Source organism: Callospermophilus lateralis, chromosome 5, assembly GCF_048772815.1.
Source record: "Callospermophilus lateralis isolate mCalLat2 chromosome 5, mCalLat2.hap1, whole genome shotgun sequence".
NCBI classification, from domain to species: domain Eukaryota; kingdom Metazoa; phylum Chordata; class Mammalia; order Rodentia; family Sciuridae; genus Callospermophilus; species Callospermophilus lateralis.
The window spans coordinates 56,438,318-56,582,496 of record NC_135309.1 but is presented as its reverse complement, the minus strand read 5'-3'; the positions used below and the strand labels follow the sequence as shown (position 1 = coordinate 56,582,496).

General features: G+C 33.9%; 1 protein-coding gene across 9 annotated transcripts; it reads right to left on the bottom strand.

The window, feature by feature from the left end:
- Positions 1-27,171: 27,171 nt before the first annotated feature.
- On the bottom strand, positions 27,172-142,414 carry Csnk1g3 (casein kinase 1 gamma 3). Of its 9 annotated transcripts, none has more exons than XM_076856682.1 (14): positions 141,975-142,414; positions 115,994-116,419; positions 108,625-108,665; positions 104,355-104,424; positions 90,190-90,338; positions 88,253-88,487; positions 61,634-61,719; positions 61,429-61,513; positions 59,400-59,548; positions 57,958-58,053; positions 48,177-48,272; positions 41,706-41,812; positions 41,166-41,189; positions 27,172-32,193 (listed from the first exon to the last, which is right to left on the bottom strand). In XM_076856682.1, the coding sequence occupies exons 2-14, from the start codon at positions 116,169-116,171 to the stop codon at positions 32,139-32,141; spliced, it is 1,371 nt and encodes a 456-aa protein (XP_076712797.1). In that variant the 5' UTR covers positions 116,172-116,419; positions 141,975-142,414; the 3' UTR covers positions 27,172-32,138. The 9 variants fall into 9 exon arrangements, with proteins under 9 accessions (XP_076712797.1, XP_076712798.1, XP_076712799.1 ...); XM_076856683.1 differs by having other exon boundaries at positions 59,400-59,545; XM_076856684.1 differs by lacking the exon at positions 41,166-41,189.
- Between the last annotated feature and the right edge of the window lie 1,765 nt (positions 142,415-144,179).

Genomic DNA, 144,179 nt, shown 5'->3' with positions numbered 1-144,179 from the left:
GGTGGCTCCCAGAACCTGAGGGTAAGCTTATTGGAAAAAAGGTCTTTGCAGATATAATTAAGTCCAGGAACTCAAAATGAGATCATCCTGACTAAATAAACCTTAGATCCACTGGCGATTCCCTAGGTATAGACAGAAAAGAGAAGACAAAGACCTAGAGAGAACAGAAGCATAATAACAAGTTCCCAGATGAGCAGGCAGAGTGAAAGCTTGACTCAAAGTCCAGAAGATAATGAAAGCATTAATTCATTTAGTAAATATTTTGTAGAAGGCCCAGAATTTGATGGATGTGGTCCAATCAAAGACTATAAGCTGAAGTAGTAGGAGGTATTTCTGTGACTTGGAAGCCATCTGAACACCTTGGGCTTAGCCTTTTTTTTTTTTTTTTTTGGTATAAGAAATTTTCAACTTCATTTATAATAAATAAAAATAGAAAATGAATTAAATATCTAGCAAAAGGAATTGGGTAATTGCTGAGAGCCATTAGCCAAGTAGGTATGACAATTTCCTTGCCAGCGTACCCCATGTTGCTTAGAGGAAGGACTCGTGGTAAAATGGACTTGCCTTGGACATTTTGCAGTGACATTGCATGTAAGGTGACCTTGCTCAAGGACCAGGGCGGATCAGGGTTTAGGGCTCTCCTTGGGTTTAGGGCGGTTCCAGGTTTAAGGTGTACCCTGCTGGGAATAGGGCATATCCTGCTGCCTCAGGCGTGTCCGCTCCTGTAGTTCCCGTTGAGTTCTCCCGGGATTCAGAGAGTATTTGGACAGAGAATGTGGATTGCCTCAGAACGTGTTTTTGTAGAGTGTCGGTGTGAGTTCGGGAATAAAGAATTGCTTTTGAATCTACAAAGCTGTGAGTGGCTCGTGATTTTGTGCCCAGCCAGACTGTGGCAGGTAATAAATGATGGTATATCCAGCTATTGGAATGTAGGCAGTTGGGCTTATCCTTGACCTATGGGCAGCATTGCCATTTCCAGGTTTATTAATGAATGGATCTAACATCCTCCCTTGATCAGATAGCGTCAGGAGCCAAGGACATTCAGAGTCATCATTGGAGAAGGATGCCAGTGGCTATCACCATGAGTCAGTGCTGGATCTATAAGGCATTACCTCTTTCAGCGTCAGCTGCTTCACCCTATAGGCAGCTGCCATTGCCTGGACTTTCCTTGGCCTTATAATGTGATGAAGATAAATTCAGGCTAAGATGTTTCTGACTTAAAAGTGTCGCCATGTCTTTTAACTCAGTATCTCCATTCCACAAGGAATGACAATGAGAGAGCAATATTTTTGTCCAAAGGAATGTCTTTCTTAAAAAGCTCTCCTCTTTAAAACAAAATAAACTATAATGTGAAGAGAAATCATAACTACAAACTATAAATGTAGATATGCATACAGTCTCAATGATGAGCCATATTTAAAGAAATTTTTCAAGGATAGTGTTAGCCCCCATTGGGAAAGAAAAGTGACAGCAGAGCCAGGACGACTCTGATCTCTAGCCGAGGTCACCTGCTGAGGAATGAAATCAACCGCTCCAAGCTTGGAAAGCCAAAGACTGGTTGCATGAGAATTCCTATAGCTGGTTTTGTTTTGTTTTGTTTTGTTTTTTGTTTTGGTACCAGGGATTAAACCCAGTGATGCTTAACCACCAAGCCACATTCCCAGCCCTTTTCATATTTCATTTTGAGTCAGAGTCTCACTAAATTGTTTAAGGGCCTTGCTAAATTGCTGAGGCGGGCTTTGAACTTGCAATCCTCCCACCTCAGCCTCCAGAGCTGCTGGGATTACAGGCACACACCACTGTCGCTGGCCAACACACTGTGGCAAAAGAGATGAAGCAAAGGAAAAAACTGACACTGAAAGAAAAATCCATCTTTTGGGATGGGCAGAGAGAATAAAGATGGAGGATAATAAGCAGTTCTTGGTAAGGTCAGAGAGGAACACTAAATCATGATGCAGAAATTCTTTGACAGGAATTTTCAATATGATCCCAAATGGTATTCAGCCATATATGAGCAGCACCTAACCCACAACCCAGGGTTTATTCTCCATGGTATAAAGGCTAAAAAGGCAATATACTAAGGTAGCTTATTCCTGCAGCCCTTCACTGTACTTGCTCTAAAAAAAAAAAAAAAAAAAAAAAAACCCAGCTGTGCCACTGAGAAGTAATTTCTCAAACCTGTTGGATTTATCACTGACTGTGTTTTCTCTTACATTGTCTTGATTCCTGTAAGGTTTCTTTCTCTCCCATTTCTTATGGAGGTCTACCAGTTCACTATTTGTCTCTTTCTGCTATTTTATCATTTTTGTTTGGCTTTCTCACTTCTTCTCCATGCTCTTATTTCAAAGGAGCATATTTTTCTTGACTTTTTTTTTTTCAGTGCTGGGATTAAACCCAGGTCCTCGCACATGCTAGGCTAAATGTTCCATATCCCCAACTGTCACTACTAACACCACCATTACCTCTTTTTTATTCTCTCTTATTTCTTTTTTAATTTTGTATTTTTTAATTTGTTCTAATTAGTTATACCTGACAGTAGAATGCATTTTGACACATTGTACACAAATGGAACACAACTTCTCTTTCCTCTGGCTGAACTTGGTGCAGAGTCACACAGGTAGTGTAATCATACATGCATATGGGGTAATAGTGTCTATATCATTCCACTGTCCTTCCCATCCTCACACACCCCTCCCCTCCCCTCCCACCCTCTGCACAATCCAAAGTCTCCTCATTCTCCCCTGCAATCCCCATTATGGATCAGTATCCGCTTATTAGAGAAAACGTTCGTCCTCTGGTTTTTTGGGTTTGGCTTATTTCACTTAGTATGACATTCTCCAGCTCCATCCACTTACCTGCAAATGCCATAATTTCATTCTTCTTTAAGGCTGAGTAATATTCCATTGTGTTTATGTACCTTTAGCTATTGTGTCTCTTTGTGTGTGTGTCTGTGTGTGTCTGTTTGTATGTTGTGAGGATCAATCCAGGGCCTCATGCACAATAGGTATGTGCTCTACTACTGAGTTATACCCCCAGTAGGATTATGTTTTCTTTAGTTTTGCTAAATTATTATGATTCTTCCCTCCTTTAAAAAAAGAAGTCCTAATTCTAAGATGAATAATAACTAGAAATAAACCATATATAATATGTAGATACAAAAAATATAAATATATAAAAAATTATACATGTATATTACTTATATATATATTTCTTATAATATCATACATACTACTATATTTTTATATGTAAAAAAAATTACATCCAAATAAAACCAAAAACACAGCCCTGGGCTCCCTATGGCAGGGAGAATCACAGTCTCTGGGACAGGAGTTCCCTTTGTTTCTCCTTGGCTAACAAGTCAAATTTTCTTTTTTCTAAAAGGAAAAGAAAAGAAAAGGCCAGAAACACTACACCAGAAAAACATATTTCTAAAAGGCAAATAAAGGTCAAGTAGGAAAAAGCTTTTCTATAAAACTAATGAAATAAAATAAACAGGAAAATAAAATCATAATTTAAATGAACAAAACATTAGAAATGTCAAAAAATCCAAACATATTGAAAACAAAGTTGTGAACATGTGGAATCACATAACTGAGGAAACTGAGCAGAATAAAATGAAAAGAATAAACACTGTACAAATATGGAAAAATGAAAGAATATGACAGACAAAAGAATTCTAAAATATGCATAAGTGTTGCTAGGAAAGGAAACAAAGCAAATGAGGCACAAGTTTACTAAAAGATAAAATAGAAAAAAACTTCCAGAAAATAAAACATTGAAAAGGCATATTGTATCGCTCTAAAACTGAAATAAAATTTTCAAGTCCAAGATTTCAAAAATGGACTTGAAAGATACTGTTAAGTACCCATGACAAAAAATATATCAACTCTCCTCTGCAGGTGGGTACATAAGGAATAATTTTGTTTGCCATGAAAACTTTAGTTGCCATAAGACAGTAAAGCAAATATAATATGTAAATATCTTATTCCTAGTTGAGCTATTTTGCACAAACAAAAGCAAATAACAAATTCTTAAACATTAAGGTATTCAAAAATAATTAAGAATAGTTTAAAAATGGTTGAGTAAATTAATCCACTCAAATATAAAGGTTGGATATTGCAGTGAAAGAATAAAATACGAATAAATCATGAATAGGTTGAAGAACAATCTAATTAATATTCAGAGAAAGAATGAAAGAAAGAACATGGTATAAGGAATGGAAACATGTGGGGTTGGGGATACAGCTCAGTTGGTAGAGTGCTTGCCTTGCATGCATAAGACCCTGGGTTCAATCCCCAGCACTGCAAAAAAAAAAAAAAAAAATTAATTTGTTGGGTTGGGGCTGTAGATTAGTGGCAGAGCATTTGCCTTGTATGTGTGAGGCACTGGGTTTGATCCTCAGCACCACAAAAAATAAACAAATAAACAAATAAAATAAAGGTATGCTATCCATCTACAGCTACAAAAAAAGTAAAATTAAAAAATAAAATTAAAAAAGGAATGTAAGCACATGTATTTTTCTAGTTTTGCAAGGAAAATTATCAATGGATCTTTAAAGTTGATAAGATTAAACAATAGAGATAATCTTATTTTAGAATATAAAGACAAAGATACATAAATAATGATATCACCAAGAAAATTAAAATAATATGCATAGTTTATTATGTGAGACTGTATGCTGTAATGATTTTAACTCTTCATAAACCATACCACAGATTATGATCCCAGAAAAAAGAAAACTTTCAGAATTATTTTTTTAACTAGAATAAAAAATTTAATTTTACCCATTAGGTCAAAAATAAACATGCAAACCTAGGTGAGTAACCTAATTAGATATTAAAATGTATTCCAAAACAATGATAATTTTTAAAAATGAATAAAGAAATCAATTAAAGAGAATGAACTAATAATATATATAATGGGAATTTAGTGTATTATAACAGCTGTGTTATGGAGCAGTGAGGAGAGAGAGAGATATGTTGATCAGTAAGGTGTGCTGGAGAACTATCTGGAAATGGATTTGTTTAGATTCCTAGCTCTTATCAAAATAAATTCCAAATAGATCAAAAAATCTTTATAAACATACATATCCTTTGATCTAACAATTCCAATTCTAGGAATTCTTATGAATTATGTATTTGCTAATAAGTAACATATGTATTAATGTAGACCAATTTCTACAGTCTATTTTTAAATTAAAAGGCAAGGTGAAATTCAGTATGTTTAGACATAAATGCGGGTACATTTCCAGGCAGGATATATAAGAAACCGAACCCTGGTGGTTGCCTGGGGAAAAGGGACTAGTTGAACTGCATATCTAACATCAGAAGGAGACATTCCTTTCATCACACAACCATCTGTACTATTTGGATTTCTACCCTTGGAATATATTGCTTTTGAATTACTAAAAAGATGTCTGAAAGTTCCAGGAAGCAGAGGCAGACAGAGAAATTAAGCACTGAACCACACATCCTGGGACCCTGGATCCCGGTTAAAAGGTCCTTTCTGCTGAGTTATAGGCAATGTTGATGCAAATTATAAAATATTTGACTAACTGAAACCACAGACTTGAACAATACATGGAGTCAAATGATATCACACTGCTGTGCTATATCACCTTTTCAAAGAGTTAATTATTAGTCACTGGCCTATGGACTTGAAGATAGAAAGATTGTAGTCATTATTACATTCTAAAAAAATATAACAAGGTTTAGGAAAATTATAGAACTTTACTTCAGCATTGAATCTGATCTCATTTACTCGAGGCTAAATGCTTTACCTTCAAGGCACAATTAAAATAAACTGTGAAAAATATGTGGTGATGTCTAAGGGCCCCAGGGGTCACAGTCAAAATAATTCTTTTGCGGCCAAGTTCAATAGGAAAATTTTATTTCATGGAAATAGATCTCCAGGTCTTAAACAAAGCTTTACTATATTCTTTGTATTAACTCATTAAGTTTCAGTGCTCCAAAAGTGGACATGGAGTTATAATTTCACGTGAACTTTATTTAAGCCAAAAAGAAATCAAGGCCTAGAAAATGGCTCACATGAGAATGATATATCCATTCACTAATGCATTTTTTGTGAGTCGAAGAAAAGGTTCATCTGAAGGCATTTTGTAGTTAAAGAAAAAGGTGCACTTTTAGGGCAGATGATGGTGGTGCACTCAAGATGGTGAAAAGTAAATAAAGAGGTGTTAGGTTATCTTTGCAATTTAATGATCTCTTACTCTCTAAGTAAACTACAGTCTTTATTTGCTGTACTTTCAAAACAGGAAGAAGAGTCATGAGCTTCAGAAACACCTTTAATGTAGAGACTCTAGGGGGGTAGATGCTATAAGATCAACTTCAATTTTCTCAAAACAGAGGCTGGAGTTGTGGCTCAGTGGAAGAGTGCTTGCCTAGCACGTGTGAGGCACTGGGTTTGATCCTTAGCACCACATAACAAATAAAATAAAGGCATTCTGTCCGTCTACAGCTTCAAAAATAACTTTAAAAAAGACTTCCTGAAATAAAATTTGATCCTACACAAACATTTCTTTCCACCTAACACTAATGTCTATCTCATGTATCTGCTAACATGTTTGTAAGTCATTTTTTCATTGACTATTTATAATAGTCCTCAGTACATTGCAAATAAAAGGTCTATGATTACAAATGAAAATTTCAACTTCTACAAAATACAAAGCCTGCCCAGGAGCAGTGGCACGAGTTACTCATGAGGCTGAGAAAGGAGGATCGGAAGTTCAAAGCCAGCCTCAGCAACTTAGCTAGGCCCTAAGCCACTTAGCGAGACCCTGTCTCAAAATAAAAAATAAAATAAAATAAAGGTTATCATGATATTAATGAAGGTAATATTGAACACTGTTCAGATCACAACCAAAACTGTTAAGAAATAAATATTTTCTAGAGTAGGGTCAATAAACAGAAGAAAAAGAAATAAACAACCATGCATGTGTAATTCTATTTGAGTTTGCTGAAATTCTTGAATATGTCAAGCTATGACTTTTAACCAAATATGGGAGATTTTTAGTTATTACTTTTTAAACTAACTTTAAGCCCCATTCTCTTTTCTTATCTTCTTGAACTCCAATTTTACATACACTACATGTGTTACTTTTGTCCACAAAGCGCCTGAGGATCTATTTATTATTTTTAAATCTTTATTCCCTGTTTTTTTCCAATTATATCACTTCTGTTACTCTATCTTCAAGTTCACTGACTTTCATATATTATCTTCTTTCTGCTATTGTGCTTATCCAATAAGTTTTTTATTCTAGTCACTATATTTTTCAGTTCAGGAATTTTCACTTATTGTTTTTTAAAGTTATATTTCTTTTATGAGGTTTTCTTCCTTGTATGTATTACAATTATATTTGTTTTTATATATTAGACTATAGCTATAATAGGCACTCTGAAAATTCTATATACAAATTTTAAACTTGAGGAATAACTGGCTACTAGATTTCTGGCTTAACTAATTCAGTGTATGATCATGTCATTTAAGGCAGAAGTGGTCAAAGGTCAAGTAAAAGGAGAACTATAAAGTGTCATAATACAGCAGACACTGATGATCTCAGTGGGAACAATTTTGGTAGAATGGGAGGGAGGAATGTACTATAGCTAAATTGCAATGCAGGAGATAAATGGAGTCATGGGTGTGTAGAACTCTATAAGAAGCTTGGTAAATGGAGGATAAATAAATAAGTCTGTATTTAGAAATAGACACTAGACTGGACAAGTAATTAAAGCCTAGGGGTAGTAGTAAGAACAATCCAATCTAATTCATCATTTTGTTAATTAATTGAGCAGACAGTTTTCTGAATGTTAGTTTGAATTGTGAAAGGGGAAAGTCTGAGTTTAGGAAATGGCAGGCTCCAGTGGGGGTTCTAGCATTTAGAAAATAGATGGGTTGGTTACTTGGTTGCATGGGAGAAGGGCATATGTTCACAGAGAAAAGTGGTGCTGTGAGGGCACTGAATATTTCTGATGGGTATGAAATTGATATCACTCCTGCACTCAAAATATTTAAATTACTTACTCATCAAACAATAAAAAATGAGTTAAGAAGATGATAATATATCCAATCAATAGCATTATACTGCACTTTAAATTGATACTTATTAAATACACAATAACATAAAAAATTTACAATGTATTGTGTATTTTTTAAATCCCTAAGGAATAAAGAAGTGAGAAGATAACAGAAAGGAAATATGCCCAATTGTATATAGTTGCTGCATTTGGATATTCAAATAATCTCAAGACCTAATTTTATTTCTTTTTAAAATTCTTCCATTTGACTATATTTAGAACTTCTTCATAGTTCACAGTAAAATATGCTACCAAGAAGAAAGAAAATATAAAAAAATATATAAATATTATGTCCTTAGAAGGCCACCACACAGGTAGAAAGGATAATGTTAGAAAAAAGTATCTACTTCGGTTAGATTTTTTTTAAACCTTATCCTACTTCATTTTCACATTTTAGGGAGGGGAATAATGATGAAAAGAGATGAAATTTACATTTTAAAAATATTTTCTAGCAAGTAAAGCAACTGGGAAACTAGATGTGCTTCCTAATTCTGGATACGTAGCTATCTGAATAAAGAAAGCTGAAGTATAATTCATTTTTCCTTGAGATCAAAACTGAGATCTTCGGATTCAAAACAAAGACTTAGAAAGCAAGAAACTTGGAACAGCAGTTCCTGGTTCAACTTACCACCAAATAGAGAAGATGAGAAGCTAAGCAAACACTCTTCAATGGGAAATAGGAAATCTCAATAGATATTAAACAACCCCTGACAAAAGTTCAAACTTACCATGTATAGGAAATCCTCTGCATTTGTCATGGCTCATAACAAGATCACCCATTCCTATAGACTCTTACCCTTTCCCAGTGACTTGTGAAACTTTTGCTTCTGGGTTTGAGAGCTTTCATAAAATCAGAATCTCTCTTCCTTGAGTCTTCAAATTTTACTACTTAAATTGATGCCTCAGGAGAGTTTTAACTTTGTCCATCGAGGCCAATACTATCTCATTGTTCATCTTACAGGCAGAGTCTTTTTTTTTTTTTTTTAAAGAGAGAGCGAGAGGGGGAGAGAGAGAAAGAGAGAGAATTTTTTTGTTAATATTTATTTATTTTTTTAGTTTTTGGTGGACAACACATCTTTGTTTGTATGTGGTGCTGAGGATCGAACCTGGGCCGAACGCATGCCAGGCAAGCGCACTATTGCTTGAGCCATATCCCCAGCCCCACGCAGAGTCTTGAGAAAGACTCAGAAGTAATCAGTTTCTGATTGGAGTGACTATGGTGATGGTTTCTGTTCCTTCAGAAAGTAGGGGAAAGTTTGGACACTCCTTCTCAAACCTGAAGGCAATAATTGATGGTAGAATCTTATTAAGACTCATTGACACTGGAGAGATCTTTGTTTGGTTTTGAGCTGTGCTGCAACCATTGGTGACTTCCAGAAAGAGACTGTAAGATAACCAAATGTGTTGAAGACTCCCTTCCTGATATTTCACTCATATGGGAGACCTCATATTAAAATATCTATAAACACACATACTCATCTCTGTCTCTCTCTCTCTCTCTCTCTCTCTCTCTCTCTCACACACACACACACACACACACACACACACACACACACACTGATAGAATAGAAAAGAAAGATGAAAGAATTTGATTTAGTTGAATGACCCTTAGGTTTAAATAGCCATAAATAACGAGAGCCATTTTATCCTGCAGAACCCTCAAAAGGCTAGGCCCTTGGAGACACCAGGCAAGGAGGGTTCATGGGAGAGACACAAATTTAAAATAGGGAGACAGTTCATAAGTAAACATAAGGAAGAGATGTGTTGTCTCTTACCACTAAATAGAGAAGATGAGGAGCTAAGCAAAAATTTTTCAATGGGAAATAGGAAATCTCAATAGATATTAAACAACCTCAGACAAAATACATTCACATGCCCTAAGAAAGTGGCCTTCTGCTTGGTCACCCTAAGAAAAAGGCTAGACAATTAAAATAAATAGGTTGAAATGATGAAAATAAAGATATTCCATGCAAATGGTAGTCAAATAGTAGTTACAATAGATATACTAGTATCAAAAAAAATACATTAAGACAAAGGAAGGATGTTATATAATGATAGAAATGTCAATCTACCAGCAACATACAATTGTAAACATAAATATCTAATAACAGATCCCAAAAATATATGAAGCAAAAACTGACAAATATAAGACACTCCACCCAACAAAAATGGAATACGCATTTTTCTCAAGTGTTCATGGAGCAATCTTTAAGATAAACCATATATTTAGTCACAAAACAAGTTGTAATAAATTTTGAAAGACTGAAATTATATAAAGTATATTTTTTGGCCACAGCAAAGTGAAATTAGAAATTGAGTACAGAAGGAAGTGTGGATAAATCTCAAATATTTAGAAATTAAACAATGCTCCTAAATAATCAATAATCTTTATAATAAATCACAACCTCAAACTCCTGAAATCGAGAATAAAATCAAAGACATTACTGCCAACCTAACAGATACAACAAGGATTATAAGAGAATACTAAAGCAGTTGTCGAACAACAAATTAAATAACCTAGGTAAAGCTAACCAAGGCCTAGAAATACAAACTATTGAAACTGACCAAAGAAAAATGGAAAATCTGAACAGACGTATAACAAATAAAGAAAATAAATCATTAATCAGGAAAAATAAAAACAACTTTCAACAAAGAAAAGTCTGAACTTCAGGTGAATTCTACAAAGGGTTTAAAGAACACATACCAATCTTCCTCAAATTCTTTCAAAAAACGGAAAAGAGAAGAGCACTTGCTAACTCATGCTATGAAGTCAATATTATCCCGACACTGAAATCAAACAAAAATCAGACACCCTAGGCAAAGTTCAGACCAATGTCCCTATACATGCAAAAGCTCCAAAAAAAAAAAAAAAAAAAAATACTTGGAGCTACATCTAATAGCATATTGGAAGGATTATGTGTTATGACCAAAAGTGGTTCTCAATCAATGTGATATACCAAAATAAATAAATAATTACCTCAACCAACAACAACAACAACAAAAAAAGGCATTTAGCAAAATTTAACACTCTTTCATGATAAAAATACTCAACAAATTAGAAATAAAAGGGCACTTTCCCAATTAACATCATACTTAGTTATGAGATACTAAGGTCTTCTCTGCAAAATAAAGAACAAGATAAGTATTTCTGCTCTCACCACTTCTATTTCAATGTTACATTGAAGTTCTCATCAGGTCAATTAGGCAAGAAAATAAAATAAAAGAGAAATAAAAAGCCATCTCAACTGGAAATACAGAAGTATAACTATAATATCATGTTAAATGTGATGCAAATGATAGAAAACACAAGAAAAGATGTTCAACACCGGTAGTCATTAGGGAAATGCAAACCAAAAGTACAAAGAGAAGCCACTTCACACCTATTAGGATATCTATAATTTTAAAGTATATTTTTTAAAACTAAAAAAAGAAAAGTGATGGCAAGAATGTAGAGAGATTGGAACCTTCATATCTTGGGGATAGAAATGTAAAATAGTGCTATGGCCTTGGAAAAGTTTGCTACTTTCACAATTTGGTAAAAGAAAGAGTTGTGACATAGGCCCAGCAATCTTACCCTTAGAGAAAAGAAAACACAGGTTCACACAAAAACTTGTACACAAATGTTTATACTATCAATATTCACCATAGCCAAAAGACGACTAAAAATCTTGCGTTCCTCAATTGGTAAATGAATAAATGAAATGTGGTATATCTATAAAGTGGAATGTTTTTCAGCCATAAAAAGAATAAAGTTGCATGTATCAACCTTGAAAACATGCTGATTGAAAGAAGCCAGTCCCAAGGACTTTGTATTTATGATTTCCTATACATGAAATGCCCAGAAGAGACAAACCAATAGACTCAAAGATTAGTGGTGGTGGGGGCTGTATTATAGAGGGCTTTGGGAAGTGACTGCTTAATTGTATAGGATTTCTTTTGGGGGTGATGAATATGTTTAGAAGTTTGACAGCAGTGTAAATTGTATAGAATCATAAATATATTTAATAACCCCGAATTATACATTTTAAAATAGTTCAAATGCTAAATTTTTGTTAGGTGAATTTGATATCAATAACAGATAGGGACAGTGTGTGAGAAGTTGGATAGCTCTCAATTATACATTTGTGCTCAAAAATAGAGGAAACCTTCAAGAGTTTGCCTATTTCTAAGAATATTTTTTTAATCAGACAACAATATTTTTCAAGGTAAAATGTCTAGAAGGAAAAACTTTTGATTAGCAATTGAGAAATGTTACTAAACTACATTCATATTCTTTTGGGCCCCCGAAAGTACTATTTCTTTTTTTAATATTTATTTTTTAGTTATAGATGAACACAATACCTTTATTTATTTATTTATTTTTAATGTGGTGCTGGGTAAATGCTCTATCGCTAAGCCACAATCCTAGCCCTATTGAAAGTATTATTTCTATTTAGCATCACACACATTTTATTCACTGTAAAGATATTGTGAAAGTACAAAGGGAAGAAAAGATAAGTAAAATCTGATTTCCCCCCAGAGAAGGAAATTCTCTACATGTATTGACACATAGACATCCTTGAAAATAGAAAATTATTCTTCTGTGTCTAAACCAGCAAATAGAGTAATCCCTTAGCCAACTAAAATATAAAAAATGTTTGGTTATGAAGTAAAATGAAAATTTCAATTTATATATTTAATCAATAAATATACAAAGATATCTGAATCATTCACCTGTTCTATTTAATTATTTTTTAACTTTTTCATTAATTAAATAAGGAGCAATGAATTTTATAAATTTCCATTTTGGTTAACATCCGATTTAGAAAAAATTAATCCTTTATGTGCAACTCCCATAATGTAAATTCATAGCAATTGCAATTTATGGTCTATACATATCTGAAAGTGAAATGTTGAGTTGCATTTGAACTAAATTTTTAGATCTTGAGCTAACTAGATTTCCACATCTATACCCAAAACAGTATAGAATGATTAATATGGAACATTCATGAAACATCAGCTAGATGCATAATGAATCTTAGAATACCAAGGACTCTTCAAAAAGAGCAATTGACTTATAAAACATTCATTATATAAAACTATATTTTAAAAATGGATTCTTACCCCCAAAAGGGAAAGATTTCTTTCATTTTAACACAAATTTATTAATCATTTTATATCAGAAACTAAAGGAAAATTGGAGGCCATGGTAGCAAATATTATATCAAAACTAAGTTTGAATTAATTATGCTTGTGCTTTAACATTTTTCAGAACCATATCCAGACTTTTGAGAGTTGCATTTTCTCCCAGATGAATAGAAATGTGAGCATCCTCCTCTGAGGCTCACTTACATCTCAAAGACACCAGAGCCAATCACCTGAACACTTTCTCAGTTCCTCAGCGACATCTACTAAGCTCAAATCTGAGCAGAGCAGCCCCTCTCCTTTCCACTTTCCCCTTGCTTTGGAATCCCAGATCATCCCCTGCAACCCCTGGATTTCCTTTCCTCCACATCATACTTTGGTAGTTTTTAGCTTTCCCTCACTGATAGATTCTTCACTCAGTGAACAGACACAACTAAGCCCCACAAATCCCAAGGATACACACAGAACACCCTCCTCAATCTAGTATCCCAGCCACTTATTCCTCTTTCTCCTTTCCTCTCAGCCAAACTTCTTGTAAAGAGAATCCAAATAATTAAAAATCTCTTCTATGTCACAGCATCCTAAATGTAAAAAAGAAAATTGGACTTGAATGTCATCTTTGTTGATGATCTGAGGTATATAAAAAAGGGTTTAACTGATTTGACTACATCATGGAGCTCAGCCATAGGCAAAACTCTGATGTGGCTGTCTTCACTCAAGACTTTTTAATAGAACTGGAAGAAAGTCACACCAGCAAAGAACTGAGAGACTAATGAGACTAATATCTAACAATCCATTTATATTATTTTTAAGTAAAATATAAAGGATCCTATATGGAGTTTAGGGCAGAGGGTGGGGGAAAGAATATGAAAGTAGAAGGCAAACTATTAAAGTAGAAGGGGCTGGGGAAAAGGGGAGAGGATAATGGGGGTGGATATAATCAAAGTATGTCATATGGGGCTGGGGATGTGGCTCAAGTGGTAGTGCGCTCGCCTAGCATGCGTGCAGCCCGGGTTCGATCCTCAGTACCACATACAAAGATGTGTCCGCCAAAAACTAAAAAATAAATATTAAAAAAAATTCTCTCTCTCTAAAAAAAGTATGTCATATGCATGTATGAATATGCCACAATGAAACTCATTTTCTGAATAATTAAAATGTATTAATGAAAATATTTAAAGGGAACATGTTGAAATGTCTTTCTGACTCAATATGTCCTTTGGTGTTATGAAACTTTTACTCACTGTCCTATAAAAAGAACTTGTTAATTAACTTGGGGACCTGGTTAGGAAAAGGATTTTAGCCAATAATCCCCTGAAACATTACATCATCTGATATCTAACAGTTTTTTCATTTTTTCACACATTTATACATACTTACCTATAGGTGCTCACAAAACACAAAATTTTAAAAATTGAATTTCAAATGAAGTTAAATACTATAGCATTTACTATCATAATTTTTGTCTCCCAAAGCATAGCTGGTGGAAGTTGTGCCTGGGAGCTCATATAGTAGTCATGCTACCATTGATTAGGGCCTGGCATAATATAGGACAATATTATAGCTTTTCTTTTTAAGAAAATTGGCTGGTAGGAAAGAAGAAAGTGGAATAACTGGGTGGGACAGCTGGATCAAAGAAGGTGTTTTACTTGTATTTTATGATTGGAAAGGCTTTAGTGTGTTCATTTATTCAGGGAAGAATTTACCAGAAGATCAGCAAGTGCTAGCCTAAGTGTGAGGAAGGAGGCCAGTTGAGCAGAGTCAGGATAGTAACTTTTCCAAATTTATTACTTCATTCGATTGGCACACTATGTGAAGATGCAAAAGGCTAAGAGAATCATCTTCACAGAATCATCGTTGGTTTTCTTGAAAGATGTATTCCTTTATGGAGATGAAATTGAGGCCCAGAAAGATTGAGCAATACAGCTAATCAGTGACTAGTCTCTTGCAAGAATGATCCAGTTCTCTCTCTGAGGCCACTGCTCCCAGGTGAGATGAAGAAAGGAGAAAGGGGATTTCTGACACCTACTTAGCAAGTGAAATCATTACCATATTTCACAGCAGTCTTTGAACTGCTTTTTAAAAAATAAACTCAATTTCCCAATTGATTTGTTGCTCACCACAAACACCTTACTTGCAGAAATTTAAATTACTAACAATATGTGCCTCAGTTTCATACTGACTAAATGTACCTTCAGCATAAAACTTACAGCCATTTCTTTTTTAAAATGTGGACCACTGAGGCTTAACCAACTTTGCCAAACTGGACTTCATAAGGAGTAAATATGCAAGTATATAGTCTTGGCCATTAATTGAAATATGAATTGCTAATCCAGGTCCCAGAATTTGTTAAGTTCATTTGGATGAAATCTGTCAATATACTATTAACTAGATAGTGAAGAGTGTATTCAGTTTTCTTTTAAGCACCACATAAGAAATAAATTCAAAATTTCACAGTATTTAGGGCAGCAGTTTTTAAACATTTTTTTAAAAGCTGAACCAAACCTTTAAACAAAATTTGTCTTAGGCATTCAATGTAACAGAAGGAAAGAGATAGCACATTCAAAAGGGTAATTGAGCAAAGTGTAATAAATGACTATCAAGAAAGGTGCCACAGAGTTTATGGAAATCAAAGAAGCTGATAAAATATGTGGGGTGTCGTATGTCACTAGAATAAAGCCAGTGTTGTTCAGTTGACTCTCTCTAAAAGCATGGGGGTCATTGATTTGCTTGCGTTTTGAAGAGTGGAGTAAGGCTGTCTTGACTAGCACATTTTCAGAAGCATAGCCAATGGAGTATTTTCATTGACTGACTTTCATAGCTTGTGGATTGATGTAAAGTTACCTTGACTTATACATTATTGGGGGAAATATCAATTTGTATAGCCACCACAGAGAACTAAAATATGAAGTAGATTCAAAATGGCAGATTGGAGGAAGGTTCCATGACTTCTAGTTGCTCCATGGCTCAGGAGTCAAACAGTCAGAGTACTGCTTCTCAGCAAGGTGGGTGAAAGACAGAATTTACTGAAATTCATTATCGGACAGTCTTAGGATCTTAGGATCCTAGGATCTTAGGATCTCAGAAATTTCAAGTGCATTGAAGAAAGAACAAGAAAGAGTACATTGGAGCCAAGTTTGTGTGGCAGCAGCACTGGTTCACCACAGAGGGGAGGGATAACACACAGAGAGAAACACAGTAGACTGATTTAGCATGGAGAAAACTGTAAACCAGAAAAGCAGCCCAAACTTAGCTCATCTGGAGGCTACATGCACACTGAAGTTTGAGAAGTGCTCTGTAATTCTCAACTGGTAAGCAGAGAGCTGAGGCAGGAGCCATCTTAAGACCAAGTTGCAATTGCTGCTGCAGGATCCCAAGAGATACTAAAAAACATTGCCATACTATCCTGGCAAGTGCCTACCCTTTGGCCTCAAGTGTACCTGGCAGAACATTAAGCAGGCAAAGATTGTAATCATTATAATTCAAGTCATAAAAAATGAAATTCACTGTCATTTTGAGTCTGGCAGCTTACATACCAGTTGAAGAGGTCTGGAAAACTGAATAGGTAGTTATGAATACACTCAGGGGCTAATCCTGGAATGGGCATATGCACGAGCAGCAGGGTACATGGAGGGTTGACCCCACTGCCCCAGAAGGAGAATTCTTGGGAGGCTCCTGAAATTTAGAGTCCCAGCAGAGATCTGCTTGGCTGTAGGGGTGTGTTGATCTAATCTCTCCAGAGCATATGCCCCACAACAAAGCTCCTAAGGCCTAATTAGAATTAAGCCTCAGTCACTGAAACATTCTGCTAAGAACTCTTCACTTGCCCCACCCTGCAAGTGCATCAGTCTGTTCTGTCCCTACAAAAAAAACTCCAATTAATAGTACTTCACATTCCATTCTACCTTATACTGGGGAGAAAGAAATTGAGTTATTACAACCAAATAGGGTTTGGCCACTCCAGCTGACAGTTTACTTAGCAACACAAAAAGAGGTAGGGGTTAACAATCCCCAGCCCTTGTTTTAAGTACATAACTCAAGAAGAAATGGAAAGAATAGTTGGGCATGGGCAGTGACCATCCATTCTCATGGACTGTTTTGACAACCTCAGTGGAGATAACCCTTGCAATTTTTCATTAAGAATCTTTTCTTTCATTCACTTTTTTTGAGGAGAGATGTGTTCTACAGTGCTGATTGGTTGGTTCATGGAGATATATATATATATATATATACACACACACACACACATATACATATTTTTCTTTTTTCTTTTCATTTTTAGTGTTATTTTATCCTAGTTACTTTTCCTTGCCTTGACTTTTAAGGCTTAGGGTTTATTTTTGTTTTATTTCATTTTTTTCTTGTTTTTCTTTCTTTTCTTCTCCCACTAACAGCCAAATTCTCCTTTTATCTCCCTCTCTCTCCCTTTACTTAGTTTTCCTATTTTCTCTTAATTCTTTATAAACATCACTTGCTACATCTCTTCCACATTTTCTTTCATTTTGAACATTCTAAACTTTCTTCTGCCTTCCTATGACCTTTTTTTTCCCCTTACTGAATTGTATTTTTACCATCATTTAAAAATACTTTAGAAATATTTGGTTTATATAACTCTTTTTAAAATATTATTTTAGCTGTCAATGGACCTTTTTAACTGTCAGTGGTGCTATGAATTGGAGCCAGTACCTAACCTGTGCTAGGCAAGCCCTCTACAACTGAGCAGTGACTGTCAGCTCTGGTTTATATAACACTTGACTCCACCATTCATATTATTGCAGCTATTAGTACTGTGGATGACACCTGCTGTTTACTTTAATGCCAGATCTAGTTCAGTTACTTTTGTTTTTACTGTTGGCAATTATTGACCCCACCATTACTATTTTTTGTGTTATAGATGTCTTCATAGGCAGAGGGTATTTATTTTAAGGCTATATATTGTTTGCTTCAATTGTTGCCATTGTTTATTTCCCCATTTTCTGTGAAATGCTAGAAATATACAGAGATACTACACCTTCACAGGTAGAGACCCTGCTGTTGAACTTAACCCACCCAAATATGGCACACCTTGCTTCACACACAAATTAACCACCCTCAAACTTTAGTGATATTTAATACAAGAAACAAAGAGGGGGAAAAAAAACCCTAATGACATGCCCCAAGTAGGAATGGTTAGTGGTGGACACTCAGAGACATGCACTCCTACAGCAAAAACAGAATAAACTCAAAAACTATGGATAGCACTTTATGAGGGTATCTCAATCTAGATTATAGTAGGACAAGAGAAGATCATGCCCTAAAAAGGCATACACATAAGAGTGGAAAATAAATCCATTACAACAAATTCACAAAAGCAAACACAGGAATACAAGAATATGAAAAAACAAGATAACACAAACCCTCCTAAAGTTCATAAGTCACAGAAATCAACCCCAAAGATATTGAAGTAAATGAAATATCAGATAAAGAGCTCAAAAGAAGATTATAAAAATGACCAATAAATTCTAAGAGAATACAGGAAAAACAACATTGAATTAAGGAAGTTAGTACAGGATATGAATGAGAACTTCAACAAGGAGATAGAGACAATGAAAAAGAACCAAACAGAAATCTTGAAAATAAAAGACAATAAATCAAATAAAATTTTCAGTTGAAAGTCTCTAAAAGAGTAGACCATGCTGAAAACAGAAACCCAGAGCTAGAAGACAAAGTGGCCAATCATGATCAGAATAAACAAAAACTCTGGGACAACATTAAGAGGCCAAATTTAAAAATCATTGTAACGCAGAGGGTCATGAGAGGCATGTTAAGGAAATGGAAAAATCTATTACAGAAAAATTTCCAGCCCTTGAAAAAGAGATGAGCACCCAGATATAAGAGGTATTCAGAACTCCAAATTAGATAAGATCAGAAAAGAACCTCTTGCTGGGTGCAGTCACATATATATACCTATAATCCCAGCTCCAGCCTCAGCAACTTAGGATCTAGGCAAATTATTGAGACCCTATCTCAAAAAAAAAAAAAAAAAAAGGGATGTAGTTCAGTAGAAAAGCACCCTGGGTTCAATCTCCAGTACAAACACAAAACAAAACTCTTCATGAAACATTATAATTAAAAAGCCAAACATACAGAACAAGAATAGAACTTTAAAGTCCTCATAAAAGTTCACATTAGAGGCCAATCAGAATCACTTCCAATTTTTCAGCACAAACTCCAAAAGTCAGGAAGCCTTGGAATGATTTGTTCCAACTCCTGGAAGAAATTAACTGTCAACCAAGATTTCTGTATCCAACAAAACTATCCTTCAGAATCAAAGACGAAATCTAAATCTTCCAAGATCAGCCGAAGTGAAAAGAATGCCTTCCTACCCAGCCAGCACTATAGAAAACGCTTAAAGAAAGACTTCACATGGAAGAAATTAAAAACAAACCCCAGAACTCATGAATGAACAGTATTTAAACAAATGAGAAATGAGACCAAGTTTAGAAAAAAGACCAACATTAAAAAAAAAATCTAAGTGGCTGAAATTAAAAAAAAAAAAAACATCTCTCTGTAATAACATTGCAATGGCCTCAATTCTCCAATTAAAAGAGGTTGACAGGATGGACCCATATATCTGTTGCTTGCAAGATACTCAAATACAGGCAAAGACAGCTACACACTGAAATTGAAAGGATGGAAATTGATATATCATACAAATTGAGCCAACAAAACACTTTAAACCAAAATTTATCAGAAGAGACACAGAATGTCATTTCATACCGGTAAATGGAACAATCCAACAAGAAAATTTAACAATACTAAAAATTTATGCCCAAACATAGGTGCACCTAATTACATAAAATAGACACTACTCAAATTAAGGACTCAGATAGACTCCAGTAAAATAATACTAGATGATTTCCACACACCTGTCACCTATAGATAAGTCATTCAGACATAAATTCAATAGACTCTTTAGATCTGAAAAATATTAAAATCAAATGAACTTAACAAACATCTATTAAATATTTTATCTAAGAAAAACCTAATACATTTTCTTCTCAACTGCTCATGAAACCGTCTCCAAAATAAACCATGTTTTAAACCTCAGAGCATTTTTTAGCAAATACAAAAAGGAAATTATATAACCTCTTGTATCTTATTCAATCATAATGGAATGAAATTAGAAATCAACATGAAAACACCTATAGAAACTATATAAACACATAGAGATAGAACAATACACTTTTGAAAAATGAATGGATGATAGACTAAATTAGAGGAAAAATTTTAAAATTCTTATAATCAAACAAGAATAGTGATTCAATATACCAGAACCTTGGGGACACTGTGAAGCTTGTTTTAAGAGAAAATACAAAGGATTGATGAAATAAAGAGTTGGTTCCTTGAAAAGATAAACAAGATTGATAAGCCCTTTGTTAAAACCAAAAAAAAAAAAAAAAAGAGAGAGAGAGAGAGAGAGAAAAGTACAAATTGATAAAATTAGAGATGAAAAAGGAGAATCACCAGATACCACAGAAATACAGATGATCATTAGGAACTATTTTGAAAACTTATACTCTGAAAACCTAGAACAAATTTCTAGATACATGACCTGTAAAAAAATGAACTAAGAGGACATAGAAAACCTACACATACCAATAACCAACAATGAGATAGAAATAGTCATAAAAATCCTTCCAAAAAAGAAAAGCCCAGGACCAGATGGATTCTCAACTGAACCTATCAGAGCTTTAAAGAACTAATTACAATGTTCTTCAAATTATTCCATAAAACAGAAAGGATGAATACTTCTAAATTAATTGTATGAAGCCAGTGTCACCCTTGTACCAAAACAAGATAAGCATATGTCAAGGAAAGAAACTACAGACCAATATACTTGATGAACTTAGATACAAAAATCCTTAATAAAATATTAACAAATTGTATTCAACAACATAGTAAGTAGATTGTATATCATGACCAAGTTGTTTTTATCCCAAATTAAATTAAACCAAGAAGGTGAAAGACTTACACAATGAAAATCATAGCACATTGAATAAAGAAATTGAAAAAGATGCGACAAGTTGGAAAGATCTCCCATATTCATGGAAAGGCAGAATAATTTTGTTAAAATGGCCATACTACCAAAAGTAATATAGAAAGTCAATGTAACCCCCATTAAAAAAAATAAAAATTCTTCTCAGAACTACAAGAAAGAGTTCTAAAATTCATTTGGAAGAATGAAAGATCCAGAATAGCCAAAGCAATTTTAAGCCAAAAAAGTAAGGCTGAAGGCATCACAATACCTGACTTCAAATTATGCTACAGAGCTATAGTAACAAATATTGCATGGTACAGGCATAAAAACAGATGCATAGGCCAATGATTCAGAATAGAGAACAGAGACAAACCCACACATCTACAATCATCTGATTCTTGACAACTGTGCCAAAAACATGCATTGGAGGAAAAACAGCCTTTTAACAAATGGTGCAGAAAGACTGGTTATATATTTGTAGAAGAATAAGACTAGACCCTCATCTCCCACTGCACAAAAGTCAACTCAAAGTGGATCAAAGACCTAGGAATTAGACCAGAAACTATGAAATTCCTAGAAGAACATATAAGGTCAACACTTCAGCATATAGGCACACACAATGATTTTTTTCAGTAGGAGCCCTACAGCTCAAGAAATAATGCCAAGAATTAATAAATAGGATAGCATCAAAATAAAAAGCTTCTGCACAGCAAACAATTAAAAATACCCAACAGGAAAACCTATACAATGAGAGAAAAATCTTTGCTCACTGCTCTTTCAACAGAGCATTAATAGCCAGAATATATAAAGAACTCAAAAAAATTCACACCAAAAAATTAATAAATGGACAAATGAACTAAAAAGACACTTCTCAAAAGAAATGCAAATGGCCAACAAATATATGAAAAAAAATGTTCAACCAAAACTACACTGATACTTCATCTCACTTCAGTCAGGATGGCAGCCATCAAGAATAAAAATAATAGAGAGCGACCCTGGCCCACTGTGCAGAGGAAGAGAGTGACCAAGTGGTGCCCACCCCCAACCCCCTGCATCTACCAATGCTGGGGTTGCTACCAAGAATTCCATATTCCTGTGGAGGGCAAAATAGTTGTAATTGACAATTTTCTGTAATTTATTGAAAAAAGCTGTATGGAGATACCTAGGAAAGCTGGGAATGGAACCACCATTTGACCCAGCTATTGCCCTTCTCGGTCTATTCCCTGAGGACCTCAAAAGAGCATACTATAGGGATACTGCCACTTCAATGATCATAGCAGCACAATTCACAATAGCTAGACTTTGGAATCAACCTAGATGCCCTTCAATAGATGAATGGATTAAAAAACTGTGGCATCTATACACAATGGAGTATTACACAGCACTAAAAAATGACAAAATCATGGATTTTGCAGGGAAATGGATGGCATTAGAGCAGATAATGCTAAGTGAAGCTAGCCAATCCTTAAAAAACAAATGCCAAATGTCTCCTTTGATATAAAGAGAGCAACCAAGATCAGAACAGGGAAGAAGAGCATGAGGAAAAGATTAACATTTAACAGAGACGAGTTAAATGTTGGGGTGGGAGAGAGGGAGAGAGAAGGGAAACTGTATGGAAATGGAAGGAGACCCTCATTGTTACATAAAACTACATGTAAGAGTTGGTGAGGGGAAAGGGAAAAAAAAAGGGAGAGAATTAAACCACAGCAGATGGGGTAGAGAGGGAAGAGGAGAGGGAAGGGGAGGGGGGATAGTAGGGGATAGGAAAGGTAGCAGAATACAACAGTCATTAATATGGTATTATGTAAAAATGTGGATGTGTAACCGATGTCATTCTGCAACTTGTAATTGGGGTAAAAATGGGAGCTGATAACCCATTTGAATCAAATGTATGGAAGATGATATGCCATGAGCTTTGTAATGTTTTGAACAACCAATAAAAAAAAATATTTAAAAAATAAATAAATAAATAAATAGATAAAAAAAAAGAGTACTAAAGAAAAAAGCTTAACCCAGAACATCTAAAGCCTCCTAATAAAATCAATACAGAAACCAGAATAAAATACATGATTTTCTACTCTTAAGTGTTTAAAAATGAAATTTTAATTTTCAAGGCACAATTGAAGTTCACTAGAATGAACGTACTCTCCATTATGATCTTTGGTAAGATCATAATGGACAGGTTAAAGTGATTTTTCAAGTGAATGAGGATGAGATGAAAATATAAGCAAAAAACACAAAAATGTTTGTTACACAAACTATTAGGTTGGAGATGGCCAAGGGATTCACTGAAGAGAACTGAGTAAGAAGTCTGGAAATATCAAGAAATCTTCACACTTTTCCCCAACAAAAACTATGAACAAGAAGACTGAGATACAAACAGAACACTGAAAGCATAACACAGGAGCCATTGACACTGGGCATAATGAAGTTTCTGCCTAGAAAACACACGTGAGAAAGGAGAATTAGAGAAGGGCACTGGGAGAATATATTCTTGAGAAGAAATTCTGTACCTTCAAGTAGGAGGCATTGTGGAAAACATTGAACAAACAAGAAAGGAAAAATGTATTACAAAAATATTAGACCAAACAAAATACATGACCCAGTGTCTGGCACAAGGTGTTCAAAAAAAAAAAAAAAAAAAAAAGAGTACAAAATACTTAACATAAAATGTAATAGTGATAGCAAACTCCAATTGTCCAGGCATCTCTCATTTAACTTATTCTACTAAAGCAGGGCATCTGAAAATGTCAAAAATCTGGCCAGAAAATAAAATACAAATTGAAGCTACTACTTTGTACCACAAAAAAAAAAAAAAAAAAAAAAAAAAGACAAGTAGAATTGACTAATATAGTAAAGGGTCAAACGCTGAATTTAAGCATCTCATCTTAAGATCTACAATACCTAGGGAAGAGAACTCAAAACTCTGACTTCCACTCTGCAATTAAAAATGATTCCAAAGGAAAGAGAAGCTTGGGGGAAAAAAGTCAGGGAGGGGGTGTCTCATTTCTGACAAGCTCAGCTTTTAAAAACACCTGAAGAAATTAGTCTAAATACCAGATGAATATGAGAAATTATAAAAGTTTTATGCTTCCCAATTATGTAGGGATATTTAAAAAAGCAAACAAAAGATTTTTATAAACTATGTATCAAGCAAAGAAAATTAAGACTCAGACTTTTTAAAATGTCTTTTTAAAAATAAAAATAATATTCAAGTGGCAGTGGGGTGGACTATGGGAAGAAGGAAACAAAGGCCATCCTAGGTACAGATACTTAAAAAGAACAATTAAGTCTCCATATCTGGACAAATTTCATAGTTAGAAACCTTGCAGGTATTAAAGGAAACAAGACAAAAAGAGTAGAGCAGGAAATGAAACTCAAAAGAAAAAGTGAATGATAGAGCTATAGATTGGTAAACATTTATTTCATGTAATATTAGACAGAATTAGTTAAAAGCCAACTTATAAGCATTAGAAATAGAAATGGTAATAATTTTTAGGAATAATAAATAGGAATAAACATGGTTTCACAAAGAAGTCAAGTCAAAATAAAATCTAATTTTTAATGGGATAATAAGAATGGCAGGTCAAGGAAATAAATAGTTTACCTGGATTTCAGCAGAGCACCTGATAAATAGCTAGTGGTATTCAAGTGGTGAAGGATTATCATAAAGAGAACACATTGTTATTGGTTTAATAAATTGATATTGACCTTGACATAAGATTACAGTCGCTTGACCAAGTGCTTTGCTCTGGCTGCCTTCTATTTTTCACTTTTATTAATAAACATGAAATTAATCATTTTTAATTTAGTAATGTCATTGAGGAAAGATAGACAATGTATAATTTGATAGAATTAGAATTAAGACACAAATACTTCTAAATAGAAATGATGGCTTCAATCTAAAACAAAGTTTAATAAATACCAAGTTTCAAAGGGCAATAGCACTGTATAACAAATCAAGGTGTTGTTCAGTTTTAAATTGTATTTTACCTTGAAGGTAACTAAGAAAAGTACTTCACAGTAAGAGCTACTAAAAATATTGTCTCTAATCCTCCAAGCCATTCTGCAAAGTAGCCATTATCTCTTGACGAGAGAAAACTTAGGCCAAGAAACCAAATAATTTGCTAGTTTTTATGAAGAGGTTGGATTCAGATTACGTTTTTTTTTTAATCCCCAAATTCATGTTCTTCCCAAGTCTACACCCTGCTTCAACATCTAAATTCATGTGAGAGTCAGACTTACCTCATTCTGCTTTATTTCTAACTCCCATACATTCATGATGCCTTTTTCTTTAAAGTTATAATTCTTGGTACAATTTTAAAACCTTTCTTCCTTTTGTATAGAGAAGAAAGTTCATCTTTTGGTAAGTAATTTCATTTAATTAGATAAAAAATAATTTATCTCAAACATCCAATCTTTTCAACAATGATCTAGAACAGAGGTTGGCAAACTATAGTCTGTAGGCCAATCCAGCCCCATCTCCTGTATTTGCTCAGCCCAAGAGATAAGAATAGTATTTACATATTTACATTATTAAAAAAAAATCAAGAGTATCTCATGACACATAAAAATTATATGAAATTCAAATTTCAGTGTCCATAAAATTTTATTGGAACACAGCCATGCTCATTTGTTTACATATTGTCTATGGCTGCTTTCATGGTACAAAAGCAGAGTTGAACAATTGTGACAGAGACCATATGTAGCACTTTCATTGCTTTGCATTGCTCTTCAACACACTATAAATCTCAGTAGTGACTATAATTCAACAATATTTCAAGTGCCACACATATTGTCATACATACATCTTATTATTTTTTATTACTGCTGCATATTTATAAGGTCAGAAAAAAAGTAAAGGAAAGTGATTGTTGAGTGTTGCAATTTTAAGGCACAGTGGAGTGTGGATTGTTTTGTTATACAATTATATGTCAAAGCATTATGTTTATTATGCAATGATACTTCAGCTGTGCTAAAAGAATATATTTCAAAATTACCAGATTAAGTGCTCATTACAGTATTCCCAATTCACAGGAAACCAACAGTTTGAATAATAAGAAAACCAAAATATCATATCTCATCACAGAATTTATTCACACTCCACCATAACCACCACCACACACACACACACACACACACACACACACACACGAGAATGAAGATACAATCCAAGTAAATTTGTGAGGAACTCATTTGTTAGCCAAGCAAAGAAAGCCATTTACTAGTGGTATATTAATTATGCTTGATTGCAGCAGCCAGAAAGTGTGTCCAGAGAAAATAAACTTGTTTCTGACAAAATAACTAGCTTCCTGGCAAGAATATTCTTGAATACATTAGGACCCCATGGTGTCACAACAATGAAATTAGCAAATGATATCAAATAGTTTTCCTTGACTTTTGATGAGTTAACAAATGTCACCAATACTACCCAGTTTTTGCTAACTGAAGAAGTCAATGCTGAAATTGAAGTGACTCAAGAATTAGCCTTAAAGAATACTCTGTATAGAACAACTGCAGAAGAAAAGTATTTTCAAAGAAATCCAGAAAATACTAATTCAGTACAACCTGAAGTGGAATCTCCTAAGATGTGCTATAATTGATGGTGGTAAAAAAAAAATGTGTAGAGTATGAAAAGCTAGGTTAGACAAATTTACAAAGCCTATGAAAATGTAGGATGTCTAAAGTTGGTAGATTTTCATAGTATTATGCATCACCAAATATTATATGGAAAATATTTGAATCTATAATGTTCTTGAACTAGTAAAGTCTTAATTAACTATCACTAGATTTATTAAATTTTGTCAGAAATAGAAGTTGAATATAATGATTTGTCCAAATTTACCACTTTCAATGGCAGTGGTAAGTTTTATTGTAATTTTTTTGACCTCCAAACAGGACTAAAATTTTTGTTTGAGACTAGTCACCCTCAATTACTATTACCGAACATTGAATAATTTTGGAAATTAAAACTTTTGCTGCAGGCTTGATAGAGTTAATAAATCTAACCTAATGTTACAACAAAAAAAATGGCACTTTAATGTGACTTACACTGCAAAAGTTTTTGATAACTTTTGTTATTTAAATCACGAGTAATGTCAAGCTGGTTAACACAATTCCCATACTATCAAGTTAAAAGAACATTGATCTACATTCCCACACAAATTTGTTGTGGATGTCTTTTCCAATATCAACCTCATTTCTAGCTACATTTTTGGAACTCAATGCAATTGCACAGGAAATTTCCATAACGCAAAACCCATTTAACAATACAATCAAGGAGAATCTACCAAACTTTCAATCGAAAGTGATTAATCTACAATACAAGGATATGCTAAATGGCAAATATCAAGAGAATGCAGCAGAATTCTATAAATTCATTTCAAATGATTACTATGCTCAAAGTCACACATGCAAAGATTGATGACAGTTTTGATAATACCTGTCTGTGTGGCAAAAAGAATTTCAAAGATGAAATATGAAAAATGACATTACAGATCAGCATTAAAAGATGAATATTTGTCATCAATTTCAAACCCCAACTAAGTGGCATACTATCACCTCAAAATAATTTAATTATCATTAATAAACCTGAAATACAAAAAAAGTATTCAAGTATTAATATATATTTTTTAATTTCATCAGTAAAATATTTGTGGAAATTTGTTTTCTCTCTCATTGCTTAAGTATATAAAAGCCTCAATTTTATCTCTTGGTTCATAGAGCATAAGCTTTCCTAAAAAGTAGTTTGCCAACCTCTAGTCCAGAGAAGTGCAGGAATGTTTATTTAAATTACAGTATAGTAAACATCCCTATAAACAATTATTCTAACAAAACCAATTTCATATCTTAGAAATATTACCTGAAATACTTCTATATATAGTCCTTTCTTTGGTTATGAGCCATGTGCTCTTAAGATGCAAATTTTCTAATAACTTACATGGGTCCAAATGTGGGCAGAGAAAAGAAACTAGTTATCCTAAAGAATGGCAAATTTTTATAATAACACTTATTTTTAATAATTTTTTAAAGTGCTTTTTAACTCTTCTAACCTAATTCTATCACCAAAAACCCTGAAAAGCTAAACAAAAACCAAAACATACCAAATAAGGTACTTGTAACTTTCCTTTACACCTAAGTCCCAAACATTTTTCCGATGTACCCATTCACTATATAAGTGACTTCTAATAATATATCCATGTTTATACAATTCTGAGAAGAAAATGTTTTCTAATTTAAAACAACTACATTTGCCTATATGCTGTATTTTATTTCCTTTAGTATGATGGGGTTATCTATTTATTTTTGCCTGCTCAATAACTAATCACTCTCCTTTTGATTATAATATCCTGATTTCCTTTTGGGTAGCTCCTTTTTTTTTTACCTCATTTCTCAGACTAAACATCTTCTAAAGGTGGATTCATGACTCAGTCTCACACATTGGTAGAACAGATTCTTATCCATAGTAAGGGGCTCAATGGTAAAGTAGTAAACCAATGTGGGCAAGGGGTGTGAGTGTCAGAATTCTATTGAAACTCTTGAGAAAAATGGTCTACTGTTTTTACTAGTTACTAGTTTATTATTTTCTAATATGGTACAGTAAAGGTCTCAAGCTACTGGGTAGCCACTTTATCATCATAAATGGGAAGTGAAAACTGCAAGATGGAAAGCTACACAAAGAGATATGGAGAAAAAGATTCTCATCTTAACATCAGGAGTAACCATCTGAAGATAGTTTTACCACTGGGTTTTGCCATTAAATGAAATAATGTACAGTCCAATTGCTTAAGCAAGCATAAGCTTCTATCACTTGCCGTTCAAAATGTTCTTACCAAGACAAGTACATAATCATTGAGACTGGAACCCCAATCTTGTGTCAGATTTTTCTAAATAGGGCCTTGTAAAGGTTATACATCATCTTCAGATTTTTCTGTTTCCTAATGTCTCTGATGCTTACCAGACACACTATTCACGGGCTGAGTGTGTGCTGCTTTGTCACATCTTATCTGTAGCAATCTTTATTAAATACAGCACCATCAATACCTTTTTGGTCAAAAATCTTTAAAGCACCTAGCATCATGATAAATTGAGTTATTGACAGGAATATGTGCTTGCCATCATCTGTAAGGATTTTTAAAGTCATTCACTTAAAACTGGATTAGTTATACTGAATTTCTGTGAACATAACAGTATGATTTTATTTTCTAAAACAAATAAAATTATTCTGTTTATTTCCTTTTGTTTTTTAGAAGACAGCTGTAACTAAGCGCTCTATTAAGTAGTTCAGAGAATTTTTTAAAAAAATTAAAAACAAAGCTTAGATCCTTCCTGGTATATGCTTCTTACAATCGCATTCCAACAAAGGGAAGCAAAAACAAAATCAAAATAACAAAATTTAAAAAAAAAATAACAAAACCATATTCCTTTAAGTAATTTTGCTTCATATATGTAATAGGCTCAATCAATTGAATTTTTTAAAGTTCTCTCTTAAATTAATGAATGGGATTATTTTACCTGTGATTAGAGGAAAGGGGAAAGAGCAAGTTTAAAAAAACTACCTTTATTTTTTTATTTTTTTTCAGTTACATACTTTTAAACAGGGATGTGTTTCATTATTCAGACATTCAGGCAATGTTGACTTCATTAGTGTTGACAGAAAAGAAGCATAAAAATGCAAAACATCGTTGGCTTCACCTGAACATACCTGCATTACCTATTATTGACCAGTTTGTGTTGCCAAAAGACTTATTCCTTGGCATTAAAATGGAGCACTTAAAAATATTGCTAAAAAGCAAATGTCTAACACACTGGTCTTTGCAGCAAATAAGGGTATTTATACTTTTAAAATATTTAAGTCCATAATTGGATTATTATACACACCTTCTTATGTATAAGGAGTTCAGATCATATAAACACTGTACAGTCCAAAAAACCCTACTGAGAATAAAACTAAATAGGCTTATGATAAGAAATACAGGTATTGCATGTATTTACAAATATCACAGACACACAAATTTGGTCAAATACTGTAAAGAAAGAAGTGGTTTCACATTATAATGGCCAAAACATCCATCTACCTTACTTAAAGCAAACAAAAATAAAAACTCAGTGACTCCTGTAGTTTAAGACATCATGACAGTAAACAAAGAAACAGAAATGGAAACTGTTGACCAAATTATACAGCAAATGTTTTCTAGTCTGAAAGTAGGTCTTTAAAATCAAGAAAAGATCATTCAGAGATTTCAGAGCAATAGTGATAAATAATGTCCTGATTTGTGGTGTTCATATGGGTGCCTAATCACCAAACACTGCACTGAAATTTTGGCTAATAAGAAAAATAAATTATAAAGTACAATTAAATCTCTGTAAATGTAATAATGAAGTAAAAAAAAAATGTGGATTTATTTACTTTAATACACATCTTAAATGTTACCTTGAGATAATAAAAATAAATAAGCATGCCTGGAGGCACACACTTAAAGACAAAGAAGAGACTGCATGGAAAGAGTAACAATTTTATAAATGAGAGGTGAATATGAGATTTGATCAATTTCTAGCCAGTCTTTGTTTTAAACCTTCTTGAAAACTCGGGCTACTACACCATGACAAAAGTACAGCTGTGTCCTTAAGGCTTAAAACAAAGCATACTTGAAAAGTGGAATGGGCTTCCTTTTTTACAGAATTGTTACTTTGTTCATATGCAGGCACTTCAAAAGACTATGGAGGCAAAGCACCTGACCCATCCTTTCAAAATATTTTTCAATCATCAAAATTATACTAAAGGGTAGGAAAATTCCAAGAACTAGCAAAGTTAAATACAAGAGACTAATGTGCACAGAGGGAAAAAGAGTGACCCAGTTTTTATTGCTGGGGGGGGGTCTTTTTTTTTATCAAAGAGCAAAAATAATAAACAAGACACCATTGCATGGCACATCCAAAGTTTTCTGCTTAAGGGAGAATGCAGTCAGTCATTCAGCAGTAGGTTTCAGTGGGATCTCCTTAGGTTCAACCTTATACATTGCAAAGAGATTCACATTTATTTCTTTTCCTTAGTGTATTTAAGAAAAAAAAAAAAAAGAAAATTCCAACATGTCACTTCTCAAAGCATTCATTTCTTGCTATCTAACATACATTATTATCTGGAAGCATAAAGTTACATTATACAAATATTTTGCATTTTTAAAAAATAAGCGCTTTTGCCACTCCTACAACACTGTACTTCACATAGCGGTGCAACAAAAGCAGAGCTCATATTTCCCGCACTTATTGTGATTCATTTTACCAAACCATCTGCTGAACTCATAGAGCTTTTTCCTCAGTACCTCTGGGCAGTGACTGTACCATGATTTCACAGAGAGAATGTTAATATGATCCATGAATAACAGTACCATCAGTAATACTGAAATCAATGCAGATGTCACAAAATATGAACTTCTCAAGGAATAACTTTTTAAAAAACATTTGGGCAACTGTTTTCTCTGTTGCATTATCCACTGGGAAGAAAATTCCTGGTGATTATCCTTACAGAAGATATAAAAAAAATCAAATTAGGTATATATAACTGGCTGACACTTAAGATACTGCTCTGTTTTCTACAACAGGAGAAGAGCTTCTGAAAAATGTCCTATAGAACTGTATTCATCAAAACCACCTCATTGGTCCATTCTATTCATTGATGGGCAAAGCACTCATGTTTTGACAAAACTTTAAAGCTTCCATAAAAGTTAAATTAGAAAAAAATATGAATGTAAGACAACCACAAAACGAAGTATGAAAGTATGACATATTTGTTTCTAAGAGTGAGTCCTTGAAAATATATGTGGTCACTACAGAGATGATTTTAATCACAAGATAGCAGATGAACACGTAAGTAACTCCCCATGATCAGTCTGTGTCCAGAGTCATTTGTGGCGTTGTATAGTTTTCCTTTTCCTTCGTTTGAAAAAACAGCAGCACCTGAAGATAAAGGAAATATTCTTTTATTATGAAAGTACTAAAATTATCAAAGGTTGAATATACAACATTATCTTAAGTGGTAATGAAAAGCAACAGGCCAGTAAAAGAAAGTGAACACACCAGTGAAGCACATATATTAGTGAAACTATGGCAGAGTTATTACTCTTGTGTCTCATCAACATGCCTTTTAGTTATAGCAAGACATGCTGTGTAACATAAAAGGGAACCACTTAATTCAAATGGCTTTGCATCAAGAATTGAGAAGCTATGGTATTCTGAATCCCAGCTGACCCAGACAAGTTATTTAGAATGCTCAATAATCTCTGACAGTGGCACGTTTTCATGATGAAGTTCATCCTAAGAGGTCTGTCCCTTTCTCTTTGATATTTATATCTGATTGTTGACACCATTTCTAGAAAGTCAAAATGATCCTAATACTGGGGATTTCACATTTTCACTAAGAATCAGTTCAGATTCCAAAGATCAAAAGAAAAAGCCAACATCTATGTATCAATATTTCCCATCATATTTACAAACTGGAAAAAAAGAAAGGTGATTCAGCTTTGTAATTTAAAATATAGATACTTAAAATAATATAGTCTTGATTTTTATTCCCTAGGGGAAAAGTCTAGATATAATCCTTAAGGTAACTATTTAAACTTAGTCATGAGAAGATGCAATACACTATGGCTGCTGTAGAAAAATGCTGAGGATGGTATAAAATGAAAGTTAAATAAGAATCGCTGATCAGGATTCATCCAAAAAATAAAAATGAAAACCATACATATACATATACATGCATATGCACATGTGTGCAAACTAAAAGCCTGGAAGTTTTTCAAATACAGGTATGAGGATATGGCTCTTTCCTCCTTTGATACTTGAAAGAAAGTCAATCTACCAGAAGATCCTACCATATACAGTGAAGCACTGTTCTTTCAATTTTTCTTTTTTTTTTTTTTTAACCTTTGAAAGTCACCTCTAATTCCTGGGTTTGAATTTACTAAAGGTATAGGGCATGTATGGCTAGTTATCCTTGGATTTTCCAGTTAAGTGTGGTGTATGTATTATAGTTTTGAAAAAAGCAAAGCATATATAAGTTCATGGTGATTCCATCACCAAAATCTGTCAATTCAAAATTGTGATTCAAAGAAAATATGATCTTATGAAAACAGTTTTGTAATTTATATCAACTCACATTCTAAGAGAATATTAATTCATATCTGCAAACCAAGCATAATAGATATATGCAGGTAGCTTCAAGTGTCCTATCCAGCAAAAGATTATGGAAATAAAATAATTGTTAAGACATTTTATCTTACAGTGAAATAAATGCTAACAGAAATCAACACTATTCAATTAAACTACACAATCTCTCTATAAACATTAGTTTAAAATAATTTCAAGTCATTTATGCCATGATTGTGAACTTCTATGGAATATTGGAAACCAAGTTACACAATGTACCAAACAGTACATAAGGGCTAGATCATAGAACACAAATAATTCAAAATTGTATTATCAATTTATAAAGATTCAATGAGAAACATATGTAATTATGAATCTTTATAAATTCATAAAGATTCTTTTTACCTCACTTAGCTAAATTTTTCACAAAAACCTGCAATGAGTTACCCAGTTCTGGGTCTAGAGAAAAGCTACCACTGGAAGAAAAAAAAAAGAAAGATTTTTCCTGGATTTAGAAAAATAAGCCAAATTTCTTTTTAAATTCTGCTATCTAGTATTTCCTCAAATCTGTTACATAAATTTTCTAAAATATAAAAGCAAAACAAAACATTAAAGCCAATTTAATTTATGAAATAAAAATTATTACTCTGAAATAAATCCTTCAATAAAATACTCAGAAAATGTCCATATGGTAGGAAGCAAAACATGCTGGGGGAAGGTATTTAGAAGAAAGGCCAAACACTGAAAGTATTACATTTAAGAATCTGGTCATATTTCATTGGAAAATCATTATTTAATACCAAGTTATTTTAATAATGTTCATTGTTCCTAAATACTATTATTTGTCATTTCAAATCCCAAAGAACATTCTTTAAAAAACTTTGTACTAAAAAGGTACTTTATAACATATGGAAGCCTTTTAGAACAGGAAATTTAATGTAATACAAGTTTTAAGGAACAAGCTCAAGTCCCAGAATTTCCACACTTGTATTTGTGATTCACATTACCTAGTTTATTTTTCCAGTATTGTTTTTGACCCAGGTTCTTCCCATTTCTTAAATAAACTTTTTTCAAATAGTATAAATACTTGTACTTGTATTATCAAGTACAGAAAACCATGCCAAGCATTTATTTGAGACTAAATATGAGTCATGGATGAATTCTAGTTGAGGCTTTAAGTTCAAAAACAATCTAAACAAAGACTTAGATTTTTCAGAAAGATATCCCACTAAAATCCTCTTAAAATAGATTTGCGAAGGACTGCTCAGCTATTAAGATGACTACCACCAGAGGGCAGCATTGCTTTATGTGATATGAATGTATCCAACATTCATGCATACAGATTTCAAAATACATAATTACACAAGAAGAAAATGTGTCTTAATCTGTGGCTAATGTCTTAAAAATCATTTCCAAAACAGCTGATTTATAGTTTTAGTGTTTAATAATCAGAAACCTACTCTCATACAATCACTGTATTACATCAGTATTATTTTCCTCTAATTACTACCACTTTAAAATTCTTTGATTTATTCATAATATTCTTCACATTAGAATTTAATCTTTCTAAGGACTTGCTCACAGATATATTCCAACAAATTAGCATAAAGCTGACACTCATTTAACATTTGTTAAATAAAAGAATGCTTTCTCTCCTAAATGCAACTAATTTCTAGAAGTTAGTCAAAATGCTCAAGCATATTCTAACTCTACAGTTCATAGCCATGGAACACAAACTCTAGTAAAACCTCATAAAATGGTATTGTAGTGCCTAAAATATTCTGTTTTGGAGAAAAATGGTTTGCAGCAGATTCTTAAAGGAGTCTCAATCCCAAGGTTAAGAAGCACTGCTCCCTAAATGTAACAGCAAGGTCACTTCTTCTATTTGTCCATTTCCAAAAGAGCTTCAGTCTGATACTATAGGCTGAACACTGCAGATACTACATGGTTCCATGCCTTCAAATTATATGAGCGTAGGCAAATATATATATAAGTAATTTTAGCCCTTGGTATGGTTGAAAGCAGGGTGTGAACACCAGTTATGGATAACTACTATAATAACAGCAAGGATTCTAGGAATTATCACATAACAGTTCTCACAGATAATATGAGCAAATTATTTTATAAATAAATTCAACTATCTGATATTAGAAAATTATCCATACATGTAAATTTTAAAATATATTTTCTCTCTTTGCTGTTTGTATTTTCTTACTCATTAATTCATACTCACTTGGGGTTTCTTTGGGTATAGGCTATTGGCAACTAACCTGAGGAAACTGATTAAGCTTATCGAACATTAAAATCATGTTCTTATCAATGCTGTCTTCTTCCCTCCCCCTGGCTCCTTCTTTATTATTCCTTATGTTGTTCTACTGAGCCAACAGGTTCTCCCAAGGAAGAATCATTATCTGACATCATTCAGTAGCTGGCCTAAAGCTTTAAAGCTATTCCCAAACCCTTTGGGATTAAATATTAAGTTCTTCTGATGAATTCTAAGGTTGTTTCTTTAAATGCTATTAGGGAACAAGAATCATAATGGATCAAATTCCTGAACCATGAAGAAAACATAGATGGCAAGGACCAAGGTTTTGCTATTGATAAGCACCAACATTTCCCCTCTATTCATTGCCTTTCTCCTCATCTAAAATTTGCTTTGTTTGCCTGGATCTCTGTAATACACTTATTTCTCTCAAACCCATCCCAAAACTGAAATGATTTCCTGTCTGGATCAGAAGCTCTTACTTACCACAACAACTCACTGGCTCATCCTTCAGCCAAGATTATTTGTGCTTCCCAGAACCTACCCACTTAAGACTTCAGAATCTAGTTTCTCCTGACCTGCGTTGATTAGTATACAGAAAATATTTTATGACATCTAATCTTTAATTGTTGAACAAAGGATTTTTTCCCTTAATACTTAAAATGTAATATTTCTAACTTTGAATCTCTTGATTTTTAAAAATGAGGAACTGCTCAATTAAACAAGAAGAATTCTGATTAGTCAGGAAAACCATCCACATCACTACTCCAGGTAGGAACATATAGGCCTATCCTCATCTCCAATTTTTCCTCTCTATCCATGGGCAAGTCTCTCAGTCTGGAAGACTTGCAAAAACTTTCCTGTTTGTATTTTGTATCTTCTCATGCTAGGTTAGTTCAGAAATTTTCATCCTGCTTTTGTGATCGATTAGTCTTTTAATGGAATTTGCAGTCTACTCGCCAATCTGCCATTCAGTGTCTCAATCATAAATACAACCATGCCCTTTTCCTCTTAAATCTCATGGTTCTACATTGGCTAAGGAATTAAGTCCACAATACTCTTCAAATTTGGCTCCCAGTTTATGTCTATGCTCCTCTCAGTCACATGTTGCATTAAGCAGGAAGGGAGGAACAGAACAAGGCACTAGAACATACCATATGGTCTTTTATATTCCCTTATCTTTACAAATGCTCTTCCTTGCACCTAAAATCCATTTATCCTCTCCCTAAAACAAGTTACACACTATTTATTAATTTGTATCATAATTTTAATGCCTTTCTCTTTCTTATTAAGATGGTCCTTGAGGAAACATGTTTTGTTAATCTTTATAATTTTAAAGACTATCAAAGTCCTGAACTCTTAGAAACTAAATGGACCCAAACCGTCATCTTAATACCGTTTTGTTTTTTTTTTTTGTACTCAGAATTGAATCCACAAGTGCTTTACCACTGAACTACATCCCCAGCCCTTTTCATATTTTGAGATAAGGTCTCACTGAGTAGCTGAGGCTGACCTCAAACTTGTGATACTCCTGCCTCACCTCCCTAGTCACTGGGATTACAGGCATATGTCACCACACCTGGCATCCTAATATAATTTTTAAACAACAGTTTAATTATTAGAGACTACTAACCCAAAATATAAATTATCTATCTAGTTTCACAGGAAAACTTCATTTGTAGTTTTGAGCCACTCTTTGCAATCTGATGAACCCCAGGAAGTGACAGAGCCTCTTAACTGCTGCCAGATTAATTTTCCTAAAGTCCAACTGGATCGTATTGTTTCTAGATTTAAATCACAGCTTGCTTTCTTGTAGTAAGAAATATAATGTTCATATTTCCTTCCCTGGCTATCATAGTCCTTTGGGACTGGACACATAGCCAGTTGCAGTTTCCATTAATGTATTCATAGTCTCTATACTCACAGGGGTTACTCCTCAAACTTGCTCCATTTTTTCCTTGCCCCACATCACTGCTCAACCTCTTCTCTCTGACTCCTTCCACTAATTCTCCTTGTCAAATATGCTTATCTATTTTGAGCTACCCAATTTAAAAAATTATGCTCATCTTTCAGAACTATTGCAAAAGTACTCTTAACCATGGAGATTTCTCTGATCTTCCCAGCTAGAAGTACATGCTCTGTTCCCTAAATTCCAATAACATTTTGTCCCTCTACTGTAGTGTGAATCTCATAATGCCTTGCATTATATGAATGGTTCTCAAGCCAGTTGTTCCTTAGAATCTCTCTGGAAACTTTTTAAAAATACTGATAATTAGATTTCACCACAGATAAACTACTTAAATCAGAAACTCTGAATGTATAACCTAAGTATATTTTCAAACTCCCCAGATTATTATAATGCAAAACTAGGGTTGAAAACACTATAGGAAAGTCACTGATGTACTTCCTGTCTCTCTGGTGCTATGGAAGCCTTGACATATCTTCATAATCTACTAACAAACAATAATCTGTTCAGTGAATATTAGTAGGGGGAAAAGAAGTGGAAGAAACAAACACAGATAGTATCCTACTACCTAAAAAATAATAATTAAACTAAAGGAAATCTTGTTCTAAATTTCTGGAAGGAATGATGAGCTTGCTATCATTTGTATGACCTTGAAACAAAATTCTCACCTAAAAAAGATAAAGCAAAATCTCTTTACTAATGAAGAAGCCAACTTATACATGAGGGGACAGAATATTTTCTGTAATTTGGAAATTATGTGTCCCAGTGAGGTACTATTTTAAGAAACCTGAGAATGCTAAAATGTCCAACAGAGAATACATTTTAAATAATGGAACTAGGTAAGAGGATCTTTGCCAATCAGAAAAAGGAAAGAAATTCTGAAACAGAATTCTAGGCAGATTCCCAGCAGGTTCTCTGCAAAATGGTAACAGAAGGAAGACAGCCATATGATTTAATCTACGAAAGGAAAGTATACTTAGATTTCTTAATCATAGAAAAAGAGAATAAAAGGAACTTATTAAGGAACTTATAGAGATCTTAAGAACTAACCTAATTAAAGGAAAGACAAAACCTTACATTTGAAGAGTTTTTAGTAAAGAGGCAGAAAAGTTCTAAGGATTCCTGGAACCCTTCTAGAGTAAACTTTCACTGAAATCACGGGTTGCTATCTTTTCTCCCCCTTAACACAGTTTTATAAAAGAATAATTTGCATAACATAAAATTCACCCTTTAACATGTACAATGCAATACTGTATAGTACATCCAGCATTGCACAGTCATCACCACTAATTTCATAACATTTTTGTCCCTCTATAAAGAAATTCCATTATCAATTAGCAGTCACTCCCATCCACCTATTCTCTGCCTTAGGCAACCAGTAATCTACTTCCTGTGCCTGTCTGCATACTTGCCTAAACTGACAGTATATTTAAACAGAATCACATAACATGTGTCCTCTTGTCCAGCTTCTTTCACTTAAAATGTTTTCAATTTCACTTCTTTATGTTGTTGGATGGCATTCCATTACACTGGTATACCACATTTCTTAGTCAATCATGTACTAATAATATATTGAGATGTACTATTTTGACTACTAGGGATGTGAAGATAAAAAAGCCTTGATTTCATGAAATTCATGGAAGTGAGAGGTACATAAAGAGAATAATATAACAAAGGCAGACTTAACAAATCGATGGAATATAGACTTTAGAATGAAAAATGGGGTTGGGGAAAAAAAGTCAGGAGCCAGATTATGAAAATGTAAAAGGGCTTTGGTGTCATGGCAAGAAATCTGGACCCGATGCTCCAAGCAATTGAGAATAGTTCCTTCAGGAATAGCTTTCCCATCACTTTCTTCAATCTCATTCTCCAATGCCTACAGAAATGAGACCTGAACCTATAAACACACACAACAACACCCATACCAACTAAATAAATTACTACACCATTCTTCAAAGCCACCTTCATAAAGCATTTTCTCATTATCCAAGTCAGGAAGTGGTCTTTTCTTTACAAATTCTAAGATTTTAATACTTTTTTCATAATATGTATAACATACTGATACATCCTAAAATAACTACAATCTTTCCTGTTAGTTGTAACCTACTTAAAAGCATGCCCAGTATCAGATATTCCTGAAATCTAATAGTATAACTGTTGAATAAACCAACAGATAAATGCAATAGATTTAATTGAAAGCAAGTCTCTAGAATGATGTGAACAGAAATTGCCAGTTTCAGAGAAGAGGGTGTGTATAGAAGTAATATTATGGGACATTGATGGAACAGGCACAAGACTAGAAAGAATGTAGATGAGAAAGACTACTGGAAGTTGATAATGAAGAAACAGTAAGGGATGATAACAGCTACTGAGTACCTGCCATGTGCCAAACAAAACATCAGCACTTTATCACATTTAATTTTCTCAATAACCTATAAGGTAGATATTATTAGCATCATTTTACAGAAAAAGAAACAAGCTTAAAGAATGTAACAAATAAGTGGTAAAAGTAGGATTCTACAATCCATATTTAACTGCAAAGAATAAATACATGCTAACTTGCCACAGTGCCACTATACTTTCCTAAGTATTTTTAGGGTGGTATCTAAAATTCACATACATAAGCTGCTATTCTTATTTTTTATTTAAAAACACATAAGTAAATCTCTAACTAATTATATCTTGAATACTCTTATATTTAGTCAGTGTCCATAAATTCTAGAGTCAAAACTGATTAAAATGGAAATTAAAGTGCTCTTTAAAAAGAAACATCCACAAAAGTAGTCTCATTTTACAGCCAACAAATTTTTTAAGAAATTGTATGTAATGTTTGCACATAACTAAAAAGAGTGAATAAGTAAAATGCTTCAAAATTCACTACTCTAAGCAACTTCCTTTATTCACTCCATGCTGACTCAAAATTTATCCTGAAACTGAGAAACGCATTTTAAGCACAGTATTACAACTAAAAGCCAGAATGTAATTTAAATTCAATATTATTTCTACTAATAAAGATATTACTTTTCATAATGTTGTTGATTATCAGGACTAATTAGAGGATTTCTAAATTTTTCTCTCATGACAGTTTAACAAGAACATGGTATTCAATGACAATGATAATTGGTTAGTAAGTGAAATACTATTTTAGTGATACTATGGGGGAAGGAGAAATCTGCTATGTGTATTTAATAATGACAAACAGGAAAAAAGAAAACTCAAAAACATATCTGTTGTAAAGTAACAAAAACCCGTTGTTAGAAAACGAATGCATAAGCAAAAGCAGTGTTTACATTCCATCTATGCAATTAAAAAGTGCCCCAAAATTAATGTCATTTGAGGAAAACAGTTGTAGCAGGCAAAAGAGCTCCTCAAACAATTATTTCTTGCTTCTAAAGAGCTGATGGTAATGACAGCAAATATTTTCAAATAACTTTTACCAATTGTAGCTTCTAAGTTAAGAGGTTTGTTTAGGGAAAAAAAAAAAAAAGCAGTGCTAAATCTTTGAAATTATAGTCAATGGAGTTATTTTCTGCCTGCCTATACTTGAAAACTCACCACATGTTCAACACTTTCTGGCAGCTATATACACACACACGGAAAAAAAAAAAATACAAGAAGAGAGAGAGAAAGAGAGAGAGAGAAAGAGATCATCAGAAACAGCCCACACTGAAATGATCACATTATTTTTCATGCTTAATTTTTCCAAGCAGCATTATTATAACTTATATTTTTAAAACCAATAGTAAAGCATGCAACATTCTAGAAAAAACTGATTCTTATTCTTACGGAAAAAAAATAATAATACAGGAATAAACCTTCATGCAACAATCCTAAATGTTAAAAACTAAAAACTTATTATTACTTATATATAAGAATATGAGCACAATTCTTAATAACTATTTTTTATTATTAAAATATTTACTAGAATAAAACTATTTTAAATTTAGTGACTAAAAATATTAATCACACCACTTGTTTTGCATGCATTTATTCCTTGAAAGAAAAATTCTCTGAAATAATTTTATGTGACTATAAATCTCAAACATGCATAGTATAAGAAAAGAAATTATTAAAACAAGCAAAATGAATACGTACTTGGTTTCATCCATCACTTCTACTTCTGTAGGGGCTGTGATGGGTGCATTTGAACGTCCTGCAGTAGGGTCATCTGTGTTTAACTCTCCATTTGTGGAACTTACAACCTGTTAAAAAAAGAGAGAGAAAAAAAAAAAAAAAATATATATATATATATATCTCACACACACACACACACACTAAGTAAAAGTTAAAATACTTAAATTAGAAAGTTAATAGGAAGAGTACAAAACAATTAGTAGGAAGCTGTTCATAACAAATATAGTAATAAGTCTAGCATTTTACTGAAGATAAAGTCATACTACTTGCATTTTCAACTTACTTCCCTTACATCTTAAAATTTCTGTCTTCTATCTTCCTCTTCCTGGGCTTGAAAGCTAACTGCTCCACTAATGTCTCAATCAATTCCCTCTTGTATACCCCTTCTCTTTGGAACATCACTACCTCATGAGTTACTTTCCTTGAAAATTTTCATATTGCCCTTCTGATGGGTTCACTTCAATCTGTAATCATGCTCAGGCCTCCATCACCTATTGCCCATTTAAAGAAATGGCAACTCTATTCATCTCCATAGTTGTTCAAGCCCCAAATATAGGAACACTGTGATTCCTCTTTGAATTAAACCCCACATCTAATACATAAATAGGTTCTGTTAAATCCTCCCCAAACATACCCCATACCTAATCAGTTCTCCCCAGTTCTATTACTACTAGGCCCTATTATCAAGCCACCATGTTTTCTTTGTAAATAAGAGTAAAAGCCTATTAACTGGTCTTCTGGTTTTACTTGTACTCCAAGTAAAATGTATTATCCACACAGCAACCACAGTACTCTTTTAAGATGTAAATCAACTGAGTGTATTTCCTGCTTAAAATGCTCCAACTATTGGCTTCCCATTTCACTGAGAATAAAAATCTATATTCTTTCCTCTATAAAATCTGTATTCTACATTCTTTCCTCTATAAAAATCTATATTCTATATCCTTTCCATTGGCAAAGTCCTTCATGACATGTTACTTGCCTACTTTCTCTGATCTCACACCACTTTCCCTTCCTTTCAATGTTAAGTACCTTTTTGTCACAATATCTTTGTGGTCAATAACTTTTAAAAGCAAATTAATTTATTTCCAAATATGAATCTTCTTCCCCACCTGGTGATAAGATTGAACCCAAGGCTTCATGCACTATAGGCAAGCACTCTACCACTGAGCTACATTCCCAACTATACTGTATAAAAATAATGAATTTATACAAATTGTTTATACTACTATCTTCCTAATATCTATTTAATTTCATACAAGCATCATTACCAAGTGCACAGTAGAGGCTCAATATAATCTGGTAATTAACCAGATCTCAAATCCAACAAATGTATTAGAGATACTAAAACATTACATGTTTTACTTGTGTACTCAGCTTTTTTTCTAAAAGTTTTTTTGTTTAAAGCACACTAAAAACTGACATAGTTCCAAAGAGCTTACTGGACTTGTTTAAAGCTACACATATATTATTTGAAACCAACTTTCTTACATAGTCTTAAAAACTGTAGCTAAAGCTACAATTGATATTCATTATATCCCAAAAGATGACCATTGAGTATAGGAACAATTTTATGATCTTTCAACAAAAATAAACCAAACAAATTTTCAGTTTAACTTTTACTTATAAAGGTATTAGAGTACAATTTTCTGTGAGTATTCAAATCTTAAATAACATTTATAATAACACTTAAAGATGTTACTTTAAATGTTATTATAAAAAGAATATCAAAATAAGTTAATAATACTGCTTTGCCCCAGTGATAACTGAAAATGAATTTCCTAAGCTAAACTAAAGGAGATGAACTAAAAATTATGTACATATAAAAGCAGGTGACTACACTGGTCACTATACTCCTTCCATTACCTCTCTTACAATTTCAGCTCCCCCAGAAATCTATGGCTAAAAAATGTGATTATAACAGTCACTAAATTTTGTTCCTCATTAGTAACTCTATTATTTTCAAAGATTTTATAGAGAAGGCTGAAACCCAATTTTAGAAATGTTTTAGAAAGATCAGCATTCAGAATTACTGTAATGTAGAACTGACTGAGATATGACAAATATTGGTCCTGACATTTCAACATGTATGTTTTCTCACAACTGCAAGATATATTTGTCCAATTATTTTCCTGTTATCATCATATGTATTTGTATTTCTGATGGTATACTGCAAAAATACCAGGTTGCTTATTACAACAATTAATGTTATCCTGTATTTTTCTTAATAGTATCAAGTTGCACAATATTTATTTTGTACCATTTTTGATTCTACTCCTTTCTTCCCCCAAGAGCTCAAATATCATTCAAACTAAAGACTTTCAAACAAGAGATTACAAAACTATGATGAGGTACACTATTTACTATGTAACATGATTTTTCAGTATAGTAGTGTCCTTAAGATATGCCTTCTGCTCAGTTTCCCACCCTCCAAATTCATAGGATTATATTTTCAAGCAGCACTGAGCTCAATAGCACTGTGCTACAGTGAAAGGCACAGTTACAATGGAATTAGAGACTGTCATTATCTATCACTAGTATATATTTAAAACTAATTTTAGAGATCTGATTTGTCAAGATATGTAGAAACATATTAAAAAGAGATAACTGAACTCTTCCTTTCCCCTCAGGCCCCATAACCAACTAAACTCCACCTTCTAATTATTTTTCAAGAGCTTTCATTTCTCTTCATCTCCATCACCATTGTTCCTCAGCTACACACTTTTGATAGCTGTGGTTCAGACTTTTCTCCCTTCAATCGAGTCTCTAGCAAAAGTAGTCTTTAGAAAACACTAATTGAAACGAATTAGCCCCTACCAATATTAGCCCCTACTCAATATCTTCAGAATAAAGTCCAAATTTAATTAGAGGACCTATTAGATCCTTCGTGATTTACTTCCTGCCTACCTCTCTCATTTCTCAACACATAGCAGAATGAATTCAATTACTCAATGTGTCTCTGTCCTCCATGACCTCCATGACATGTTGTCTTCTCAGCCTGACCGGTACCCGGTTCTCCTGAGCCCTTCTACCTTCTTAAGCTGATTAACTCCTGCCGATTCATTAGGTCTCAATTTACCTAGCTATCACTTTTTCTGGGAAATTTCGACCCACTAAATCTAGGTTAGGTGCTTTTCCCATTTATATTCCTAGCACTTTGTGCCATCTCTACATATTACACAGCCTACTTATTAGCCTCTTCTACTGACTGAAATTTCCATGGAGATAGGTACCATATCTTTGTATTCTTCCTTTCATGAAAGAGCCTAGAGCAATATCTAGCACCTAGTAATCATTTATAGAGATTTTTTTGTGAATAAGGATTAAAAAAAAACTGAATGTGATAAGTCTGTTTCTCAGCCATATTCATTACCAATGATTCTAAGAGGGAACACAGGTGGAATAGTCAATTGATTTTGTTTTGTTTTCCAAAACACACACAGACCAAGAATAGATTTAAAATAAAATCTTCATATATTTGAACATTATTCTTTAGTTTCTTTAGTAGGTACATTTCAAAGTTATAGTTGTGAATTAATATGATTTCACTAAGAAAACAGAATTACCAAAAAAAAAAATTCCATTTGACCAAGCTCTTTTGACTGTGCCTCTCTATACTTCCCAGAGATGCATAAAAATACGAGTCAAGTTTCTTACACTTTGTAAAAACAATAGATTCTACTCATCTACTACTAATTCCCAGTCTCCATGCTAAATACTTTTTAAAATTATATTTTACCAATAAAACCATGAGATAGATGTAAATGTATTATTAACATCCTCTTTTTACTGATAAATAATTTGAGACACAAAATTTGAACCCAATCTGACTCCAGTCACTGTGCTTATAAGCACAATGTCATCAATCTGTCAACTTGCATGCCTGGTCTGTTATATAATTCTGGAACGGCAGGGATTTCAAGTTTAGACTCTGCTCCTCAGTTTCTATTAAAACACATCTGAAATAACAAATATCTGCAGAACTTTCTGTAGGTCAAAAACTGTGAGAGATTTCACCCTCCATGTTAACACTAAACAGCCGGGAATACTTTACAGTGCTGCATTGACAATGATCAGTTCTATGGAATAAGTGCAGTGGTCAGAGAAGAAAGTCACAGATTCAGAATGGCTCATTTCATTTCATGCTGTACCTGCTTCTGAGTATCTTGAATCTGCATCACATTTCATTACCAAGTAGCCACCTATTTTTTTTATTGAAATGTCTTTTTTGACAAACAATAAAATATGTCTTTAATATTTATTGAGAACACTTTCTTAAATGTCATATAAGGCCATTGTATTTCTAGAAAAGTCAATCCCTGAATCTTTGTTCAACAGGTAATTTAATGACCATGAAGAATCTCAAAACGAATTTCTTTCATACTTTTTACTAGCAAAAAGTTTTTGGGTGCTGGGAAGTGAAGCTTGGTGATAGAGTGTTTGCCTAGCATGTGTAAAGCCTTGGATTTGATTCCCAGCACAGAAAAAAAATCTTTATCTCTTCCCTTTAGTAGACAACAGAGTGGCAAAATACATTGTTTCCCTTTCTGCCTTCATCCATGATCAACAATAATATTCAACTGTAGCAATCATATTAGTTTAGATTTTAGAAACTTTTTTCCTCTTATTATTAGTTTTAATTTATAATTTTACTAGCCCAAGTATCATATTATAACATTCCAAATAATTCTAAAAATATGAAGGATATAAATTAAAAAATGAATTCAGTATTTTTGCATTGGGATAATACGCAGGTATTATGCTACTTAGGGTATTAGTAAATTTTTATTAACTTCTTTAATGTCTATTATATAAGGTCAGTATAATAATATAAAATATATTCATGAAGTCAATGAAAATAGTATATAATTTCTTGTTTTATTTATATGTCTTATGTATTACTTTAATTCTAATAAGTAAATTGATCAGTTACTGAATATTAGGATGAGGTCAGATGGAGTCTCTATAAGCAGACAAGTTTTAGAGAGAAATGAGTAGAAACAAGAAAAGTACATTGGAAAAAAAACATGAAGTATGAGCCATAATCAAATTCATTCACCCTTAGATAGTACAAATGGATACAATGAGCCATCTTTGGGAATCATATAGGAGTAAGAAGAAGCTAAGAAAATAAATTTGCAATAACAATACAAAAACAGCAGAAAAGATTTCTAACAGTGCCTTAATTATTGCAGATTTTCCTGAACAATGAGTAAAACACTTGCTATAATATAGACACATGAACTTAGAAATGTGCAAACATATATAGAAACTTACTGGATGCAGTTTTTGTATGTAAATTAAATATAATTTGTTCAATTAGCTTTTCCAGTGATATGAATTGAGGATGTTGAAAAGTTTTACAATTCAAGCTTGCTTGTCTCTCTGAGTTTTTCACTCTAGACTTTTTTAGAAGTATTCAAATACTTCTATGCAATATTGAAAATTCTACACACTACAAAATTCTATAAAAAATAGTTGGTTACATTATTTAAATAAAATTAGCTCTAAAACATGAGTGCTTATAAAATTTAATCATCAAATTATTTTTAGAATTTAAGTAAAGAATAAAATTTGGAGTATAAATTCAACTGATTAAATACATATTAAGAAAAACACAAAATTGATAAACTATAAAGGAAAATTATTCAAGTAGAAATATATCAATAAAAAATAAAAATAGACTTTAAAATGAAATGGATTGAGATAACAAGTGTTGTTTAAATATTCTTTAAGCCAGCATTTAGAATACCTTAAAACAACATTTTAAAAGACATATGACTCCACTGTCTTTTCCTATTTCTACAATGCACATAAATAATTAAAATTTAGAGGTCATGGGAGGGCAGACTACAGTCGCTGTTCTTAAGTGTATAAAAAAGGGAGAAAAGGAATAAATCATAAATAAAAATTTTTTATCTAAATACAAACAAAATATCCCATTATAAAAATCAGGATCATATTTATTTGACTAGTTAATCACCAAGTATATTCTGATACAAGGATTTTAAAAAGTTCGATATCTAAAAATTAAGTTTGAAGGAGGTAAAATCAATGAATGGGAAAGATATAAAAATGTTCTATTACTTAAAACATTAAGAATTAGCTAATTATTGAAAAATCAAGTTTAACACATATTTCAAGTAATATAGTTCATTTTTCTAATTTGTTATGAGTATGTCTTAAATATTATTGCATGTATTTGCAAAAAATGAATAAAGGCAAAAATCTTACTATCCCTGGTGGTCTTTCCACACTATGTTAATTTGTTGTTTTCTATTCTTTTTGGTTAAATAACAAAGGAAAAGAATTATTAATAGAATTCAGCAACAAGCTTCCCATTAGGATATGAAATCATGCCACGAGTTCCAAAAAAAAGGGTTAGTTGTATAAATTTGGGGAATAATCACTCATGCAAAAATCAGAAAATACCTGTACCGAGCCACCATGTCTGTCTGCTGCAAGGTGAGCTCTCAAATGGTGGGGATTTGCCTGCTGGGAGTCCCAAGCTGCCCTGTGGTCTGCCGACTGCCATTTATTTAATGCATGTGGCATGCATGGAAGAAGAAAAACCCAATATGTTAAACATCTCATCCTCATAATATATAAAGCAAATGCACAAAAGGAAATTCAAAATACTATTTTGAATCAGGTGCAGTTACCTTTGCACATGGAATGTGGAGAGATTTTTGCTAAATTGTGTAATGATCAATAAAATAAAATAAAACCATAATATTTTAGCAGTAAGAGGACTTTGGGGTCAAAGACTCTATCCTCTAACTTTATAAATAAATTTTAATAACCAAGGAAGTAAAAACGGCATGCCCAAGAAAGCATTCCAAATAAATTAGAAGTACAACAAAAGGCCATCCAGTATACTTCCTTAGAGTAGAAGTCCATATTGGTTTTCTCATGAGCAGTTATTTTTAATAATGTAAAAAATAGTTCTTAAAATATAAAAAATAGTTCTGTAATTAAGGTCCTGGAAAATTTTTTCCTCTTGCTTAGTAGTCTATTTCTGATTGTATGAATGATAAGAAAAAACAGAAAGTTACTTAAAAAATGAGGATAACTATATAAAATGCTATGAGAATATAACAAAATGCTTTTTTTAAAAAACTGACAAATCTACATATATAAATCCTCTTGCTTTTTTTCATCTTATTTTTTTTAATCTGGTTCACATCAAAGAGCCTACTTCTATGAAACAGGCCAAAAGTTCTCAACGTTTTTAGATCCCCTTGCAAATATGCCAATAACCACAGTCCAGTAACAACCTGCTAGTAGAATTAAAAGTAATTTTTTAATAGGGGTCAATATTTTTATTTCAGGAAAATGTATACAGTCCTGGAATAAGGAGGGACAAGAATACAAAATTTTAGTCCTTACATGTTTGGTTCTGCATTAGTTACTTTGTATGTGCCATCATATTTTGAGATGGATAATATCATCTCCATTTTACAGATGAAGATATTAAACACTGAACACTTTGAAGGTCACAAAACTAACAAGGAGTACATCAGGGATGGCAACTTAGTGCCTACTGCTTTTTCAAAAACTCTACCTAGCTTCTTATCACAATTACATACATTTTAAAGTCTTCAGTGCACTTTTCTTTTTCACCCAAAGTTAGGAGAACCTTCCCACAAAGTACAAAGTATAACATACTAGAAGAAAGAACCACAAGCAAAAGGGTGACCAAAGCAACCATTGGGGTAGAGATGTTAAATTCAAGTAGAATAAATAAATGCGCAGGCACTCAACTTCCTAAATTAAATTATATAATACAAAAATTACTCCATGGCATTAAGTATGTCATCAAAACAATTTATGATGGTTCTATAATGTCCTTTCATTAAACCCTCTAAATTCATAACCAAAATTAAACAGATTCTAATTTTATTTTGAAACAAATTAAATGAAGTCAAATCTAAACAATACGAAAAAATGAAAATGATACTAAAAATTTAGACAAATATCTAGGGTAACAGGCAAAATTATGGGGGTCATAGAATTCTCTAAAAATGTAATAAAAAGTTATACGCCCTTTACTCAGAATAAACAACTACATATACCTAACACTTTATATACAATTGTAAAATCCTAAAGATTTACTAAAAATTCCATATGCATAATCTGCATTTTATATATACATATATAACCTCCCTACATGTAATGCAATGAGGACTGCACATATATAGTTGCCACCCTCAGTGAGCTTATAATTTAACAAATAAGCCATGTCTGAAATATGTAGAAAGCTAGCATTATAAAATATTTAAATTATAATTTAATTCAATAGTAAACAAAGAGTTTCACTTATTATAATACCAAAGAGTTCAAGGGAGAAATTTAGAGAATAATTAATTATTGAAAGTCTTCCAACTACACTCAAGAAACTGTAGTTCAGAAAACATAAACTCTAAGTCTCAACTTCTGAGCCATTTCTTTCTATTATGGTTTTTAATAAAAGTTACTGTCCTTTAATTTTCATCTCATTTTAACCCTCACTTGAACTTGATGGGATAAAAGATGTAAATGTAAAAAAGTACAACACACTATCTTTCTCTAAAAAGGTCTGTAAGTTTCTAAATCCTTTTTTCTCAAAGTGAGAGCAAAACTTTTAAACAAAGATAGCTTTAATATACCTTCCATTTAAAAAAAAATGAAAAACATTGCTCAAAAATTTCAAAGGCTTTCCATTTCCTTAACCAACAAATGTAAATTCCTCATTCTCAATCAATACTCCATGCCTTTGTCAAACTTATTCTCTGCTGCAAACTGGACTCTTTTGGGGCTGGGGTTATAGCTCGGTGGTACAGCGCTTACCTAGTACATGTGAGGCACTGGGTTCAATCCTCATCACCTCATAAAAATAAAGATATTGTGTCCATCTATAACTAAAAATATAAAATAAAATAAAAAAACTTGACGGGGCTGGGGCTGAGTGGCAGAGTGCTTGCCTGGCACATGTGGGGAACTGGGTTTGATCTTTAGCACCACATACAAGAATAAGCAAATAAAAAGGCATGCTGTCCATCTACAACTACAAAAATTAAATAAATAAATAAATAAAAACTGGACTGTTTGCTATTCTTCAAATTCTATAATTCTATATTTTTAAATTTCTGTTTTTTAAACTGTTAACTCACCTCAAAAGGCCTTTATTCTATTCCATTATTTGCCTTTAACAATTCCATTCATTTTCAGGTCCATCTCAAAAGCCACCCTTTCCATAAGGATTTTTATAAGATACCCACATATTCACATACCCCTCCATGGAACTTTATTAATAGGTTTCAAACAATATAGCTTATTCCTCTTTGAAATGAAGTTATTTGTGCATTTATTGCAATAATCATGATAACAGTAATACCAGTCACAAAAGTTGAGATTTACTAAAAGCATATGATAGGAATTAACATTCATTATTTCCATTTTATAGAGGAGGATATTGAGGCTTTGAGAGATTTTATCAGGATCAAGTCACATTTTGGTCTGTTATCAGAGATTGAATGAGCTCATAACTAAATACTGCTCTAAGGGTCACTTGTTACATCATTTTTAAAGTTTTAAATTTTTTTCATATTTGTATTGGTAAATTATAATACATCATTTCTTATAGACTAAACTGTCTTCTTTACCTCTGCATTTCTAAAGAAATAAGGAGGCCCAAACCAGCCTGGGAGGCACCCTGGCTCACAGTAGGCCCAAGTCCCACCCTTCCATCTGTGGGGCAGACACCCACCAGAGCCTATCCTCAGCACAGGACCGCCTCTTCCTACCAGCATACTACCACGGGAGCCCAGGACCAGCCCAGAGCACCCACATTATCCCACTCAGGACCCAGGCTCACAGTAGGCCTGGTCTACTCCTCCACCCATGGGACAGCCAGCCACTGAAGCCCATCCTCTGCTACGGGTCTATCCCTTCCGACCAGTAGATTACGTGGGATGTCAAGCCCAGCAGCCCAGATCCACCCACCTGTGTGGGGTCCAGGCTCACAGTAGGCCTGGGTCCACCCCTCCATTGGCAGGCACCCTCCAGAGCTCAGTCTCCAGCACAGAACCACCTCTTCCAACCAGCAGACTACCCCAGGAGCCCAGGCCTGGCCCAGATCTGTCCACAACAGCTTGCTCAGCATTCAGGTCCAGGGTAGGTCCGAGTTCACCCCTCACCCACCTTGGAGCCTAAGCCTAACCCACTTCCATCTTAGGATACTGCAGTCACCGCCATAGCCTTCCCCATGCAGTAGCCCATAACTTTTTGACAACAGACAGGGCCTAAAAGCAGCTGTATCTCAGAGCAGGCATCCCAAAGGGAGTGTGAGGCCCACCCTTTCAGCCCCATCTCTATAAGACATTGCTTCCATCTTGGGGCACCTTAACTATTATCTCAAGTTACCTCGGCTATTGCCACCACCACCTTTAGATGCACACATTGAGGGACATCAGCAGGGTCTAGCAGCTCAATATCAAGGTGAGGTACAGACAATCTGCACAGGTACTACAAGAATATAGGGAAGAAACTGTAATATCTCAGATCCACACTGCAAGAAAGGAAGACACATAGATAACATGAAAAAACAAGGGAGGAAAGTGCCCCAAACAAACTAGACACTATAATAACAGAACCCATGGACAGCGAAGTTGATGAAATGCCAGAGAAGGAATTCAGAAGGTTCATAATTAAAATGATCAGTGAATTAAAGAATGATCACTCCAACATAGAGATAAGAGAGCAAATACAGGTAGCAAAAGATTACTTCAAGAGAGAGATAGACACTCTGGAAAAAAAAAAACAGTCAGAAATCCTTGAAATGAAGGATACAATAAATCAAATAAAAAAACTCAATAGAAAGCACAACCAACAAACTAGATCACTTGGAAGAAAGAACGTCAGATAATGAAGACAAAGTATATAATATGAAAAATAAAGTTGATCACATAGTGAAGATAGTAAGAAACCATGAACAGAACATCCAAGAATGAAGGGACAGCATCAAAAACCCAAATATAAGAGTTATTGGGATAGAGGAAGGCACAGAGTTTCAAACCAAAGGAATGTACAATCTCTTCAATGAAATAATATCAGAAAATTTCCCAAGCATGAAGAACGAATTGGAAAACCAAATACTAGAGGATCATAAGACACCAAATGTACAAAATTACAACAGATCTACACCAAGGCACATTATAATGAAAATGCCTAGCATACAGCATAAGGAGAGAATCTTAAAAAATGCAAAAGAGAGGAATCAGATCACATATAGGGGAAGATCAATTCGTATCTCAGAAGATTTTTCAACCTAGACCTTCAAAGCCAGGAGATTGTGGAACAACATATACCAAACTCTGAAAGAAAATGGATGCCAACCAAGAATCTTATATCCAGCAAAACTAAGTTTTAGATTTGATGATGAAATAAAAACCTTCCACAATAAACAAAAGTTAGAAGAATTTACAATTAGAAAGCTGGCACTAAAGAACATCCTCAGTAAAATATTCCAAGAAGAGGAAATGAAAAACAACAATGAAAATCAGTAGAGGGAGGGATTACACTAAAGAAAATCTAACCAGAGGAGAAACGAAGTCACATTAAATAAGAAAAATAAATAAAAATGGCTGGTAATACAAATCATGTCTCAATAAGAATCCTGAATGTTAATGTCCTAAACTCACCAATCAAAAGACATAGCCTAGCAGATTGGATCAAAAAAAAAAAAAAAAAAAAAAGACCCAACAATACGCTACCTCCAAGAGACTCATCTCATAGAAATAGACATTCACAGACTGAAGGTAAAGAGTTGGGTAAAATCATACCACTCAACACGGACTTCAGAAGGAAGCAGGGCTTTCCATCCTCATATTAAATAAAGCTGACTTCAAACTAAAGTCAATCAAAAAGGATAAAGAAGGACACTATATACTACTCCAAGGAACCATACACCAACAAGACTTAACAATTATAAATACATATATACCCGAAACAATGGAGCATCTATGTTCATCAAACAAACTCTTCTCAAGTTCAAGAGTCAAATAGACCACAACATAATAATTTTGGGTGATTTTAACACACCTCTTTCATCACTAGATAGATCTTCCAAACAAACGCTGAACAAAGAAACTACAGAACTCAATAAAACAATCAATAACTTAGATTTAACTGACATATATAGACTATTTCATCCTTCAACGAGAGAATACACTTTCTTCTCAGTAGCACATGGATCCTTCTCTAAAATAGACCATATAATATGCCGCAAAGAAACTCTTAGCAAATATAAAAAAGTAGAGATACTACCCTGCATTCTATCAGACTATAATGGAATGAAATTAGAAGTCAATGATAAAATAAGAAATCCACTCCAACACCTGAAGTCTAAATAATATGCTACTGAATGAACAATGGGTTACAGAAGACATCAAGAAGGAAATTAAAAAATTAATTTTAGAGGTGAATGAGAACACAGATACAACATATCGAAATCTGGTCACTATGAAAAGCAGTTCTAAGAGGAAAATTCATTGCATGGAGTACATTCCTTAAAAGAAGAAAAAAATCAACAAATAAATGACTTAACATTACAGCTCAAAGCCCTAGAAAAATAACAACAAACCAACACCAAAAGCAGCAGAAGACAGGAAATAATTAAAATCAGAGATGAAATTGAAACAAAAGAAACAACTGAAAAAAATTGACAGAACAAAAAGTTGGTTCTTTGAAAAAATAAATAAAATTGACAGACCCTTAGCCATGCTAACAAAGGGGAGAGATAAAACTCAAATCACTAACATACATGATGAAAAAGGAAATATCACAGCACACACACTATAGAAATACAGAAGATAACTAGAAATTATTGAAAACTTGTACTCCAATAAAATAGAAAATGCCAAAGACATCAACAAATTTTCTAGAGTCATATAATTTGCTCAAATTGAATCAGGATGATATATACAAGTTAAACAGATCAATTTCAAGTAACGAAATAGCAGATGCCATCAAAAGTCTAACAACCAAGAAAAGTCCAGAACCAGACAGATACACAGCCGAGTTCTACAAGACCTTTAAAGAAAAACTAATACCAATACTTTCCAATTTATTTCAGGAAATAGAAAAAGAGGCAGCATTTCAAAACTCATTCTATAAGGCCAATATCACTCTATTCCAAAACCAGGCAAAGACACATAAAAAAAGAAAAGAAAAGAAAAAAAGAAAACTTCAGACCAATATCTCTAATGAACATAGATAAAAAATTCTCAAATTCTGACAAATCGAATACAAAAACATATCAAAAAGATTGTGCACTACGATCAGTGGGACTCATCCCAGAGATGCAAGGTTGGTTCAACATATGGAAATCAGTAAATGTAATTCATCATATCAATACACTTAAAGATAAGAATCATATGATCATCCCAATAGATGCAGAAAAAGCACTTGACAAAATACAGCACCCCTTTATGTTCAAAACACTACAAAAACTAGGGATAACAGAAACATATCTCAACATCATAAAGGATATCTATGCTAAGCCCCACGGCAACATCATGGCCTGGTTGATGTTGGCAGTCCCTCTAAAAACTAGAACAAGATAGGGATGCCCTCTATCACCACTTCTATTTAACATAGTTCCTGAAACACTGGCCAGAGGAATTAGACAGACAAAAGAAAAAGGGATACACATAGGAAAAGAAGAACTCAAATTAGCACTATTTGCTGATGTTGTGATTCTATACCTAGAAGATCCTAAAAGTTCCACCAGAAAACTTCTAGAACTAGTAAATGAATTCAGCAAAGTAGCAGGATATAAAATCAACACCCATAAATCAAAGCCATTTCTGTTTATCAGTGACAAATCCTCAGAAAGGGAAACAAGGAAAACTACCCCATTTACAATAGCCTCAAAAAAAAAAAAAAACTTGGGAATCAACTTAATGAAAGAGATGAAAGATCTATATAATAAAAATTACAGAACCCAAAGAGTCAAAGAAGACCTCAGAAGATGAAAATATCTACCTTAATCTTGGATAGGCAGAATTAATATTATCAAATGACCATACTTCCAAAAGCACTACACAGATTTAATACAATTCTATCAAAATCAATGACATTCTTCATAGAAATGGAAAAAGCAATCATGAAATTCATCTGAAAAAACAAGATATCCAGAATAGCTAAAGCAATCCTTAGCAGGAAGAGTGAAGCACGTGGCATCACTATACCACACCTATATTACAGAGCAATAGTAACAAAAACAGCATGGTATTGGCACCAAAACAGACTGGTAGACCAATGGTACAGAATAGAGGACACAGAGACTAACCCACAAAATTACAATTTTCTTATATTAGACAAAGGTGCCAAAAACATGCATTGGAAAAAAGATAGTCTCTTCAACAAATGGTGCTGGGAAAACTGGAAATCCATATGCAACAAAATGAAATTAAACCCATATCTCTCACCGGGCACAAAACTCAACTCAAAATAGATCAAGGACTTAGGAATAAAACCAGAGACCCTGTGTCTAATAGGATAAAAAGCAGGCCCTAATCTCCATCATGGGGGATTAGGCCCCAACTTCCTTAATAAGACTCCTTTGGCACAAGAATTAAAATCAAGAATCAATAAATGGGATGGGGCTGGGGTTGTGGCTCAGCAATAGAGTGCTCGCCTGGCATGCATGACGCACTGGGTTTGATCCTCAGCACCACATAAAAATTTAAAAAAAAATAAAGATATTGTGTCCATCTAAAATTTAAAAATAAATATTAAACAATAAATAATTAAATGGGATGGACTCAAACTAAAAAGTTTCTTTCAGCAAAAGAAATAATCTGTGAGGTAAAGAGAGACCTTACATCTTGGGAGCCAATCTCTACCCCTCACACATCAGATAAATAGAGACTAATCTCTAGGGTATATAAAGAACTCAAAAAGTTAAACACCAAAAAAACAAATAACCCAATCAACAACGGGACAAGGACCTGAACAGACACTTCTCAGAAGAGGATATACAATCAATCAACAAATATATGAAAAAATGTTCATCATCACTAGCAATTAGAGAAATGCAAATCAAAACCAATCTAAGATTTCATCTTATTCCACTCAGAACGGCAACTATTATGAAGACAAAAAACAATAAATGTTGGCGAGGATGTGGGGGAAAAGGTACACTCATATACTGCTAGTGGGACTGCAAACTGAGACAGCCAATATGGAAAGCAGTATGGAGATTTCTTGGAAAATTGGGAATGCAACCACCATTTGACCCAGCTGTCCCTCTCCTCGGTCTATACCCAAAGGACTTAAAAACAGCATACTACAGGAACACAGCCACATCAATGTTTATACCAGAACAATTCACAATAGCTAAACTGTGGAACCAACCTAGATGCCCTTCAATAAGTGAATGGATTAAAAAAATGTGGCATATATACAACAATGGAATATTACTCAGCAACAAAAGAGAATAAAACCATGGCATTTGCAGGTAAATTGATGGAGTTAGAGAAGATAATGCTAAGTGAAGTTAGCCAATCCCAAAAAACCAAATACCAAATGTTTTCTCTGATATAAGGAGGCTGATTCATAGTGGGGTAGGGAGATGGAGCATGGGAGAAATAGACAAACTCTAGATAGGGCAGAGGGGTTGGAGGCGAAGGGAGTGGGCATGAGGTTAGAAATGATGGTGGAATGTGATGATCATCATTATCCAAAGTACATGTATGAAGACACAAATTGGTGTGAATATACTTTATATATAACCAGAGATATGAAAATTGTGCTGTGTATGTGTAATAAGAATTGTAATGCATTCCACTGTCATATATAAATTTAAAAAATTTATTTTAAAAAATAAGAAAAAAATGCTTTAAACAGCAGAAACTCAGTGAATAATTTATTGAACTAAACTACAGTTAGAAAGATCAAATGGTATTATAATCCATTCCCATAAGATACCAAAAATTTCTATACTAATAAAGTATCAAATATGGCTCAAAATTATATTAAATTTGTACCATTAATCAGGAATTTACAATTAAGCATTTTAATATTATTATTAAATTAATACTGAAAACTAGGAAAAATAATTTATCAACCTTCAATGTTTATATGTATAATGTTTTATCTATTGGAGAAAAAGTATGCATTTCAATGTTGAAACAAATTAAGATAAGTATAACTAAAAAGGGCATCAAACCTGATTTTTGGATTGTTGCATCTTATCTCTGTGTTGATGTGCTTCTCGGTTTGATGACAGAGCAGGATCTTGCTGAACTGCTCCCACTGGAGTAGGCTACAACATAATAACAAATGGTATTGATATAGACTACTTAAGAAATCTCTTTTAAAATTGTTTCTTTAGCCACTTAAAAGGATCAAGAAAAAAATCAAAGGGAATGTTTTATAAAACATTCAACAATAAGATTCTTTTAAATGTCTAAAAGCACACTGTATTATTTAAATAAGTACTATTTAAAAATTTTTTAAAATATTTAAATGCAGAGCTGGGGTTGTGGCTCAGTGGTAAAGCACTTGCCTAGCATGTGTGAAGCACTGAGTTCAATCCTCAGTGCCACACACACAAAAATAAAATATAGGTATTCATGTTCATCTGCAGCCAAAAAAAAATAAAATATATGGGCTTCTTAAAATATTAATTTTGGGGGACTGGGGATATGGCTCAAGTAGTAGCGTGCTCGTCTGTCATGTGTGAGGCACTGGGTTCAATCCTCAGCACCACATAAAAATAAAATAAAGATATTGTGTCCACCTAAAATATAAAAAATAAATATTTTTAAAATATTAATTTATATAAAATATATATTGCATTAAATATAAATATATTTTATATTAAAATATTAATTTTTATATCCACAAAAGACCTTCAAGGGGTTGAGGTTGTAGCTCAGTTGCTTGCATGTAGCTCAGAGTGCTTGCCTAGCATGTGTAAGGCACTGGTTCAATCCTCAGTATCACATAAAAATAAATAAATAAAATAAAGGTATTCTGTTTATCTACAACTAAATAAACATATCTTTTAAAAAAAGTACTTCTAATGATGTCATAACTTTTAGGTTACTTTTTTAACAAAAATGAAAAATTATTTTAATGCATAAACAGAATAAATTATTTTAATAAAATTAAAGGAATAATTTTTTTTAAATAAAACTAACAAAATCACTTATTTTCAATGTTTGAAATTTTTCAAAAGCTCTCAAATTTCAATGTATTACACAGTAAGCTAATCATGAAAATATATTATACAAAAAAGTATATCTGAATCTGGGAGCAGTGACACATGCCTATAATTCCACCAACTCAGGAGACTAAGGCAGGAGGATCACAAATTTGAGGCCAGCCTTGGCAAGTTCAAAGCCTGCCTGAGCAACTAAGCCAGACGGTGACTCAGAAAATGAAAAGGGCTGGGGATATATAGCTCAGTGGTAAAGTACCTCTGGGTTCAATCCCTAGTACTGAAGGAATAACATAATGTCACCTAAGAAATGTCCCAAAATGGGAAACAAAATGAATCCTCTTTAAAAATTACTTTTTCTCAACTCTTCTAAACTGAAGGATCCGCACTGCTGTTAAAAAGAAAATAAATACTATAAATAATGTTTTACTATATACCATACTCACCAACTGTTTACCAATCCAGTCATATTCATAATCAAACATATATCCTTTTCGATCAAACAAGTCAGTAAAAAGCTTTCTTAGGTAGTCATAATCTGGCTTTTCAAAAAAATCTAACCTTCTTACATAACGAAGATATGTTGCCATTTCTTCTAGAAAAGAAAAAAACATATTCCGACTACATTTTTATAAAACATTCAACAATAAGATTCTTTTAAATGTCTAAAAGCACACTGTATTGTAAAAACATGAAAAATGTAGCAAATTATATTTCAATTTAAAATTTTCTGAGTTTAATGACAACAAAATTAAAAAGGGAGAAGAAGAAAGGAAATAAGGACAAAAGATAAGTGAGAAGTTTAACCACTATTTTTGCTTCATTTTATTAGCAAAGATAAATGTTCTACTTTATAATATTTTTGATAGAAATCTTGAGCCATAGATGCTAAATTAGCAGCTTAATAATGCATAATTATTTAATCTTTATATAGCATCATACTTAGCATCAATTTAAACATTTATTTTAAACATTGGTGGGAACTTACTTATATGAAAGCATTTGCACCAGATTGCTGGATTTCCTTTAGAATCAGTGACATACACAAATTGATCAATAGGGGATTCAAATTCCTAAGCTTGGCTATGAGTGGTATTTTAACCAACTGAGCTAAAAAGGCTAAAAAACACCTCAAATATAAAACACAAGAGCAGAGTATAAGTCTTCACTTAATTTCTGGTCAAATGAGCACAATTATTCAATTATATACAAATCTCAGCATGTCAACATAAATCCCAAATGTATTAGGTACACACTTTTTTAAAGCTCATATATTCCAGGAGGAAAAGAAGTGGGAAGGAAGACATACAAAGCAACAGGCAAAATGGTGAGTAAATAGTAAAAATTAGTATCACCTCTCAGAGTACAGAAAGTGACTATAGAGACGATGGGATATCAATTTTCTCCTACCTCTGACATGGAGACCTAGCTGCTTTTCTGCTACAATTCACAGGCAGTCAGTAAAAGAATGCTACACATCCCAGCCCAACAGGCAACAATAGTGGTGCCAGGTGACATTCATCATACAGTGACTCTCACTCTTCCACTTTCTGGCTAATCACTTAGCTGAATTACTTAATTACCTCCATTTTCCATTCTGAATTTTATAATGATAGTCAGCCAATCTGCCTACACCTAAACTGCAACAACCAATGTTTACTTAATTTTCCATTTCCATAGGTTACAGCAGGAAAGAAAAAACATAATTGAAGTTTGCTGACAATGAATAATAAGCATGCTTTTAAAAAGGCTCAAATTATATTGAAATTATCACCACAATAATAATCCCAGCATTGTACGGGAGAACCAGTTAATATTGGAGTGAGACAGGAACTCAGTTCTTGTATCTTCAAATTCAGTTCTTTTCACTTAATATTGCTGCACAAATCACAGTAGGTATTTTAGTACATTATTAATAAATTATTCTTATTTCTCAACTGATTTAAAAACTTTGAATTTTTGTTAGTTTAATTAGAGTTGCCATAAATCTACCAGGAAAAACAGTACTTGCATAAATATATACAGCTCTCCAACATAAAATTAGCCTAAAGCTAGTAAACTCAGTAAGATTTTACTGTACTTTGAAAACTAAATCAAGTACTACTTTGAAACTAAAATTTTGAACCTGACACTGAGAACTATGCGACTAACACTGTACACTAAAACTTTATATTTGGCATTGGTTAGCAAGTATTTTTAACTTAATAAAAGTATGCCACTAAAAAATACTACTTCAGCTGGTATTCGTTAATATTATTAATCAAGGAAATTTTCTTCTGTTAATATCATCTTGCAAAAGCAAATACACAAACTGTCCCTGTGGTCCATGCATCAATTGTTGACAACTTTTAAATCACAAATTGCTCACCTTTTTCAAAGCATGAAAAAAATGTATCTATAAACTTTAGCAGCCAAAATGAACCACTTATGGTTTTCTGTGTAGAAACACATTTATCAATTAGCATTATTTATTACCTGGAAAATTTTCACATAACACTTCTATTGGTGTAGCTCGTTTTGTATCTCCAATTTTCTGATATCTCTCTTTTAATGTGTCAGCCTAAAATGGAAAAAAAATGTTAAGAATGTTGTAAATTTCAAATTATTAGGTTAGAAAAACAGACCTTAATATATATATTAATATTTTATAAAACTCAATAAGGAAATATAAAAACATTACCTTTAAGCCTTGCCAAGGAAGACTGCCTCTCAGAAAATACATGAACATATGACCTAAAGCTTCTAAATCATCTCTTCTACTTTGTTCTAAAATAGAAGAGAAAAATAAATTTCACTTTTCTCTATCAGTTAAGGATGCAAGAATGAAGAACTGATTTTTTTTTAATATGTGTAAATTCATTTCCAAAAGTTCAATATATAAATACAAAATACAGATCTAGTACCATGTCTAAGAGGCCTTTACATAAATATTATTGTGTATTTTTAAAATATGCCATTGTAATTTGTTAAATGCTATTGTAGATTTTTTTAGCTGTTTAGGTATGTATTCATGAAAATACAAACCAAGAGAAAAGGGGTTCCATGGTCAAAGAGAGTCATGTTAAAGACTTCAAATGTGACATATTAAAGGTTCTTTAACTTTATTAAATTTATTTTACCCTCCATTTCCTAAACTTACATGAGTTCAAATTTTCCATCCCAATACTATCCATTATTAAACACAATTAGTATTATGTGTAATATATTTGAGGAAACAATTGTGTTTGACCAACATTAACAACTCTTCCACTACAACCAAAACAACACTATTAGAACAAACTGTCATTTTCAAATGGTTGTTTTTGTTTCAGTAACAAAATGTTGGATAGCACATAGCTGAATGATAATCACAGACTGACTTAGATACTTATAGATATTTGCTGATGACATTTCAATGTTTTGTCCCTAAAGTTAAATATTAAAGATTTCTTAATGTTTTAAAAGATTGCTGACAAATAATGAGAGAGAAAAATACTTTGGTGAAGAGATGTTTGCATGCAAAGTATTTTATCCAAATGAATAATCATACTATGTAAGCAATACTAAGCGCTTTCAGAAAAGCACTTTTTCAAGGATGGCTCTGAAGTAAGATCAGAAAAAACATTTTAATTTTTATCATGCACTATCATAACATTCTATATGTGATATCTACAACATCTGCTAAGGTTTAAAGATACATATTTTTGTTATTATTTAATCAATGTCCATCCTCCCACCAGACTACACATTATAAAAGAGCATGTCTCTCTTGCTCATCATTCTCAAAACCAAGTATGATGGCTGGTACATAGCAGGCTCTGGGATTTTAGGTTGAGAATCATAAGAATGAAAAGTCATACAATCAAAAAATATTTCTAAACTCCAGCTGAAAATAAAAATAATCTCTGAAACTTTTCAAAAACTCATGAGAAGGCCTACAGCTGGAGACTGATTCCTTGGGTGTAAAGTGGAGAAATGTGTATTTTTAAAGCTCAGTATGTACATGATTCTAAAGTATAGCCAGATTTGATAACCACTAGAAAAGAGACCCCTTTGACTAAACCATAATTTGCATGATAAGAGTAAAATTGGCTAAATTTCTACACCTGCATAACTACAACCACAATCAAGAAGCATTACTAATACTGTAAATACTCTTTGTTAATCTCCTTCTCAACTACAACCTCCAGCCTCAGGTTACCACTTATCTGCTTTTTTTTTTTTTTTTAATTAATTTTTATTGTAGGCTGTTCAAAACATTACATAGTTCCTGATATATCATATTTCACACTTTGTTTCAAGTGGGATATGCGCTCCCATCTTTACCCCATACACAGATCGCAGAATCACATCAGTCGCACAACCATTGATCTACATATTGCCATTCTGGTGTCTGTTGTATTCTGCTGCCCCTCCTATCCTCTACCATCCCCCCTCCCCCCTCCCCTCCCCTCTTCTCTCTCTACCCCCTCCACTGCAATTCATTTCTCCCCCTTATATTTTTCCTCCTTTCCCCTCACTTCCTCTTGCATGAAACCTTGTATACCCCTGAGGGTCTCCTTCCATTTACATGCAATTTCCCTTCTCTCTCCCCTTCCCTCCCACCTCTCATCCCTGTTTAATGTTAATCTTCCTCTCATGCTCTTTGTCCCTACTCTGTTCTTAGCTACTCTCCTTATATCAAAGAAGACATTTGGCATCTGTTTTTAAGGGATTGGCTAGCTTCACTTAGCATAATCTGCTCTAATGCCATCCATTTCCCTCCAAATTCTATGATTTTGTCATTTCTTAATGCAGAGTAATACTCCATTGTGTATAAATGCCACATTTTTTTTATCCATTCGTCTATTGAAGGGCATCTAGGTTGGTTCCACAGTCTTGCTATTGTGAATTGTGCTGCTATGAACATGGATGTAGCAGTGTCCCTATAGTGTGCTCTTTTTAGGTCTTTAGGGAATAGACCGAGTAGGGGAATAGCTGGATCAAATGGTGGTTCCATTCCGAGCTTTCCAAGAAATCTCCATACTGCTTTCCAAATTGGCCTCACCAATTTGCAGTCCCACCAGCAATGTACAAGAGTACCCTTTTCCCCACATCCTCGCCAGCACTTGTTGCTATTTGACTTCCTAATGGCTGCCAATCTTACTGGAGTGAGATGGTATCTTAGGGTGGTTTTGATTTGCATTTCTCTGACTGCTAGAGATGGTGAGCATTTTTTCATATACTTGTTGATTGACTGTATGTCCTCCTCTGAGAAATTTCTGTTCAGGTCCTTGGCCCATTTGTTGATTGGGTTATTCGTTATCTCATTGTCTAATTTTTTTAGTTCTTTGTATATTCTGGATATTAGGGCTCTGTCTGAAGTGTGAGGAGTAAAGATTTGTTCCCAGGACGTAGGCTCCCTATTTACCTCTCTTATTGTTTCTTTTGCTGAGAAAAAACTTTTTAGTTTGAGTAAGTCCCATTTGTTGATCCTAGTTATTAACTGTTGTGCTATGGGTGTCCTATTGAGGAATTTGGAGCCCGACCCCACAGTATGTAGATCATAGCCAACTTTTTCTTCTATCAGACGCCATGTCTCTGATTTGATATCAAGTTCCTTGATCCACTTTGAGTTAACTTTTGTGCATGGCGAGAGAAAGGGATTCAGTTTCATTTTGTTGCAAATGGATTTCCAGTTTTCCCAACACCATTTGTTGAAGATGCTATCCTTCTTCCATTGCATGCTTTTAGCCCCTTTATCGAATATAAGATAGTTGTAGTTTTGTGGATTGGTTTCTGTGTCCTCTATTCTGTACCATTGGTCCACCCGCCTGTTTTGGTACCAGTACCATGCTGTTTTTGTTACTATTGCTCTGTAGTATAGTTTGAAGTCTGGTATAGCTATACCGCCTGATTCACACTTCCTGCGTAGCATTGTTTTTGCTATTCTGGGTCTTTTATTTTTCCATATGAATTTCATGATTGCTTTCTCTATTTCTACAAGAAATGCCGTTGGGATTTTGATTGGCATTGCATTAAACCTATAGAGAACTTTTGGTAATATCGCCATTTTGATGATGTTACTTCTACCTATCCATGAACAGGGTATATTTTTCCATCTTCTAAGATCTTCTTCTATTTCTCTCTTTAGGGTTCTGTAGTTTTCATTGTATAAGTCTTTCACCTCTTTTGTTAGGTTGATTCCCAAGTATTTTATTTTTTTTGAGGATATTGTGAATGGGGTGGTTGTCCTCATTTCCATTTCAGAGGATTTGTCGCTGATATACAGGAATGCCTTTGATTTATGCGTGTTGATTTTATAGCCTGCCACTTTGCTGAATTCATTTATTAGCTCTAATAGTTTCTTTGTAGACCCTTTTGGGTCTGCTAGGTATAGAATCATGTCATCTGCAAATAGTGATAATTTGAGTTCTTCTTTTCCTATTTTTATGCCTTTAATTTCTTTCGTCTGTCTAATTGCTCTGGCCAGTGATTCGAGAACTATGTTGAACAGAAGTGGTGAGAGAGGGCATCCCTGTCTTGTTCCAGATTTTAGAGGGAATGCCTTCAGTTTTTCTCCATTCAGAATGATGCTAGCCTGAGGCTTGGCATAGATTGCTTTTACAATATTGAGGTATGTTCCTGTCATCCCTATTTTTTCTAGAGTTTTGAACATAAAGGGATGCTGTACTTTGTCGAATGCTTTTTCCGCATCTATCGAGATGATCATATGGTTCTTATTTTTAAGCCTATTGATGTGGTGAATAACATTTATTGATTTCCATATATTGAACCATCCTTGCATCCCAGGGATAAATCCTACCTGATCATGGTGCACAATTTTTTTGATATGTTTTTGTATCCGGTTCGCCAGAAGTTTATTGAGGATTTTTGCATCTAGGTTCATTAGAGATATTGGTCTGTAGTTTTCTTTCTTTGAAGTGTCTTTGTCTGGTTTAGGAATCAGGGTGATGTTAGCCTCATAGAATGAATTTGGAAGTTCTCCCTCTTTTTCTATTTCCTGAAATAGCTTGAAAAGTATTGGTATTAGTTCCTCTTTAAAGGTTTTGTAAAACTCTGCTGTATACCCATCCGGTCCTGGGCTTTTCTTAGTTGGTAGTCTTTTGATGGTATCTTCTATTTCCTCAATTGATATTGGTCTGTTTAGGTTGTCAATATCCTCCTGACTCAATCTGGGCAAATCATATGACTTAAGAAATTTTTCGATGCCTTCACTATCTTCTATTTTATTGGAGTATAAGGATTCAAAATAGTTTCTGATAATCTTCTGTATTTCTGAAGTGTCTGTTGTGATATTGCCTTTTTCATCCCGTATGCTGGTAATTTGAGTTCTCTCTCTTCTTCTCTTCGTTAGCGTGGCTAAGGGTCTGTCGATTTTATTTATTTTTTCAAAGAACCAACTTTTAGTTTTGTCAATTTTTTCAATTTTTTCTTTCATTTCGATTTCATTAATTTCAGCTCTGATTTTAATTATTTCTTGTCTTCTACTTCTTTTGCTGTTGTTTTGCTCTTCTTTTTCTAGGATTTTGAGTTGAAGTATTAGATCATTTATTTGTTGGTTTTTTCTTTTTCTAAGGAATGAACTCCAAGCAATAAATTTTCCTCTTAGAACTGCTTTCAATTTGTCCCATAGATTCCGATATGTTGTGTCTGTGTTTTCATTTATCTCTAAGAATTTTTTAATTTCCTCCTTGATGTGTTCTATAACCCATTGATCATTCAGTAACCTATTGTTCATTCTCCAAGTGATGCATGATTTTTCCTTACTTCTTTTATCATTAATTTTCAATTTCATTCCATTATGGTCAGATAAGATGCATGGTATTATCTCTACTCCTTTATATTGTCTAAGAGTTGCCCTGTGACATAATATATGATCTATTTTTGAGAAGGATCCATGTGCTGCTGAGAAAAAAGTGTAACTGCTTGATGTTGGGTGGTATATTCTATATATGTCAATTAAGTCTAGGTTATTAATTGTGTTATTGAGCTCTATAGTTTCCTTATTCAACTTTTGTTTGGAAGATCTGTCCAGTGGTGAGAGAGGTGTGTTGAAGTCTCCCATGATTATTGTATGGTGGTCTATTAGACTCTTGAACTTGAGAAGAGTTTGTTTGATGAACATAGCTGCACCATTGTTTGGGGCATATATATTTATGATTGTTATGTCTTGTTGGTGTATGGTTCCCTTGAGAAGTATGTAGTGTCCCTCTTCATCCCTTTTGATTAACTTTGGCTTGAAATCTATTTTATTTGATATGAGTATGGACACTCCTGCTTGTTTCCGAAGTCCATATGAGTGATATGAATTTTCCCAACCTTTCACCTTCAGTCTATGTATGTCTTTTCCTATCAAATGCGTCTCCTGAAGGCAGCATATTGTTGGGTCTTGTTTTGTGATCCATTCTACTAGCCTGTGTCTCTTAATTGGTGAGTTTAAGCCATTAACATTTAGGGTTATTATTGAGATATGGGTTGTTCTTCCAGCCATATTTGTTTATTTATGTTACTAAACATGGTTTGTTTTCCTCTTTGATTATCTCCCCCCCTTTACTGTACTACCTCCCGCTGTTGGTTTTCATTGATATTTTCCATTTCCTCTTCCTGTAATATTTTGCCGAGGATGTTTTGAAGAGATGGTTTTCTAGCTGCAAATTCTTTTAACTTTTGTTTATCATGGAAGGTTTTAATTTCATCTTCCATCCTGAAGCTTAATTTCGCGGGATACACGATTCTTGGTTGGAACCCATTTTCTTTCAGTGTTTGAAATATGTTATTCCAGGATCTTCTAGCTTTCAGAGTCTGTGTTGAAAGATCAGCTGTTATCCTGATTGGTTTACCCCTAAATGTAATCTGCTTCCTTTCTCTTGTAGCTTTTAAAATTCTCTCCTTATTCTGTATGTTGGGCATCTTCATTATAATGTGTCTAGGTGTGGATCTCTTATGATTTTGCACATTCGGCGTCCTGTAGGCTTCTAGGATTTGGGATTCTGTCTCGTTCTTCAAGTCTGGGAAGTTTTCTCGTATTATTTCGTTGAATAGATTGCTCATTCCTTTGGTTTGGACCTCAGTACCTTCCTGTATCCCAATGACTCTTAAGTTTGGTCTCTTTATGTTATCCCATATTTCTTGAATGTTCTGCTCATGGTTTCTTAACAGCTTTGCTGAGCTGTCTATGTTCTTCTCCAGTTGAAATACTTTGTCTTCATTGTCTGATGTTCTATCTTCTAAGTGTTCTACTCTGCTGGTAGTATTCTCAATTGAGTTTTTAAGTTGGTTTATTGTTTCCTGCATTTCCAGGATTTCTGTTTGTTTGTTTTTTATAACCTCTATCTCCCTGTATAATTGATCTTTTGCTTCTTGGATTTGTTTATGTAATTTATTGTCAAAGTGGTCGAAGTGGTCTTTCATTGTCTGATTTTGCTGTCTAATGTCTTCCTTGAGACTCCAGATCATCTGAAGCATGTATATCCTGAATTCTTTATCTGACATTCCATCTGCTGCAGATATTACCTCTTCTAAAGTTGAGTTGACCTGCATTGCTTGTGGTCCTTTCTTTCCTTGTCTTTTCATATTGATCGCGTTTCTTTCTGCTTGGTGAAACTGTTGTGTTATTGATTTTCCCCCTATATATTTATATTGCTCTTGTATAGCTGCAAAGTCTCCCTCGCAGGCTTTGGCGGTGGTTCTGCCCCTCCTCCAATTGAGGCAATGTGCCTACCACGCCGGGAGGCCGCTGTGCCTGTACTTTCGATGGGCCTGTTCTTTCGGTGGTCACAGGTCCGCCTACCTTGCAGGCGTGAGCAGCGGCTTTGCCCCTCCGCTGGCCACTAGGCCTGTTCTGTCTGTCGGTTGCAGGTCTGTCTACCTAAAAGGCGCTGGTGGCGGCTCTGCCCCTCCCCCAACCGGGGCGATGTATCTGGCGGGCCACTGGGCCTGTTTTGTCAGTGGTCACGGTTCCGCCTACCTTGCACGTGCGTGGAACAGCTGTGTCCCTCCGAGAGTTGCTGGGCCTAACCTGCCAGTGGGTGGCAAGTGCGCCTACCTTGCAGGCCCGGGGGTGGCTCTGCCGCTCCGCGGGTTGCTGGGCCTGATATGCTGGTGAGACGCAGGTTTGCCTACCTTGCAGGCGCCTGGCGGCTCTGCCCCTCCCCCAACCGGGGCGGGGCGATGTGTCTGGCCGTCCTCTGAGCCTGTTCTGTTGGTGGTCAGGGTACTGCCTACCTAGCAGGCTCGTGGGGCAGCTGTGCCCCTCCGCAGTTTGTTGGGCCTGACCTGCTGGTGTGTGGCAAGTGCGCCTACCTTGCAGGCCCGGGGGTGGCTCTGCCGCTCCGTGGTTGCTGGGCCTGATCTGTTGGTGAGTCGCAGGTCTGTGTAACTTGCAGGCGCCCGGCGGCTCTGCCCCTCCCCCAACTGGGGCGGGGCGATGTGTCTGGCCGGCCTCTGGGCCTGTTCTGTCGGTAGTCAGGGTTCTGCCTACCTAGTAGGCTCGTGGTACAGCTGTGCCCCTCCGCAGTTTGTTGGGCCTGACCTGCCGGTGGGTGGCAAGTGCGCCTATCTTGCAGGCCCAGGGGTGGCTCTGCCGCTCCGCGGTTGCTGGGCCTGATCTGCTGGTGATTCGCAGGTCTGCCTAACTTGCAGGCGCCCGGCGGCTCTGCCCCTCCCCCAACCGGGGCGGGGCGATGTGTCTGGCCGGCCGCTGGGCCTGTTCTGTCGATGGTCAGGGTTCTGCCTACCTAGCAGGCTCGTGGGGCAGCTGTGCCCTTCCGCAGTTTGTTGGGCCTGACCTGCCGGTGGGTGGCAAATGGACCTAGCTTGCAGGCCCAGGGGTGGCTCTGCCGCTCCGCGGTTGCTGGGCCTGATCTGCTGGTGATTCGCAGGTCTGCGTAACTTGCAGGCGCCCGGCGGCTCTGCCCCTCCCCCAATCTGAGCGATGTGTCTGGCAGTCCACTGGGCCTGTTTTGTCGGTGGTCACAGTTCCACCTACCTTGCACACGCGTGGAGCAGCTGTTTCATTAGTGCCTGGGCACACTCTCCTTGTTTGCCTCCCTCAGGCCCTAAGTTTGTAGAGCTTGGGGCTGAGAACCCCCAGCAAATTTGCTTACCTTCTGGTAGCCACGCCCCCGTATCTGATGCAAGAGACCTCAGTTGTCAGCACTGGTGGGAGCGGTAGCCGTGAGTCCCACGCCAAGGCGAGTCGGTGTAAGAGACCTCAGTTGTCAGCACTGGTGGGAGCGGTAGCTGGGAGTCCCGCGCCGCGCGGTTCCTGCCGGCTCCTGTGCCAGCGCCGCCGCGGCTCCCACCGGCTCCCGCGCCGCTGCTGCGGCTCCCGCCGGTTCCGGCCGGCTCCCATGCCGCTGCCCCGGCTGCCGCCGGCTCCCTCGCCGCAGCCGCAGCTGCCGCCGGCTCCCTCGCCGCAGCCGCAGCTGCCGCCGGCTCCCTCGCCGCAGCCGCAGCTGCCGCCGGCTCCCTCGCCGCAGCCGCAGCTGCCGCCGGCTCCCGTGCCGCCCTCGGTCTGGCTATTGCGATCACAGGAGAGCTGGGAGGGGCCCTTAAGTTTTCCCCGCTGATCTATAGCTGAAAGAGCTGTGATCAGTCAAAAAAAAAAAAAAAAACAGAGATGCTGACGTCAGCTCTCCAAGATGGTGGCCGCTGGCTTCCTCTGTGGTCTGACCGATGTGGAGAACCGAATTGGATGGCTTCCTTCTCCGTCTCAAGCCCAGAATTCAGCTCTGAGTACAGTATTTGCACAGCTGGCGGGAGCCTGCAGAATCCGTAGCGCTGTATCTTTGCATTGTTATCTTACCGTCGTTTCCCAGCGAGCGCCGCAGACTCTGGCCGCGGGGCGTTTTGCTGCATACGCAGCGTGACCCTCCGTGCGGACAAATCTCTCGCGTTTGAGCTCCAGTAGCAGGTCCTTATGCAATGGAAATCCTTCCTCTAGGTTTCGGAGCACCCCAATTTTGCTGGAAATTCCTAACAAGCTAGCTTTTATCCATTCTACCTTGTCTTTTTCCTGCTCAGTGACGCAGTACACGGGAGTGCTGCACTCCTTTCGCAGCCATCTCCCCAGGACCACTTATCTGCTTTTGTCATAAATTAGACTTTATTTTTTATAGAGTTTTACATTAATGGAATCATACAGGATAGATTCATGCTTAAATTCTTTCACTCAATATGTTTTCATGAGTCATTCATGGTATTCCATGCTTCATAGTTCTTTACTCCCCACCCCCAAGCCCATTTAATATATTTTTTAAATTTTTATTATTTGTTCTTTTTAGATATATATGACATTAGAGTATATTTTGTCATATTATACACACATGGACTATAAATTATTCTAATTGGGATCCCATTCCTGTGGTTGTACATGATGTGGAGTTTCATTGGTTGTGTGAAAACATAGGAAAGTTATTTCTGATTCAGTGTACTGTCTTTCCTATTCCTCTTTGTTTAATCCAGTGAACCTCTGCTGAACAGTACAGCACAATATATTTAACTATTCATTACTGATGGCCTCTGAGGAGCTTCCAGTTTGAAGCTACTGTGGAAAAAAGCTGTTACAGATATTCTTACAAAAGTTTTTGTGTGGATATATATTTTCATGGGTGAAATTATGAGGTGAGTATTTATGTATGGGTGTTAGGCACAGTATCATGGCATCTTATGGTAAACGTAGGTTTAAATTTATAAGAAAATAAATAACTGTTTTTTTTGTTTTGTTTTTTTTTTTTTTTTAGACATTGATGGGATTTTTTTTGTTCATTTATTTATATATGGTGCTGAGAATCGAACAAAGTACCTTACTCATGCTAGGCAAGTGCTCTACCATTGAGCTACAGCCCCAGCTCGACAGAACTGTTTTCTAAAGAGATGTGTCATTTCATATGCCAATTAACATACAAGAATTTCATTTGCTTTAAAGCTTGTACAACATTTAGTGTACTTGGTTTTTAAAATTTTAGCCATGTTAATAGCTGTGAAATATTAGCTTATTGTGATTTAATTCACATTTCATTGGTGACTGATGTTTCATTGTTACTACTCATCATCTTTTTGTGAAGTGTTTGTTCAAGTATTTTGCTCATTTTGAAAATTAGAATGGCTGGGGTTGTGGCTCAGTGGTAGAGCGCTTGCCTAGCATGTGTGAGGCACTGGGTTCAATCCTCAGCACTGCATATAAATAAATACACACATACATACATACATAGATACGATAAAGATCCATCAACAACTAATAAAATATTTTTCAAAAAAGAAAATTAGATTACTTGTCATAAACTTGTAATAGTTCTTGTTATACTGTAGATACAAGTCATTTTCAGATGAAATTTCACAAATACTTTTTGAGACTACAGATTACTTTTCATTGTTGTATTTTTTAAAAAAATATTTATTTTTCAATTGTAGTTGGACAAAACACCTTTATCTATCTATCTATCTATCTATCTATCTACCTACCTATCTATCTATTTATTTATATGTGGTGCTGAGGATCAAACCCAGGACCCCGCATGTGTTAGGCAAGCGCTCTGCCGCTGAGCCACAACCCCAGCCCCTCATTGGTGTATTCTTAATGCATCTTTAAAAGAAGTTTTACATTTTAATGAAGTTCAATGTATCAGGTTTCTCTTAGTATTCATGCTTTTTTATGTCCAATAAGAACTCTGACTACTCTCCAGATTATAATTATATAAAATATAAACATAATTATATTATAATGTATATTATATTTTCTCCTATTATTTCTTCTATTAGTTTTACAGTTTTGGTTGTTACATTTCAAGTTATCCATTTTGAAGGTTTTTGGTTTTAATTTTGTTTTGCTTGTAGCGTGGGGTAAAAGTTTAGATTCATGTTTTCCAATGTTGATACCTACTTATACTGCTTATTGACAAAACTATTCTTCTTCCTTGAGTTGCTTCAGCATCATTCTCACAAATCAATTGACCTGTCTATGGTCAATTTTAGGACTTTATATTCTGAACCACTTATCTATGTCTGTATTCCTATCATTACTATCAAAAATAAGTAAAAGAAAGGAGAAAATAATAATAAAGGAGAAAATTAACAACCAAAAACCAGACAATCAATAGGAAAAAAAAACAATGAAGCCAGACATGGTAATGCTTGCCTTTACTCCCAGTGACTCAGGAGGCTCAGGCAGAGGATTGCAAGTTCAACTCCAGTCTCAGTGACCTAACAAGACCATGTCTCATAAAAAATAAATAAATAAATAACTACAAGGGCTACAGGGAGGCTGCATTCTTTGTTGCTCTGTGACCTAGGATTCAAGCAGTAGGAATACTATTTCTCTACAAGTTATTACAGGACCCGACAGCTGCTCCCATGCAGGAATCCACTGTGCCCGCACAGGTCCACAGGACTCAATGTCAGTGCAGGACCCCTGGTTATAAACCCAAACAGGAATTCTACAGTAGCTCCCACACAGGACTTCCCACCACAACTCCAGTGTGGAACCCCATCAACCAACGTGGGGCTCTCCTGGTCACCTCCATCTTGGGATACTGCAACCAATACCATACTTCCCTACACATAGTAGTCTGCACCTGGAGATACTGGACAGGGTCTGGAGACAGCCAACACTGCACACCACAGAGCTACATCTCTGAGCACGCCACCACCCGGCCTGACCCAACCTGACACCCCATTGCTGAAAGCAGCTGCCTACATCTTGGGACACCTTTGTCACCATCTTTACTTGGGGCAACTTCCAGCTAGGAACATTGACAGGGGCTTAGAAGCATTATCAAGGTACCTATAGTCCCTAACTTTCCCCTCTCCCCAGCAACCACTAACCGGGCACAGTGCTTATGGCTACACAGCCCACTATGGCTCACAAAGCCTGGCTCTAAATTGCCCAATACAAAAGAGCTCTCCATAACAGGTGTGCAACCTCCAGAGCATAGCCCAAAAGACCTCCAGAGAGGAGGTTCTGGAATGGGAGGTAGAAAGGGAAGGGGTGAGGGATATACAGTTTAGAGACTAAATTAGAGACCAGGAATTTGAGGTCTACAGGAGATACAAGGAGATAAGAAGACTAGGTACCCACATCACACCAGCAGACCCCAAAGGAGATCCTTGGGGTGCAGTCTCCCACTGGGGACCAGCAAGTGCTATATCCCACCTGCAAGAGCTCTGACCCCAAGACCAGCCCTGCTACCCTAATAATCTAACCATCCTGAGAGTGAAAATACCAGCAAACAAAAGAAAACCTCACCTATTGGATGAAAAGGGAAGCAGGAAAAAAAACTGAATTCCAACAAAAACAATCCTTGTATTTTCCTCTGAAATGTTTTTGTTTCTTTCCTCTTTTTTATTTCTTTCTTTTCTCTATCTCATCTCTCACCCTCACATCCCCAACATTTGTGAAACCAAGTACTTTTCATGAATTAGGATACCAAGGACTTGGATGCCTGAATAGTATATTACAGTTGTGTTGTATATTATTTTATCTTCTATTTTAACATTTTTTATTTTTCTTATTTTTTATGTTTGTTTACTTTCTCTATTGTCTCCCCCACTTACTTGTTTCCCCAAAATCACGTTCTCTCTTTTAACCTGCTAATAGCCAACATTTTTAGATTCCTCTTTCATGCTTCCTAAGATCTAATAACTGTTTATGCTCTATATCCTACCTCCTTAACATCTCATTCTACACCCCACCTTACACCCCAGTTCTCTCTTTGTCAACCATCAGAAACTGTAGACCCCTTTGCAAATCTACTATTTCTATTGTAGATAATAATTGAACTCAACATTTCTATATACTGTGACAAAACTATAAACGTCTTGATAGGAGCTATTTGTTTTAAGGCTAGATATTGTTTGTATTGGGATCTGTTACTATTGATCTCCTCCTGAAAGGAGAGGTATTGGACACTATACGCCTATGTGGTAAAAACTGTGACAACTCAGACCCACAGCGCTAGAAGGGAAGACCACAAACAATATGAAAAAACAAGGGAATAAAGTGCCCAAAACAAACAAAGACACTACATTATCAGAATTCTTGGCCAGCACAACAGAAGAAATGACAGAGAAGGAGTTCAGGATGCACATAATTAAAATATTCTGTAAATTAAAGGATCCTATAAGAGAGCAAATGCAGGCAACAAAAGATCATTTCAATAAAGAGCTACATAAGCAAATACAGGAAGCAAAAGATTACTTCAATATGAAGATAAAGGTTCTTTAAAAAAACAGAAATTCTTGAAATGAAGGAAACAATAAACCAAATTAAAAATTCAAGAAAACCTCACTAACAGATTAGATCATTTTGAAGACAGAACCTCAGACAATGAAGATGAAATATATAATCTTGAAAATAAACTTGACCACACATTGAAGAATGTAAGAAACCATGAGCTGAACATTCAAGAATTATGGGATAATATAAAAAGACCAAATTTAAGAATTATTCAGGGAGGCTGGGGTTGTGGCTCAGTGGTAGAGCGCTTGTCTAGCACATACAGGGCCCCGGGTTCGACCCTCAGTACCACATATAAAGAAAATAAAGGTATCGTGTCCAACTACATCTAAAAAATAAATAAATAAATAAATTGGGCTGGGGATGTGGCTCTAGTGGTAGCGTGCTCGCCTGGCATGCGCGGGCTGCTGGGTTCAATCCTCAGCACCACATAAAAGTAAAATAAAGATGTTGTGTCCACTGAAAATAAAAAATTTTTTAAAAAAGAATTATTCGGATAGAGGAAGGCATAGAGTTTCAAACCAAAGGAAGAACAATCTATTCAATAAAATAATATCAGAAAATTTTCCAGACATAAAGAATGGATTGGAAAATCAAATACAAGAGGCTTCTAGGACACTAAATGTACAAAATCACAACAGATCTAAACCAAGGCACATTATAAAACAAAAATGCCTAGTATACAGAATAAGGAGAGAATTTAAAAAGCCACAAGAGAAATAAATCAGATTACATATGGGGGAAACCAATTAGAATATCTGCAGATTTCTCAAATCAGATGCTAAAAGGTAGAAGATCCTGGAATTTTTACTAAGTTTTGAAAGAAAAGGGATGCCAATCAAGAATTTTATATCTAGCAAAATTAAGCATTTGATGACGTAATAAAAACCTTCAACGATAAGCAAAAGTTAAAAGAATTTACAACTAGAAAGCCTGCACTACAGAACATCCTTGGCAAAATATTGCATGAAAAGAAAATGAAAATCGGCAAAGGGAGGTACTACACTAAAGGAAAAACCAAACAAATGAGAAACCAAGTCAAATATCAAAAAAAAAATGAAAATGGCTGGGAATACAAATCATGTCTCAATAATAACCCTGAATTTTTATGGCCTAACCTTACCAATCAAAAGACATTGACTAACAGATTGGATTTTTAAAAAAAAAAAAAAAAAAGTCCCAACAATATGCTTCCTTTAAGACACTCATTTCATAGGAAAAGAGCCACAAACTAAAAGTGAAAGGTTGGGACAAAACATACCACTCACATGGACTGTGAAAATAAGCAGGGGTTTCCATCCTCATATCAAATAAAGTAGACTTCAAGTCAAAGTTAATCAAAAGGGATAAAGAAGGACATTTCATACTTTTTAAGAGAAACATACATCAACAAGACATAACAATTATAAATATATATGCCCCAAACAATGGAGCATTTACATTCATCAAACTAACTGTTCTCAATTTTAAGACTCAAATAGACCACAATACAATAATTCTGGATGACTTAAGCACACCTCTTTCACCACTGCATAGATCTATACAAAAGCTAAACAGAAAAACCACAGAACTCAATAATACAATCAATATCTTAGACTTAATAGAATATTTCATCCATCAACGAGTGAATACACTTTCTTCTCAGCAGCACATGGATCCTTCTCTAAAATAGATCATATATTATACTATAACGCAAGTCTTAGCAAATACAAAAAAGTAGAGATACTACCCTGCATTCTATCAGAACATAATGGAATGAAATTAGAAATCAATGATAAAAAATAGAAGCTACTCCAACACCTGGAGACTTAATAACATGCTACTGAATGAATAGAATAATGCATTGCAGAAGACATCAAAGAGGATATTAAAGAACTCTTAGAGGTCAATGAGAACATTGATATAACATACCAAAATCTCTGGGACACTATGAAGGCAGTACTAAGATGAAAGTTCTCTGCATGTATTTCATTCCTTAAAGGAAGAAAAGGTCAACAAATAAATGACCTAACATTGCATCTCTAGAAAAAGAATAACATATCAACACCAAAAGCAGTGGGAGACAGAAAATAATTAAAATCAGAGCCAAAATCAATGAAAGCAAAACAAACAAACAAACAAATTGAAAAAAATAGACAAAACAAAAAGTTGGTTCTTTGAAAAAATAAATAAAATTGATAAACCCTTAGCCATGCTAACAAAGACCAGGAAAGAAAATCCAAATTACTAAAATCTATGATGAAAAGGAAATACCACAACAGGCACTATAGAAATGTAGAAGATAATTAGAAATTATTTTGAAAACCTGTACTCCAATAAAATAAAAAATATCAAAGGCATCGACAAATTTCTAGAGTCATATAATTTGCCCATATTGAATCAGGATGAAGTACACAAGTTAAACAGATCAATTTCAAGCAAAGAAATAGAAGACAACATCAGAAGCCTACCAACCAAGAAAAGCCCAGAACCAGATGGTTACAAAGCTGAGTCCTACAAGACATTCAAAGAAGAACTAATACCCATACTCCTCAAATTATTCCATTAAATAGAAAAAGAGGGAACACTTCCAAACTCATTCTATGAGGCCAATATCACCCTGATTCCAAAACCAGAAAAAGACACATCAAAGAAAGAAAACTTCAGACCAATATCTCCAATGAACATAGATGCAAAAATTCTCAATACAATCTGGCAAATCGAATATAAAAACATATTAAAAAGATAGGGCATTAAGATCAAGTGGGGTTCATCCCAGGGATGCAAGGTGGGTCCAATGTACAGAAATCAATAAATGTAATTCATCTCCGCAATATACTTAAAGATAAGAATCACATGATCAACTCAATAGATGCATAAAAAGCATTTGAGAAACTTTAGCACCCTGTCATGTTCAAAGCACTAGAAAAACTAGGGATAACAGAAATATATCTCAATGTTGTAAAAGCTATCTATGCCAAGTCATTCTAAATGAAGAAAAATTGAAAGGAATTCCCTCTAAAAACTGTAACAAGACAAGGAGGCCCTCTTTCACCACTTCTATTTAACATAATTCTTGAAATTGTAGCCAGAGCAATTAGACAGACAAAAGAAATTAAAGGGATACGGATAGGAAAAGAAGAAATCAAGCTATCACTATTTGTTGATGACATGATTCTATACCTAGAGGATCCAAAAACAATTCCACTAGAAAACTTCTAGAACTAATAAATGAATTCACCAAAGTAGCAGGATATAAAATCAATACCCATAAATCAAAGGCATTTCTGTACACCCGTGACAAATCCTCTGAAACAAACTAGGAAAATTACCCCTACGATGGCCTCAATAAAAAAAATAAAATAAAATACTTGGGAATCAACAAAAGAGGTGAAAACTACAGAACGCTAAAGAAATTAAAGAAGACCTTAGTATATTGAAAGATCTACCTTGCTCTTGGATAGGCAGAATTAATATCGTCAAAATGACCATACTACCAGAAGCACTATACAGATTTATGCAATTCCAATCAAAATCCCAATGACATTCCTCATAGAAATTGAAAAAAACAATCATGAAATTCATCTGGAAAAAAAAAAAGAGACCCAGAATAGCTAAAGCAATCCTTATTAAGAAGAGTGAACCAGGTGGCATCACTATACAAGACCTTAAACTATACTACAGAGCAATAGTAACAAAAATGGCATGTATTGGCACCAAAATAGACATATAGATGAATAGTATAGAACAGATGACACAGAGACAATCCCACATAAATACAGTTATCTCATACTAGACAAAGATGCCAAAAACATACATTGGAGAAAAGATAGCCTCTTCAACAAATGGTGCTGGGAAAACTGAAAATCTATATGCAGTAAAATGAAATTAAGCCCCTATCTCTCACCATGCACAATACTCAACTCAAAGTGGATCAAGGACCTAGGAATTAGACCTGAGAGACCTTGTGCCTAACAGAAGAAAAAGTAGGCCCAAATCTTCATCATGTTGGATTAAACCCTGACTTCCTTAATAAGACTCCTATAGCACAAGAAATAAAATCAAGAATATATACATGGGATGGATTCCAACTGAAAAGCTTCTTCTCAGCAAAAGGAACAATCTGAGATGAAGAGAGAACCTACAGAACGGGAGAAAATTTTTACCATATGCACATCAGATACAGCACTAATCTCTAAGATATATATAAAGAACTCAAAAACTTAACACCAAAAAAAACCCCAAATAACCCAATCAATAAATGGACCAAGGAATAGGACAGACACTTAGAAGATAAAATACAATCGATCAACAAACATGAAAAAATGTTCAACAATTAGAGAAATGCAAATCAAAACTACTCTAATATTTCATCTCGCTCCATCATAATGTCAGCTATGAAGAAAACAAAAAACAATAAGTGTTGGTGAGGATGTGGGGAAAAGGGCACATTAATACACTGCTGGTGGGAATGTATTAATGTGCCCTTCCAAATTGGTGCAACCAATCTGGAAAGCAGTATGGAAATTACTTGGAAAGCTTAGAATGGAACCACCACTTGACCCAGCTATCCCAGTCCTTGGCTTATACCTAAAGGACTGAAAAACAGCATAATACAATGACGTAGCCACATGGATGTTTATAGCAGCACATTTCATAATAACTAAATTGTAGAACCAACCTAGATGCCCTTCAATAGATGAATGGATAAAGAAACTGTGATATATATACACAATGGAATATTACTCAGCATTAAAAGAGAATAAAATCATGGCATTTACAGGTAAATGGATGGAGTTGGAGAATAGCATGCTAAGTCAAGAAAGCCAATCCCAAAACAAAGACAGAATGTTTTCTCTAGTATGTGGATGCTGATCCATAATGGAGGTGGGGGAGGAGCATGGGAGAAATGGAGAAACTCTGGATATGGCAAAGGGGAGGGAGGAGAAGGGAGAAGGCATTGGGGTAGGAAAGAAGGTGGAATGAGATGGACATCATTATCTTAAGTACATGTATAAAGATACAAATAGTGTGACTCTATTTGTGTACAACTGGAAAAATGAAAAATTGTACTCTATATGTGTATTCTGAGTGGGAATGCATTCTGCTTCCTTTATTACAAATTAGAATAATTAAATAAATTAAAAATAAAATTTAAATAAATAAATAGGACTGGACCTTGGTGTCCATCAATGGATGAATAGATGAAGAAAATGTGGTATATATACACATTTTTATTCAGGCATAAAGAAAAATGAAATTATGTCATTTGCAGGTAAATGGATAGAACTTGAGAACATGATGTTATGTGAAATAAGCAAACTCAGAAGTTCAAAGGTTACATGTTTTCTCTCATATGTGGAAGCTAAAGATGAGAAAGGAAAAGAAAGGGGTGGGGGCCAAGGGGATTATGAAAATCGAAGGAAGATCAGTATAATAGAGGAAAGGAAGGAAGGAGAGGAGGGTAAGGAGAAATATTGGGGAATGTAATTGGCCAAATTTTATCCTATGTTGTGTGCATGTATAAATATGTACCAACAAATCTCACCATTGTGTACAACTATAATGCACCACTCAAAAAATATGAGGAAAAAGTACAATCTTTAAAAAAATAAATAAGAAAAGAAAAAGAAAGGGCTGGGATATAGTAGTTTGTTGGTAGAATACCCCTTGATTCAATTCCCAGTATCAAGAGAAAAGAAAAGAAAAGGCAATAAAAACAAAAGCTAGTTATTTGAAAACTTCAATAAAATTATTAACCCTCTTACTAGGTGAAAAGAAAAAAGCAAAAATTACCAATAATAGGAGCAAAAGACAGAGCATCAGAGCAGATTCTACAGATATTAATAGAATGATAAAGAATATTATGAACCAACATTATGCCAATATATTCAACAACTGAGATAAACAAATACTTTGAAAGCTATAAATTACCAAAAATGCATCAAGAAAAAAATGTGACTAGCTATCAATTAACAAAATATGGTTTATAATTCAAAACTTTCTTAAAGATTAAGACCCAGATAACATCATACCTTCAAAGTAATATGTAGGTATAAATTTATTAATATATATAATATATGTAGAATATAGTTTATGTATCCTATAAGTATATATACACACATTTATATAGGATGGATGTATATTACATCCTATAGGTATATACATACATATAAAATTTCCCAACTATGAAGACTTTTAAGTTATATCATATGTATGATACATATAACATCATATATGACTAAGGTATTTGTTTTTAAATTTATATGATATAACTGAAAAGTCCTAAAAAATATATACAAGCATATTGTGCTCTACAGCAAGATTCTTTGTTAAGGAAAGGAACTCAGTATAAAATGCAATTCCTCTTTGAATTCCATCCAAGATAGACTTTAGCTACCACAGTTGCCAACAAGGCCTGATAATAAGGTGACCTGGCCACTTTAGTCATATCAAAGAATAGTATTAGTCTTATAACCTTCAAGGCATTTAAAATTTTAAGCCATAAATATAAGCTAGTAAAGTAAACCTACTACTGAAATTCATTCCAAAACATTCTTTAACATCATAATCCCTTTGTGTTCTTTCATCAACTAACATACCTGAAAATAAATTTCAGTAGGTAATAAGGAATAGAGGTGGTAGGAAAGCTTTCTCTTTGAAACACAGTAACTAAAAAATACCCCCTCAGGTCTCCTATGTGAAAAAGATCTCTCAAAGGTAATCTGGCCCTTATTAAACTCTGTTCACATTTTTTTAAATTGCTTAACTGAAAAGTCCTGTTTGAAGATGGATGTTTTCCTCAAAGCCAAGAATCATTATAGGGACTCTTGCTATGAGCAGCAGGTAAAGAAATGAAAAAGAGACAATTTGCTTTATAATAGGTATAATTTAAAAGTCTTTTCATAGGTTCAATTTTAAAGTAATATAGAAAGTCAATTAAAAGTTTGCTCTTTAAAAATATGTGTACCACATAAACATAACCAACACATATGGGCTTAATATATGTCCATGCTTCAATACCTGATCTTTTCAAATTATAACTTCACTGAAAGTAGATGTTGGTAATCCCAAGTAAGAAGAAAAAATCAGTAAATGTCTAATATATACTTAATAAATGAAGTACAGGGTTTTAGCCTACCAGTGTGGGCTTTTTTTAATTTCAGAAAGCAAAGTCAAGTCCAACAATCAAGCAAATGTTTACTGCAAACCTTCTGCAGTGATTTCCTTTTTAAAAATTCTATTTTCACAGCTCAACTTAATTTTTCTCTTTTTAAATCTGATTTCATTTCTCAATTGCTTATAACGTTCCATTTCAGTTGAAATTTTAATTCAATATTCAACAGAAAAATATTCCTTTTTTCATAAACTTAAATTTATCTCTGTCAAAAAAAAATATACCAAATGCCTCACTTATAAGCTGGAAAATTTCTACATACACATTATACTTGTTAAAAAAAACTTATTTCTACTAATACACAAACAATGAAGCTGAAAGACAACAAAAATTTCTCTTTGAAGGAAATATAAGTCATCACTATATAAAAATTACTATATGCAAGTAAAACTTTCACTTATATTTCTAAAATATTAAAATTATTTTCCCTGGACCCAGAAATACATCTTCTGTAAGATTCACTAGGCTTACATTTTTCAAAATAACTCAATAAAGATGAGTTTTTAAAAATATGAGAATATAAATGTAAAAGGGAAAAGAAAAATTTAATTCAAAACAACATACAGCAAACAGCTCACTAATCCAAACACCTAGTGTAGCAATATCAAGACTGAGCAACTGAATCCAGTACATGTATTCACTTAATTCTTAAAGAAGTTCTTTCTTGACATTTACTTTTATTAATTTAGATATATTTTCAGTAAGCAGGGCTACCAGGTTAAAAGAAGCATATCAAAAGAGAAATACACATTGCTGCCAGAAGTAGGTATATGTACATATTATAAAAAAGTATAAGAAAATATAGTGGAAGACAGAAAAAAAAAAACCTCACCAAAAAAATTTATGTTACAAAATACAAATAACATTTTCTCTAAATTTATTTAGATAAAAATATATATCCGAATAGTCTTCAACAGATTTCAAGTTATTCATATATAAAACAGCAATTATGCAAAAATTGTTTATCCTGAAATAACAATAAAATATCATTTATGTTTATCATACTTTGTTTAAAAGAGCAAGGAATCATGCAGTACATTTTTAAACTATTAAAATATAATTGTAAATGTAAATGTGTTTCTATGCTGTTAAAACCCTTGCAGCATACAGAACAGGTCTCAGGAATTTGGACAATTCACCTAGAAATTAAATTAAATTAATTACATCACAAAATGAAGTATGGAAATAAGATGCTTTTATAACAGCATAATTCTGTGATTCCTCTCCCCTACTCAGAAGGTTGAAATATATTCTTCTATAGAATAAAAACTTTTCTTAGTAATATTTACAAAGCAGCTTCTAACTTACTCCTCAAATCATACTCTTTACTCTTGATTAATCAACAATACTTTAAAAAATAAAAGATTTGAATTTCATTTCAAGGCCTCTTACCAAAGAGAAATGTATACAGTATTTGCTTAATCTCAAATGACTTTAACAAAAGATATAAAAGGGAGAAAGAGAATTATCCAAAGAAAGATTATAAAGTGAAGTTCAAAGCAGTTTTTAAAAAGATGTCTTTAAAAAGGTATCCAAAAGGAGACATCACACAAAACACAAAAACAGTTCAATGTGATAATATTTTTTTTAAAAGCTTTCATATGTAGACTATGGGAAATCCACATATAGTCTTAGACAGTGACTTAACCAACGATGAACGCATATATAAACATGAATCACAACATCTGCCTTCTGAACATAAATTGCCTCCTTAAGATCAATAGATACAAGAAAAAGATAATAAATCCTACAATGCAATTTTATTCTATTTTTCCATATTAGGAACATCTTTTCCCTATTTAAATATGATACTGCATCAATATTCAAGAAGGAAAAATAGTTATAAAACCATATAATGTTCCTGTGACCAAATTCTTTATTTTGAAAAGTTCATGAAAGCAAAGAAGTGCCCTAAAATGTATGAATGAATGAATGAGGTTTTAAAAATAATCACCAAAGCCCAGACAAAGCAGGGAAGGCAGAAGTTAGAGATGCACAAAGTAAAGTCATATTTTCTCTGTTCCTTTTTCTTTTTAATGACTGCTCTCAATGCAATATATTTAAAATTTTAAAATACCACAAAATATTCCATATGACAGGCACCTCAAACTTATAGTATGCTTTAACTCTTCAGCACCTAAACTCACAGCACTTTACCTTACTCTTCATTTATTTTCAAAAGGAATTCATGTAATCTAGCAAACAAACATTTTTCTCTATTAATATTACCCATTTCCTCCATCTACACAGAAACTGAGAAGCAAGACTTTTATAAGAGAGGAAAAGTAAATATCAAAGCTTTTGTTGTTTGTAATACTTGTCAACGAAATCACTTTTTGTTTTCTTCCTGAAAGAGGAGCAAAGAAAGATTATTGCATCAGTTAGATGCCATTTCTCAAGCTCCGAAGGCTTTTACCAACAAGGACAAACAAATCAGACTGGCTTTGCCATTTCTACAAATAGAATGGTATTACACTTACCATTGTTCAGATAAAGAACATTAGGCCATAAGGAAGTTGTGACTTCATGTCTCACAATAAAACAGTGGCGAACCTTTGTTACTTGCTATAAAATAGTCTGTTAACAACTTCCATGAAATGAAAATTTCTCAGACACTGCACACACAAATAAAGGTGTGCCTGGTTTTAATAGAAGGCACAATCCTGAAATTTATACGTCTACCCAACTACATTTTAAACCTACCAGGAAAGTTTGCTATTAAAAGGTACTCACCAAAAATATCATCTGAATAAAAATTATGTTTATAATTTTAGGTGCTTAAAACTTACTTTTTATGAAGAAAGACAAATTTAATTTTTCAGGCATTTCAAATAAAAAATATCATGAGCCTACTATCAGGCAGACTGTCAGGAAAGATGTTTTTTAGAACAAAGACATGTATGCAGTATATAGTTAAGTGATCATAGGGAGGATGGTTAGAGATGCTAAGATAAGAAATTAGAAGCTGGATTAGATGACTACTAAAAGTCCTGTCAAATCTGCTTTTATATTGTAAGGCATTTTTGAACAATGATTACGGATACATTCTGACTGGTTTATTGGAAGAAATATTCACAATGCCTATACTTGACAAGATTTCTATCTAGAATATACAAAGATTCCTACCACACTTATATTTGACAAAGGACTTGTAAACATATAAGGAACTCCTATAAATCAACAACAAAATGATAAACAAAAGATATATACAAAAAATTCAAAATAGATATACAAATGGCCAATAAACACATGAAACAGAGCTCCAAAACATTAAACATGGGGAAATAAAATACCAAACATCCACTGGTGCTTAAATGAGAAAGACTAACTGCCAAATGCTATAAAAAAACGGGAAGCACTCTCATTCGCTGCTGGTGAAAATACAGGGATCTGATTGAGTTTCCTTTTTCTTTTTTTTTTTTTTAAACATTCTATTTTTTAATATTTTATTTTTTTACATAATGTTGAGCATGAAACCCAGTGCCTCACATGTTCTAAACAAGCACTCTACCAATGAGCCACAACCCTAGCCCCTGAGTTTCTTATAAACCTAAACCACATTTATCATACCATCCAACAATTCTAACAGAACATATGCCCACAAAAAGATCGGCAAGAATGCCTAAAATTTTACTCATAATAGTCATAAAACTGTTAATAATCCAACTATCTATCAATATTAGAATGGATGTAGTATGTTGCTGCCATTGACTACTACTCAGCATTGAAATGAACAAACTACTGATATTTAGAAAAATATGAATCTCACAAAAATTATACTGAGCAAGAAGCCAAATGATTCCAATTACATGACATAATAGAATCAGCAAAACTAATTTATGGTAGGAGAAATCAGATCAGTGGTTGCTTCTGGAGAAGGCAGGGATTGAAAAGAAATAAGAAAGAAGACTTCAGGGTGATGATAATGTTCTAAATCTTGATAGGGCTGGGGGTTACATGGCATATATTTTCATCAGTACTCTCAAATTATACACTCAGACATTGTGTACTGTACTCCATATAAATTTTACTTCAATTTTAAGAAGCACTCTTCAATAAAATAAGAATTACAAATGTTATAGTCCTAGTAAACTTGCTTTACAAAGTTGTATCATTTGGCAATTTGAAGCTACTTTCTGAGTATAGTAGGCCTCTAAAAATGAGTGAATGAGTCTGTTAACAAAGGAAAATACAAATATAGAAAAGGAAAAAGAATTATAAATATGGTTAGGTAAAACTACTTTATTATGATAAATTAAAATCAGAAGTATCAGTATAAACTTGACATTTTTAATAGGTATTAATATATATATATATATATGTAGGCATATTTATGTATATGTATATGTACATGTACACATATACACACAATATTTCTTAGTTCTGCTTCAAAAAGAGCCTATCAGCAAAACAAACCATAGCAATGAGCATATCCAGGAGACAAATTTTGGTTTCTAAATACTACCATTATTCAATAAAAGGAACTAGAACTTCTTAGAGAAATGGTTCATGATGAGGTTAGAGCAGAGAAACCACAAGATGAATCTGGAAGTATTTTTTGCAACCAGAAAGTAAGGAAATGCTCAAAGAATCATGAGAACATGACAAGAGGAACCAGCTTTAAGAAGCAACCAGTGGCCAAATCTGAGACTCTAAGCATCAAAATAAATAATGATCATAATGCATTTGACACATAACACATTAAATAAGAACTCATAAGTCCATACAGATATAAATCAATAAATGAGGGAAAAGGAAAAGTTTGTACTTATATTCAAATGTCAACTATTAAATATGCAAGGAATGACAGAAAATTATCAGTACATGCTAAATGTGGGTAGAAGTTTGGGGCTGGCGTTGTGGCTCAGTGATAGAGCATTCACTAGCATGGGAGAGGCACTGGGTTTGATCCTCAGCACCACAAAAAAAGATAAATAAATAAAGGTATGTGTCCATCTACAATTAAAAATATTTTTTTAAAGTTTGATAAAGAACATATTTACATAATCTCAAAGGTTTATTTGAAAATAGTGTTTAATTACAAAGTGAAAATAAGAAGCTTTTAGTGGATAAACTCATCAGATACCACCCTAAAGAAGTGATCAAAGCTACTTAGAACTAGCTGCATTATGATTAGATCCTGAGCCCCAACTTGATACACTGAGAGCACATCACTTCTGTATTTGTAATAAAAGTGCATACCAAAATCTAATTATAGAGAAAAACAGATCCAAATTGAGAACATTCTAAAATAGCCTGTGTTCCTCAAAAATAACTTGAAGAAAGTCCAAGGAATTCTCCAGCTGAAAAGACTGGTGATATAACAAATTATTTAATTATGATATTAGATACTACACCAAGAAAAAGAAAAACTACAAAAACAGTGAAATGTTAGTAATAATTTTTACTCTTCTTACAAATAAGAAATTCCCTTAAAAGTTTAAGAACTTAGCAGAAGTCATATTATTAGGATATAGTTAAGCCAGCATTAGAAGCCAATTCTGCCCCCTCTAGAGGATATGCTTGCTGTTTCCCTGGCTAGCCATATAGAAAAGCTACAGTCTTAATAAAAAATTTCATATGCAACAAATTCAATTAAAAGTAGACATTTACTCATATTCTTTAATTGAATATCATATGTATATATGCAGACCCCTAACTGTATCCAAGTTGAACATCTCAAGTTACAGGGTGGAAAACAGATAAAATGAATGTAACGAAATCTGTCATTCATTTACTCTATGGCACTTACTTTAAAAGTATTATTACAATATAAATGAAAGTAAACTCTAATTGTACATGATAAGTGAAAATCACAATACAAACTATGGTAAATAGCAAATAAAGGAACCATAATAACAAACATAAATATATTGTGAGCATAGCTGCTGAATTCAAACATCCATACTTACTAAAGGTACACATACCTTTTCCTAAATGTGTGTTTATGCTCATATATCTAGCTGTTCCTGTAAGGCTCTTGTGTTCTCTGTAGGGTATATGTTTCTTTGTCTCTGGATCAATGTATTCCTTTGCCAAACCAAAATCTATTATATGAATAACTTGCTGGGTTTTGTTTCCTGGTCGTCCTATTAAGAAGTTCTCAGGTTTTACATCTCTGTATATCAAGTTCTTTGAATGAACATATTCCATGCGAGAAATCTGGGTTAAAGAAATAAAGAAGAGGAATTTTATTTTAGGTTTTGATTAACATAAGAAAAAACTAGAGATAAAGGCAAGAGAGAATAATCACAATGAAAACAAAAAAAAAATTATTTCAACACTTTAAAAGCAAGATATGTCTATAATTACTCAAATGTACATATATATAACCAATTATGATTTTAAATGTTTGCCCTTACTATTATGGTCACTGATGAATGAAAGTGTTCAAATTTTATGAATTCTTTGCATATCAGCAAGTTTGATTCAATCAACATTAACAGAGGATACTGTCTCATAAAATCAAAAAGCTTTACTGATTTAAAAAAAACCAAAAAACTTGAACTCAGAAGTATTAACAGACATACCCCTAAGGCTGCACTATTCTTCCTCAGTTCAATAAGAGGGCAACTTTTGTTTTTTTCCTGGTACTGAAGAACACACCCAGGGTCACTCTCCCACTGAGCTACTCCCCCAGCCATTTTTATTTTTTGAGACAGGGTCTTCTAAATTTTCCCAGGCTGACCCTGAACTTTCAATCCTCCCACCTCAACCTCCCAAGCATCTGGAATTATAGGCATGAGCCACTGCATCTGGCTATAATAATCAAGCAACTTTTATAATTATACTAAAGAAATGCAAGTGTTTAAATTGTTCAATTAAAAACAACAATAAAGTCAGGCAACATTCAGTATTTCTTTTATATAACATTTATATAACGTTTTTATTTTCCTAGGTATTAAACACTTAAAAATAAAATCTTGAAACTAGAAAATTTGGGAATCCAAATCTAATAATATATTACATTTATATTAACTGTTTTATAGGCCATCAAAATATATTTAATATACAAAGTATCACAAAATAAAACACTACAAATAAGAAAATTTTAAAACCTTTCATTTAATAAGGATCATGGTTAACAATGCAATGCAAATATACAGTCATACAAATTCTAGTTTGTTTATTACTTTGGATTATATAAGATATAATATTCTAAGATCCAAGCTTTTCATTAACAATACATATGAGCATATTCCAGGTCATAAACATTCTGTTAGTACATGCTTTAACTGCATATTATTTTATGGCTATTAACAATTTACCCAACTTATCTTGTTAATTTTGCACATTTGTGTTGTTCCCATTTTTTAGTACCAATCTTTGCACATCAAACTTTAAATACATCTGAACACTTCCATATGATAAATTTGTAGAAGTAGAACTAATAAGTCAAACAAAAAACAATTTTAAGACTATTACAGCATACTAATATTGGCATTTATTTCAAAACTGTCTCAATATCATCCTCTGAATTGTTTTCCCATACATTCCCTGAAATTTAAATAATCAGTAAGACACTCAATAGTTTATTTCTTATTAATTCATTAAAATTTATTACCAAAAATCCATGTTTGTGAGGGCATTATTTCAGTATTCACCTTAAACAAGAAAGAGTACCATAAACAACTAACAAAGTAAGCATTCTGTTCTTAAAGATACCAATTTTCATACAAATGAATGCACTTGACAGTTACAGCCATTCTAGAAAGGCCATATGAAAGTAGAAACATTTGTGTTAGGTGAATCAAATGCTCCCAAAATAATGTCACAAAACTTTAATATAAGTTTTCATTTAAAATTTGTAACTAACAAAACACATAACTTTTCAAACAACTCCAAAACACCCTGCTTTACTTACCAGTTGTATAGCTATCATGAGAACTGTTTTAAGAGAAAAAGTTCTGTCACACAAGTCAAACAAGTCTTCCAAACTAGGTCCCAGCAGTTCCAGCACCATAGCATTGTATTTACCACAAGGGCCAAAATAGTAAACTTGAGGTATACCATCTACAGGAAAAGAAAAGTCATTTAATGATTTCATCATCTTAACTATTAAGCCTTTCTTCCTAGGAAATCAATAAACATTTTTTTTTAATTTTATACTTTCAAGAACTACAGCAGTATCTTTACTTTTTCCAGATATTAAATAAACTTTTCCTGACTGAACTTCTACACCCTTCCCATACCTTCTCTTTCAGTGTTCACATTGAAAATTATTGAATGGCATTTTAAATAATACTTATTGCATTACTGAATGACATTATAAATAATACTTTATTGTCTGTCTCTCCACCATCTCATACATTAGGCTTTCCTAGCTTTATATTTCCATGGCCTAGAGAATGCTCAGAGCATAGGAAAAAATCCATTTTTATTGAACAAGGGAGTCACTACTGTCTTTAATAACCCTGTGACAGACAGACTGCTAAAATGACCCACCAGATTCCCAACATCTGGTGTACAAGTACTCTTCCTTTGAATGTGGCATGATTTCTAGGATTTCACTCTAATATTCTAGCTAGGTTAAGTTTGCTTATTTATATACATAGACACATACAATCACTCACACACACACACACACACACACACACACACACACAACACGAATAAAATTAATGTCCCTATAAGTTGACATTCGTCAATCAAAAGGCAGAGTATCTTGATAAGTCTGGCCTAATCAGGTTAATCCTTTAAAAAGCTCTAGAATCATAGATATTAAAAGGAGCAAAGAAAGGCTCTCCTGATGGCCTTAAGAAAGTAAACCACTCCTGTTGGCCTTAAAAAAGCAAACCATATTGTTGTGGAAAGAGTCATATGCCAGGGAAAAGCCTCTAGCAACTGAGGGCCTTGATCCTATAGCAATGAGAAGCCGAATTCTAGCAAAAACCATCAAGCTTCTTAGAATGTTGTTTGAAAGAAAAATTATACAACATATTTCACATTTCTACACCTTCATCTTTACTTCTAAGTAAATCTGTATAAGTTTTGATGAGGGGTAAATGAACTTTTTTCTTTTACACACATATCAAGGACATGCTGTGGCTGAAGTGAATTGATAATGTTGTGCAAAGGATAGTTGTCACCAACTCATTTCTTTATGGTCCATAACGAAATAAACATTTTTGTATATGATTAATTCTGTAAAAAGATGCATGTTCAAAAGATCTATGATATAGAGATATCTAAGATGTCTTGTAATCTTAATCTAATATACTTTAGATATTTTAATTTTTTTTTCTTAGGGAAAACATTTAGTATAGTGCAGAAAAATCCTTCATGATATTTTCATGAAAGGTTACATAACTTTTCAAACCTAAACATAAAATTTGTTATAGAAAATTCTTTAAACCAAACATTTTAATCTAGGACTTCAATTTGATTTGTTCCTTCAATCTAGTTTTTTGTGGCCCTTAGAAACAAACAAAAAAAAAAATCCACTGCTAATATAGCAATAAAAATATTTTGGGTTAAAAAAAAAAAATCAAACCAACAGGCTTAGAACTGAGTTCCATATCAGATCATAGGCCACACTCTCACCTTAAACTGACAATCCAGCTAGGCCATGCCTGGACTCCTGACCCATGAAAATTGTGATATTAAAAAGTCCCTTGGTTTTAAGATACTGAGTTAGTAATGATTCATTGTGCAGCCATACAAAATAACACACACTCCAAACATAAAGCCTAAATGCCCAGAATTCACCTGTATTTTAAGAGCAGATTTCCAATAATCTAACATATAGCAAGTAATCAATTTACCTTAACAATTCATTTATCTATTTATTTATCACAAGAAAAATGAAGTTCCTCTACCACAAATGTCTGAAAAAATTTCAAATAATTTTTTTCCCAGTAACTTTAAAAGGGAGAAAAATCTTTCTAAAATACAATTTCTAAAACTTCCCTTTCTTTTTAATAAGAAATTTGGGAAACATGGATAAATTCTTGTTGATGACCCTATCATTTTGAATATAAATTACTGAAAGCACCAGAATAGAACATACCAAAATAGAAACCAGGACAACTAGGTTATTAGTCTAGCCTGGCGTTCTCCAACTCAGTTGTGTGCCTGGCTTGCCACTCAACCTCTCAAGTTGGCCTGTAGTGGTAGTCTGGATAAGACTAGTATATTTCAATGCAAACATGAGTTAGGCAGCACAACATCTGGGGGCTAGAAAGAGAGACAATATTGTACAGCAGGGATAGAGGAAACAAGTTCAAGCTATACACATAATCCCCTCTTCAGAAACTGAAACACTGATATGTTCCCATGTGTATTTGTCAATACCTCTGCAAACACACCAACATATTTACACACATACACATACACATGCACACACCCAAATCCCATACTTTGTTCCATTTTCCCTTAGCACCTGGAACCACAATCTTAGTATAAGCCACTCCTACAATAGCCAGTCTCATCAGATGTGTCAAATCCACCCCTCAAGTGTGAAAATGCACAGAAAAGTTTCAGAAATGGTGAGAGGCTCACTAAAGTTTATTCCAATTCTGATAGCTTATTTTTACTATGTATATTCATTACGAGCTGAAACTCATAATTAAAACTTATAAACAGCACTCAACTACTAGAACTTTTCAACAGCTCTTGGCTATCAAGCCTTTAAAATTCTTTCCACAATGCTTTTTCTCCCCCTCCATGCCACTGGAAGTTATCAGTTTTTATGCTGTCAATTTAACAACCTCTAATAACTCATTTCCACTCTTTAGTTTGTTGCTTCTGATCTGCAGGTACAAGGAAACCAGATTATCAAAGCTTGCTACAATTATATGTAGAATTTAAAATTAACAGGTTTTGAAGTTCTTTCATGAAAGGACTGTCATAGGGCTTCTCTAATTCCTTCTGAGTCACCACTTATTTCCTAAAAAAAGTGATTGAGAAATAATCTCTGAATAAGGTAACTATAGACTTTTAGTTTATTAAATGACTGAATTTTTTTCAAATGTTTTTAAAGATTCCAAAAAAATGGAAAACCGCTTAGAGATCTCACTATTTTAATTCAATGGTGCTTTAAATAAAAAGTACAGGGGGCCACTATGTGGAGGTCAGACTCCTGCAACAGACCCCAAATGAATTTACTAAAAGTCAAAATGGAGTCACCTGTGCTAAAGTTCAACATCACTAAAGGAAATCAAGCTATTTATCTGAACTTTTAAGAAACCAGGAAAAATGAGAGAAAACAACCAAATGTCTCAAAGGCTAGTTTCAATCATCAGGATAATGATAATGAAGTTCCCTCTGCTTTAATCCTTACAAAAAAGCAGCAGCATAAAGTAACCTCAGGGTTTTTGTTTTGCTGTTCTAGGGATTGAACACAGGGCTTGGCATGTTAACAGGCAAGCACTCTACCACTAAGCAACATCCCCAGACCTTTTTAAAATTTTATTTTGAGACAGGGTCTCCCCAAATGGTCCATGTTTGGCATCAAATTCATGATCCTCCTTCCACAGCTTCCAACCTGCAGAGTAGGTGGATTACAGGTATATGCCACTGCACCTGGCTCAGTAATCTGGTGTTAACCAGTTATGTTTCTATTGTTCTGTCTTTCTGTCCCCAAAGCCCTACAAAAAATAAATAAATAAATAACTTCGAAATGATCAATCTTCTTTTTGTCCTTTGTTTCTGCTTTTTTTTCAGCCCTTCTCTTCTATAAAACCCAACTCTTCTGCTCAGCTCTTCAGAACACTTTATTCTGTTTTAAGGAAAGTATTGCAGGACTCTGGAATCAAAAATAAAGCCAATTAAGATCTTTACACTATCCTGCTGTATATCCTGTGTCCCCTGACAAGTGCATAAAACAAATAAAAAGTATGCTTGAGAATGAACAAAGAGGGTTGGGGATGTAGCTTAGAGGTAGAACACTTGCCTAATAAATGCAAAGCCCTGGTTTCACTCTCCAGGACCTAAAAGAAAAAAATAAGAGAGGATGGACAAAGAGACCCTATTACTTCAAGGAAGATGTCAACAAAATTATTTGTTACCAACAATAGCTAATAATATTCAAGCTTTCAAGCAATAATTAGAGTTGTACAAAATTTTTATCTGCCAAGGTAGCTTTGACAGCTTCCCAACTTACAAACTTGTTCTGATGAAACTGTAATGATATTAACTATTTTGATTTGAGTAATAAAACATCAATATTTGAAATATATGCATAACTCAGTGAACCAGTATCTTCCAAAAGACAATGCACACAAGTTACATGCATGGATAAGTGGTCCAAAGTACAATGGATTTTAATATAAGTAGAAAAATTTTTTTGATAAGGCTTCTCACTCTACATTATAACTCACTTGTAAGAAACTCCCATTTTCAAGTTTTGGTATAGTACCGAACAGTATACATAATTTAAAGACTTATTAATCAAGGTTGACAAATCATGGGTTGAAGTGTTGGTGAGAATATGAATTAGGTTTGAAGGGAAATTATCCTTTGCTTTTCAAAGTAAGCAAAAGTATGCACACAATGATTTTCAAGCTGTATTGTTCCTTGGAGTTGAAAAAAAGAACTGGCAATTACCTAAATATCCACCAATGCTAGACTAATTATATAAATGAATTATACCAAACCCATCCGGTGGAATACAATTTTAACAGTCTTCAGAGAGAACTGTGAAGAACAAACTGCTGCTATTTACATCTTATAATACTACTGATTAAATGTGTTATTCAAAATACAATCAGGTATTACTTTTTAAATAAGATATTTTAATGTTGTGTGTGTATAAACTCATCAAGCCTCAGCAATTTAGTGAGGCTTTCAGTAACAGTGAGACCCTGTCTTCAAAAAATGAAAAGAACTAGGGATGCAGCTCAATGGTAAAGTACCCCTGGGTTAAATCCCCAATATAAATAAATAAATAAGAAGATAAAATTTAAAAATCCTGAGACCCAAACTTTTGAGAACTGTTGTCCTAGCTGTAAGTGCAGATATGAACAAATAGGTACAGTGAGTTATAGACTTGGCAAGAATCTTTTTGTTAAAATAATACAATACCCACATGTAGTTATAAAATTTTACCAATTACCCCAAATAAAAGAAATCAAATCTCCTTACTGGAGAAATAAGCAACATCATTTCTATGAAAATTCTATTATACATTTAGAAATTATTCTAAAATTCAAAGATAAAAAATAACACCACTTACAAACAAGTAAAAGTGTAATACTGCAAAAATTAAAAAGAATTTAGTTTATTATCCTTTTGGGACTAAATAATTATGGAAAAAATGACTATTATTCTTAAACAACTCCAATGCACAATGTTATAAGCCTTTTTTTTCTTGCAACATGCAAAAGTACATTTAATGCAAAAATAAATATGAAATTACCATATTTTTCATGGTTTTATACATTCTATCTTTTTAATATTGCATTAAAAATTTTTAAATAATTCAGTATTTAAGAAAAGTTAAGTCCCTCATTACAATTTAGATACCCTGTTAAAAAGCATGGTTTATTTTTTTAAGATTCTTCTTGGTAAATTACTGAAAAATATAACACCTACCATACAACACACATTATAGTCTTAATGACTATATCATATAAACCAAACTTCTTTCTTATTGACAATGCATGGCATTCTTTAAATGTATACATTCTCTATAAACTACAACTTTGACAGAAAAACTTCATATTCTTTACTATGATGCTAGTACCATAGTAACAATAAACATGTATATTTACCTATAAATTTGTCAATTTTAGCAACAAAACTTATAGAAATTCCCATAGAGACCCCAACAAAGAATTAGAAATATTACCCATTTTCAAAATGTGACAACTAAGACAAAGGAACTCTTAAGAATTTGCTACATAAATATTGGTTATCTAGGCTGAGTACATTTATATAATGACTAACCCACCCATATAGTATTCTTCATGATTTTTAGAAATACTAAAATACAATAGGCATTATTCCAATAAATCACTTACTTTCATGCTTTTTACAATATTTCTTTTGTTTTATCACACAGAATCTTATAAGATATAGAGAGACAACAAAATTTTTATAAAGTGGTCTGAGAAATTTAATCATGCAACGCTGAACAAAATGAATTTTAGGTATTACTCAAAATGTTTATAAGGCTTGAACTATTACCCACAATCCTTCTCAAAAGTAAGTAATTTGATAAAATTTCCATACATTATTATTATTATCTTGATTTATCATTATCTTGACAATGCAAGAAGGTAAAGAGAAGAAATGATCAGGTTATGACAACATTAATTCAATCAGTGAATTGATCACCTGATGGAATTAATTGAGTGGTAGCTGAAGACAGGTGGAGTGTGGCTGGAGGAGCTGGGGCATTGGGGCGTGGCTTTGAGGTATATATTTTGTATCTGGCCAATGGAGTACCTCTCTCTGCCTTCTGATCGTCATGTGAGCTGCTTCCTTCTGCCATGATGTTCTGCCTCCCCTCAAGCCCTAAAAACTGGAGCCAGCTGTCTATGAACTAAGACCTCCGAAACTGAGTCCCTAAATAAACTTTTCCTCCCCACTATAGTTGTGCTGGTCTGGTTTTCAGTCACAGCAATGAAAAAGCTGATTAAAACAATTATGGAATTAACAGAAAGAAGTAAAGAGTCTTAGAAAAAAAATTAACTAGAGGTGTCCAAAACATGTAGGGATGGAATCAAAGTAAAACATGTAAAACATGTAAGATACACAAAAATCCTCACATTTTTAGCAAGACACAAATCAAGGGGGAGTGGAACCTGTGTAAAAAAGGAAGAGAGGTTTTTCTAACAGCTCCGAGAAGGCAATACTATAAAGTTACAATTTTAAAAACAGCCACTGCTGCTATCATTTAATCACTGTTTTGAACTATACAATTCAAGAACCCCTCAAAAAGTCAGGCTACTAACTTAAGAAATTATGATTTAATGTTTGCACAATCCTTTGGGGGGAAGGGGTGGGGTACCAGGGATTAAAACCAGGTGCTTAACCACCAAACCACATCCCCAGCCCTTTTTTTGTATTTTATTTAGAGAGAGGGTCTCACAGAGTTGCTTAGGGCCTCACTAAGTTGCCAAGGCTGGCTCTGAACTCACAATCCTCCTGCCTCAGCCTCCCGAGCCTCTGGGATTACATGTGTAATTACCACCACACCCTGCCTTGTCTGCATGATCTTGAGGAATATTTTTAATATCATTTCTATATAAGAGATTTTCTAAGAATCTTTACTTTTTCAGATAAGAAATAACTATAACAGAAAAAGTTATTTTACTTCCTATGATAAAAAGGAATTAATTAGGGCTGGGGTTGTGGCTCAGTGGGAGAGTGCTTGGTAGCATGCAGGAGGTACTAAGTTCGATCCTCAGCACCACATAAATGTAAAATAAAGATATTGTGTTCACTTAAAACTTAAGAATAAATATTTTAAAAAAGGAATTAATTAATTGACAAGTTTCTGCCATATAGCCTACTTCAACTTTCTGATGTCAAAGAAATAAGTTAATATAAAGAAGCATTACTCAGACTCACAGATCTTCATAACAAACTTTCCCATAAAATCTTAAAATATTTCCATGCATTTTCATGTAACATCAATAATTCAAATGCATTTTAAGCAAATAAAAATTTGTAACAATTAAAGTCTTTCTCTGGAAAGTGAATTCTTTAAATGGCTGAATTGTACAGTCCAGAAAAGTCTATATAAACCTTAATAAACTTTTTATAAAGTTTTATTATAAAACCTTCTGCATATTACCTTGGCTTACCATTTCCATTAATTTAAATATTAGCATTAATTTTCTTCTATCTCTAGTTCACTAAAATCAAGAATTAAATGTACCTAAGTATAGAATAATACAAAAAAATCAGTTAAAATACATAAAAACTTGAAATGGTATTACTTATCCAAAACTAAAATAAACTCAAATTTAATAATATTGCAATTTCACATTAAGGTTAAGATACCAAGTTTTAAACATATGATCGCAGATGTGACAAGGCTATAGCAAATCTGGAGATTATATATCACAAATTCACATATAATGAAAAAAAGACATCTATTTTCCTCATTTAACAATTTATCATTACAACTATTTACCAAGGACCTACAATTGGTATTCATTTTGCTCAGTTCCAAGAAGGAAAAGGTGAACATATCATTATCACTGTCCTCAACATAAACAAATAGTAACATATGATAAAAGAAAAATAAAAGTACATTTAAAATAATATCTGATCAAAGTAAAAGCCCCTTTTCTGAAGAGCAACAAACAGATGTCAGAAAATGCACTTCAAACTGAGTGACATTTAGCTCAGGGTTAAAGAAGGAAGGAATTCACTGGGAAAGAAAGATATTCCAGAAAGGAGAATATAGACATGTGAAATAATATTGTTCAAATAATAATAAATTGAATGCAACTAAAAAGTAGATAGTAAAAAGAGGAAGAAATCTGGTCTCTATGCTAAATGATGAACTCCTATGAAGAGGTGTAAGGAAGAAGAAGGTTAGATGTACAAAAGGAAGTCAATTTAAATAAAAGTGACAATGGGGACAAAAAGAAGAGAATGAAATCAAGAGGGATTCTGAGACAGAACTGACAGAACATTTTGACTATCCCAACAGGCCAAAATCACTGAAGAGACTAACATTTCAGCTTGAATGGGTGTGCAACTCATAAAATTTGGTAATCCAGAAGACCAAACAGGTCTATTGGAAGAGAGGAAAATCACTGGAAGGTGAAAAGAAGATAAGAGTTCAGTTCTAGGTACACTGAACTTCTGATTCCAGTAGAGACATTCGTGCATAAAGGAGACAAAGAATTGGAACTTGTCTTTATACAGATGTTCATTTGATCCTCTCTTCCCTCGCTCTTATTACAAAAGATCCTAGACTGTAAGAAGAAAGTTACACACAAAGGATAGGAGGCTGAGCAGTTATGCCAATCCTACGATTGCCTGCCCCACAACTCCTTATTTATTTTCTTATGTAATTAACTTTATTTGTTTAAGCTACTTGTATCACAATTTTTGTCACTAACAGTCAAATCATTCCTACCCAACACAATGGACCCCATAGCTTCATCCTCAATCCTTTACTCTTATCCATCCCTGTACTCTCCCAAGGAGATCTTGTACATTCCCTTTGCTTTCAAAACCATCTCGGTGCTGATGATTCCCAAATCTAGAATTTCATTTTACTTAGGGAATGCTAAGTAGATGTGAGAAAACAAGATTATTTAGTACATTAAATTTGCTATCACAGAAAGTGACAATGGAATAAAACAATATTCTCATCCTTAGCTAAAGCTAAGTAATGTAAGTCATTCCTTCATATGCACACTGAAAACAAACTTTTGATCAAATATAACAGATTCAGTAAATAAAAAAAAAAAAAAAGAGGGATGTTTCCAGGGATGCTAAGTGAAAGGAAAATTAGACACACGAACTCACAGGAGGACTAAAACTCAGACAGAACCAAACAAATTGTTTACTTTTTCACAGATACCTCACTAAATAATTCTAAATAAATTTTTCCTTTTAATTTGTTCTTTACTATGGCAAAATCCATAACATAAGTTTATCATTCTAATCATTTTAAATGTACAGTTCAGTGGCACTAAGTACATTCACATTGTTGTATAACTATCACCATTATCAATCTCCAGAAATTTTTCATCATCTTAAACTAAAACACCCTTTAAACAATAATTTCCATTTTTATTCTCCCATAAGCTCTACCATTATAATTTCTGTCTGTATGCATCTGTCTACTTAGGTACCTCAAGAAAGTGGAATCATAGAGTATATGGCTTTTTCTGACCAGCCTCTGCCACTCAGCAAAACATCCTTAAGGTGCATCTATATTGTAACATGTCTCAAAAATTCCTTTCCTTTTTAAGGTTGAATAATATTCGACAGAAATTATGCACCACATTTTTCTATCAACAGATATCTGACTTGCTTACAGCTTTTGGCTACTACAATACTGCTATGAACATGGGTGTACAATTATCTGTTGCAGTCCCTACTTTCAATTCTTTTACATATGTATCCAGAAGTGGAATTTCTAAATCAAATGGTAGTCTGTTTAATTTACTGAGGAACCACCAGTTTTCCATGGTGGCTGCACCATTTTATAATTCCCACCATTAATGTACAAGAATTCCAAATTCTCCACATCCACACTAATACCTGCTGTTTTCTAGTTTTAGTTTTGTTTGTTTAGTTGCTATACTGAAGTGGGTGAAGTGGCATCTCAATAAGATTCTGAGTTGCATTTCCTTATTTATTAGTGATGCTGAGTTAAAGTTCCTTGCCCATTTTTTAATTGAATCGGTTCTATTTTTGTTAAGTTTTAGGAATTATTTATATATTCTGCATATTAATTAAGTATAACTTTAATATATTTTTAAAGACAATGCTAACAAGCAAGTTATCAAAATAAAATATTATACTGCATGATTTATAGGTTGAAATTGCTTGAAAAGGCTCATATATGATTAAGAACAATCTGAAAATATAATCATTCCAGCTATCAATTCCAAAATAAAATTGTTTTGATCACCAGTTCTCCCAATTAAGCACTCTTGTTTTTCTATAAGGTTCACATAAGTACTTAAACGTATTTTTTGTTTTTATTTTTTAACTTCACAACTGATATAAATAAAAAAAAATATTCAAAATTCTTGTGACTCATGAAATATTCAAAAATATCACATTTATCATAGTTTCACAGCCACTATGATATACATCTTCTGGCAATACAATTCACATTTCAATCTATAGAAATAATACCATGGCAGCAGGAAACCTCCTTAAGTATAAAAGCTACCCAATAAAGGGTGGTACCTGCACCTGTGCTACACAGTAGTCCTATGGTATGTGACTGCAAAAAGATATATAAATGTATGTTTAATTTTTATTATAACAACCTCTGACATAATTTAAAGTTAAAATGGGTGAATAATAAGATACTAAAAGTATACTTTTATTACAATACAACTAAATTCCAAATTGACTTATTTATTCTTATCAAATTAAACCATTTTCTAAATAAAAGTTCTACTACTTTAATAGATAGAACTATGTGTTTTTATCTTCATAGTACCCAATCTGCCTTTTTTTTTTTAAAGAAAGAGTGAGAGAGAGGAGAGAGAGGGAGAGAGAATTTTAATATTTATTTATTTATTTTTTTTTTAGTATTTGGCGGACACAACATCTTTGTCTGTATGTGGTGCTGAGGATCAAACCCGGGCCGCATGCATGCCAGGCATGGCGCGCTACCGCTTGGGCCACATCCCCAGCCCCCCAATCTGCCTTCTAACAGCACCTCAATTTCCCAATAGACAACCATTGTTACCAATCTCAGTTCCTAAGGTCCAGGTAGTTCCTGGGATGTGCACAAAACCTCACTTTGGGCAAGCAAATTCATAGTGACTCAAACAAAGGAAGAATGGGACTCAATATAAAACAGTAAAATTTAGTCCTAGCATTTTTGCTGGAGAATTTTTTTTTTTTTTTAAAAAAAGGATGTTTTTATAATTGCTAAGCCTAGTCTATGATGGCTACCTTTGCCATCTTTAAGCAGAGGCAACCAGACAGTGGAGCTTATATATACAAAGAACAGTAAATCATAAATAGTCAAGATACTGATGACAGTGTTTGAAACCCTGGATAAAGCAATGTCGCATAGTGTAGGTTATTTCCTGGAATTTTCAGCATATATGTCAATAAATTTGTGTTGTTTTCTTCTTTTCTACTTAACTTCTTACATGACAGCCCTAATTAACATGTATGGATTTACATACAATTAGTTTAATCGCTGTAACTTAAAACTCATTTGTCAGTGTTAATTCTGGTAACCAAGGTCCTGCTACCATGTGGATGTAGAGTGTCTTCCAAAAGCCCATCTATTAAAGGTTTAATTGCTAGCCTGTGGCACTACTGAAAGATGGTAAAATCTCTACCACAGGGCCTAGTAGAAGAAAGTTAAGTCAGTAGAGATGTGCCCTTGAAGGAGATTTAGGACCTGGCCCCTTCCTCCCTCTCTCTTTGAATCCAAGCTGCCACAAGCACAACAGAATTCCTCCATGGATGTACTCCTGCCATGATATATTACTACTGGCACAGAACCAAAATATCAGGGTCAACTGACCATAGACTGAAACCATGAACTAAAATAAATCTTTCCTCCCTATAAATTAATTACCTCAGGTGTTCTGTCATAGCAACATGGAAAGCTAACAAAGGCCTGTTTGTATCAGACTTAAAAATGCATTATACAAAGCCTATTGTTGGGTAGGGGATGCTCAGTGATAGAGTACTTGCCTAGCAAGTGCTTGGCCCTGAATTTAATCCCCAGTACCACGAGAACTTAAGGTGGGTAGGGGAAGAAAAGGAAGAAGAGAAGTAGTAGTAGTAGTAGTTGTTGTTGTTGTTGTTTATAGTATTAGATGCTTTAACACAAAATTTTAAACTTGTTGTCCCTGCAATAACTCATTTGTAAAGTTTTACTCTTATAAAAAAAAACACAAATCTCTATACTATATGAAGAAATAGACAGCTCTACAAAGCTTACAAAAGAATACATGATAATAATAATAATAATAATAATGTAAACAAGCTTACAAAAGAATACATGATAAAAATAATAATACATAAAAATTCCATTTTATTAAATCTGGGGAAACAAAATGCCCTACCTACATTATTAAAAAAAAAAAAACTGTACAAGTAAATTTATTATGATTAAAAGAATAAGAGTACACAAAACTAGAGCTGTGAAAAGCTTTAACAGAAGAAATATAAGGTACAGTACAAAATGTTTCCATTAATTTTTTCCAATGACACAAAATATTTATTTTCACTTGAATCCAAAGTTTATATAAAAATATACTTCTGTTAGTTTCTCAGTTACTGTGACAATTAATAAAAGACTGATGGCTTAAAACAACAGAAATGTATTCTTTGAAAATCTAGATAGCAGAAGTCTGAAATCAGTCTCAAGGGGCTGGCAAGGCCACGCTCTCTTTATAGGCTCCAGGAGATAATCCTAAATGCCTCTTCCAAGAAAGACTTCATAGCTACAAGCATTCCCTGGTTTATGGAAGTATCAGTCCATCTTTCCCCCATGGTCACATTGCCCTCTACTTTTCTGTGTATATAAAATAACTCTCTGCCTTTCTCTTACAAGGATGTTGTTTGTGATCGCACTTAGGACTTGCCCAGATAATCCAAAATAATCTTTCCATCTCAAATTCCTTAATTTAATCATGTCGGGCTGGGAATGTGGCTCAAGCGCTAGTGTGCTCGCCTGGCATGCATGCGTCCGGGGTTCAATCCTCAGCACCACATACAAACAAAGATGTTGTGTCTGCCGAAAACTAAAAAATAAATATTAAAAAAAAAATTCTCTCTCTCTATCTCTCTCTCTCTCTCAAAAAAAAAAAGTTATAAAAAAAATCATGTCTACAAACTCTTTGCCATATAGTAACACTACAGGTTCCAGGGATTATCATATGACTATCTTTAATGGTACCATTTTTCAGTCTATTACAAGACCACAATAAACTTCAATAGCTATAATATTGCTCAAAAGGCTAAGAATATGGAAGCTATATGTATTTTATATTCTCAATTATTTTATAATATTCTCAATCTGTGCTAACACCAACTAAAAGCTCCCAATTTTCATATTTAAAATAAATAAGGGCCTTTCAGACTATAATAAGACAATGTCTGGTTAAGCACAGCCTCCAAGAAATGTCTCTTTTTTTAATTTTTTTTTTTTTTTTTTTTAGTTGTAGATGGACACAATACCTTTATTTTCTTTGGTTTTTTTTTTTATTATTATTTTTTTATGTGGTGTCGGGGATCAAACTCAGTACCTTCATACAGCTAGGCAAGCACTCTACCACTAAGCCACAACCCTGGCCCCTCAAGAAATGACTAAATCAAATTTAAAATACTATTCCTTGAATCTCAAGAATAACTATCATGCAATTCTATTTTATTTCAAATTTTTTAATTAATGTAAGACTTTACCTCCAGATCCTAACTGCTTGTAGAATCTGTATTCCAAATGTAGCTGTGGTGCTCTGGATTTCATGGGCTCCTAATCAAAAAACAAATGAACAAAGACATTTAAGTTAAGAGATCATTAGGCCCCAATTCCAAATGTTATAAATTTTGGTGTCAACTCATATTCTACTAGGTATTTTTCTCTAAAATTGTATCTGTATAAAAATCAACACCATGTTCAAAGTAAAATTAACTGATGTCATCCATAAATATAAAAATTGTATGTAGGTATTAATTAGATCAAACACTAGGGAATTCTATTATGTTCAACTATTTGACCCTGGAAAAAATATACACTGAACATTCATGACTAAGGAAATGTTGGCCCTTACACTATTTCTCCCATTCCCAGAAATTCAGCTCTGAACTGTGTATATCTGATGTAAAGGTTCTAAGTTAACATGAAGATAATGAAAAGCATGAAGAGTTGAGAGTGTACCTCAGTAGTAGAGCATGTGCTTAGCATAAATGAATGAGGCCCTGGGTTCAATTCCCAACATCCCCTTCCCCCCAAAAGAGGTAAGAAAGAGCAAAGATGGTAATATGAAAAATGTTGATAGTAACATCTTTTCAAAATTTTTTTTTATACTTACATATAATAAAACATAGTTTTAAAGTGATAGATCCATTAGTTTTGTTAATTACATATTCTCCTATAATCAACATAACAAATGATCTACAGAATATGTAAATCATCTTTTCCAAAGAGACTATTTTATTTTTATCACCCTTGGGTTAGTTTTGCCTATTGTTGGATTTCATCTAAATGATATTATACAATATAAGCTTTATACTGTATAATATCCCATTTTATACGTGTAAATAATAAACTGTTAAAAAATCAATGTTTTATAAATCAGACATTTTAATCAATGTTTTTTTAAGATTATCCCTATACACATATGCTCACAGACAGAAGCAACATAAACAGAAGTAACTAAACTTTTGAATACTATATACAACATTAAATGTGAAAATATCTGTAAGAAAAAGAAAACTGTCATAATTATACAGGAAATTTAGGCAAGAACTAATAGGAAAGTATAACAAGGTAACAGATACATACAATGTGCTTAAAACAGTGCCTTCTACGTAGTATTTTATTATCTGTAATTCTTCAGATAATAATCTAAAAGTATGTAATCTTAAGATGTACAAGATGCCAATTTATGAATAGATCTGGAGACTATCATGCTAAATGAAACAAGCCAATCTCAAAAATCAAAGGCCAAATGTTCTCTTTGATAGGTGGATACCAACACACAATAACAGTATGGGAAAGGTAGAAGTTCACTGGATTAGACAAAGGGGAATGAAGGGAAGATAGGGGGAATGGAAATAGAAAAGACAGTAGAATGAATTGAACATAACTTTCCTATATTCATATATGATAACACCACCAGTGAAACTGAACATCATGTACAACCACAAGAATGGAATTCTAGTTAGAATAAGTCATACTCTATGTATGTATAATATGTCAAAAATACACTCTACTGTCATGTGTATGTAAAAAGAACAAATTTTAAAAAGATGCCAATTTATGCAATCATAAGTGAAATTACATACAATATCCCCTAGGTAAAAAATAAAGACACATAACTGACTTGATCAACTATATTCCAGTACTTAACTAGCAATAAAATTTTATTATACCATCACATAGCAAAAGTCCCTTTACCACAGGATGACATTTTCATTATTCATGCACAACCAGCTGTTATATATTTGCAAAATCTATGAGGGTGATGGACAAGGTCAAATTGAAAAATTATTTGAAAACAAACTATCGGCATGAACTAGGATACCATTATATATTTTTTAAAAAATGTACATAGAAATACCAAACTATGGTCTAAACAATTTATGTAAAGACTTTTCTGTCCTCCCAGTATATTTTTTGGATGAACTTGAGGAAAGCATGACTAAATACCATACTTCAACCTCAAAATACTAAAGACATAGATTCTAAACATATTCCCAGTTACCACCAAGTATTCTGAGAAATTATTATATGTAAAGCTGATTGCTGTGCTTTAAAAAATGACAAAATTTTTTAAAGGAAAAAACATAATTAAAGGGATAGTGATATGCCACAAAATAAACTAAAAAGCAATGCTTGTATGTATGTGTAAGAAGACTTAAAAATGACAGAACAAATAGTTACTAAGGCATGAGAGGTATGAAGAAAACAAACAAGTACCAAATCTAAAAAATAAATGATCTAAGGTTACTACTTGATGACTGAAATAGACAAGGAAAGTAGCCTAGAGCAGTGGCTCCTGCTTTGACACATGGTTTAGCTGCCTTGGTCTAGCTGATTAAAATGATTGACATACAGGACATATTTTCTTGAATGCAGCTGCTCACTACAGGATGCTGCATCAGTAACACAGAATACAGGCCATACCTCTATACTTACACTCTACCCCCTCAAACCCAAAACCATAAAATGTCTAGACTCAAGAACATTGGCCTTGAACATGGAAAGGAAGAATTCCAAAGAAAGAAAAATCAGTAGTGTCCATTCAGTTACTGTCTAGCTCCTGTATCCTGGGCCTCCTCACTATGATTCACATATAGTAACTCCTCTTATGTGTACTGATTTCACGCTCATGAGGAAACTTTAAGTTTTAATTTAGTTTTCTATGTAGATCAGCCTACAGGAAGGAAATATTATTTATACTAATTTAGGCACTTTGCACCGATAATAATAAAATATATCATTATAAATTAGAAATAAACCCTGCTGAATATTTTCATTTCTGAGAAATTAACTGTGAGAATGTAAATCCAACTCTAGAAACAGAAACAATCTTGGTATAATGACCTAATCAGATTTTATGTGATAGGTGCTAGGGGTATAACTCAGTGGTAGAGTGCTGGATTGCTGAATTCAATTCCCAGTAACACAAAATTTAATTAATTAACTAACTAACTAAAATAAGATTTTCTTTCATAATGTCAAAGAATAAACTTGAAACCAAAGTGAACTTATCAAAACAAATGCCAAATATCAACCAGCCAATCTCTCCTTATGGTGCCATAGTCTATTATACATCTTTATTTTCAAGTGAAAATAAACAGTATTTCTTACAGTGAAACTTGGTCTAGACTCACAAAGACACATTAAATAGGAGTTTTCTACTTCATCTCAAAAGTTATTCTAATTCCTCCTACTTGCCTCTTCCTCAAAAAGTCTCTCCTTTATATATTAGTTTCATATCACCCTAATAATACAAATTATATCAGCAGAGACAAGATTGGCAAAGGCAAGCAGACCAAAAAACCAAGCCATGCTAAGCCTCAGGGAAACGTGAGTGGCAAGTCAGAAGAGCAAAGTATGGCTTATAAAAATAATTCCTAGGTTCCAATTCTTCCAAAGAGATCCATCCTCTAACTATTACAGTAGCACATTCAGGACTTCAGAACCGTCCCATGAAGTCACATAAGGTGGTGCATTCCTGTCATCTCAGATACTTGGAGATACTAGGTGAATCGTGGATGCAAGGACAGTCTGGGCAATGTCATGAGGTCCTGCCTCAAAAACAACAAACCAACCCAGACTAGTCCCATGGGAGCCAGTTTTCCCTGCTATCCTACACCCACATCAAGAATTTCTGAATCCTTAAAAGTCAAACAATAGCCAGCTTTACCTGATTTATAAAATATCAATAGAAAAAGTTTCAGCAACTTACTTGAAAATATGTTTTCAAATAATGTAATTCTGAATACTTAAGGACACATTTGTTTTGTCCAAATGCTAGAATCAGGAAGAGAAATCTTGCTTTCTAATTTTTATCTAATTAAAAATGCTACCTTAAATTAAAAATTGGGTGAAAATTGGGCTGGGGTTGTGGCTCAGTAGTACAGCACTTGCCTAGCATGCATGAGGCACTGAGTTCAATCCATAGCACCACAAAAAATAAAATAAAATTATTGGGTTCATCTATAACTAAAAGAAAAAAAAAATAGAGCCAAAATTTATTCGATAAAGTTGCCAAAGTAAAAGGACTTAGTTTGTGAAGCACAGAGAAACACTAACATTCTACACAGATCAATCATGTACTTGAAGGTCATGATGATGTTAGGATTTTAGTAATGAAAAAAGCAGACTATGCATATTATTTTTCCCTTTCAAATAAACACCCAAATTATAAATGATATGAAAATGAAACATAATTAAAACATAAACAAGGAAATAATTAAGGAAAAGCAAGATATATGAACTTACCAGCTTAATTGCCACATATTCATTCGTGTATAAATTTTTCCCTTGAAAAAGAAAGAAAAAAATTTCAGTTTCTGCTAACAATTTTTTCTATATTTTTATGGGTGTACTATGCTTGAACATAATGGTGGGATTTGTTGTTACATATTCATACCTACACACAATATAACTATATAATTTGGCCAATATCACTCCCCAGTATTTCTTCTTTCCCTCCCCTCCTCCCTCTCCCTGGTCCCTTTTCCTCTACTGAGATTCCTCCACCCCTCTTCAATTCCTTTTTCCTTTTTAGTTTTCACATATGAGAGAAAACTTACAATTCCTGACTTTCTGAGTTTGGCTTATTTCTCTTAACATTATATTCTCAAGTTCTGTCCATTTTACTGCAAATTAAAAAATTTCATTCTTCATCATGACTGGATAAAATTCTATTGTTAACAAAATTTTTAAAGATATATAAATTGTACTCTGGGAAGGACAAGGGAAATAATACATTATGGGTTTTTTTATATAAAGAATAGAAATTTGTTTTCTCACAATTCTAGAGAAAATAATACATTTAAATGAAGTAAAAAGCCTTAACTATTAAGCAAAAACACCTCAACAAGAAAATATTTTAATTAATCAACTCAATAATATATTTAGCATATCACATAGTGATTAGAAAGTGATATTAATAAACATGTTATCCCATTTACAAAAATAGAAAGATTCTAATTTTGTTGTAATATTGTAGACAATTTTTTGTTTTGTTTTTTGTTTTTTTGTTTTTGCACTGGGGGTTGAAGCTAGGGGCACATTACTACTGAGCCATATCCCCTACTCTTTTTATTTTTCATTCTGAGACAGGGTCTCAGTAAGTTGCTTATGGCCTAAGTTGCTGAGGCTGGCTTTGAACTCTCAGTCCTCCTGACTCATCCTCCCGAGTTGCTGGGATTACAGACATGTGCCACTTGCACCCAGCCCTGTAAACAATTTAGAGAGTAATCAATAATCAATGCATGCTAAATAAATTTTTTAAAGTATCACTTCTATATAAAAACAGAAATATAAAATTCCTTTCCTATCCATCATCTCATTTTAAAACCTTCATTATTATGTGATATAATCTTATTGGGACTCATATTTAATCTTATTAATATATCAATATACAGAAAAAGATCTATATTAAAAATACAACAAAAAAACAAAAATTTTGTTCAGTAATCGGCTCTGAAAAACTAGTTAACAACACTTTGAGAAAAAGGGGTTATTAACACCTCGTCTTATGACCAAATTAACTCCAAAAAATATAAACTTAGACAAGAAAAAATATTTGCCATCCCAAAATATGGAAGACTTTCTAAGCATAAGATATTTTAAAAATCAAAATGTTTTATATAGATTTGGTTGAATGATGAAAAACTTTATTATAGGCAAAGAAAACGTAAATGACGAACTAAAATAGAGACTTAACATCATTAACATACAGAAAATTCTAAAAAAATTGCAATACACCTTGGCATTGGCCATAATCTAAAAAATTCCAATGGGTCAAAATCTGTAGCCTAAGGATAATGCTATGGAGAATTTGGAAGTAATAGTACATGAAAATAATCTAATATACAAATTAATGTATATCTTTACAAGTACATTTAAAAGAATAAAAATAACAAATAGTATCACATATGATTTCTGAATTTCCAATATTTTTTCTTGTAATAAAGGATAGAAAAATGACAGATTTATCTTTTTAACTGTGAAAGTAACTGGCCAAAAATCATATTTGCTACTGAGTACAGAGTAGATACTCATCGATTTCCATAGACACAATTTTTCTGCATAATACTCTTAATCTCCTTTCATATAGCAGCAATGAACGGTAGTAAAATTTCTAAGAAAATATCAGCTTCAGATATATAGCCACCTTTGTTCAACATTTTTCATACAAGTATTATAATATTTTTCTAAATTTTGTACTTATTGTATAAAAATAAGTAAAAACAAAGAGAAAAAACATTATACCTTGGTACTATTGCTGAGTAGAAGAAGTCTCATAAATTCCATATATCTGGCACAAAGTTGGAACTTTATAGACATACCAAAAGTGGCAAATCTTAAGCTCTATTTATATACTCACTGAACCCATATAAACATTTTTTAAATATTAGAGAATATTTAATATTCTTACCCAAGGTAGCATTCTAGATGTCTTCATATACATTTTCAAGAACGTATTACGCATGAAATTTTAGTTTTCCTCAAGTAAGCTTATAGTAAATAACAATAAAATAAGGAACTTAATCTCAAAGACTGGCATCTAATTAACAAATGAACAATCCTGGTTCTTGATGAAATTTGCATTTCCTCAAGATATTATCTTTTCACAATTTTTTTATATTATGTTTATTCACAAGTACACAGGGAAAAACAGAGCTTACAAGAAGTTATATTAAACACAGATCCCAAAGAATCAAAATATTCCAAATACTTCCAAAAGTATTGTGTTTGTTGGCTTTTACAGGGTCTAGCATCTACCTTTTTGCTCAGAACAGAAAGCATTAAATTCTAAAAGCATCATCTGTTTTCGAACACTGGACATTCTGCTGAAGTTGGAGGGGTGGGTCACAGTTATAAACATTAACAAATATTAAACAATATAAAAGCATTTTTGTCACCTACCATAGCCATGGTCTCACATAGTGTTTAATCAATATTTGTTTGGAAGCATGAATAAACAAATGATGCACATAAACTATGTGTATGTGTATATGGTGTGAAAGGGAGGAAATACACATATTGAAGGAATCCCGTTAAAAGAAGGCTCCCAGGTAGACTTGTGCTAATTAATTAGTTTTAATTCCATTTCAAAAGACATTTCCAATAGCGCTTTCTGTCACATTGAACTTGAAAAGATAGTTTTACCAATGTTGTGGTGCTAGGATGGTAATTATTATAGAAAACTATATTCTTCAGAAACTGCATAAATGTTTATAACAGGGACTAAAGGTATCCACCAACATCCATTCTATTCTTTCCATAATAATAAAATGCCCAAACTTGAGAATGACTACCTTACTACAGACTACATTTCCCAGCCTTTCTTTCAGTTTAGTGTGTCCATGTGACTAAGTTCTGCATATCAGTGGACAGAGGTATGTCACTCCCCACTTCCAGGAATTGATGCACATATTCCTCACTCTTTTTCTAACTTCCTGGTTGGCTAGCTGGCTGGCTGCAAAAAGTCAACAACCACAACAATCACCTTACACAGACACCAAAGCCATATATTAAGGATGCAGAGGTACCCTAACAGCTTTGAGTGCTCGCCCTCTAATCTATGTAATGGGAAAGAAGAAGAAATTAAGTGCTTAAATCCATTATATTTGGGGATTTTTTTGGTCACAGCATCATAATCAATTATTTAGTTATTATGTTTTTAAGTCTTTTTTATTAATAATTTTTTAAAATTTATATATGACAGCAGAATGCATTATAATTCATGTTACACATATAGAACACAATTTTTTCATATCTCTGGTTGTATACAAAGCATATTCACAGCAATTAATGTTTTCATACATGTACTTTGGATGACCATCACATTCCACTATCATTTCTAACCCCATGCCCCCTTCCTGCCCCTTTCACCATTCTAAGATTTATAATGAGCTTTAGTTAGCAACAGAAAAATCAATAAACATAAAAATGATGAATTCACCCAAATCTGCCTATGTAGTTGATATATCTTGGAAGGCCAGTAGAATTTTCAATAAAACAATTCTCAAACACAAACATTAAAATAAGGAAAATTTAAAAACTACATATGAATAAGAGGAGAAACAAACATTAATAAAAGAAGTTATGAAAAACCCCATGGAAAACTTCATCAAAAGTTACAATATCTTTTTTCAGATACGATAATTCATAAAGCAACATAAAACATCCTTGTTCGTATTCTTTTATATGATAATTAAGTGCAGCTACAACAAAACACAGGAGAGGCTCAGGTAAACAAAGTTCACTATACTCACAAGTCTTAAGGAGTCACACTACATACCATGTAGTCACAGGAAAAGCACTAGGCTGGGGTTAGGTGGCAGAAGACAGGAGCAAAAGGAGAGGTTAGCCCAAGGCCGTTATTGGAATTGTCAAGAGAAAGGTAAGACAAGGCAGGGTAAACAATTTAGCATTGGCTACTCTCCATAATTCCAGTGATTTTTGGGCTTTAAGGGTGCTCTCTACTTGAATGGTTGCTGGCTCTGGATGATCAAAGCAGAGGAATACTGCCTCTTGAGTGTATAGGCCAGATAGAGGAGACAAGGCAATGGTTTGGTAGTTTACGTTATCAAAGGTATTATTCTCCCAGCTGAGTCCTTTGCTATCTTTAAAAACTGACTAACAGCCAGAGGGGCAGTCTTTCCCTAGCCAGAAAGGCTTTGAAAATGTCCAAAACTATGAAAAAAAATTCTAATGGTTTCCATTCACTACCCAAGCTAAAAAATACATCTACCAACACATAATGCAAGCCTTACCACCAACACATAAATGAACCCACAAGCCAGGCACACCTGGAATCCCAGTAACTCCGTAGGCTAAGGGAGGAATATTTCAAGTTCAGGGCCAACCTCAGCAATTTAGTGAAACCCAGTCTCAAAATAAAAACATGAACAGGCCTAGGAATATAGCTCAGTGGTAGAGTGCCACTAGCCACTAGATTCAATCCTCAGTACCAAAAAAGAAAATAAAAGAAAAAAATCACAAATATATACCAACACATCATTTAAAATAAAAAATACAGATAAAAATGCTTAACACATTTATTTCAATATAAAAGATTTTTTAAGGTATAATTTTTTAAAAAATCTCATGATCCTTTTTTTTAAACTAATTACCTATAAGAATCATTTACAACAGTGTGCAAGACTGCCTTTCCTTGAGGCATTTAGGCATGGAGGGATAGTCTGCATTATGTATAGGATTGCAACTCTTTTTTGGTGCCCAAGAGGTCTGAAGCTTTTAATGCTCTACAACATGAGAGATAGTCTTCTACCAAAATAGAAATTACTAACTGTCCAGCCCAAAAAGTTAAGTTTATACTTTTCTTCTTATCCAATACCAACCACAAAAAAAATCAGTACTAAGAATAATCAAGATGAGCCTATTACTGTGTTTTTTTAAAGTATTTTTAGAATCCAAACCAACTTTTAACATTAGAAACTGTTTATCCAAGTACAGAAAGAATATTGCTTATAACTTTTTCAAAATAGAAAAACATTTAGGGATTTGAAGCTAGAAGTAAAATGCCCCTTTAGTATAGTCTATGAATAAGGAAGGATAAAATTATTAGTTGATCTCTGTTGTATGTGTGTATACACACACACACACACACACACACACACACACACACAGAGGTATATACATATATACCTGTACATATATACACACACACACACACACACATAAAACTGAGACACATAGATATATATGCTAAATATATAAATATCACACATGTATATATACAATTAATACTTATAGATAGATTACATATATAAATAGATGTACTAAGAAGTCCTCTTATTTCTAATCCTGTTTATTCATGGACTGTAAAAGAAAGGCGTGTTTTGCTGCTTTTTACAATACATAGTACAGTTTCAGTATATGGTTCTTATAGTTTCTCATATTGTCTTGGGCAATATGGTCCACTGGATTTGTTTTGTTTGAATATACACAAACACATACATACACACACAAAATGTGTATGTAGTGTATAAATGTATGTGTGTGTATGGTTATCTTGAAAAAAATGATATGAAACAATTTTGCTTAAAAATGGCCAAAGAGGGCGGGGATTATTGGCTCGGTGGCAGAGCACTTGTCTTGCCTTGCACATGTAAAGCACTGGGTTCGATCCTCAGCACCACATAAAAACAAATAAACAAAATAAAGATATTTTTAAATTTTTTTTAAATGTACAAAGAATATTCAAATATAATGCTGTTCCTTTTACACTATCATCTAAATTCAACCCTCACAATAACCTGAAAGTGGAAATAATCCAATTATGAAGAATTTGAGACCCTTGAGTGGTTAAAATGACTTATATACTCCAAATTGGCAGGAACCATTTTTATATTTTTCTAGTGCATTGTGTTAAGAATTAAATGGATATTGCTCAAAATTAGACCTCAAGGAAATAATCTGGTTTTTATAACTCAGAAACAGTTTAAGAATTTCAAAGATCTAATTTAACATGTCTCAAGAAATAAAATGTAAACATTTACTCCTTGGTATTTGATTCCCTATGAAATTCAAGTCTGCCAGCCACATCATGTTATAGCTATGTATAAAGTATGTCACTGCCTTTTTATTAGCTTGCTTAATTCAAATATTTAAAGTATATTAACAACACAAAACGAATGATATTAAAGAGTCACTACAAATCAGAATGTTTTATAAGATTATAAGAAGTAGTTGAGTAGATAAACACAACTGGACTTATTTCTAGAAGCAGGGTTGGATCTAAGGAAAATCATCAAGCCAGAATTTTCTTTTTTTAATTTCTAAAGCTCCCACTCTTGGTGATCCATTGACCAGAGTCCTCAATGTACCTCCATACTGACTCTTACATAACCATGCACGATCTTGTTTCTCTTCAATCGAATCGGCGATTACCTCTGCAGTACTAAGAAATAAAAGACTTAGATTTTGATCCTGAGAACTGTCATTAAATTTCTGGATGAAATCTGGCAAGTAACTTTCTCTGAGTCTCAATTTTCCTAAATGTAGGTTACAAAGTTCAGTTAGACCACCATTTCCCAAAATTGCCTAACTACAAAAACCTAAGCCAATTCTGTGAATCCTTTGTCAATATGGACTCCTGAGTCTCACCCCAGACTACCTGGGCAGGCGAGAGGGGAGGAAAAAAGTGGAAAGAAAAAAATTTAATTACAACAATGTAAATTTCATTACATTGTTAAATGCATACATTTCAGTATATTAACTTTCATTTTAGTCACATAAATGGTCTTAAAGTGGTTAGATATTAAATATTTTGAAATACGAAAAAGGAAACTAAATAGTATAGTCCAAAGAACATACTACAAAAGCCTTCCTGGCAGCTATTTCAATCTGCTAGGCCTTTAAAAGCTTGTATTCTCAGATCCTTAAGAAATAAGAAGGGTTAATCTCAAGAAAGTACAGACATTCCTATTACAGGGATTTCCTTACAAATAAAAATATCAGCACATAAGAAATTTTCAACATATTCTTTAAATCAACATAATCCATTTAAGTAACTAAAAACTTAGATGACTAAATCTTTTTCATTAAAAAGTAACATCCATTTTTTAAAAATGCTCTTCACATAATGAAATAAATAAAACAGTCTTACCTAATCGTAATTCTCCAAAATTGCCACATCCAATTTTTTTTCCAACTCTAAAGTTAGGTCCAACCATTAAAACTCCAGATGATGAAGACCCAGTTCCTCGAGTGTTGTGCCCTGATCGACCACTAGGTCGTGCCATTCTATCATCTGATTTGTCCTTGTCTTTCTTTTTATTATCCATATCAAGTTTGCGGTACTCCACTTTGAATTCTTTAATCAAGACAAGCACGCTGAAATAGGGTATGGTGAGAATAGGTACATCACTAGGTAACTGTACCAGGCGGGTAACGTTAACATTCAAATTGCAGTAGGTAGTCAATCAACTGGAGCGTGTTCATCCCATTCGTAAAATCTTTCTCAGTTGTCTTTTCAACAAAACATGTCTTCAAAATTATCTTCTCAGTGATGTAAGCTGATATCAATGAACAGCTAGAACATTAAGAAAAGACAATTAGTAAACTAATAAAATTTTAAAATGTGTGTTTGGGAAATAAATAACAACTGCTTAGGCAATGATGTATTTCTATTTGTTGATGCCCATTAAAATCAAATCACAATAGATTCCTAAATTAGTCATTATCCTTTATTTCCGTATTTTAAAACCAAAGAAATCACAAAAACAAAAAACAACAAAGAAATCAGGGATTCAGTTACTTTTTAAAAATTAAAAAGGAGCAAAAGAAACTGTTTCACCAAAAATATACATTCAATAACAGACCTTTCTACTTGAAATCACCTTAATTAGAGGGGAAAAAAGTTTTTTTAAAAATTCCAGGAAATCAAGAAATAGTTTCTATTTAAAAGAAGCAAGACAGAATACATTTTGAAAATTAATAAAATATCTTAAGAAAAGTATCTTCCCATTTCATACACTTAATAACTTCAGTCTTCAAATATATATTCATTTGATCTTCATTAATTCAAATATTTATTGTCCTGTATATACAGGAAAAGAGCATAAGACTGAAAAGACAAAAACATTCTTGCTATGTCTCAAGGAAAACAATTTGAAAATATCATTTGAACCAGGTCTTAAAATGGCACATGCCCTTATAATCCCAGTGGGTAGGGAGGCTGAAGCAGGAGGATCATGAATTCAATGCCAGCCCCAGCAACTTAGTGAGGCCCCAAACAACTCAGTGAGACCCTGTCTCTAAATAAAATATTTAAAAAGGGCTTGGGATGTGACTCAGGGGTTAAGCACAGCTAGGTTCATATATATATATATATATATTCCCCCCCACAAGCATCAACCTTACAAAATGGAGAAGTCAGTTATTTTTTAACAGATGAATGAAATGTTCAAGTCTTTTGTAAAATTCTGTCCCATTCATCTTATTTAGAAATTTCAGCCCTCAAATGTACCTCGATCATGTGGTATATCTGCAACCTTACTACATGATCTCCCTACTCCTCTTTGAACAATCTGAGTGGTCTTCTATTCTTTACAATTAAAAAAAGGTTTTGACGTCAAAAGATAGTCACTAATAAAAAAAGACAACAAGGGCTAGGGTTGTAGCTCAATGGTAAAGTGCTTGCCTCTCATGTGTGAGACACTGGGTTCGATCCTCAGCCACAAATAAAAATAAATAAATAAAGATATTGTGTTCATCTACAACTAAAAAATTATTTTAAAAAAAAACCAATACCAAGGACTAATTCCTGTCTCTGAAATTGATTATACAACGCAGACATAACAAAAATTGAAACAAAAAGTGTTACCGGTTAATTTTTAGCAACCCCCAAATTTGCAATAAGTTCTAACAATCTATTTTTAATGTTTTGTTTGCCATATTTTTTTTATTTGTAGGTGAAACTGTAAATTTCTGTTTACTACATGTAAAGCTGAATGAGACCTCTGCTTCTAGCCATAACACATTAACTGATAGTAAACAATTCTTCCTGTTATAAGCAACTTTAACTGTACAAAACATAGGAAGGATCTGTTTTCAGGTGTCAGTTTATACTGTGACAGAAAGTGAGTCCACCAAGCTGCCTATTGAGAATTTCCTGAACACAAAGCAAGGAGGTAAGGTTTAGCACACAGAATCACAGAACAGAGCTTGGAGCAGTTGTAGTGGAATTTGCAGGACATGGCACCAAAGGGAGGCAATTTCACAGTAGGAATTTCACACAGTGCCACTGAGTGCCCCATAAAGGGAAGTATGGCAGAAAGCTTGGCTACACATACATGCAGGAACATTTTGAAACTCCTAGAGGAAAATGGCTATGACAAAGTTAAAGGAAGAATGAGATGAGGTTACACAGTAATATCCCTTCATGGTATTAATATCAATTCAATAAAGACATAAAAATCATAGACATGTATAAGAAAATGAAGCAAAGAAAACAAAACTAAAGAGAAAAAAGACAACTATAGTAAAAAAATTTTAACACCATTCTTTTGGTAACAGATAAAAGACAAAACTAGCAGTACGTATACAGTAGATCTAAATATCATCAACTATTGAACTAAGAGACATTGATAAAATTTCCAAAACCGTGAATAAAATTTCCTTTCAATGTCTACCAAGAGAAATCATATGCAGTCTCAAATAATTAAAATATTAGAGTACTTTTGATCAAAACAGAATTAAATTAGAAATCAGTAACAATATGATATCTAGAAATCAAGAATATTTGAAAATTAAACATACTTTTAAATAATTAAATATACTTTTTCATAAGTTGAAAAAGAAATCATAAAGAAAACTGAAAACAATTCTAACAGAATAATAATAAAAGAAAACATTAAAGTTTATCGTTTGCAAGCTGGGCACAGTGGTGTACGTCTATAATCCCAGCAGATCAGGAGGCTGAAGCAAGAGGATCATGAATTCAAAGCCAGCCTCAGCAACAGTGAGGCGTTAAGCAACTCAGTGAGATGCTGCCTCTAAATAAAATACAATAAAGGGCTGGGGATGTGGTTCAGTGGTTGAGTGCCCCTGAGTTCAATCCCCAGTACCAAATAAATAAATACATAAAGTTTACAATTTCCAGCCAAAGCAGTGCTTAGAGGGAAATTAGAAGCTTGAATGCTAACATTAGAAAAAAAGTATGGCTGGGGATGTGGCTCAAGCGGTAGAGCGCTCGCCTGGCATGCGTGCGCCCGGGGTTCGATCCTCAGCACCACATACAAACAAAGATGTTGTGTCCACCAAGAAGTGAAAAATAAACGTTGAAAAATTTAAAAAAAAAAAAAGAAAGAAAAAAAGTAGTTTTTAATCAACTAGATTTCCCCCTTAAGAAGCTAGAAAAAAGCAAACAAGACATACATTAAAGAAATAATTTTAACAACTATTATTAATAGCCCATTGACTTATAATAAAATATAATCTTAATGAGTGAAAACAAAAATTCTCAACAGATAACAGAAATACCAAACCTTAAAAAAAAAAAAAAAATTGAAACCATTTGTTATAGTTGAGATCTGAAATGTCCCACAAAGTCTCAGATGTTTGAAAGCTTGGTCCCCAATTGCAGCAATGTTCAGAGGTGGGTCTCTGGATCACGAGACTCTGATCTCATCAAAGGATGGACCCCACTGATGGATTCAAAATTGAATGGACGCCTGAAAGATGGTGGAAACTGTAGGAAATCAGGTCTAGTTGAAGGAAGTAGCTCACTGGGGTGTATGCCCCAGTAAAGTATATCTTATCCCTGACCCCTCTCCACCTTTCTTTCTCTCTGCTTCCAACCACTGAGGTGAGCAGTTGTGCTCCACTTCATGCTCCCTGACATGACGTTCTGCCTCACCAAAAGCCCATAATAATGGAACCAAGTGAACACAGTCTGAAATCATGAACTAAAATAAATCTTCCCTCAAGGTGATTTTCTCTTGTATATTGTCACAGTAATAAAAAGCTGATTAACACACCCTAGAATTAAAAGAAACATATATGAAATACTTTCACTGGATACACTAAACAAAATATGAGATAAAGCAGAAAAAAGTGTCAATGAACCTTTCTCAATATTCAGAGAAATTACCCAAAGTGCAAAAATCAATAAAATTGAAAACATGCTGCAAAAGGACAAAATAAATAAAGCCACAACTGTATCCTTTAGAAAAAGGTGAATAATACTGGTAACTACCAGCAAAAATGATCAAGAATAAAAACAGAATATACAAATTACCAATAAGAAGGATGAATGGAGACAGCAAAAAGATCCTACAAATTATACTAAAATAATAAAGGGCTATTGTGGCCACTAAATTTGATGACTTGGGTGAAATAGAAAAATTACATTCCAAATATAATTTTTAAAAATAAGTACCCATTTACACATATAAAACTAAACACTAAATGACAGGGGTGGCGCACATCTGTAATCCCAAAGGCTCAGGATGCTAAGTCAAAAGGATCACAATTTAGCAAAGTCACAGCCACTCAGCAAGACCCTGTCTTTAGATAAAATATTTTAAAAGGCTCGAGATGTGGCTCAGTGGTTAAGCTTCCCTGGGTTCAATCCCCAGTCCCCCCACCCCCAAAAAAAGAAACTGAACACTATTATCTCAAAGTGCGCCAGACCTTTACCATAAAACTTAACCTAAAAGGCAGCTTTTTTTAAAGTTTCTGAACATATCAGTATTTTAATTTAGAAGTTAAAAAAAAAGAACTCTTTTATTTTTTTAATTTAGAAGGAAATAATTTTCTTTTGGTGAATTTTCACATTATTTTCAATATATAGCTTTTCATATATGTTGAATTAATTAAATTTTCAAAGGCACATTCTCATGTAACAGAAAATCAAATAACACAAATGAAGCAAAAATATTCCTTGGGGCCAGGAGCAGTGACACATGCCTATAATCCCAGCAGCTAGGAGGCTAAGACAGGAGGATTGCGAGTTTAAAGCCAGTCTCAACAAAAGTGAGGTGCTAAGCAACTCAGTGAGATCCTGTCTCTAAGTAAGATACAAAATAGGGCTGGGGATGTGGCTCAGTGATCTAGTGCCCCTGAGTTCAATCCCCAGCACTCATCATCACCCCCCCCCCCGCAAAAAAAAATATTCCTTGGGATGCCCACACCCATGTCTCTCAATTCACCCCTTCTCAGAGATAAGCATACTTTCAGTTTGGTATATATACTACAGACCTTTTTTGTAATGCTTGTGTATGCATACAGTAATATGTAGATATACTTGTAGGTTGGTTGGTTTTACATAGAGGCCCATAAAAGCCTCTGAAGAACCAAAACTGCCCAACAATAGAAATAGCATTTAAGAGCCTATTGAAAAAATGAAGGATATGTGGCCCTTCCCTTTGATACCCTACCCTATCTACACAACATGAACAAGGGGCAGCATAATGAGTTGGGTAAAAAGTCAAGAAACAGCCCCTAATTCTCTTTCCTAAAAAAGGGCCCAGGGCCCAGGGTCAACTGTGAAACCGGGAAGTAGTGAGAAAAAGGCAGGAAGAAATGATTACCTTAAAATTGAATTTCAAAAATGAAAAAAGTCATCTTAATGCCTGAAAATGAGTCCACTGCCAAAGCTGAACTATTCTTATAAATATACATGGCAAAAAATCAATGGAATTTGACTAGGATATCATTCATGGGTAGGGAAGGGAGAAAAATCAAAGAATATATATGACAATAGTGGTTAGTGAGAAATTTAAGTCATTTCCAATTTTACTCCATTCAGTTCAGCACATTCACCTAACTATTCATAAACTAGTAATAGGTATTTTTATTTTAAAAAATATTTTTAACAAATTAGATTTTAATTAAACCATTTTTTATGATGAATCTCAAACTGTGCTAGTACTTTATCTATCACAGTATCTATCAAACAGTATTACTTCATGTCTGTACATAACAGAGGTCAGCAAACTATAGCCTGTAGGCTCACTCCTCATTCCTCTTCTTGTACAGCATTCAAACTAAGGTAATAACATTTTGTGACATGTGAAAATCATAAGATATTTGAGCTGGGGTTGTGGCTCAGCAGTAGAGTGCTCATGTAGCACGTTTGAGGCCCTTGGTTCGATCCTCAGCACCACATAAAAATAAATAAAATAAAACTACTGTGTCCAATTAAAGAATAAATATTTTAAAAAGACATTTAAATGTTAGTGTTCATCAATAAAGCTACATAGAAATGAAGCCTTGCTGATACATTTTATGTGTAGTTATGACTGTTTTCATCCAAGAGCAGAACTGAGTAGTTACGACAAACCCTATGTGGTGCTCTTATCACCTCACACGGCTGCTCAGAGCACCATAAACTGCAGTGGCACAGTTAAATTTGACAGTGTTTACAGTGCCACACATATTGCCATATCATTACACTGTATTTATTTTATTACCAATGCAAACTCATCATGTCAAAACCAGAAAAGAAAAGTGGACTTTTTGACTATCATGATCTTAAAGCATAGTGAAGTGTGGCTTGTTATCAAATTAGATGGGAAAGTGTTATGTTTTTTACACAAAAACAACTATGCCAAAGAATGTAATATACTTGAATATTAACAAATTTATCAGTTCCAGTGCTGTGTAACAAATTACTACAAACTCAGAAATTTGAAACAATACATATTTATTATCTCATAGTCTCCACAGATGAGAAACCTGGACACAGATTAGCTGAGTCATCTGCTCAGGCTGTAGTCAAGGTACTGGCTAGAGCTCATTCTCCTTAGGTGGCTCAAGTGGGAAAATACCCTCCTCCAATCTCCTTCAGATTGTGGAAAGAATTCATGACCTTGCATTGTGTAACTGAGGGCCCCAATTGTCACAGGTTGCCTACATTTTCTCACCATTTCCTAAAGTTCCTGTCACATAGGCTTTTCCAACATGGTTCCTCTAAGACTGAGTCTTATTCAAGGTAAAACATCATCTTTTCTCATACTCAAATACCAAACTTTGTATCCTGCTCTAGTTCTCTTAAGCAAAGAAAAATCATTAAAGAAAATTCTCCTGAGCAGGGACAAAAAGGGGCTACAGAATTCTAAGTGGGAAAGAAAAGTAAACCTAGCGTTATGTACTACTTGGTTCCAAAAGCTAACTGTAGTAGTGTAAGCACAGATAACTGGTTTTCAACTTTCAAAATAAATCTTATCAAAAAAAAAAAAAGGCAAGATAAATGTCCTAGAAAAGAATATAAATTTTGCCCATCATAACAGTGTAACAATAACAGTACAAATAACAGAAGTTTAGCTGTTAATAGGACAAAGATAAGGTATAGGAAGGATAGGACAAGAATATCTCTATCTTGCATAGTACCAAGTTAAGAGAAAATGTAAAAACTTACTGGAACCAGAAACAGATAAAAGAACACTAGTTAAAGTGTTAAAAGGAAAGTAACTGCCCAAACATTTAAAGACAAAATACAAAATGGGAGAATGTGAGCTAAAAATCTCATCATTAAAAAAGATAACTGATTTAAGATAATTAAAAGATAATGTTAGATTTAACATATTATCAAAGAGAAAAGAGAGCACATGATTCAGAATTATGGAAATAACCACCCTAAGTATTTTAAACAAATTATTAAAACCGGTTATATATACTGAAATAAATAAAATATTGGAGATATGAGGCGAGACTATTATTCATATATTCTTCTGTATTATTTTCATTTCTTCCATATATAGGTATTAATTTAAGTATATTAATTCTACTATCAACAGGTAAATTAATCCTAAAAAATACCTTTAAAATATTGTCAAAACACGATACTTCAAATGACTAAACAGTAAAATATTACCTCTACAAATCAGTTTGTGTTTTTATTTTTGTTTACTTATTTGGAATAAAAAATAAGGTTCAGCCTGGCGCAGTGGCGCACACCTATAATCCCAGAGACCTGGGAGGCTGAGACAGGAGGATCGCAAATTCAAAGCCAGCCACAGCAATGGTGAAGTGCTCAGCAACTCAGTGAGATCCTGTCTCTAAATAAAACACAAAATAGGGCTAGAGATGTGGCTCAGTGTTTGAGTGCCCCTGAGTTCAAACCCAGTTCCAAAAAAAAAGAGTCCAGCCATAGTGGGGACAATTGTGGAATTCTTAACCTAACATGACCCCCTATCCAACCCTGGGCATTTTCAAAATAGATCCACAGGTTTCAGAAGATATCATAATCCTTCCAGCACAATGGCAAATAGGCCTGTAATCCCAGCAACTCAGGAGGCTGAGGCAGAAAGATTGCAAGTTTGAGACCAGCCACAGCAATTTAGGAAGGCCTTAAAAAAATTAATGAGAACCTGTCTCAAAAAATTAAAAGTGCTGTAGATGTAGCTGAATGATAAAGCACTCCTGGATTCAATGCCCAGTATAAAAAAAAAAAAAAAAAAAAAAAAAGATTTCATGATCCTAAGAAAGTTAAGAATAACTGAAAAGTACACTGTTATTTTCTCACTAAATTGCGTTATAAATACATTCTTAGAATTACAGCTAGAAATATAGCTCAGTGGTAAAGTACTTGCCTATCATGCACAAAGCCCCGGGTTTGATCCAGCCTGACAATAAATAAATGAATAAATAATACATTCTTAGAAAAAAAATCTGTCCTTACAACTAGGTAACATTTGTATTTATTTGTTTAACATCCAACCTTATTTTTTAAAAAGAAGTTTTTAGAGCCACATAAAATAAACATACCAAATAAAGAACTAAAAAACAGATTTAAGAAATAAGGAAGGAAGTAAAATAATGTTATAAGTAAAATGATCTCATTATATACTATGAAGTTTGGTATCCAGACAAAACATATTTATTTATGTACTTTCTAGTGGTCAAACAAAAATAGAATACAATTGAATATAGGGCTAGGGTTGTGGTTCAGTGGTAGAGTGCTTGCCTACCATGCATGAGGCACTGGGTTCAATCCTCAGACCACATAAAAATAAAATAAAGATATTATGCCCACCTAAAACTAAAAAATGAATATAAAAAAAGAGAAATCCTCTTGTTTAAAAAAAAAAAAAAAGAAATCAACTGGATATAAAATTCAGAGGGTTTATTTAAATTCCACTAAAAAGACCTGTTAAAAAGACTAATAAAGAATCCTACTATTATATGATATCTGCAGATGCAATCAATAATACAAACTAATATCTGCTTCAAAGAAGCTTTCAATTCAAAAATTACAAAGAAATTTTTTTTCTAAAAAAGCTTGAAACTCAGGTATCCATAGAAATAAAAATTATTGAAAGAAGTTTCACAGAACCATGCCTTGCTTACAATTTATTTTAACATAATTTAAATGATTATTTATACTGCTTAATAATATTTTAATTTGTAGAGATTTTTGTCTCTTTAATTGAAATCTTAATCCTTCTACTATTAAAGATAATAAACATGTATTTAGTTAATGTGCATTAAGCTACAAACTGTGCATAAATAGTAATAAAATATGTAACATGTTCAATTCTAAAATTATTCTGACATTTAAGTATCTATATTAAAAAGACAGGGAATTCATCAAAAGGAATTATCCTCAAGAATAAATTAACAAATATGAAATCAATTACTTCGCTTTCATAAATAATTTCAATTTCGATATAGCAACATCCACTAATAAAGATAAAATATGTGCTTCTATATACAGAAAACATTAGACATAATCTGATTATATGAGGAGAAATGTGGGCCACTGGCATACTTCTAATTTGATGACCACTGATGAATCTTCAAAACAGAAAACAGAAAATCAGATTCTCTAATCTGCATGATCCAATAATTTAGGACTTTACAGAGCCAAATGATCTCCTTAAGGCTGAAACTAGTATAGTAAAAATCTACATCCAGGTAAGTCAGTCTAGTATGTTCTACCTCATAAGAAAAACACCAAGACCTAGCTTCCAAAATACTGTTGGAATAAATAGAAAACTGTGACATGCACCTGCATATTAAGCATAAAAATTTTCTACCGGTAACTTCATGTTTAGCATATTATTCAATATTCTTTGCAGATGCAAAATTGCAACAAATAAAATTTTAACAATCAAATTTTACATTCAAACGTTACTCGTCACAGTGTTGATTCCCCTCAGTTTTATTATCTCAAATGAAAAACTCCATATTTAGTACATAAAATGTCTCATTCAGTATGTCAAATGCTTTATTCAGTCTCATAAAAATTATATTACAATACATGTCTTCAGGCTTCTCCAAAATTTAGATGAGTAAGGATATTTGTGATGTGATGGCTAGCCCTTACATCACATGCTTCTATTAGCAGCAAGTGTCCCAGTTACTGGTTTCTGGCATTAGCTCAACTGTGGTTGTCTAAGAAAAGAATAAACACTTATTTTTAAAAGCTAAATCATTAACTGTAATGTCAAAATAAAGATCAATTTCTGTAATTACATACTACAAAAGCTTTCTTTATCTCAGAAAGATTTAGTAACTATCATCTACAACAGTTTATATTTTTGAAACTGAATGCCAGCAATGTCCCTGTACATTCCTATCAAGATCCAGAAATTTCTAGCCTTTAAATTTTTAACACCCAATTCTATTAGTATTCTCCAAACTGGATCAGAACTCATTAAAACAATTTAATGGGTCCTAAGCAACGGTTTTTTAAATGACACAGTATCTAATAGAAAAGAAAACAGTACACGTATGTAATAAAGATAAGTCATGTTTAATGGGATTTTCAGTTCTTTAAATGAAGGTATGTGTATCACTGGTCACAATGCAAAATACATTTCTATAGGTTTGGGTCAAAACATGGTTCCATGGTTAGAGCTACTATAAAATGTAGGAGTATCAAAACATACTGCTAGTCAGTTACAATTAAGGTTATTTTTCAATGAGAAACTTTATTAAAACCTAAATTTCCTCAATAAATATAAATATTACTGTAAGTCTAATGAAATTATTATTCTAATTATCCAGGTCTGATTATTTCTAGTAACTAGAAAGGTTAGGTATGGTTTAAGTGCTAAGATTTAGTTATGGTTTAAGTGTGCCCCCCAGGGGATGTATGTGTTAGAATTTTGATGCCCAGTGTGAAAATGTTCAGAGGACTTTAAGAGATAAGTCTGAGTAAGAAGGTCTTTAGGTCATTAGGGGTTGGAAAAGGTCAAGTTAGTTCTGAGGAGAGTGACTTCTTGGCTCACTATGTGACCTTTCCCTTTCACATATGTGTATCCCATGCTGTCATCAGCCACGAAGTCCTCATCAAGGCCAAGCTCCTGTTGACACCATGCAATTGAACTTCCAGAACTGTAAGCTAAATAAACATCTCTTCTTTATAAAAGTACCCAGCCTCAGATATTTCATTACAGTAAGAGAAAGCCAATTAATATACTAGAAAATGATTGTTTCATAAGTCTTCAAAATGTCTTTTGTGTCTTCTATTTTCAATTTCATAAGTGACAATTTATACACTCATACCTGTATCACAGTTCATGTGTCTCAAGAGATGGAAAGAGACAGAATACTTAGTGTAAGAATGCCAGGATCCTAAGTATTTATTATATGTTCACCTAGAGAAACACAGATCACCTTCACCTCCTGCCCCCTTAAGAATGACAAGAATCAGCCAGACTCAATGGTGCATGCCTATAATCCCAGAGGCGTGGCTTGGGAGGCTGAGGCAGAGGATCCCAAGTTCAAAGCCAGCCTGGGCAACTTAACAATGCCCTAAGAAACTTAGCATGACCCTGTCTCAAAACAAAAAATAAAAAGGGAAAGTACCCCTGGGTTCAATCTCCAGTACAAAAATAAAAAATAAAAATAAAGAAGAAGGCTGACAGGAATAATCAAGCCCCAAATTTGTAATATTAAAATATTCACCAAACCAACTGATATGAGCAAATCATCTCACTGTCTATAATCACAACTGGACTGCAAACCCTAATCACAGCAATGATTTAAAAAAAAAAAAAAAAAAAACTTGTATGGTGGTGCATGCCTGTTATCCCAGCTACATGGGAGTCTGAAGCAAGAGCATAACAAGTTTCAGATTAACCTGGGCAATTTAGCAAGATTCTGTCTCAAAATATTTTTTTAAAGGACTGGGACGTAGCTCAGTGGTAAAGTACCTTCCTAGCATGGGCAAAGCCCAAGGTTCAATCCCCAGTACTACTACTACTACTACTAATAATAATAATAATAATAAATATAAGCTGAAAGCCACCAGGGAAAATCATGATCATTTGGGGGCATAACTTTCATTCACTAAATACAAATATTTACTGAGTATTAACCATGCACTAGAAATAGGCATATTTGGTAGAAATACAGCAGTGAACTTGCCCTCAAAGAGATCTCATCTAGCTGGGTGCAGTGGCACATGCCTATAATCCCAGCAGCTCGGAAGATTGAAGCAGGAGGACCATAAGTTAAAAGCCAGCCTCAGCAACTTAGTGAGACCGTAAGAAACTTCACAAGACCATCACAAAATAAAAAATTAAAAATTAAAAGGACTGTGGATTTGGCTCAGTGGTTAAACACCCCTATGTTCAATCCCTGGTTTGGGGCAGGAGACTCTCATCAAAAAAAATCTCATCAAGACTCTTACTGACCCACAACCTTTGAAGTACACTTTTAGGTAAATTAAAAATGATATTCTTCTGTTCCTCAGCTGATCAAAAACAGCTGACTCACAGTAGTTATCTTCTATAAAGGCATTACAAATAGAAAAATCAAACACTGAACCACTGCTCCTAGGAAAAATACAAGTTTAGGTTCCTGCCAGCCTCTTTGGTCACAGGATTTTCATAAACCAATCAATACATAATTCATTGTTTTAAGTATGGTTCTGTTGAAAAACACCTTACAGCATTATAACTTATGCCTAACTAAGCTCACTTATAATATATAACTACAAATACTATCCCAGTATAGGCAAAGGTCACAAATTTACAAGGTTCGTAGAAGGGTATTCATGTTTAGGTACTTTAATTACAAAGCTAATATTGTCAGTTCTCATCACAGAATAGACTTAGTATAAAAGATTTTCAATTACAATCAAGTTAACAACTATAAAATTCTAGAATGAAATGTGCAACAAGTGACAGAAACAAATAGAAAGTACAACTGCTTCTTCAGAGATAAGATTTCCTTCTGCCCAGCCTAAATCAAGAAAATATTTCTCTAAAGTGTGATAGCCTGAAGACAGAGACAGAGAATGAATCCAGAGGTACCTCAAACCTCCCTAGGGTTAACAGCATAGTTTTTTCCATGGAGATCATAGCTATATTACTTGAACAAGAAAGAACAGCTCAATATATACTGAGGATTGCATTCACTGAAAAATGAGGCTCCCCTAAGTCATTCTCTAACAAATCTACACCAATAAAAATATTATATTTACAATTATGTTATTGTCATGATATTGCAAGTATACAGCCTAACAAACTCTCAGAGTTAAAAAACCACTTGACATATGCCCCAACAACTCCAATTCTAGGAATTTATCCAAGAGAAATGAAAACTTAAGCTCACCAAAACCTACACACAAATGTTTATGGTAGTTTTATTTGGAATCACTACAAACTGGAAACAAGTGCTTAAACAGTGATGGGAAAAACATTCTGAGATACATCCACACAATGGAATATTACTCAACAATAAAGAGACTGATTCATCCATATGCATAATATGGATGAATCTCAAAAGTTTTACATTATTTAAAAGAAGTCAGATTCATATGGCTACACACCTTGACATTAATCATATGGTTTAAACTAGCCATAAGTATACTATGCACTAAGCAGAATTTCAAGGCAGACTTATTTCTGGCAGAGACAAAATTATAGGAAGAAAAACAGATCAGTGGTCTTTAGGAACTAGGAGTAGGAGTAGGAGTAGGAGTAGGAGTAGGATTTGACTACAAAGCCTAAGAGAATTCAGGGGAATGGTGATGGAGCTGTTTTGTATATGGATTATGGGAAGAGTGAATTTTAGTGTATGTAAACTTAAAAGCAGAACTAAGAAAAAAGCTAATATAAAAATCTTAAAAACAAAATCATTATTAATGGAATTGCTCAAAAAAATGAATATTTCCTTTAACTAGATTTTCTGGCTAGCCAATATGCATTTAATTTCAACTTCTGTCATTTAACATTTGTCTATAAAAATGTTTCTACTTTTAAGCCTAAATATCATAAGTCAGATTCTTGTATTTATTATTTCTTTTAAATTGGGGTCAATTTACTTGCTTGAGATCTGTCTCATACAATTGTGACAATGCAAACTAAACTGGTTTGGAAGGAACTTGGTGCCTCAGGAGGCATTTAATCAAAGTTCTTCCATATTTAAATTCCCGTAATAAAAAAGATGAAATAATTAATCCATTCATCCAACAAATACATGACCATTGAAGGCCTACCATATGCTAAACACAGGAAATACAAATAGCAAACAAGACAAGCACAATCCCTGACATTAATCATATGGTTTAAACCAGCCATAAGTATAATATGCACTAAATAGAATTTCAGGGCAGACTTATTTCTGTTACCTTTCCAACAAACTGGAAATTTTTCTGATACAGAATACCATAATTTGAAGTTTCTTTTCTTGAGCAATACTAATTGGGGTAGAGAAGGAGAGAAAAGGGTGGGGGCAGGGGTGGAACATATTGGAAAGCAAATAGAAACTAAAAGCTTAAAATGGAAAAAAAAAAAAAAAAGCCAGAAGAATAGGTGTAAAGATTTTTGCAATGAAGTCTTAAAAACAAAATAAGGAAGTTCACAGAAACTAAAACAGAAGCATTACAACCACGCCCCTGCTTCTTTCTGTTATTAAAAAAAGGGGGGGGGAGCCAAGATATGTTTTAAAAAGGCAGGGGGCGGGGGGGGGGGGGGGGGGGTCAAGGGGTGGAGTTCCCTGCAGGTGCTGTAGCATGTACACAGAGAAAATTATGTAACTGAAGGACTAAAGACAGCATTTGAAGAATACTCAGTTATGCCAAAATTACCTGAAACATTTTCCATCTTAAACATCCTAATTACACTGTGCTTCTGAGATCACAGTGGGGCCCACAAATTCAGTGCTAACAACTTAATGTCAGGAAAGAAATGGAAAAGCTTTCAATAACTGTTAAAGAAACTAACACAGATTAAAGTAAAATGCCTCTTGATATGTATATAATTACAAGAAAACAAACAAAATTACTAGCATCTTATTAAAATTGTCACAGAGAAGTAAGATGCTAAGTAGTTTCTATTGAGGGGTATATGCAAATTAATGCAAGTACACAGTTTCCCAAAGTTTTTACAGTCAAACATGTCTTGGAATTCAGAAAGTCTGGGGATTTTTGATAGATGGTAATATGCGTATATACTCAGTGAAGGCTGGGATGAAACAGAGAAGTCTGGGACAATGCATTATAATCAAAATTTGGTATTTTTGCAGTAAAACCTACAAATACATGAAAGCAAGACAACAGTTCAGAATAGATTTCATGGAAAAAAATTGATTTGTGTCAAGTATACCAAAAAATCTGGATGCTAGGATTATTAATAAGAAATTATGGTCCTGTAGAATAGAACTTATTATTTTTATCATGTGCTGATTTTATTGTGCTGTTTTGGTAAACCCAAAATAATCTAAAAGTTTTCCACAGGTTCATTAATAACATGTTCTCTAAATCTTACATAAAGTTAAATTTATAAACCACAAGTTTCTTCTCAGGAAACTTTCAGAAAGCTAACCCTTGCAATCTGTAGAACTTCCAAATTCAAAAAATATTTCTTAAGTTGAATTGAACATATTGAATTAATCATAAAATGGCTATAATTGGTAGGGATGTTCCTGACCCAGGAAACAGCACCAAATGAGTCACAAAAAGGATCTCGATTTGTCATAAATGTCAAAATAAACCTACAAAACTCTATTATCATGGTGTATTTATATGTATACATTTACTGACTATACATAATATAGACAATATACAATAAGCAACACAATATACTATCTCTGAAGTAAAATATTTTCACTGAAGAAAAAAAGAGACAGGTCCTCATCAACAATGGTATAAAAAAAAGGAAAGCAGAAGTGCAGTTCTAGTAAATAACCATTAAAGTTTCCTCTGTCCTGATGTTTCATGAAAAACAAAATTCAACTGAATCACTAAATATGATACAGAGCTTAAAATAAATAACTTTTAATTAGCAAAAAATTATTGCTTCCTTGTAATTTAGAGTAACTTTAAAGATAAGTTTTTATTACTTAGGTCTCAAGATTTCCAGGGGCACCGAATTGATGCCTTGATTTATTTATTTTTTTTAAAGAGAGAGAACTTTTTCATACTTATTTTTTAGTTTTTCAGTGGACACAACATCGTTATTTTATTTTTATGTGGTGCTGAGGATCAAACCCAGTGCTCCACGCATGCCAGGCCACCACGTTACCGCTTGAGCCACATCCCCAGCCCAATGCCTTGATTTATTCTTAAAAAAATTTCCTTTTAGCAAACTTTCCAAACCTTAGAAATGGTCAAACTATGCCTACCAAAAATTGATAATGTACAATGAAAATAGCAGCCTCACTAAGGATGCAAAGTTAAAAAAACAAATAAATAAATAACTATGAGAAATGTCACTTCTTACCCTAGTCCTCTAGCTACTACATGCATTTTTTCTGTCACCTTTACACCTCATCCCAGTTTTTAAAGATAGCTTAAAAATAAAAGGAAGTCTTTTTTAAAAGAAAGAAAAAATAGCTACAAGTTGTATATAGAGAGAAGAAGAAATCAGTAATCAGTAATTTTCAACCCTGCAGTAAACTGTAATAATTTCCAGAAATCTTAAAGTTTACCAATGTGCTGGCCCTATCCCCAGATTCAAATATAAATTAGCATGAGTAGGTTCCACTGTCTCTCAAACCTTTCTCTTTTCTCTTCTACTAAGAAAGTGTTGGCATTCCCAAGCCCATACACAAGACTGCAACGGTTATCTTTAAAACTGCCGATTTCAATTCCTTGCTGTCACAAGCATATATATGTATATACATATACCTGTACATACATACACATACACACACACCATATTTTGATTGGAAATTTTTAAATTAATCCATATAGTAAAGTTCATTTTTATTTATTTGATATTCGAATTCCCAAATACTCAGGATTTTTTTCTTCAGTCTTCAGAACACAACCCTCACTAATAATAACCTATTAAGATAAATAGCAAAGCATGTGATAATAAACAAATACACAATACAAATTCCAGCTAATCAACATTTAAATGATGATCAGAAAATATTCAAATAATTTTAAAGAATTTATTATATTTTGATACTTTATTAATCACAGACATTTGCAGAATCTCAATTATATAAAGATATATTAGCTACAATATGTCCTGGCACTAATATGGCAGAAAAAGAAATCAATAAGTAATCTACCTATTTCTACAATGAAAATTGGTATCACGAGATTCCACATCTTTAAGATTTACATTTTTGGGGTGAGACAAGTCTTACTGTTTTCCAATCCTTGTAATAAACGTAAAAAATAAAATTTTTATAAAAATTTACATTTACTTATCAGTTTTTTTTTTAATGTCACCTACAACTGATACCTACCAGTTTCATTTCCAAAATGATGCCAGGCTACTTTTGTAATAAAGTAGAATACCATAGCCATATGTTTGCACATCATAAAACTAACAGAATACCATGAATTATCTGTTTTTCTCCATTACATTACATATTTGCCTACTACTTGAAAGTACATTATTCATTGCTAGAATAAGTATTTCACAGAAATAGAAAATAAACATGACATAGACTGGGTGTCAGGGGAGAAAATTTTTTTTCACTTCCCTTTTACCAAAGGAAATTCTGAATATAATCTTAACTCTAATATATCACATTCTAATACACTCCTTTGAGTACTACCTGAAGTCAAAACCAAGTAAGTTTAAAAGAAAAAAAAAAAAAAACAACTTATAATTTCAAAATATTCAGAAATTCACTACTTTTATAAAGTACACTTGTACCCAAAAGTATCACACAACCTATTTCAATCTAAAACTTTAAGGTAAATAATTTTAATAAATTCAATTTTCAGAATAAATAAAATTACAAAGTATCAATGCATTAAATGAGCATTTTATTCAACGTATTATTCAGTGAAAGCAAATTATATGTTATAATGTAATTTGGTAGAAAACCCCACTCAGAATCTATTTTCTTTCCTCAAAAAATCTACATTATTATTTTTTCTGATAGTAGAAAAAAATGTATAAGCATAGCTGAAAATCCAAATACAGGGAGACACAAAAAGTTTGAAAGCAACAAATCATCCCAAATCTCCCCATTTATAAATACTATCATTAACATAAATATTCTTCCAGAAAATGGATTTACTCTATATATTTATAACCATCCATATATATATATATATATATATATATATATATATATGTATATTTCTTTCCTTTACTTATGTTGAAGGTAAAAGAATGTTCAAGATAATTTTCTTTAAAGTAAAAATATAAAAATTGGTCTTAGCTCATTCTGCTTTTGCCATTTCATTAAAGCAGGTCAGATTTGAGTTTGTTTTTTTTTTTACTTAAGTTTTATTTTTATTTATTTATTTATTTTTATTAGCTACACATGAAATTACAATGATCTTGGCAGCAGAATAGACATTATGATTGCTGTATGTATATAGGTGACTGTATGACCAATATGATTCTGCAATCTGTACAATCAGAAAAATAAGAAATTATACCCCAATTGATTCAAATGTATGAATTGCCAAGATTAGATTTGAGATTATTTAGTGTGTGTTTCTCTATGTTGTTACTGTTGTTCTCCACTTGAGGGGAGATGAAAATCTGTTTGCTTGTTTCTCTTTGAAAGAAAAAAAAAAAGCTCTAGCTCTAGCTCAATATTTTCTAAGCCTGAGAACACAGGTATCTGTACTAAAATTGGTTGGCCAACTGATTTACGTAGGAACCCATGATTCTGAGCAAATTTGCAATGTAGACAGGAATACTTTTAAGGACTCCCACTTCTTGATCAGAAAGTACACTACACTAACAATTAGCATGCAAGAGTTCTAATAGCCAAATATGTTACTTGAGCATTTCATTCAACCTTCCTATGATTCACCTCAATTCCAAAATTCTGTGTTCCTCCTATGCCTCCTGAATCCTCTACTAAATTTTGGGGCTCTCAAAATAGATAAAAACCATCCTTCCCTATCTTACTGAGACTCCTTAATTTCAAATTTATCTGAAGACAACCTCTCATTTCCTCAATATACTTGTTGTTCCTCACTTTGTATGAAGAACAAAGTAATCTAATGAGATCAAAGATGTGGGCAATTTTTCAACAAGGAGGGCAGATAGCAACTCTGAAAAAAAATGAAACAAGTTTATATCTACAAACTTTTATTTTAAATTAAAATAATTTATGAATTCCAGGGAGGGGAACGTATAATCCTACAATTTAGATAATCTATTTTATTGACTCAAAGTCTATTAAAAAGCTAGCACTGTTTTTAGCTCTGAAAATATTCAGACCTGAGCATATTTAAGATACCAATATAGAATTAGCTTTCTACCAGTTACCTTTCATCCATTATATCAATACAACACTTTAGAGTTCAAAGTGCATTCATATGCATTATTTATTTTCAATCTCAAAACAAATAGATATAATGGTCACTATTGATTACCTAACATCCATTTCTCCCACATTATTCCTTCTCACACTATTTTTAAAATATCCTCCCTCTACCATGTAATTCAGGGAAATGTGACAACATCACCAATTACAGGGGATATATGCTGATTAGTAGAAACAAGCCTATCTCCCTTGTCATAACTGGTCAATAAAATATAAAGGGAAAAATTATACTGGTAGGCTTCTGCAGAAGATTTCCTCACTTTTGCAAAAACAGAGAGAGAGAGATAGTAAAAAAGACACAGATGGACATAGGAGGAAAAACACTATGCCTTCCTCTGGTCAATGGATTCTAAATGGGATCTTGCTGCCAGTCTAAGGAAGAATCCAATGGACAGAACAGCAGAGCCAAGAAAAACAGGCAGACCACAACTCTGAAGCCTCTCAACCCTCACTCTACCTCTTTATTTCAACGTTCCATTTTAGTAACTACTGCATTTCACCCATTGTAGTGTTGTGGAACCCAGATAAAAGCATGTTCCACATACCTCTCCTTCCCCATCCTGGACCTCCTTTTTCAACTCTGAGTTCTCCTTTCCACTTGGGCTAAGCTAGACAAATCAGGAGGAAGCTACTGTAAGCTATTATACCAGCATGCTTTTCACAGATCTCTAGTTGTCCTGATACATAACAAAGATATGGCATTTTCTCTTTCAAAAACAATCTCCTCTACCAATTTTACCCCAGAAGTCCCCGCCTAGGTTAAGGAGATATCAGAATTATTAAAAGGCTCTTCCCCAATGCTGATGCTGTATAAAAGCTGATATACCATATGAAATCAGATCAGGGACCATATTAGAAAATATATGCAAATCAGACTGATCACTTAACCAGATAATTCACTCTAAGGAAGAAATCTCTGGTAGATTCAATAATAACAGAATCTATTACTTTTTCAAAAGAAGATACTAATAAACAAATCTCTAAGTGTAAACTAGGAGTGTAAACTAAGAAAGATGATACTTTTGGAGACACTTCTTTAATAAATTATTAACTAAGAGTTCTTATGTTAGTGTTAAAAGGAAGTCTTTTAAAAATCTACACACCCAAAACATTTTATTGCTACTAAAATAAAATAAGGTACATTCACAAAGTAATCTTATAATACAGAGTCAAGATCTCCTCTTCAAGTACCAATCTACTGGATGGAAGTTGTTTTACTTTTCTTGCAAAATCCACACCCATAGTACATCACCTGTGATTTCCAGTTTCCATTTCTTAAATATGGAAAGACATCTTAAAAACACTTGAATAGCAATTTTATTGGAGCATCTTTTTAGATTATTTGGTTTTCTTTTTCCCAATCATTTAAAATTATGTCACCCTCACCTATTTTCATTATAGTTGATTTTAGCTATTCACCTGTTTTCAAAACAACCAACTGATTCTAATACAAACACCTTTACGCCTTCAGAGTTTCCTGAACAATGTTTCATTACACTATTTAATAATATCAATTGTAATTGCCACTAACAGTTTGTTGAGTACAAACACAAATCATTCTTGATAAATACATAATAACTAATGGGGATAAATTTTCAAGAGCAAACCCAGAGAGTAGTTTACTGCCACTCAATATAGCATAATCTCCAATCAGTTTTTTGGGTTTTGGTTTTGTTTTTTGGTACGAGGGGGGTTGAACCCAGTGGTGCTTACCACTGAGCAACATCCCCAGCCCTTTTTTATATATATTTTACTTAGAGACAGGGCTTCAATAAATTGCTGAGGTTGGCTTTGAACTCAATATCCTCCTGCCTCACCCTCCCAACTCGCTGGGATTACAGGCATGCGCCACCTTGTGACATCATCAGTTAATTCTATAGAGAGAAATAAGAGTATCATTTAATCTCATGAATGGGTTAAAGAGAGTTCAGCTAAGAGACCTTCTCCTATAATGAATGAATCTTTGGTTATTCTACCTACCAATCAACCCTCCAACAATTCACATACATCAGCAACTTCTGAAATGAAGGAAGATGTAAAAAGCATCATATTTTTGGCACTTTATATGAATCTTCCGAATCTTGATAAAGAACATAATGGCAAAAAAAAAAAAAAAAAAAAAAAAGAACATAATGGCAGAGTCAGTCTCTCAATAATCTGCCTCTGCTCACTCCGAAATGTAGCTATCAGCTAAAGAAAATACTTTCAGATAACACTAAGTCATCTAAATAAATGCAATAAATTTGAGCTCAGCTTCAAATCTAATATTACTAGAGGGAAAAAAGGCATTAAATTTTTTTAAAAAATAATATCATGAGATTTTATTTAATTCCATTGAATTATAAAAAAATGTGGACATGATTAAGTCATAAATTTTCATTAAATTTACTTATAACTATATAATACATCATTACAGAAGAAAATGATTAAAAAGTATGTCTCATCTCCCAAATGCACAAACACTTTAAGTTCATTGGTAAGAATTCCAAAATGATAAAGAATGGAAGGAGAAAATATAATCAATCTCTTAATAAAGAACAAATGAGTGTGTGGCCTCCTCAGGTCCCATAATAGGAGGGAACTTCAAACATGAACAACTTTAAGATTCCAACTATAAAAAGCAGCCTCCACTATGATTTACCCTCCACACGTTCTCTCTCATTCTGTATCTCTCTCCTTTCATATTTTCTGAGTAGTTAGAGGCCCTCCAAAGTCACTTCACATTAGTGGATAATATATATTTGATTTCTACATATCCCAAGTATGGTTCTTTTCTACAGACAATCATAGGAGTATGTTCTGAGATAGTTTAAGTTACTGGAACCATACTACAGAATCTCTACAATTAGGAAAAGACAGATACCCTCAAAATTATCACTTCCAAGAAATTATATTGTGACAAACCAATAGATATACTAACAGTATCAAGTAATACCACAAAGTACCAACTGCTTCAGAAACAAACCAGTTTAAGATATAAAGTCAGGAGGAAAGAAAGAAAGAAAAAGAGAATTCAAATATTCATTCTGCTACTCCCAAGCTGGGTCTTCAACAGGTTCAATTCTAAAAAACTACTTCCTACTCTCAAAAATGGGAATTATACCATGCAACTTAGAGCTCTTAACTGTATCATTTATGGTCTCAATACAAAGCCTGGCTTAAAACACATTGTAACAGGTGTTACTATTTTTCGGAGAAGTTTAAGGTAACACAAATTCAGTTACAATGTAAGTTCGTTTTTAATGCTAAGAGGGAAAATCCAAAGAACTTCCTCTGAATCTTACTCTAAATAAACTCAGAAACTGGTGTTGCAAGGGTGGTATTTTTCTAACCATTCTTTTGATAATGATTAAGTTTGGGGTTCAATTATTTTAGGGTCACCTTATACTTAAGATTACTAAAAACCTCATATATGTTTACCTGGAACTGTGGCAGTTTCTCATTTTATCATCCCACTGTTACAGAAAACTATTGTTTTCTTGTAGAGATTCTTTACATTTCATTCTATCCCTAATAAATCTCACTTTCAAATGTACTAATAGTGCTAGAACTACCCAATGACCTATATTTTGCTAGTTAATATTTCAGTATTCCCTCTATTCAGCTGATACACTATTTTGGAAGCCCTTCAAAATTAAGCTATCACTGGGCCGGGAAGGAGGCGGGGCGTGTATATGAAAAAGAAAAAAAACAAAAAACAGAATAATGGTGTATTCCCACCATGGAGAATGCAGGATGGATCACAGGGGACACTGAGAGTAACTGAAGAGCTTCCCATTTCTTTCTGAGTCACATTTTTACAATCTGGATTTATTTCACATAGAACCAATTATCAGATTACCAGACACACCCATATACAAATGTAAGTAAAGAAATGTAAAAAAAAATGCATAATTTTTTAGATCATACACATTTCTGCTTTCCTCCAGTAGCATGAATGATAGCAAGTTGACTATTTTGTTATATTTTTTTTCCTTAAACTTAAATAGCCTTACTGACCTAACTACTATCAGTATAGAACATATTCACAAAACATTCACGCCTTGAACTGACTCATTTTTAAATACAAGGCATTCTGGACTTCCATGGCCTGATCTCCACCTATTTTCATAGCTTCCTCTTCCACAGGACCTCCTGGTACAGCAACCTTATGTCCAGCTCAACAGGTCTTATAACACCCAATCACATGCCTATGATCAGGCTGCTCTCCTGATGAAAGAAATAATAAATACCCCGACCCCCCATTTTGCCTTTTAAAATATTTTAAGGTCCAGATGCAGTGTATTCATTCATTGTAATTCCCCAGTCAAAAATCTCTCTCTCTCTCTCTCTCTCTCTCTCTCTCTCTCACACACACACACACACACACACACACACACACAATCACTCTTACATGTAGTAAAGGTGAGGGTTGAATTAAATTATTCCTTAATTCTAATCCCAGTACTTCATTTGAAGAAATAAATGACTTTCATTTTGAAGATTTTGTTGATATATTGTTATTGCTTACAAATCGAATGATGACCAAAATGTCAATAATTATATAATTCATAAATGTTTAAGCTGATAAATAGCAGGTCAATGAACAAAATAAATCATTGCTAAAATAATCTCTCAAAATCTCTGCAGAAAGTTTTATTTATGTCAACAGTAAAACAAATCTCTCTCCCTTCTTCTAATAAAAACTATTCCTACCTGATGCATATACTAAAGTGCAAGCTCACTTAAAGCAAAAGTATCTGTACATTCTGTTAAGTATCCATGCCAAAACCACACAATGTATTTTATAACATCTTCTTCCAATGTCTATAAACATAATTTTCATCTTTTGTGCAAACTATAAAGGTCATAACAAAAAATATGAAGATAATTTATCTGAACTCAGGAAACAGCTGGAGCAAAGTTTGGAAATAATATAAAATACTAAGCACATTCAAAGAAAAAAGTTACTGAGAATGTCACATATCAGATCTGATGTGTGTGTGTGTGTGTGTGTGTGTGTGTGAGAGAGAGAGAGAGAGAGAGAGAGAAAGAAATGTTTTCTTACCAGTCTCACATCTTTCTAATTCTAAATTATCCTTATAATAATTTGTGTGATATTTTCCTTCCACGATGTATTTATATATGGGAAACTTCAATATTCTTCAAAGAAACACATATGACTTTAAAATTAGGGGGGTTTATTTCATTAAGTATTCCATTTTATAGTTGAACATCTCTTTTTTTAATTTTTTTTTTTAGTTGTAGATGGACACAATACCTATATTTTATGGTGCACATGCTAGAAGAGCACTCTACCACTGAGCCACAACCCCAGCCCTGCAATATCTCTTACTATCTCTAATCAAGTCACTAACAATCACAAGAAATAATTACAAGAGTAAAAGAAGTAAATGACTTATTTTCTTAATTTATCAAAAATAGGCAGGTTTTTCATTTTCCATTTTTAAGTATAAGTTATTACCCAACTTAAAGAGGGCCACTGGCTGAGCAACCTGGGCACTCATCACAACAGAGTTAAAACTAATTCGCACAGTGTAGCAACAGTAGCTGTCTCCCACACAGACTGACTCTCGCCCATTAACTTTTCCTTCTTTCCTGAAGCCTGAGGTGGGAGAACTGGAATGATCATGACACAGGCCTAACTACCCCCACCCCACAAGCACACACACACACACACACACACACACACACATTTCCATCACCACACTGCTGACAACAAATGTGGGGATGTAGACCCACAGAAACGACTCTTCTGTGTGCCTCTTCCCCTGCATGAGGAGAAAACAAACAAACCAGCCCCGTAACAGTAACCAACAGTAATTTTGTTGCCTTTTGACTAATGCCTTGGTTAAGTTTGGAGTTAAGTCGAAAGCTCAATCAAATAGGTAAATCCCTGCCCCCTCCTTTAAAACAAACACCGCCCCCCCACGGGAAGTTTATCCCCGAACTGAATGCTGGCCTCTGCCACCTCCTTCCCCAGATCCTTGTCTTCCTCTTATCCAAAGCCCCCATTCCGAAGGTAATTCTGTGGGCACCGCCAGCAGCACCGGGGACTGCATTCACCTCCTCAAAACCCCTTCTAAAAGAAGCCTCCACCTAAAGCCAGCTCGCCCACCTCCCAGGCGTCTCCGCACGCGCCGCACCACTCGGGCAACTTTTGCACCTAGCCCGGCCCCGCCGCCCGCGGCCCCCTCGGCACCCTCATCCCGCGGCCGCGGCCCCTCCGGCCCGCGCCTCCGCGCCGCCCGCCCGGGTCCTCGCCTACTCTTCCCGCGCCCCCGCCCGCGGCGCCGCCCCCGCCTCAGCCCTCCCCAGCCTGCCCAGGACCCCAGCCCACTCAGCCCCACCCGGGAGGCAGGAACCCGCGGCCGCGCCGAGCCTGCAACCGGGCCGGGCCAGCCAGCCAAGCACCGCGGAGGGGGCTTTACCTCAGAGGCGCGGCCGCGAGTGGCGGGGTCGGTCCCGGGCGCGGGCGGCGTCCCCACTCCGATAGTCAGCGGCGACGGGGGCAGCTGCGACGGCACATCACACCCGCCGGCGGCCGGAGGAGGAAAGCAAACCACGCAGGGAGGGATCGAGCGAGGTAGGGGGGAAGGAACGAGCGAGGGAGGTAAGGCAGCTCGGCCCGGCTCGGACTAGGTCTCAGCACTACTGCCAGTGCTTCCTACCGCCGCCGCTGGCCGGAGAGTCGCCGCCCGGGCCGCTGCTGTCGCCACCGATGCAGTCGGGAATGAATGCACAGCGGCACCTCACTTATCCGGAGGTCAAACATCCTTCTGCCTCGAGCATCCGGATCGGCGCCGGACCCGGAAGTGAACACATGGAAAAAAAATTAAAAAGGAAAGCGTCTCTCTAGCGGTGGCGGCCCCCGGAGCTGCCCGCATCAGCGAATAGAGCCGAGTAGAGCCGAAGATTTCACCGAACTGCTAGGATTGGTCGGATCGCCGACCGGAAGGGAGGCAGCGTACTCATTGGCTGGCAAGCTTCATAAAACCTTAACCACTCCCTGTCTCCACCTTCGCGCGAGCGGTGCGTAGCGAGAATGAGGAGCAGTAGTAGATGCGAGTGTGTTTTTGTGCTTCAGACCGTGAGCACTCCTGTGGTTTAGAAGACCTACTAAAAATTGAACAAGCAAAAAAGCCTTAAGGGCGCCTTTGTGCCAAATCAGGTACCAAGGCTTTTTCAGGTGTGCTGAGACAGCCCTCCAGATGCCAGAGACTCTTAGGGCCAGGAAATGAAGGATGACATCACTGGGTTGACATTTTCTCCCACTTCTTTCCGACCCCAGTGCCATATTAGGGGTTCAGCTGCTTAGAAAAATGAATTGCGGCTTCCATTTCCTCTCATTTGCTGTCTCTAAATTAGAGGTACTTTGTGAATTGAGGTAGTCCTCTGAACTATTGAGTGTGGTAGGTATTATGGTAATTTTCAAATAAACCTAGAGTTCCCAGAGGCTTGTCAGAAGTCATCAAGATATAGAGCACAAACTGAAACTTATGTTTTCTCGCTTTACTTTCCAGTCCACTTTGTCCACATACAAAGAGCTGATTACATTCCTTCCTCCTTTGTAGTTGGAATGGAGATATGTCATATTGAAAGGCCCCTATAGAAATTGACCCATCAAGAAGGCATTGCAGAGTACTCTAAAACTATAGTTTTCTAAATTGTTAGTCTTTCTATCACATATGTTTGAAATTCTTTCAAAAATTAGGCATTTATGGTCTGTGCAAAGCAAAAGCATGGCCTGGTGCTATGTTTAAAGATGTAAATTTGTTTATCAAACATTGTTATACTCTTGATACACTCAATATAACAGAAGACTTGTGTTTTGTGTATGTTTTTCTCCTCCTTTCTCTCAAAGGCTCCAGTGAAACAAATGCATGTTAAAATAATTGAGGATTTATCTTTCCTGTCCCTCCTTTGAAAAACTGATTAGATTGTTAATGTATGGAAAGATGCCAGGGTGTTTTGTTGTTTTTGTTGTTGTTTGTTTTTTTATGTTTTATAGTATAACCATGAATTTTTACCCTTGATTCCTCACATTCTTCCCCAAACTGAAAGTTAAGAACTGACTGGTATCACCACTTGTAGAAGAGCAATGATAAGAACACTGCTTCGTGCTTAGCACACCATCTTTGTATAAGAAATTTAAAAGTAGGCAAGAGGACTGCTGGGTACTAGAGTGCTTTCTTAGCATGTGCAAGGCCCTGGACTGCTCCTACCACTGGGGTGGGGGTGGGGGCGCTCAGATTTATACATGTTCAGATGTGGGAATAATATGCCCAGTCAAATGATATATCCCAAAGTTTCTGATCTATTCCAGGACCCAATACTAGACAAAATAAAGTTAACTCTATCTCACTAAATGAATAAGAAGTGTCTGCAATACAGGATATTATATTGTCAAATACATGAAAATTTAAATATTATTGTCCTCAGCTCCCAACAAACCATTTTATTCTGTCTGCCTCAAAAAAACCAGTTTAGATAAAGAATACAAACCTCACTAAGTTTTGGTAAGTGTTTAAGAAATGCAAGTATAAATATATACGATCAAGTAATATATTTTTACTTATGTTACAGTACATTATAATTATACATAATAGTGGAATTCATTGTTACATATTCATACA

Excerpts from the sequence above, each read along its gene's own strand:
- Csnk1g3 (XM_076856682.1), bottom strand. The coding sequence starts at position 116,171 with ATGGATAATAAAAAGAAAGACAAGGACAAATCAGATGATAGAATGGCA. Across the intron at positions 58,054-59,399 it reads ACTGGATTGGTAAACAGTTG|CCTACTCCAGTGGGAGCAGT; the intron begins GTGAGTATGGTA and ends ATTATGTTGTAG. Across the intron at positions 41,190-41,705 it reads GAAGTGATGGATGAAACCAA|CTGCCAGAAAGTGTTGAACA; the intron begins GTACGTATTCAT and ends GTGTGTATATAG.